This window comes from Epinephelus fuscoguttatus, linkage group LG6, assembly GCF_011397635.1.
Source record: "Epinephelus fuscoguttatus linkage group LG6, E.fuscoguttatus.final_Chr_v1".
NCBI classification, from domain to species: domain Eukaryota; kingdom Metazoa; phylum Chordata; class Actinopteri; order Perciformes; family Serranidae; genus Epinephelus; species Epinephelus fuscoguttatus.
The window spans coordinates 22234251-22339834 of NC_064757.1; the positions used below are offsets into that span (position 1 = coordinate 22234251).

The following is a 105584-nucleotide window of genomic DNA, read 5'->3' on the forward strand; positions in this document are numbered from 1 at the left end:
TTTTGTCAAAGTGACCCATAGGAATTCAGATATTGGTCCAGTAGGCTATTGAGCAAGAACACTGCAGCACACTAGGTTGCAATCAAGTCTAATCCTCCGGGGCACAGTCAGTGTATGTCCACAAAAGTCCTTGTTTTTTTTGCCACTGACAGGTTTAGTTGTCATTATTTGTGTGTTCAAAAATAAAATGTTTTTCTTTACCTTTTACTTGATTCAGTCTGTTTGTTATTGTGTCCATCCATCCATCTATCCATCCATCCATCCATCCATCCATCCATTTTCATTCGCTTATCCAGGAGCCAGTTTGTGGGGGCAGCAGGCCAAGCACAGCACCCCAGATGTCCCTCTCCCCAGCAACACTTTCCAGCTCCTCCTGGGGGACCCATTTCCAGGCCACGTGAGATGTGTAATTCCTCCAGTGTGTCCTGGGTCTACCACAGGGCCTCCTACCAGTGGGACGTGTGGAACAGGAGGCTTCCTGATCAGATGTCCGAACCACCTCAACTGACCTCGTTCATTGCAACACTGAGCTCCCTCCTTACCCTTACTCTCTAAGGCTGAGCCTCGACACCCTTTTGGTCACTACCCAGGGCTCATGACCATAGGTAAGGGTTGGGATGCAGATGGACCAGTAAATTGAAAGCTTCACCTTCCGGCTCAGGGTTAGGGTTAGGGGCTATGCTCAGGGTTAGGGTTAGCCCCATTCTCGGATCCCATCGGCTGTATTCGGTGTCTGACTTCAGGCAGACAGTGATACAGCCTCTGGGGGCAGACCCCTGATTTTTTGGCATTCCAGTTTGATTTGGGCAGAGTAGGTGAATTTCTGTTTCCGACTTCCGTTTTTATATAAGTAAATATGCTGAACCATTGCAATGGATTCAGAGTTTGCAGTGACGCCAATTATGATCTGCCTCGTTAGTTCACCGCACGGGGTGTTTAACCTGGCAACAACTGCAGCCGGCCCAAACGTGCTTGGTCAATATCACACGGACTACAAACAGCCCACAACCGGAAACCAGGGCTCTTCCGCTCTTCTTCCGGAGGCAAAATCTCCAGGGTTTGCCTACAGACTCTTCATTCATTGAATGTAGAGTCTGTATAGAGACTAGGGTTAGCCCTAACCCTCCAAAACAGCACCTGCATCACTGCAGATGCTGCACCAAACCACCGATCCATCTCACACTCCATTCTAACTTCACTTGTAAATAAGACCCCGACATATTTGAGCTCCCTCACTTGAGGCAGTTACTCTCTCCCAAGTTTTGTTGTTAAAAGTCTTGTGAGTTGAGTTGTTGTAGGAAGACAATGACAAACAGACCAGATTGAGCAAAAGGTGCAGAAAATGTTTTATGTTTCTGTAAGATCCTTTCCATAATGTTGTCAGACACTAATTATAACAATCTGAGCCTGTCAGTGGCAAAAAAAGCACTTTTAGTGGACATACAGAATGCTGATGTTGCCTTACTGCCCTGAAAGATTACATGGTTGCAGCGCCAATGTATAAATTAATGGAGATTTTTTTATACTGATAATACACCTTGGAGTCAGATCAATGTCTTGAATTGTGTGGCAATGTCCCCTCCCCCATTCATCCCATTTTACATGAACGCAGCAGAAGTCTATTTTTGCAGTACATGACATTGTTGTTGTATATAGACGATCTTCGGAGGCTTTCCTTCTTCCTGGGCGGAGCTTAAGCCCCCCCCCGCGCCCTGCACATGTTTACTATTCAGAGTAGAGGGGGTAGCGGAAGATAGTAGGGGGGCTGGACTGGTGGTTGGTAGTGGTGACATTTCCTTCTGCTGCTGAATGTTTTAACCGTAACACCAGTAACAGCGGTGGTGCCCACAGTAAGAGTTCTCGGAGGACACAACCAGCCGGTGAAGAATACAGTTTAATTAAAGAAAGTTGCTTAAAGTTATGAAGAATAACCAGTGGTGTGGGAGCTAACTGGTTAGCCTGGTGCAGCAATAACAACAACGACTGAGCAGTGTTGTCCCTCATCTGCAGTGGTGAGTGTAAACTGTGTTTTTACAGCAAAATACCGCTTTTAAAAGTTTATTTTAGTCATTTACACCTGATGCTCATCGCTGTGACACAAGTGAACTTCATGTTGGATCTCATGAGGCAGGTACATTTTCCTGATGGGTCGATTAGGGTCAGCATGTATGCAGCTGATCACACTATAACTACCTTTGCCCTGTTTTTATTATTTAATGGAACAGTTAAGTGTTAAATAAAATTATCAGTAGTGGGAGTAACTGTACGCATGTTTCCTGAGGAAAAATGAAAGTGTTTAAAAAAAACAAAACATAAAAAGATACATGCAATAAAAAAGTGATTATTTATTTTTTATTTTATATTTTTATTGATATTATTTATTCATTATTATCTATTCGTTTTATTATTATTATTATTGTTAATAATAGTAATAATATTAATATTAATAAATTAATTGATTACCCTTTTTTGCTGAAGATATACTCTTGAATACTGTGCCTAATTTTGTAAGTGACAGCTCAGCCATCCCTTCATTTCTGTCAAAGTCAAAGTGGCTCCAGAGAACAAATGCCTCCTTGTGTCTATCATCAAATGCCTCTTTTGCATTTTACAGACTCAAGTTGACACGATAAAGCCATACTGTCTCACACAGATTTCATATTAATTTACCCTTTTTCATTTTATGTATTTGGATGCCTTTAAACGCTCATTAATGCTGTTTGTATGGATGGTTGTGCCCTCCTCCTCCTCCTCCTCCTCCTCCTCCTCCTCCTCACTATTCATTCCCTTGGTGCTGACCTTTACCCCATATGAAGCACTTGGCTCTCATGGCAGCTGTCACAGACACGCTGTTTATGGGACACTGGCTGGGAAACGGAGCCTGCGAGGCCTTGCTGGCACAGTTAAACTGCACAGCTATCTTAATTCATTGATTTATCAGGCTTAAAGGGTGGAGCTGGTATGAAAAGGACCCTTTCTACTTGTTTTGTGTACGTCTTTCAAAGTTGAGTCTCACCTATAGATCCTATCTCAAATTACCCAGCATGCCCCTGACCTGAGAGGGCTGTTGACCTCCTATCACTGCAGGAGAAATGTCCTAAGACTAGAATAGTACACAGACAGCAATACTACAGAGCTTTTCTTTATGTCCTTTTGACAGAGGACTGAATGTCTCTTACTTATTGTGCAACTGATACTGCTTATTTGAGGCTGATAGATTATACATTGGCACAAACAACAACAAACATTTATGAGAAGGATCCCTTAAATAGGGTGGTTATGGAAATTTGATACAGATGTGTACTGAGTGACACATTTTACTGTTGAAAAATCAACTTTAGATTTATTAATCAGTAAATCTTAGGTACGTGTGTGATTAATCGACTAGTCGAGTGAACGCTGCTGCTTTCGCTGACCAGCACCAGGAATACTAGTCAGTTAAACTTATAATTAAACTATTATTACATTATATGATTGCGTTCACCCAGTGAAAATGTTGTTATAATCATCAGGCATGTTTCCTGAAGATTTATTTTCCGAGAGAATATTGTTTTCATTAAATGTTTAATTTTTATTAAGCGAGTTGTCGTCATGCTTTGTAGGATAATATGAAATGTTCGTAACACATAGTGCAAAATGACACAGATTTCAGCAGTTTTTTTAAGTAGGATTTGGTTATTGAAAAATGTGATGAATGATTTCAAATGGCTCTTTTAATATAAACATTTTTTTCTGGACAGTGTCTACCCTCATACATTAAATTGATGAAGTCCTGACTGTTTTTATACTTCTAGAATTGTTGACTAGTCTCAGTTTCAACTTCTGTTTAAACATCAGGGAAATTAGCTGTTAGGTTCATCCCTAATCAATACTGCATTTTAATGCTACAACAGCTATTATGATGTGGGGTGACAGATTTCTCATGATGAGCTATTTAAGCTGGCTCACTTATGATGTGTAGATGTTACTGTTATCTGTTGTATGACTCATAATGTCCTCTCTGCTCTTGTTGCAGGCTCAGGAGAATGTCTGTGAATGGTCCCATTTGCAGTTTTGGGAATTATCCTATGGATATCGTTGCTACTGTGGAGGATTAATAAGAAGACGGCAGCGATGCCCGTGAAAGGAGAGGAATCCTCTTCTGGCTGTGGTTTGCCTGCAGTAAAGAAGGATGTGCCTGCTACAAAATCCTCTCATCCAGGCAAACATTCTCAGTCAACAGCTCCTGCTACCTCAACACACAATGAGGATAACACTACTAAGGCCGCCAGTGCCTCCGCGTCTGGTCCTGAATTTAATGCAGTGGACGCTGAGGCTCTGCGGGTGTCCTCTGAGGTAACGTCAGGAAAGCCATCACTGCAAAAGACCCCCCAGAGACCTTCAAAAGCACCAATGCTCAGCTCAGGGCCTGAGGGGAGGGAACGCCTCAAGTTCATTCTCGGAGCATCGGAGGATAACTCATCAGACGAGGAACCTCTGGTCACCAAACCTCCAAGTGGTGCATCTCAAACACAGACCTCCACCCAGAAATCCACTCCTCCGCGGGCGTCCTCTGCAGCGTCACACTCCAGCTCCTCAAGCATTAAGTAAGACTTCATTTCTGTTTAAGTGAATTTAATGTCAGCAGCTCAGGGTCTGGTATGTTTTTATCACTCCATCATGTGACCACACACAGGTGAAAAGCCTGGGGTGGAACTCTGACATACAGTTCAAATATTAGTCTGAAGAACTCATAAATCCTGGGTTAGTTCTGAGATAAAGCATTTTCTCAAAATGTGTGGGTCAAACACGTGGCCACACTGATGTGCCGTTATGCTCCTACAGCTCCACAATCTGTATCTTATCACCTGACCGCGGGGAGCTGACCTGTGTTATTGTCGCATGCCAAACACCCCCGGCTCTATTATTGGAACAAGAGCCCTGACCAAATGACTTTGAAAGCTGTGGTATGACTCTAGGTCACAACACAGCAAACAAAAACACATTCAAATCCTCCATTAAAATGTTTATTTTTAACTTTAATTTTAATAGTCTGCATAGTGGAGAGTTATTTTTACACCCAGCGATGATATATGATATGAATCATATCATATGATCGTGGGTCGGAGGGGTTGTTTGGTGTACCCACCTATATGAACTTAACATGCTTAGTTGGACTGACCTATCCAAATGGATAAAGCTATGTGTGCCATCAGGACTTATGGGAAACATCATGGAGGGGTGAAAGGTAAGAGACTTTTCTCTACAGCACATTGAATCATCTTCCTGCAGTGTGAAGGAAAAGTTTTACAGCAGGAGGAGATGCACTTTTTAAAAATATTTGATGGAAACTAACTTTATTTGTAAAGTTAGTTTCAGCCATTCCATGCACAAAAGCCTGGATACTAGTTGCTTTCTTTCATAAATGAGGCATAACAAACACTTCAGTCCTGGTGGCAGCCTTGTCTCTTTGCATATTTAAAAGATACAGCCTGTGATCTGTCACAGGGGATTTGCTGATAATTTTGCTGCAGATGTGGGAGGGGAGAAGGGAGGAGGCACATGAGAGGAGGGATTTTGGGGAGGTTTCTTTGTTTTGGTCTCTCAAATCTAGTTTCACTGCCAAAGAGCAGCAAATTAGGCCGCATAATGGGGGAAAATGACTGTCAGGGTCTCAACTTGTTCCCATATCTCCAAAGGTAAGCGCTATTAAAAGCTGGATACCAGTCTTTGTAATTTGATACTTTAGCTGCAGTGTTTACAGTGTAGACGTCAACACATGCCTTATGGTACAGCTGCAGAAATAATGAGAACATGCACATTACTTTGCACAGAAGTAGAATAAACACTGTAGGAACTTCTACAGACATGTTTGTGAAAAGGGAGAATCACACGTGTGGCCACGGTGTTGTTACATAACTGTGCAGAGCTCGTCTTGGCAAATGTAAGAATGAGGAAATTAAAAAAAAACTCCAACCCTTTGGAGGAGGGAAGTGTCGGACAGACCAGGAAAACTCTGCCCTTATAAAGCACTACAGTAATGAGCTAACCCGTTCTACTTGTACTTATTCCCTAAGTCGTGACTGTAAATAGAAACCCATTGTTTGTTCAGTAAAGTGAATGAACCCCTGCCTGGTGTCCTGGAAAAAGATCCCAAAGTGGATCAGAAGTGTGTGACACCGGGTTGGAAGAGGTTATCAATAAAACAGCTCAGCAACAGAGTGCAACCGGTATATCCTGCGTGAACAGTACAGTGAGTGAAGTTTAAAGTTCACAGCAGCTCAGACAAACTTCACAACATAGTTCACTGATGCAACACAGGCGTTTCTCAATGATATCTTAACATGGGGAAGACTTCTATAAAGCCACTTGTGGTGCAGTTGCAATGTGACTTTGGAATGAACAAGGTACGAGACAGCTGATAATCATGGTACGTGAAATTATCCACAGTTACTGCAGTATTTATTCATATTGTGTATTGAAATACATGAAGAAGTTTCTTTGCTTCTGTTGTCTTAATGTGAACAGTGTTTAAAATGTGTCTTATCCTGTGTTAAAGTACTGTGTAATAATAAACTAATTTACTGTGTGTAAATTGTTAAATCTATATTAAGTATTTCGAACTGTGAAATCAGTTTTACTGCTTTTGCCTTTTTAGTCTTGCAAGAATCTGCAGTCAAACAATAAACCACATGAGACGATCCACTTTTATAACATCAAATTGTAGCTTGTGATGCTAAAACCAAACTTGCCAACTGCTTCAGCTGCTTTAATATGTGATTAGATGATTACATTGACTTTGACAGCCAGAGAGCAGCACACATTATTGATTGTTAGAGGAAGGAAAGACCTGCAGACTATTAATGAATATTTATTATTACTACTTCATGAATATAATTAGTAGTAGTGAGTCCCACATATATGAAAATAATCTCAAATTAAATCTGAGTTTTGGTTTCACAGTGTTGATCACAAATAATCAGACAGCTATAGACTGATAATGATTATGGAGCAAGATTGAATCTCTTGTTTCTGTCAGCATACTAACTAAATTGCAACCAGGTGTCACTAAACCTCACATGGCTAGTACATTTTAAATGTTTTTGAATATGTGTTTCATCCATTGTTAATGTTGCTGTAACGGTTGGAAACAGCCTTGCACACCTGACAGGGCTAAAGGTACAGTTTGTATGAATGCATCGGGCTGACAACACATTTACCCTTTTATTGTCCCTCATAATCACTGTACATCCGATAAAAAAAAGGACACCCGGAGCGATAGCGTGGGCTTGTTTTCTGCAGCAAATAGTTTTTTTAGATTGCACTCTTTCCATGGGTTGTTTTCTATGAAGAGCAGTTGTTAAGTTATGTCATTTTGAAGATAAGGTCAGATATAAATGGGCTGATCCGCACAGCACTTCTTTGTCTGTTGAGGGGAGAGACTGAACTTTGATTTGATTTTCAGTGCTGTTGCTCTCTTACTGTTCTTATTATGTGGTTTGTTCACAGCCCCCGACTCACACTGTTAGGGAGCTGTTTATCACCACAGCTGCAGAGGAGGACTGTAGTCTGTTGTTTTTGTTTACCTGCTGACATGAAGGATGATATGCAGCCTGCAGCTCCCTGGATTATTTAATATATGTTTCAGCTGTAATACAGGACAGAATACATCTCTATAATTGAGATTTGCTGTGTTATTGGAAAAGACATCTAACCACAAGCTCTCTGCTGTAGGCCTAGCATGTCTGGTCTTCACTTGGTGAAAAAAGGACGTGAACACAGAAAGATGGATCTGCAGAGGGACTTCACCGTGGCCTCTCCTGCTGAGTTTGTCACCAGATTTGGTGGCAACCGTGTAATTGAAAAAGTAAGTATGAAAGTCCATCCTGTATTTTTGATACTCTACTTTTTCTGTACATTTTCTTTCTTTATTTGGTTTCACAACATTCACACATTCATCTTTAGTTAGGTACTTTTACAGAGCAAACCATTCTTTTTGCAGATTTTTGCAATTTAGTATTAAAACACAAACATAGAACATGGGGTGTTTTTCATTTAAGATAAATTAATAGAAATAAAAAAAATTAGGAAGTTGAATAAACAAATTCAAACAAATGAAGGGCGTTTTGGGGAAACTGACATTTTATTCCTCAAACTTGAGTTCCTGAAGCCTCATTGAGAAGGAAATTACTTCCACAACAACGATTTGATAAACATTATCATCCCAGTTGTCTGTAGATGGGGTGTCTGGCTTCAGCGATTTCTTTGTAATTGCTTCTTTAGCAGCTACACTCAGTGCTCTAAATCAGTATTTTGTTTCAATATTTGTATATGTGAAAAGTGAAAGACCAAACAGGAGTACATCCCATGACTTTCATTCCAAATATAATCACCAATTCTGTATAAATCTTTTGCCAAAAAGCATTTACTTTTGGTCAGGCCCAAAACAAGTGGTAGTGTGCCACAATTCCTCCACAGCAGCTGGACGAGCCTCAGTGGTGAGACTTCTGAGCAGGTGTAATAAAATACCTACTAAGACTCTTCCAGCTGAATGCTCTTAGTACAGTCAAGCTTGATATCCTCCATTAAAAATCACAATATTTTGTTAAGATCTGGGATACAACTATTAGTTTCCTTCCCCCATTTTTTTATGCAGGTGGTTCTTACTATTTTAACCTGCTCAAGTGCCCTGTATAGACTTGAAATTACTTGAATCTCTACTTTTCCTTGCTTTAGGAGAGACACTACAGGTAAATTGGGCAAAACCAGTGGTGTAGTGGAGGGTATACACAGGTATACGGGTATACCCACATCTTTTTACGGCCATTTACAGTATACCCACCTATCAGCCAAAAAGCCATTAGACTATATAGGAGAGTATGCCCACTTCTTCCTCTGTAACCTACCCATTTACCAAGTAGTACATCCCCCTCATCAGCTACCACTACACCACTGGGCAAAACCTTTAACTAATAGATTTCACCATGAAACTTCCCCAGTTGATCACTTACATTAAGACAATTTTTCTTATATTGCAAACCTCCTAAAGCTGTGTGTTTTTAAATATGCAAATAAGGCGGTATCTAAATAAATATGCTCTAAATTGCATACATTTACAGAACAGAAATCTGAACATTGGATAAAGTCAGGTTCATTTACACATCAGAGTCAAAGGACTTTACAGGGGGAATTTTGGATATCGCTTTATATCTATCATATATATATAAATCAGAAAACTCTCTCAAAAGCCATAAAAAATAAATTTTTGTCATGTTTTCCATAATGAAATGTCATATAAATAAGGCAGTGCATGATATATTAATAAACCCTTCAGTAAAAACCTTCAGAATATAGATAGGATATAAAATTGAAAAATTTGGTGTGTGTAAGTGCTGCTTAAGTGGAGATATTTGGCTCAGACAATGAGAAAAACATCAATTTTGAGAACATCAGTAAAACATGACAGCTGAATAGGGTAAACATTTTAACTAATAGATATCATACTGAAACTTCCCAAGTTGATATCTTACATTAACTCATTTTTTGTGTGTTACATGTATGCAAATGAGGCATTATCTAATTAAAAATGCACTTTTTGCATACATTTCCAGAACAGAAATCTAGTCTGAAAGAAGACGTGAAGCAAAATGACTATGACTGTTTTCATTGCAGCGTTTCTGTCTTTGTTAAGGCTACACATGCTGTCTCTGTTTCTGTTACAGGTGCTGATCGCTAACAACGGCATAGCTGCAGTCAAATGTATGCGTTCTATCCGTCGCTGGTCCTACGAAATGTTTCGCAATGAAAGGACCATCCGTTTTGTCGTCATGGTAACCCCTGAAGACTTGAAAGCTAATGCAGGTCAGTGTGAACTTCATACTTTTTATTACCCAGCAGTTATCTTGTTGAGTCAGCTGTGTTGTAGAGAGGGACTCCTTGAATGCCTGCACTGAATAATTAATTGTCAGAATTAATTATCACTTGTTATATGTTGCTGTTTTCCCTCACAGAATACATTAAAATGGCAGACCATTATGTGCCTGTACCCGGTGGGCCCAACAATAACAACTACGCCAATGTAGAGCTGATAGTGGACATTGCTAAAAGAATCCCAGTGCAGGTACTCTCCTTCATCGTTTATCTGAGCAACACTGCTCTGTCTGGCCTCTGAATTAAACCTTCTCTTGTCTGACCTTTTCTCTCTGTCGTGATAAATCATTACCTGTCTGTGTGTATCACCATCAACAGGCTGTGTGGGCTGGTTGGGGTCATGCCTCAGAGAATCCCAAACTGCCTGAGCTGCTGGACAAAGCAGGAATATCATTCTTAGGTGAGAATGTTCATTGTTTATTTTATCTCGTTTATTCACACCTGTGTCAGATCTCATTGTGAAATGATGTATTTTCTCTCAGGGCCGTCCAGTAAGGCCATGTGGGCCCTCGGGGACAAGGTGGCTTCTTCCATTGTGGCTCAGAGTGCTGACATTCCCACTCTACCATGGAGTGGATCAGGTGAGGGTTTAGCATCCACGTTGTAGACTTTGTAGCTTCTTTGCAGCAATATCCATATCTGAAGTCTATTGTCATGGCCACATATGAGTCTGGACACACAGAGATGTGAACTGTAACTGCAACTTGACTGGTTGGTGGAGGAGTTTGTTTTGTGTGTGTGTGTGTGTACAGTATGTAGTGTACAGGATAAAATACAGAGGACAATGTTTCAATGTGTGTCAGTGTCTGAGTACTGAGAAATGAAACTCATATGCTGTTTGTGCTTCTGTTTAAACAGCACTGTGTCAGGGGTTGACTCAGATTCTGAGTCTATTATCTGAGCTTGTATGGAGGCCTATAATTTATCCATGATGAGAAACGTTTTCACAAGCTGCTATTATGTCACAAAAAGTGCTTAGATAGGACATTGTTCAACCAAAGCCCTCGGGACTACATTATGATAATGCTTTTATCAGCAAATAACAATACAAACAACAATGCTGTAGAATAATTGAATCCCTAAAAATTAATGCCTTTTATTAAAGCAAAAGACGTGTTGCAGCGCTCAGCTGAGAACAAAAAGGTTTGGCAGAGTCCTTGAGTCATGTTTGAGCACCATTAATTACTATGGAAGCTCAGGGGCCCAAAAAGTTGAATTTGTGAGCCTTAATGTATAGTAACACAAGCTGTACTCTGTGATGTGGTTAATGTTTAAGTTCATATTTATATTCATTTAAATGCCCATTGCAGTGTTTGTTTTAATGTTCTATCCCTGTGTTTCATGGTGCTCCAGGTCTGAGAGTGGGCTGGGATGAGGAGGACCAAATGCTGGGCAATGTAATCAGCGTTCCTTCAGAGATGTACACAGAAGGCTGTGTTCTCGATGTAGATGACGGGCTGACAGTAAGCATATTTAGGAAATTCATCATAATAATATCTTCACATTTGCTTCTTTTTCCCCCCAGAATGAGTCCCCTCAGGGAAGTGTAATGTGTAAGTGTAAGTTATGTTCTGTTTGGTGTTTTCTTTGCAGGGCGCTGAGAGGATTGGTTATCCGGTTGTTATCAAGGCCTCTGAGGGTGGAGGTGGGAAGGGTATCCGGAAAGTAGAAAGTTCTGAGGATTTCCCAAGTCTGTTTAGACAGGTTTGTGTTATTACACCCCCAAAGGGTTGTTTGTATATCAGTTACTGACCCTGTGTTACGTTGAATTAGTGAAGAAACTTTGTTTTTCTCGCATGTGTCCACACTAAATGAAGAATCCAAAAATGGATAAAATTCTTGATGAATTGAAGTCATAGGGGGCTTTGTGGGGCATTGTGCAGTATAATTCAAATCTCATTTATCCAGTCCTATGCACAGTAATTCCCAAACAGAAGGCCCTTTCTGACAGGAAGCTGAACTGAAAGTGAAACGTATCTGTACTCTGTTTAAAGTCAGACCTTATCGACAGAAACAGTCATTTTAACTCATTGAACATGTAAGTTGCTGGTCTACCACTGCCTCCATCTGTTAGTTTATTTGTGTTATTGTGACTTTAGTGTTTTAAAGGATTAGTCTGGATTCAGCAAAGTCACACAACACAAATACACTAACTGATCGAGGCAGTGGTGGACCAGCAGCAGCTTCCGTGTTCAGCGAGGTAAAATTACTGCATTTGTTAATGGAGTCTGGCTTTGAAGAGAGCATAGACAAATTTCACTTTTAGTTCAGTTCCCTGTTGGAAAGGGCTGTGTGTTTGGGAACTACTGAGTATAGACCAGATAAATGAGACTGGGATTATGACTTCAATTCATCAAGAGTTTTCTCAATTTTTGGATTGTTCGTTCACCATAGAAGCAGGTGAAAAAGTATTGTGAGTGAAGTATTCCTATAATGCTTGATTTCTTTGTTATTTACACCCCACTTTATACAGTTACATTTTAAGTGTAACTCATGCAGCTAAAATGTTTGTTTTTTTGATTGCAGGTTCAGACGGAGGTACCCGGCTCGCCTATCTTCATCATGCAGCTGGCTCAGCATGCGAGACACCTTGAGGTCCAGATACTGGCTGATGAGTATGGAAACGCCATCTCTCTTTTTGGACGAGACTGCTCCATCCAGAGAAGGCACCAGAAGATCATAGAGGAGGCTCCTGCCACTATAGCTCCTCCCTCGACATTTGAGCAAATGGAGCGGGTCAGTTTACGTCACTGCATGTATTCATTTTCCCTCCCTTGTTAAATAAGCTTCTCTGGTTGAGACTTGACATCTTGTCTCTGCCTTCTGGTCCAGTATGCTGTGCGATTGGCCAAGATGGTGGGTTATGTGAGTGCAGGTACTGTGGAATATCTCTTCTCTGAAGATGGAAGTTTCCATTTCCTGGAGCTGAATCCTCGCTTGCAGGTGGAACATCCCTGTACAGAGATGATTGGAGATGTAAACCTGCCAGCTGCTCAGCTTCAGGTGAAAGAAGAAGAAAAATTAATACAAAATACAAATAACACTATTGCCAGAGATCCAACCCTTTCAGTGTTTCTTCTCTGATAGATTGCGATGGGCATCCCTCTTCATAGAATAAAGGACATCCGCTTACTTTACGGAGAAGCTCCGTGGGGTGACACCGTCATTAACTTTGAGTCTCCAGAGTGTATGCCAAGTCCAAGAGGGCACGTCATAGCTGCTCGCATCACAAGTGAGAACCCTGATGAGGTAGAGCTCAATTTCATCACATTCAAAATCACACTGTTTTGTTCCACTGTTTTGAATTTGCACCACTGACATGACGTCCTTGTGCTCTCTCTCAGGGGTTCAAGCCGAGTTCTGGCACTGTGCAGGAGCTGAACTTCCGCAGCAGTAAAAACGTCTGGGGTTATTTCAGCGTGGGGGCAACTGGGGGCCTGCATGAATTTGCAGACTCCCAGTTTGGACACTGTTTCTCCTGGGGCGAGAACCGTGAAGAAGCCATTTCGTAAGACTCTTCTTTTGTTGTTTTTATGATGCAGTGATATCTGATCTTTAGTAATTAAAGACTATCAGGTGTCTGCTCCAAGTCAACAGCCAGTTATGTAATGTCTGGCCTAATGCTGTAACTGTCCATGATGTAATAAAACAATGTGGAAAATGCAATGACCTGCCAATCAAAATTAAAGTCCTAGAAGGCAGTCGTGTACTTCTGCAACTAATGCTTTAAAGCAAATCCTGGTGGACTTCTTTCACAATGCAAAATGTATAATATAATCAGTAGGTGATTTGAGCGGGAATCACCATCCCCCTTGTTAGCAAAATAACCAAAATGTGTCTCACTTGTTAACCTGCCATCCCTATCAATTCTGGCATTTAACCAATAAATTATTGACGATTATAAAATTTTGATAGAGAGTATCTATTTTAAACAGCACAGCATTTCCAGCACTAATTTGGCAGACCAGGAAACAGACCAGTAGCTTGCATTAAAAAGTCATATGTGATGCTACTAAGCTAACAAATGTGTGCATTCCAGTAAGCATTGCAACTTGAGTGAGTGAGATATACACACACACAGGAAAGGTGAGACGAGAGACAGCAGTCGAAGAAATGAGAGTCAGAGAAAAGTAATTTGGTGTGTTGAAAACAGAGCTTCAATCAAGAATGGGCAGACTCTTACATGTTCATTCATTCTTTCCACTCCCCCTGATAAATGTTAACAAACCGCTCAATGAATGTACTAATACTTGATGTTAAAACATAAGAAATTAAAAATCACATAGGATACATGTGTTTATTGGGTGTCATATTTCATGTGCCTTAGGAACATGGTGGTGGCTATGAAGGAGCTGAGCATCAGAGGCGACTTCAGGACCACAGTTGAATACCTCATTAAGTTACTGGAGACAGAAAGCTTCAGAAATAATGATATCGACACTGGCTGGCTGGATCATCTCATTGCAGAGAAAGTGCAGGTTGGTGACTGAAGACGTGCTGTAAATCAGTACTCGACTGGGTACTCGGTCACTGAATTTGTGTGTAGTTTCTTTGTGTCATGAAGCCACATGCTCTTTTTACTAAGGATGAAATGGTGACTGGTTTCACAATAAACCACGGTAAAATTCCCTGTCGTATAGTATTACGGCTTCAAATTTTACTTATCACTAAAATTGTGTTTGATTGCTGTGCTTTGAAATACTCATGGCACATACTGTTAAGCATCAACTAAAGTTAGCAACACTCACCCGTCAACAGTGCACATAAGAATGAAAAACATGGTGAAGTTGTTTCAGTTTGTGTGTTTCAGTACTTTTGAACATTTTCAACACATTTATTGATACCATGATATCACTGATAACCATTCATTTTGCTCACTCTAATCGTGATACAAAATTTTCATACTGTTTCATATCCACCACCTGCAGGCGGAGAGACCAGATACCATGCTGGGTATTGTTTGCGGGGCTTTGCATGTTGCTGATGCTAGTTTCCGAAAGAGCATGTCTGACTTCCTACATTCACTGGAGAGGTCAGTAGATGCATTAAACTTTTATTATTAACTTCTCACTGCAATTCTTAGTTTATGTTTATATAATTCACTAAAAAACGACTGCGTCTACAGAGGCCAGGTACTTCCTGCAGTCAGTCTCCTCAACTCTGTCAGCGTGGACTTAATATATGAAGGAGTCAAGTATTGCCTTAAGGTACCTGCTTATTCCCTTCACTTGTTCCCTGTTTGACTTTTAACTTTTTTAATCAATAAGTGATCTCTTCTGCTGCCTGAAGGTTGCTCGCCAGTCCCCAACAACTTATGTCATCATGATGAACGGCTCCAATGTTGAGATAGATGTCCACAGGCTGAGTGACGGTGGCCTTCTGCTGTCCTATAACGGCAGCAGCCACACCACCTACATGAAGGAGGAAGTGGACAGGTAAGAGCTCTTGAATCTGTAAATCTGGATTAATTTGTTTGTTAGTTTTACTTATTTTTTTCTGAATTACTTTATCCACACAGCTACCGCATCACTGTTGGCAACAAGACCTGTGTATTTGAGAAGGAGAAGGATCCCACAGTGCTGAGGTCGCCCTCTGCTGGTAAACTGCTGCAGTACCTGATTGATGATGCGGGCCATATTTGTGCAGGAGAGACCTTTGCAGAGATTGAGGTGAGTGTGACAGATTTTGGTAGAAATTTATTCCAGAGACATGTTGTCGTTGACTGCTGGTCCTGTAGCAACTGAAAGCAGGTGTCTTTCTTGTGTGCATACCTTTGTAATTTTTAGAGGACACTCTAAAAATGAAAATTTGAATTCCTACCCACTGGATGGAGATTTAGACTGCCAAAGGCCTGATCCAACAGGCTCAATAATTCCCATGTAACTACTACAGACTGAAGATACTCTACTGTAGGTTTCCTGTTGTCACTTGATGTATTCATGTTTTTTTATGTTTTTGCTCCTGAGTATGTGTGCCTATGTCTCTGTGTGTTCTCTAATTTTTGTCTGGCTGCAAGACAAATTTCCCCTCAGGGACAACAAAGCTGAAGTTGACTGGCTGTTTGCACTATGGTTTCAGGTGATGAAGATGGTGATGACATTGAGTGTGCAGCAGTCAGGTTGCATCCACTTTATAAAGAGACCTGGAGCTGTTCTGGAGCCTGGCTGCGTGATGGCACGTATGGCCCTGGATGACCCCAGCAGTATACTTCGGGTAAATTAATGAAAATGGAATACTTATAGACAGCACATGAATTGTTCTCTTAATTGTGTCTTATCATTTATACCAACAGTATTCTGATGTTCAAGCCATTTTGGGTTGAGTATGTCAAGATTTACTCATTAAAATGGTATATTGAAAGTGTTAAGTGGTGGTTGTTTAAAGGGACAGTTCACCCCATAATCAAAATACATATTTTTCCTCTTACCTTATGGTTTGGTGTGAGTTGCTGAGTGTTGGAGGTATCAGCTGTAGAGATGTCTGCCTTCTCTTGAATATAATTTAACTAGATGGCACTCAGCTTGTGGTGCTCAAAGTGCCAAATAAAAACATTTGAAAAATTCAACAGCAGTGTCTCTTTCCAGAAATCATGTCCTGGTTACTCAAGATAATCTTCACACTTTGTTTTGTACAGTTTCATGTAGAAACTATTTTCTTTCTACTGAACTAGATCCTTCAACTATATCATTGCACAGCAGGAAGCATGCAACTACTCATGGACATGAGGTTCGTACTCATGACAGCACAAGATGTATACATTAACGGCGTCCTCCTCAGCTGAGCCGTAACATTAGCTAGCTCAGCCAGTGTTGTACTCAAGACCAAGATCAGACCAGTGCTAGTCCCACACACCTACGATAAAATATGAAAAATGCAAACCATAGGCACTCCTCAAATTGATCTGAAAGATCCATATTCCCATAAAAACACCCTGATAACAGATCTCTTTTTTCTTTTTCAGAGATTAATTTTATGTATCAGAATTTTCCTTGTTTTCTATGAGCAAACACAAACAAACACTAAACAGCTGACATCTACTTAACCACTTTTATTTAACACTCCTTTTTCACACAAGCAATTTAGTGATATCCCCACAGCTGTGGTCTTAACTGGTCTTCAAATAAAATTCTGAGTTCTCTTTGTCAGAGATCGAGAAAAGAAGTAAAAATGTGGTTGAGTTTGAGGCAAGACTGAGACCTTCAGAAAAGAAAGTGAAGAGGTGCAAGGTGAGCGGGCAGTAGATGCATGTTTTTTTCTGTGCGTTGATATGGTTGGCAGGTGTAGTTCGGTAGAAAGAAAACAGTTTCTACATGAAACTGCTCACAACAAGGTCTGTGGATTATCTTGCATAACCAGGTCATGATTTACAGGAATAGACATTGCTTTTGAGAATTTCAAATGTATTTTTTGGCACTTTGAGCACCACATGCCGATACCCTTGGCAACTCACACCAAAACAATCTAGACTGATAAATAACACTACAGGTAAGGGGAAAAATATGTATTTTTGATTTTGGGGTGATTGATTTCTGTGTACCATGTTTTAATGTTTTAATTTGTTCTTCTCTGCTTTCACCTCCTGTCATAGGTGGAGCTTAACACAGCCATACTGCCACCCCAGCAACCACTGCCCATTGTTGGGGAAAAGCTTCACCAGGTGTTTCACTGTGTGCTGGAAAACTTGGTTAAAGTCATGGACGGCTACTGCCTCGAAGAGCCCTTTTTCAGCAGCAAGGTACACAGCAGGCTTCCTGCCACAACAGAGAATTATATCAACAGTTCAATTAATTATATGTGTGCGTGTTCACGTCTGCAGCTGAAACAGTGGGTGGCTACACTGATGAAGACCTTAAGGGACCCCTCGCTGCCACTGTTGGAACTCCAGGAGATCATGACGAGCGTGGCAGGTCGCATTCCTCCCAGCGTGGAGAAAGATATCCGTAAAGTCATGGCCCAGTACGCGAGCAACATCACATCTGTCCTCTGCCAGTTCCCGAGCCAAAGGGTGAGAGATGCATACTGCTGGTTTCAGGTGTGCATGTTCTTTCAATATAAATGATCACTCTTGTAAATATAATCAAATGTTTCTCTTTGTTAATTCCAGATTGCAAATATCCTAGACAGCCATGCAGCAACCCTGCAGAGGAAGGCTGATCGAGAGGTGTTCTTCATGAACACTCAGAGTATTGTTCAGTTGGTACAGAGGTCAGTCTTTTCCCTTTTTTGTCAGATGCAGATTGACTAGCAGTAATACTAGGAATGGAATGGAATGTTACATTGATTGACACGTTGTCTGGTCCAGGTACCGCAGTGGAATCCGTGGTTACATGAAGTCTGTGGTTCTCGATCTGCTGAAGCGATACCTGCAAGTAGAGATGCAGTTTCAGCAAGGTGACATTGATGCACTAAACTCTAGATGAGGCATTTCCCTCAAGAGCTGTGGTTTGTTTGTCACAGCTAACATCATTTTACTCTCGTTCTTACCAACAGCTCACTATGACAAGTGTGTTATCCACCTGAGAGAGCAGCACAAACCTGACATGAGTCCTGTACTGGACTACATCTTCTCTCATGCACAGGTCTCCAAGAAGAACATCCTAGTCACAATGCTCATAGTAAGGCATTCATCAACCTCAACACTGGCATGCATAATTTAAACAATCTTCCAACACTAAGTTTTAGTGAATGACACTTTGTACTCTGTGTAGGACCAACTGTGTGGAAGGGATCCCATGCTAGCAGATGAGCTGATGGCCATTCTGAATGAGCTCACGCAGCTGAGCAAGATGGAGAACTCGAAGGTGGCCCTGAGAGCCAGACAGGTAACATCTAAGACTGCCTGTTACGTGTCAGTTAAACACTATTGTATCGGAATATTTTAATCAAAGTAATCTGGCAGACAGAATACCTCAAGTTTAGGTCAAGATGTATATTTTTTGTGACCATCAGTCTTGCTCAGAAGCCCTGAGAGGCAGTGAGAGAGAAGAGAAAGATATAAATTGGTTTCCTTCCTGTGTTTGTCACATAAAAACAGGTGGAAAAAGGATTTGCCAGGTAAAAAAATATTTCACTATCTACAAAAACATAGTTGTTGGATATAATCAGTGTTGACCAGTAAGGCGTTGTAGTAATAATATTATTTTTACCAGTGACAAGTTTTGTAATGAATTACTAATAAGATTTCAGTAATAAGATTACAGTTCCCCCAAAATAAATAACTCGTTACATGCTTACTTTTGTTGTCACCCCCACTGATTTGAAATTCAATGACGAATCACATCCCTGAATTCATTGTTGTGATTGTCGTGCATGTACTGTAAGTCACAAAGCAGCAAGCTAGCTCGGAAGATGAAAACGTTTACTTTCAGTGGCTGTAAATATTCCCATGACTTTGATTTTGTTGGACAGAAAGAAGTCAAGAACATTGTTGTTCTAGATAGTGGTACTAAGACTTTTACCACCATGAAAAACAGGACCTTAAACCTCCTAAAACATTTACTACAACAGACAGGACAAAAACATGAACCAAAACTGATCCAAAAATTTTAATGGAACCTTTTCACCTGCTTTAAAGTCATAAACACAGGAGAGAAAACAGTTTAGATCAGACTTATGGAGATGGATGACCAGAATTTTCCTATTCACTTCCCCTCAGGGCTTCCGTAGTCTTGTCTAAAATGCCTGAAATGTCAGGAAATAAGGCACCCTTTTTTACACTCAGGTTATTTTATATATATAGACATGATATTATGTTTACAAATGTGTCACAGGTCTTGATTGCCTCCCATTTACCATCATATGAACTGAGGCACAACCAGGTGGAGTCCATCTTCCTGTCAGCCATCGACATGTACGGCCACCAGTTTTGTCCAGAAAACTTGAAGGTTAGCCTTTTGTGGAGAAATTTCATTATAATCATCGTTTTTTAATTGCTGTAATATTGAATGAATATTTTTTTTTCTTTGGCACAGAAACTCATTCTCTCTGAAACTTCCATTTTTGATGTTTTGCCCAATTTCTTCTATCACACCAATCAAGTTGTCTGCATGGCTGCTTTGGAGGTATGGTCAGTAGATTTGCACCTTCTTTCTCATGCATTTCTATTCCATAATTAGCGATAATCACTTGTTCTGGTTTTCACTTTTAGGTGTATGTGCGCAGAGCTTACATCGCCTATGAGCTGAATAGCATCCAGCATCATCAGCTGCAGGATGGAACGTGTGCCGTAGACTTCCAGTTTATGCTGCCAACATCACATCCGAACAGGTAACAGGTTTCCTTCACTAAGCTCCGCTGAGAAGAAATAACACATTGTTACTTGAATTACTGTTCAATCACCACCACTTCCAGAATTGTACAGGTATTGCCTCAAGACAGTAATGTTGGCTGTCATGTTGTCTTCCACTGATCAAGCAGGATTTCCTCAAACCAAATAAAAATGTTTTCATAGAAAAATACCTCATTTTGTGGCTGTTTCTGAACAAATCCAGGCTTTACGAAACATCCTTTAAGTTTCTCCCAGCCTTCACTAGTCTTCTTTATGACATTGATCTTATAGATCAATAAGCATAACTCTATAAAATAGATATCCTGTACCCAGTGGTGCAGGCGGAGAGCCTATAAGCTGCTGCTGTAACTGCTTATGGCTAACACTGAATGCAGAATGCTTTTACCCACTGAACATTAATGTGATTGCGCACCACGTCTTGTTAAGTGCTTTAATCTAATTATAACACCTTGAGGTAGAGTTTAATCATCCACTGCTGATATTCACATGTCAATCATCTGATTTCAGAGGGAGCAACCCTACTCTGAACAGGTAGTGTACAGCTCCTCCCAACCAGCCAAACCACCTGATCATGTGCATGTCTTACAGCAACGCATGCAGAATGCACTGTGTTGCTTCTTTCCTTCTGTCCTATGAAACCAGAAATATCTGCCGCAGGACTCCTCTAACAAGTCCTTCTCAATTCACTTTTTAGCTGAGCTTCTCTTTACATTCACGATACACTCACCAGCCACTTTATTAGGCACACCTTGCTATTATTGTGTTGGGCCCCCCTTTTGCTTTCAGAACTGCCTTAATTCTTCGTGGCATAGACTCAACAAGGTGCTGGAAACATTCCTCAGAGGTTTTGGTCCATATTGACATGACAGCATCACAAAGTTGCTGCAGACTGGATTGAGATCTGGTGACTGTGGAGGCCATTGGAGTACAGTGAACTCATTGTCATGTTCAAGAAACCAGTTTGAGATGATTTGAGCTTTGTGACATGGTGCATTATCCTGCTGGAAGTAGCCATCAGAAGATGGGTACACTGTGGTCATAAAGGGATGGACACGGTCAGCAATAATACTCAGGTAGGCTGTGGTGTTTAAACCATGCTCAGTTGGTACTAAGGGGCCCAAAGTGTGCCAAGAAAATATCCCCCACACCATTACACCACCACCACCAGCCTGAACCGTTGATACAAGGCAGGATGGACCCATGCTTTCATGTTGTTTACACCAAATTCTGATCCTACCATCTGCAGAAATCAAGACTTATCACACCAAGTTTTTCCAATCTTCTATTGTCTAATTTTGGTAAGCTTGTGCAAAGTGTGTGGCATTCTGCTGCTGTAGCCCATCTGCTTCATGGTTTGACATACCTTGGTTGTAACGAGTGGTTATGTGAGTTACTGCTGTCTGTCTATCACCTTGAACCAGTCCAGCCGTTCTCCTCTGACCTCAATAAGGCATTTTCACCCAGAGAACTGCGGCTCACTTTCTCGGACCATCCTTTGTAAACCCCAGAGATGGTTGTGCGTAAAAATCCCAGTAGATCAGCACTTTGTGAAATACTCAGACCAGCTCACCTGGCACCAACAACCATGCCACATTCAAAGTCACTTAAATCACCTTTCTTCCCCATTCTGATGCTCGGTTTGAACTTCAGTAGGTCATATTGACCATGCCTACATGCCTAAATGCATTGAGTTGCTGCAATGTGATTGATTGACTGATTAGCAATTTGTGTTGACAGGCAGTTGAACAGGTGTACCTAATAAAGTGGCCGGTGAGTGTAAGTTTGCTTCTCTGAATCTGTAAAGCAATACTGAGCTTTTTAAGTGGTACATTATTAATTCCATGTTCCTCCTAAAAACCTCAAGCCTGGGATTTTGTTGACTGCTACCAAACAAGGAGCCTGTATTCTCCAGCATCAAACTTGGACTCCTGATTTGCTCTCAATTAGATATGGTAATTGCTCTTGATAACAACAATTTATAATCACTTTCGAATTCAGTACGTTAAATGTACCTGCCAATTCTATGTAATTATAATTGGATATGAGGGTGATCATACCTGCTTTTGTCACATAAATGAGAACATCCAGACTTGCTTTAATTGCTCTTTGTACGAATATTTGTACTCCTGGCTGTTTAGTGTTTTTCGCTAAAGAAAACCTCTCTATGTAATCATTCAGTGGTTCTGTCTCTCTGTCACTGTCCGTGTATGTCTCTTTTTCAGGGTTCCTGTGCCAGTGAGTGGATCGAGCCCTTTTAAAATGAGGCGGCCGAGCAGTGACCTCTGCCTGGAGGGAGCGTTGTCTCCACCCTGCCAGCGAATGGGAGCCATGGTGGCTTTCCAGTGTTTTGACGACTTTAAAAGGTTACTTTTAACTGAGTGATAATATTCATTTTCCCTTCTATTTATTTATGATAAAGGTATGTAGCTCAATGTAAAAGCAAGTTATCACATTCTGATGTGTTTCTGTTTGTTTTTCAGGGATTTTGATGAAGTTCTCTCCAGTTTTGCAGAACTACTCTTGGAGTGTGCTCCGTACTCAGACTCTTGCTCCAGTCTCTATGAGGAGGACAATTTCAAGGTGAGCGCTGTGGGTGTTTAAGAGTCCCTGGTTCATCAATAAAAAGGCTGTTTTCATCTGTATCTCAATGGCCACCAATTTCTCCTCCATCCCCTACAGAACACGAGGGAGAACCCAATCCACATCATCAACGTGTCCATTAAAACAGCAGACACAGAAGATGACGATGCCTTGGTTACAGCCTTCACTGCCTTCACCCAGTTAAAGGTCAGATAGCCTCTTAACACATGACTGATGTGAGATATTGTTTCAGTTTTTTTGTGATATTGAAAATGGTGATGTGTTGTTGTTTTTTACAGAGAGCTGTCCTCTTTGAGTATGGAATCAGGAGAATCACATTTTTGATTGCACAGAAGGTAATTCAACAACAGTTGCAAGTTCACTATGTTTATTGGGCCAGCTTTATAATTTGTATATATTCATATATACTATTATTTTAGTGCTGCATATGGCATAAATGGTTCTTGACTCTTCGCAGTTGTTGACTTCAAAGTTCGACTTTCTGTCCAAGATGATAGATAAATGCACACAACTTATCCACTACTGTGCTAAAATTGGCAGCTGATTCATTGATGAATGGTGTGAAGACACAAATAAGTGAATAATGTTCATATTTAATATTTAAAATGATCATTTTTTCCGTTCTATATGATGTTACGTCCATTACATTTATAATTCTGCTTGGCTTCTCTTTTAATAAAAACTTAACGCAGTATCTAACATGATGTAGATTAACCAACAATCCTGCACAGTATACCTTTAAGCTACAGGTAACACAGTGTAGTGTGGCAATTCATACTATTTTAGACTAAAATATGATGAAGTTCCTGGCTCACTGTAGCCACACTAATGTTGTTAGTATAGCAGCTTTGGACAAGTATACATTTACTCTGAAAATCCCCCTGCATTGTATCTGATCATTATTATTTTGACATATCCTTTCAACAGAGAGAATTCCCCAAGTTCTTCACTTTCAGAGCCAGAGATGGGGTACGTTTTTCCTGATAGAACTTAATAAGAACCTGTAATTGTAGAACTGCTAATTAGATTGCAGTTATTTAATGAGTTGATATGCTACCCCTCCAATCTGTGCTTGTCCCCAGTTCCATGAGGATCGTATTTACCGTAATCTGGAGCCGGCTTTAGCATTCCAGCTGGAGCTCAACCGCATGAGGAACTTTGACCTGACAGCCGTTCCCTGTGCCAACCACAAGATGCACCTGTACCTGGGTGCTGCTCGTGTTCAGGAGGGCGCCGAAGTCACAGACTACCGCTTCTTCATCCGAGCTATTATCCGCCACTCAGACCTCATTACAAAGGTAAGTTCAGCTCATTGATTCTTAAAAATAACATCATTGTTATGTATTTTTCATAGAAATGTTTTTTCCCAAGATGAAAGGCTTATGGTTAAAGAAATCTTTGTAACACTCTTTTTGTATACGACAGGAAGCCTCATTTGAATACCTTCAAAATGAGGGAGAGCGTCTTCTGTTGGAAGCCATGGATGAGCTGGAGGTTGCCTTCAGTAACACCTCTGTTCGCACAGACTGCAACCACATCTTCCTCAACTTTGTCCCCACTGTCATTATGGATCCCTCTAAAGTTAGTGTACATTATGTATATGCCATCATAGTTCTGTATTACAAGTGTTAATATCTTTTACTTTGGTCTTTTAACATCCTTTTCCTCTTCTTGGGACGGTCAGATAGAGGAGTCTGTTCGCTCCATGGTGATGCGCTACGGCAGCCGGCTTTGGAAGCTGCGGGTCCTGCAGGCTGAGTTGAAGATCAACATCCGTCTGACTCCAACTGGGAATGCCATTCCCATCCGCCTGTTTCTCACTAATGAGTCTGGCTATTACTTGGACATCAGCCTGTACAAGGAGGTCACTAACCCAAATTCTGGACAGGTAAGGACAGTGCACTGAGGTGCTTCGTGCACTTTGTGAAATGCAATGTGAGCCAAAATATGTGGCCCCTGGCAAAAGGTTTTGTTTTGTGAGGGTGTTGCATTTTCATGGTCAAATGAATCACTCATTTCTAGGGTTGTCATGGTTTCAGTTCTAATGTAGCCTATCTTTTTAAAGATGAATTTAAAAATGTAAATGACAGTTGTGCAGTTGGGCATGAAACCTATGATCTGTTGATTCTAACAAACCAAGACTCGATAGTCTAACAATGGCGTAGCCATCAGTGCTAAGAAACAAGCTGAAATCGAAAACTGAATTTAATCCTGACCTTAAAATCAATTTTCAAATTGAATCATAGATTTGGAGAATCTTGACAACTCTACTAATTTCCCTTTTCAGATCTTGTTCCAGTCATATGGCGATAAGCAGGGTCCTTTGCAGGGCATGCTGATCAACACTCCATATGTGACCAAAGACCTGCTGCAGGCCAAGCGCTTTCAGGCTCAAACTCTGGGGACCACATACGTCTTTGATTTCCCTGAGATGTTCAGACAGGTACTTCTAACTCACTGGATATATAGTTTATTCTGTTTTTTGTGGTTCTATAGATGTCTGGCTCATACTGAACACTTTCCTGTAGGCACTGTTTAAGCTCTGGGGTCCAGGGGACAAATGCCCTAAAGACGTGCTGATGTGCACCGAGCTGGTTCTGGACCCTCAAGGTCGACTTGTGCAGATGAACCGCCTGCCTGGAGACAATGATGTAGGACTCTTTATAAAGCATTTATATCAGTTTGTGCTCCCTATTATTATGATGATACTGATAATCACTATGACCCACTCTTGACCAGGTGGGAATGGTTGCCTTCAGGATGAAGATGAAGACTCCAGAGTACCCAGAGGGCAGAGACATCATCGTCATCTGTAATGACATCACTCACATGATCGGTTCATTTGGTCCTCAAGAAGATGAGCTGTTCCTCAAGGCGTCTGAATTGGCTCGTGCTGAGGGCATCCCCCGAATTTACATAGCAGCCAACAGTGGGGCACGCATTGGCCTCGCTGAAGAGATCAAACACATGTTCCAGGTGGCCTGGATTGACCCTGCTGACCCCTATAAGGTGACCGCTGAAATGTGTTTTTCCTATTATTTGCACTATATAGTTGTCAAGGATATGAGCATAGTGAATACTGTATGTGCAGTTTGACAGTTACTTCTATTCCTCTGTAGGGTTTCAAGTACCTTTACCTGACACCGCAGGACTACACACGTATCAGCTCCACCAACTCTGTTCACTGTCACCATGTAGAGGAAGGTGGAGAGTCAAGGTACATCAAGTCATAAGTTGTCCTCATAAAGTGGCAAATGCAGCTGATTTAAATATTTGAAACCTTAACGTATGTCTGTGGGATAATAGAGATTTGATCCTTCTTGGTCTTAATCATCGGTTACAGGTACATCATCACTGACATCATCGGGCAGGATGAAGGTCTCGGGGTTGAGAACCTGCGAGGTTCTGGCACCATTGCTGGAGAATCCTCTCAGGCCTATGAGGAGATTATTACAATTAGCATGGTGAGACCTGATTTCTGTGAGTAAGAGAAGCCCATGTGATTCTCTGGGATGTTTTCCTGAGTCATTTTTTATGCTCTTGCAGGTGACATGTCGTGCTATTGGAATCGGAGCCTATCTGGTGCGTTTGGGACAGAGAGTGATTCAGGTGGAAAACTCTCACATTATCCTGACTGGAGCAGGAGCTCTTAACAAGGTTTGTTGGTTTAACAAATGCCAGTAATGGATGAATAGAAAATATTCAAAGTAGGCTTGGGTGCTATATATTTTCTCATACCTTCATACCGTCCTGACATTTCACTGGGGTAAATGGTATATGATGGTATTTGTGAAAAAAAAAAAGAAGTCATATCTGCCGTATCCAAAATATTGCCAGATGGCTGACATGTTTGTTTTTTTTCCTCTGGCATTCACACTTCCGTCTGCACTCATCTCGTCAGGCTTTTTTCCTTCAACCATGCAGAGTAGTACAGCAGCACTTGTCTTATAAACTCCACTTGCATGCAGGCAGATTCAGACCAATCAGAGGATAACTAACAGCAAGTTCTCTGTCTGATTGGCCGGAGAGTTAATAGCATGGTGCGTATCAGACAAAATAGAGCCTACAGATAGAGGGTAATTAATAAGTTGGTACTATATTCAAAGTGCAATATTGCAGTTTTTCTAGATGTGTTTGTCATGCAGGTTGAACAACAACAAAAAAGTGTGCAGCCCTAAAATAATGGCGAACAAAACAGAGAAAAACATACGGCAAAAAGTAGATTAATTTGAGGAATGATTAGACTAAATTTGCTGTCAACAAAGCCAAAAAGAGCAATTACTTTGTTCGTCCCCTTAAACACCTTTAACATCTGCTGTGGGCTTAATGGATACAGGTGACTTCAGGTTAGGGGTTGTTTTAAGATAGTAACTTGAGGAACCTAGGATGGAGAACACCTGAGAGGGAGAGTGAGGAGGACCGGACAAACTATACTGTATCTGTATTTGTCCCTTTAACACTTAACACAGTGTTAAATGAAATGTTTCGGGCTGATATAAACTTTACCATTTTGTAGTCATTTGTCATGAAGTTTCTGTTTCTGTGCAGGTTTTGGGCAGAGAGGTCTATACCTCCAACAACCAGCTGGGAGGGATCCAGATCATGCACAATAATGGAGTCACGCACACCACTGTGACAGACGACTTTGAGGGCGTCTTCACCATCCTCCAGTGGCTCTCCTATATGCCAAAGGTCACTGAATGTGGGAAAGTTCATGTAGTGTGGCTTCAGGCTCTATGAAATAACTGAACCCTTCAAATTACTAACTAAAGTTCTTTCTCTTTTCACAGAACAAACACTCCCCCGTGCCAGTCATGCCAACTAAAGACCCAGTAGACAGAGAGATAGAATTCACCCCTACAAAAGCACCATATGACCCTCGCTGGCTGCTGGCTGGAAGACCTCATCCCAGTGAGTGTCAAGATGCAATATAAACTCTGAATGCATTTTGTATCAGTGATCAACCTTTTTAATTTCCTTTATGTCTGCATTTGTGTCATTAGCGGTGAAAGGTGCCTGGCAGAGTGGATTCTTCGACCACGGCTCTTTCATGGAGATCATGGAGTCTTGGGCTCAGACAGTGGTAGTGGGCAGGGCACGGTAAATCTGTTAACACTCAATGTACACACACATGAAATGTATATGCCTGAAATGCCTGAAACCTTACACTCAACAACTCTGTCAAATGACAACAGGTTAGGAGGAATTCCCCTTGGTGTCATTGCCGTTGAAACACGCACAGTTGAGCTCACAGTCCCGGCAGATCCAGCAAACCTGGATTCAGAATCTAAAGTGAGTAATGTGTCACATTGTGTTTATGTTTAAACATATTGTATGGCAGTATGTCACCTCTGCCCATGTTTATGTGTGTTTATGTCAGGTGCTGCAGCAGGCTGGCCAGGTGTGGTTCCCAGATTCAGCCTTTAAAACAGCTCAGGCCATTTCTGACTTCAACCGTGAACGCCTGCCTCTCATGGTGTTTGCAAACTGGAGGGGTTTCTCTGGTGGAATGAAAGGTAGAGAATAAATACTAAATTTTGCAGAGACACTGAATTAGAGGTTTTGTTAAGAGACAAAAAATCTGTTATTGCCTGTTTTTTTTTTCAGATATGTATGACCAGATACTTAAGTTTGGGGCCTACATTGTGGATGCCCTGCGTGGTTTCAATCAGCCAGTGCTCGTGTACATCCCACCACACGCTGAGCTCAGAGGAGGGTCATGGGTGGTGATAGACCCCACCATCAACCCACTGTGTATGGAGCTCTATGCAGACAGGGAGAGCAGGTACATGGAGGCATGATGTTTGTTAATGGGTACTCGATGGTGTTCCAAACTTAAGCAACAGGTGTGTGTAACAATAATAAGCTCATTTTTTTTGTGTTGTGTCCCTGCTTTCTGTGTCCAGAGGTGGTGTGCTGGAGGCTGAGGGTACAGTGGAGATCAAATTTAGGAGGAAGGACCTGCTGAAGGCCATGAAAAGACTAGATTCAGTCTATGCCAGTCTGGTTGAGCAGCTTGGTAAAGGCCATTTCTTTCTCAACTCATCAAACCACTTCCTTTTATTTTCTGTTTAATCACCATATGACTGGGATATTCACAACCTTACTGGCAAGTCTTCGAGTCACTCACAGGACTTCTGTTTTCATCAGCTTCCCCAGAGCTGTCTGACAAACAGTGCAAAGAGCTGGAGTCAAAGCTCAAAGCCAGGGAGGAATTCCTAGCGCCCATTTACCACCAGGTGGCAGTGCAGTTTGTAGATCTCCACGACACCCCGGGGAGGATGCAGGAGAAGGGTGTCATCACTGTGAGTGTGCACATTAACAACACTCTGATATTGTGTCTGGCATCAGAAGCAAAAAGTAAATTTGTATTTAGAAACAATTAATGTTTTTAAACTTTATTTTGCTTTGATACTCTTGACAGGATATCTTGGATTGGAAGAATGTGCGGACCTTTTTCTACTGGCGTCTGCGTCGGCTCCTGTTGGAGCAGGTGGTGAAGTGTGAGATTCTGCAGGCCAACAAGGACCTCAGTGACGGACACATGCAGTCCATGCTGCGACGCTGGTTTGTTGAAACTGAGGGAACAGTCAAGGTATGTCTTGACTGTCAGAGATTACTGGCACTTGAAGTAGGGCTCAAATTATGCCAAAAAACATTTTAGTTTTTTAAAGGAATGCTTCACCCCCCAGATGACCATTTGAGTATCAATTACTCACCCTGTGTTGAGTTGAATTCCTTAAGAAAGTGTTTTCTCACGTGCCTTCACAGTGACACATTGCTTTTTGTATGTGAGATGATGTCGGACTTCAGTCTTTTAAAAGCATATTCAAAGTTTTCTAGTGAATGATAAGCATTAATCACTTATGATGCAGCAGAGATTCTTTTAGATTCATGAAAATACATCACTCTTAGCACCAACAATGAAACATTATGATGAAGCATGCATTATTATAGACGCATCAATATGTACGCCACAATGATACCTTATGATACTGCGTTACTACAGTTGACTGTTGAGGTGTGTTTAGGTGACTACAGGTATTCATAATGCATTATAAGCCCTATCACTCAACCTCTAGTTTATGATAACTAGTCAAGGACATCCATAAGACATTTAACACATATCTCATTATAAGTCACTCTTTTTTTTTTTTCTTTTTTTTTTTAAACAAATCCAAAATAACACAGGGTGGGTAATTGATATACGAAAGGTAATTTGGGGGTTTAAGTATTCCTTTAATTTTATAGGCATTGGAGAATAGTTGTGAGACATATAGAGGGATGATTTACCCCTGTTAATTACTGTGAACACTATCAACATGAGCATACTAAGTCTTAAAAGCTGATACCTGGTTGTTGCATGTCTGCTTGCATGTGCTCCTGTCTGCTTGTCCAGGCCTACCTCTGGGATAATAACCAAGCAGTAGTTGAGTGGCTTGAGAAGCATTTGACTAACGAGGATGGAACTCGATCAGGCATTCGAGAAAACATCAAGTACCTGAAAAGAGAGAACACTTTGAAACACATCCGCAGGTATGCAGACACACTTACACAAATTCTGTGACCTATTAATGTGGTTGGTTATTTTCATCGCCATCAGCTTATCAATGTCAAAAAGCCACGTGTTGCATATTAGTAAATCTTAAAATAATTTTAGCTGTGAAATGTCCGCTTGTACTAATTTTCCTCTTGTGTTCCAGCCTTGTGCAGGCCAACCCGGACATAGCCATGGACTGCATCATCCAAATGAGCCAAAACATCACTCCATCCCAAAGGGCCAACCTCTCCCATCTATTCGCAACTATGGACAGCACCAGCACCAGCACCAGTTGAGCTAAATCTTTATCAGGTTATGCTATTTAAAAGAACAAAAAGCTCTGTATAAGTTAATGGTACTGTACAGGTAAAGAGGATTAAAGTTGGGGCAATTCTTTGCAGTAACGCTCACATGCACAAAGTGACTTACTCAACGGTGATCACCAAACCACTAGAGCGCTCTGTCTGTTATAAACATTGCTGTTAAATGGCATCTTTGCAGGGACGTGGTAATCCGTTCCACTTTTGACTGACAGGCAGAAAGTTTCACATTTGTGAGGCAGGCCGTCAGTCATTTTCAGCCACTCCGTCCAGGACCCTTTTCATAAACTACAACTGTAATGCACATTTCACTGAGCTGTATTTGCACATAATAGTGTGTCAGTGTTAAATTTGCCTCAGTAGGCTCTGCACAGTCTATTGAGGCCACCGTCATACAAGATTCATGAAGTCAAAGACTTCATATTCAGGTTCTGGTTGTTAAGGATATTAAGTAGAGAGTTTGTGTTAATTTTGATATGTAGCTCGTACAACTGATCAATTCTTTGATCAATTTAAGAAAAAAAAATCTAATTTCTGAACCAGAAAATGATGAAATTGTTTAATTCTGTTTCATTTCTACACAGAGTAAAAATATGACATTTTTACCAGAATTGTAATGCAGAAATGCAAATTAAGATGCAGAATATGTTTTTTTTTTGTAACAAGTAGTACTACGACGTCTTTTCATTTCATTTTTTTGTGGCTGATGTGTATCTCGGCTGTAGTCTTTTGTGCGCCAAGACAATGGTATGAATGATAGGAGATGTTGCAACACTGTATGTGATACTTCTAAGCTTTTCTGTCATTTATGTGGGAATATCTTTAATATAATGCAGTAATTCTTAAAACTCAGGTTTGACAGTAATCACTAAAGTGGTCCCACAGGTGAGACTTAAATTGCCTCACAATTGTTTGAAATATCAGCCATGACATTTCATTTAAATGTATTAATATAAACTCCGTCCTGTGTCTTGTGCTCTGCCACAGACTGTTTGTTAATAAATGTCATTGATATTTTTTTGGCAAAACAAACTTCTTTTATTCACCCATTTGATTTTTATTATGATCAAGTTATTGAACATAATATACATCTGACTTTGAGACATGTTAATCACATTGTGTAAAAGAATAATGTGTAAAGGCTGGATTACTCAAAGTGTTGGCACACGTCGGCATTTTGGAATGAAGTGGGTAAATACAGTCGAAAGAAAGCTTTTCTGTTGCGAACATTCAAATATATACAGCAAAAGATTGATAGAGTCATCACCTTCTCCAGCTGCCTTTTTTATAAATATAAATAAAACATCACAGCAATTATGTCTAGCACAATACAACAGACAAGAGACAGGGAGCTACAGTATGGTGGGGCTTTAAAATGCAGAGTGAACAGTAGGAAAACTGGCAGATGCTAACTTACATCTCCACACAGAGTCTTTGTACCCATACAGGCTTTGAGTCTTTGCTTGGCAAAGCTAGATATTTTAAGTCTTACATACTTTTTCTTACAGCCACTTCTTTTTTTATCAGCAGTTTTAGTTCTTAATGAGCAGTTTTCATGTGGACTGTAAGTTAAATGATTTCCACATCCTTCTCCGAGAAGTTCCCAGCTGACTGCAGGAAAGCAGCGTGATTTGTATCAGACTTTGACCTCAGTCTTCTACAGTTGGCATCCACAGACGTCCACAGACAGCTGAATGAATCAGGTCGACTCTGCTGGGGACAGATCAGCTGCTTTATAACAGGGCAATGGGCTTGCTGTTGGCTGGGGCACCCATGTACTGGGAAGACAGGGGATCCTGGGAAGTGTAGGAGGTGTAGAGGCCCGTTACTTGCACGTCTGACAACGGCAGGTTCGCTCCAGTGGAGACAGGTGTCAGGTTGGCTGTTCCCAAATCACAGTCTGATAGTCGCAGGGGAGAGTTACTGAAGGTACCCAAAGCATCCAGGTTAAAGCTGTCGTCCTTCATTTCCTCCCATAGATTACCTGAGCAGATAAAAAGAGAAGTTAGGAGTGGCAGAAGAAGTACTCAGATCTTTTACTTAAAGCTCCAGTGTGTAGGATTTAGTGGCATCTAGAGGTAGTGTTGCTGAACTGAAACTTCTCCTGTATGCTAGGAACAACATGGTGGAAGAGGACCTGCTCCATAAGCAGATATAAAAGGCTCATTCTAAGGTAACGAAAACACAATTCTTACTTTCAGGTGATTATACATTGAAGTAAATGTCCTTATGAATTTTAGATAACATTTCTGCGAATTTGGTGGCCCTAAATTCTACCCACTGGACCTTTAAGTAAATAAATACTAAAAAAACATAAGTACTCGTTTTGCAGAATAATCCATTTCTGAATGATATGCATTATATTATTGCATTATAATTATTGATTTATTAAAGCGTTCATCACTTTAACATTGCAGCTGGTAAAGGTGGAGCTCATTTCAACTACTATATATACTTAATTTTTGTTACTTAGCACTGGACGTTAGTGAACCGATGCATTATCTCTTCAGTTATCGTGCATGGCGGACACTTTAAAAACATCTTTACCTTGAAGGGCAAAGTCCATGATGCTGGGGTCCAGTGCATCCACCTCTGTGTGCGTATCACCGTGCACGCTGTAGAAATCGTCAGGTGGCTTGCTTGGATGCTGGGTGAGTGGACTGTGGGAAAGGTCAGGGACCGTGTGCAGGGGAGGTGTCTGGGCCGGAGCAGGGGACATGGGGGCCAGGCGAGCCTGAGCGTGGAGCTGGGCCTGAAGCTGGTGGTGTTGGTGCATGGGTAAACAGGGCAGGGACAGTGTGACTATTGGCTGAGGCTGCATCTGGGCTGGGACGGGCAGTGGGAGGCCAGTTGGGCAGCCGGGCAGACGGGTCATGCCAGGCTCTAAAGCCTTACGTCTGCAGTTCTCCGGGCGGTCTGTGATCAGTTTGTCCAACTCATCTGCAGGGAGAAACAATGATTATCAGACTATGTGACAGCATGACATAAGATTTTGATGACTTATTGCCTTTTTGAGCAGTAGACCTTTTACATTTAACAAAATAAACTTCTAACCAGGGTTAGCCATGCTGCGGCGAATGGCTGGGAGGTCCTTGCGTTTCCACTTCTGCATCTCTTCCTCCATCTTGTCAATTTTGGCAGGGTTCAGCGCCCACAGACAGCCCTTACGGGATGAGCTGCTTGTCTTGTTCTCCACTTTCTCAAAGCATTTGTTTAAGGACAGGTTGTGTCTGACTGAGTTCTTCCATCCATCAGGTGCAGTCTGCAGGGAGAGAAGTGTTGTATAATGAGTCACTTTCCTTATCTATATGCGCCTTCTCTTTTAGTCCTCTTCTGTAATATTTATGGGCTGTCATACCTTGAAATAAGGAAAGTGTTCTTTCATAAAGCTATAGATCTCACTGACTGGGAGGCTGCCAGTTTTGCTGTTCTTCAGAGCCATGGCAATCAAACAGCTGAAAAAACAATCACCAGGAAAAAAATCTTTATTTGAATGAAGCTCATAGCAGAGAGGTGAAATGCACAAAAAAAAATCAGGAGATGTGGTGGATATTATTATAATTTAGGTAAATAAAATAGGTCTGACCTGTAGGAGTAGATTGGCTTGGGGAAAGACTTGGGCTGCAGCTCCTGTTCTTGTGGAGCCAGGCGAGGTTGTGTAAATAAACTTTGGTTGTTGAAAGAGACATTGCTATAAAGCCCACCAGTTGAACACTGTGAGGAATAGGAAGACATTAATGAGGAACTTCATCATTTACATTTATTCACTGTGACCAATTTTGTTTTTATGAAGAGGTCCTTGAAGGCAATTCACACAAGAAGCACAAGAAAACCATAACTAGTACTGAACTTATTAGCTTATAGTACCTGTTGTCCAGTTTGGGTTAGAGAGTACACCTGCTGGGGGGCAGGCTGGTAGACTGAGGTAGGGCACTGGTATCCTGGAGAGGGCAGCCCATTCATGGAGAATGGAGACATCTGTGGAGTAGATAACGAGGCTATTTGACATTCAATCCTTTAAAACATAATACTTTTTTTTTTTTTGCAATGGTAATTAAAACTCACACTTCCACTGTGGGTGTTGATGATGCTGATTCCCAGAGGGCTGTGCTGCATGTTGCTCTGGAGGTGGAGCATGGAACCTTGACCTGCTGTCATGGCAGTCATATTGCTCAGCTGAGCTGTGAGAGGGAGCAGCCAAACTCATATTAGATTAAAGAAAAGTTCACAGAAAACTACTTTCTTGATCCATATAGGTCTGATCTACTTTCTAGGGTTTGGCAATGTTAACAATTACAGTAGGGTCAGACATAATGGTAGTTTGTTTGTAATGCTCATTGCACCAACAAATACATAAGAAGCTTCTACTTATAGACATTTACAGACTTAAAAGTTTTTAATTTAACTGTTCAATATAGTTTTTTTCAAGTGTAATTGTTTACACTTTGACCTGTTGATAACAACTTTAAGGCAAGAAAAGGCCAAAACTTTCCAAATGGATTAATCTCTGAGGTTCCTTATATTTTTAGTGTAAGCTTGGGCGGTATCATGGTACTACAGTATACCAGGGTATTTAGAAAACTTGACAGTATGGTTTTAACTTATTTATCTTGTTACAGGGTTGTGGGGGGGCTTAACCCTATCCCAGCTGACTTTGGGCGAGAGGCAGGAAACACTCTGGACAGGTCGCCCAACCATCACAGGGTTGACACACAGAGACAGACAACCATTCCTTCTTACGTTCACATACAGTTTAGAGTTGGTATGAATTTCAATACCATCAAAAATACAGATGCTCCTCTTTCTATCAAACTCATACAGAGGTGCTGTATTGAAGATGTACAGTATGGAGTGCACATCACGCGCCACCAGAGGTCAGTCTCTACTGTTAGAACAGGCAGTTGAGCTGAGAAAGATGGTGACTGAGGGTGGTTGGGATAACGTTGCATTATTTTTACGTTTAACTCTGTGGTTTAAAGGTTTATTTCAACCAAACCAGAGTTGGCGGTTGTTGGAACAGTGGACTAACTAACTAAATGACCAGTGAGACTTTATATTTTCTGCCGAGTTTAAGTTTTACACTGTTAACAGTTAATAATGCAATTAAGGTGGTCTTAGTTTGGTGAAAGAGAGAAACTTAAATTCAGAAGGTGTATGGTTGTATTTTTCTGTTCAATAAGGAAGATGAGTGTACCTTTCTTGACATTTTGTGAGTTTATATTGTTTTTTATTAGATAGAGAAAACAAAGAGAACTCGCGGAACGTTGCAAATGCGCAGGTTGTGGGTGGGTAGTTAATGCGGTACACAAATGCCGTCATAAACCAAATACCCTATTTATGTAGGACAATTTCCAATGGCAAAAACAAAAATCTTGTATTTTCATTTGTCTTTCAGGATAGATTTATAAAACTGTGTTTATACCTGCAGAGGCCAAAAAGTTCAGTAGAATCCAGCAGTCTTTATTTATCCAATCACAGAGATGATCTAGTTTTTGAATGTTGTACTGTCCCCTCCCTGTCACCTCACCTGTCTGTTGCTCCAACAAGCTGCCATGGGAGGGCCCGTTACTGTGGCCTCGACTATCAGCCATCTGCTGTAGTCGGGGCACATCGACAGAGGTGAGCCATGACAGAGACTGCAGGTCCCCAGGGAGGTCCTCCTCCCTCAGCTGGGAGGGGTCCGTGGTCAGAAGCCTTCAAGAGAGAAGGAGGAGGGGTTTGAGGGGGGGTTAACACGGCTGTCGGCTCAGATGCACACAAGTGGAATTTAAATCTAAACACTTGATAGAACATTTTGTCCTTCAAAGTCAGGACCACTGTAATGAGTCTGGATGTGGGCAAACAGAGATGAAAGCTGCTCAGCGAGGCCGTGTGTTCGCCATGCCATCCAGGATTTACCATAAGTAGATTAACTACAAGTGTTATTTAGCGGTGACAGTTTTAATCAACAATGAGGGAGTTAAACAAGCTTTCCATTCAGAGTAAATGATCTGTTTATTTTTTTCTGGGAGTGGCACGCTGATCTTTGTTTTTCTCATAGTTAATACTTGTCTGCTTTTTTGATGTTGATCAAAACAGGTTTTTTTTTAATAAAATAGATGCAAAATTTCATGTAGTATTTTATGTCTAACCTAAGAATATTTTCTCAACCCCTAATTTTATAAATTCTGTCCTATAATATGGATTAAATTAGGATTTCTGTTTAACCAGTGCCTTGCCAGTACCAATCAGCTTTCAGTCATTACATCTTTTATGTGGCAAGTCTCAAAGAGAAAGAAAAGAAAAGAGAGGAATCCTCTTGAATCCTCTCCAGTCTTCTCTGCACACACGCACTTACTGTGCAAGGGTTTAGTAATTGGGGTCGCTATGACAACACGCACTATTCAGTTAGGGTCTGCGAACAGTGTAGGGGAAACCCCCCCCGCCCCATGCACATACACACACGCACACACACACACCAAATCTCCTAATAAAAAAATCAACCCTGTGTCAGGTGACCACGGTCTCGCCTTACACCATTGGCTGAATCATAAGTAAACAACGCATGAGATCGTTTGAAACATGGGACAGCAGCACATGTTGCCTGCAACAGTTGGCCTTGTCTATTGAAAAATGATCACCTATTGTGTCCCAAACGACAAATCTGCCCAGTGGCACGTGGCTCTATTGTCTTCCCCAGACCCTTCCTTGATTGTCTCTGTCGTTTCTTTTCTTTACACAGCCCCTTGCATTAATCTGTTGGAATGACAGCCCTCACATAAGAGGACAAATAGGATGCCATCTGCTTCCCTGTCCCTTTCCAGCCTCTATCCTCACTGCCACCCCCCAACCCCCTCCCTCAATGGGGAAATCAACGGAGCCTCGGGGCCAGAGAGGGTGCAAATGTAGTTTGAGGTCAGGGCTCTGTGTCTGCCGTCTGAATAAGTGACATCATTGCAGCCAGGAATCAGCAGCACACGTCCTGAAACACCTTGCATGCGCCACTAAATGATTTAGAGTGATGGTCCTTTTGCAGCAGGTGGCATTGTGAAGTTTAACGCTCTGTGAAGCATCACAATAACTCAGGTAGAGCTTTGATGTTAAGTGTACCTTTTGTGTACTGGCTGAATGTTTTTTCTCTTTTCTTTTTCTTTGCTTTGCTGCTGACAAAATGAAGAAAGTCTGACTGAATGTTGAAGAGGATTTTTTTTCTTTTTGTTCTGTATTTAAAAAGAGCACTCAAAGTGAATCAAAAGTATGTACAATATTTTCTATAGCTGGTCTTCTACACTTTTGTCTTACAAATTTACTCAGGGTTGCAATTTTTCATTATGAGTGCCCAGTACAAACTGATAAAACCACAGAATAGATGACACATGGGGGGTATTCCCACCTCCCCTCCTCTCTCCACCAGCAGCATAGAAATTGTTCACTGATGCAAAACATGTTGAGCTGGTGTCTCCATGTATCATCCGAGCCTTCCCAGAGGTTCAACAACACTAAATATTGCACCTCCTCCTCCTCCTCCCCTGCCTCCCTCCCTTCCTCCCTCCTTTTCTAATTGGGAGCCACTTGTGCATACTGGTGACCCAGTGCGCCCGTTTCCCCCTGAGCCGGCAGGCCAAGAGGCTCAGGCTCTCCGTGTGCCGACAGCGGGAGTGTAAACAGAGCTGATGGTTTCTGACAGATCCATTCAGACTGAAAATCATTTATTCTTCAGGATTTTTTTCCCTCTTTCTCCTTTTTCATGAACCCCCCCACCCATGCACAAAAAGAGCTGTCCATCTACCTTTAGATTAAACATAGTGGGGTTAGACAGTTTGTTCCATGACCAGTTGGGAAACACCTTAAAGGCTTTGATTCATAAAAATATGCCTTTTATCTATTGAGGTGTCACGGATTTGATTCTGAGTGTTTTTGACAATATGTATCAAAAATAATACGTTGTTAAGTGGTAGAAGAATCTGTAACTAGGGTCCTCATATGACAGAACATATTTTAATTCTTACCTGTAGTCCTGTGGAGACGGATGATGCCCAGCATTTTCAATGATTCCCGACATCCTGGATGTAATTCCACCTTCTATCATTTCCTGGGATATGTGGTACCACTGCAATGCAATAAATAAAATGAGCACACTTTAGGTTGAGTCTTCAAACTGAGATAAACAAGCTATGTAGAAGACATTATCACGATATAATGATATTGCTTCAAATTGTGTCTCCTTCAGTAAATAAACATGGTGGAAACACATGTTATATTTCTGAAAATATAACATTGCTCCACAAAAAGCAAAGATTTTAAACTCAACATTAAGGTTCAATGAACATTTAACACAAGAATAAACATATTTAAAAATAAATTAATAGTTGAATATAAAAATTCTATGTGGTATCAGTGTGGCTTTGTTGAAGCCACAGCTCATTTTACAGTCTGAATGCTTTTTGTTCCCCTTACTCTCCCTGATTAAATTGCATAAAAATACATCGAATAATATATCTTGTATTTAATATGTAGGCCTCTTCAGTTCAAATGTTTACATAACAGTTGGGTCACATTAGCTCACGTTTCTCATCTTGCCTTCAGAGAAATAAAGGTTAAAGTCTAAAAGTCATTAAATTGTCAGTAATCTCATCAAAACCAACAATCCGACAAAGACTATGATGCTAAGAGAGAGAAATAGTAAACAATTACCTGTTTTGGATGATATTGAAGAATGTGTGAGCCGGTCGCGAGCCCCTGTACTGTATTTCTCTGTGTTGCACTTGATTCTCCAAAAACCGTTTTTAAATTTCCCTCTCTGGAGCTGTCCAGCGCTCTGACATGCGCAGTGGAGACTTCAGCAGAGCTCCCAGTCGCCCGGGGGGCAGGAGGGTCCCATGAGTTTGACAGCTGCTGTTCATGCAGTGCCTGTTAACAGTCCCAGCAGCATCCACACTTCCAACAGCAATGAAGAAGTGGCGATGATGTGATTTTATTTTTCTCTCAGTTTTGGGTGGACTTTGTGTCACAGTGCGGTCGTGGTGCACTCCTCCACCTCAGCAGTTTGTTGCGTTAAAAGTCAGGTCATACTCCGTCCAGACATTGTAGTCCTCTTATTAGATGAGCATTTAGGAGATAAGATGATATATTTAAAGGAAGTTGCCTGTTTGTCTTACAACGTCCTGTGCGCTTGTTCCTCCAGTGGCGCACAGGTGCGTCTTAGCAAAACGCAAAATACACAAGTTCAGGCCTAAATCCTGTTGACGTTATTAACACTATTAAAAATGTTTAGTATGTTAAAACAGCTGAATCAGATTAAGCGCAATAGAGGCAACAGGAAAAACACCCGAGTTAAAAAAAAAATAGAAGAATAAACATTAAATATCCATTTTGTGCCACTATATCCTCCTGTCAGGTTATTCCCAGTGAGCTCCCTCCATCAGGTCTAAGACGATGTGAGTCTCTACTTGTGGTGGCATCTGTGTATGTGAGTGTGAAGTTTTTTTTAAGGAAGTGCTTGTAGATAATTTGCTTCCCGCCGCTGTGGCCGCGTCCTGCTCCTCTCAGCAGTGGGAAAAAGAGCCGGGGAGGCGCGTAGGGAGGGTCGGGGGCCGGGTGGGCTGCTGCAGGAGGCGGCAAAGGCACACACTCGTCTAGAGAGCAGGTCTCCGTCAGAATAAAAAACGGTGGCATGAAACTGTTGGGTTGGCAACGCATTGCAGAACACTTAGCAATCCTGGTAATAAGAAATTGCTCTGTTGCCACCTCCACGCTTAAGATGAAGTGTAAGAAAACAAGCAACTGCAGTTCCAGCAGCCGATTTTCATTATAAATAAGCATGCCACTGACTTGTATGCGCACTGGAAAGTCATTTATATTAGGCTACACATGAAAAAAAAACCAAAACAGTATCTTTACTTTTATTGAAGAAATTTGTGAAAGTTTCTGATTTTTCTGGAAAGTCTAATAAACTTCTGGTGGTTGAAGGTCTGATAGGATTCATTCCTAACTCTGTCTAAAAAGGGCAAAGCAGCGAAAAAGAGTTCTTGCAGCTCTAGCAGTTTAGTTATTTTTCCCACAATTTCTAAGAAAAATACTCTTTAAAAACAGCCCCACATTAGTAGGCTATCTGATCGCCGGCATTCATGAACCCCAGGGGTCCTTATGGGGACTCCAGGGGGTCTCCAACAAAGGAAAAGTTACATTTTCCATTGTTTGATTCGCGACACATTTAATAGGTTGTCTTCCAAATTAAATATCAAGCTTTTAATTGTTTCATGATCCAACAGGACATCAAGATGTACAGACATCTATCCATGATATGGGTGGAAAAAGTCTGAGTCGCTGATTGAGATAACACCAGCAGGTATATGGTCTTTTAATAGCAGACTTAAATGTGAAACCTGTTGGAGATTAAAATTTGCGGCCGGAAATTAAAGGGGAATTCCTTAAAGTCTGTAGGGAGACTGCAGTGACAGCAGCAGTATCAGCCCCATGGGACCCTACAGATGGTAAATCGTCCTGTCACAATAGGCACAATCAATGATTACATGCATGAACGTAACGGACAAAAACAAGACCATCCTCAAAGAGCAGATCCTGAAGGTCCTAAAGCCCGCGGGGTTATGATCTGGAAACAGTGTGGGGCAGAGTGTGCTCATACTGTGTGAGGTACTGTAGGTTGAGACCTGATGATGATGATGATGATGATGATGATGATATAATCTGGGTAGAAGGATGTACACTGCATGTAAATGCCACAGGCTCACATCAGCCAAAGTGACTTTCAATAGTTGATTACTAAATTACTGCCAGCTGCAGGGGTTGGACAAGAAAACCAGAAGCATCTTATTAGAGCTGATGCACGTAGTCAACAGAAAAAAATAATCAGCAGCAGCTCTGATTAGTAATGTCACTAGTAAAAAATGCAAAACATTCCCATAGTTGGATCATCTTTTTGACTGTTTTTATTTGTCTTATGCACTGGTGAAGTGAAGAGCTTTGGGTTGAGTGTTGGTCTGAAAAAAACAAGCAGTTTGATGACATCACCTCAGACTTTAGGAAGTAATGTCCTTTAAAAACAATTAATTGATTGATGGAGAAAATATTTGGTGGATTGATCATTGGAGCCCTCTGGGAAATACAATGTAGCAGCACTGCAATCAGAACCAATTTAGTATTTACTGTCTGTTTTTGTAGAGATATTTAGGGGATTTTCATTCCACTTGATTGCCATTTTTGTTGTTAAGTGTTGTTAAGTAAATATAATGTACATAACAGGGCTGGGATATATGGAAAAAGAAAACAAATATCACAATATTTTTGAACAAATACCTTTATATAGATATGGTAACAATAGTTAAGTGTTGACTACACAAAATATTTACACAATGAGATTTAAGTTCAGAAAACTGCATCATTTCACTGTAATTCAGCCTTTAAAACCAGGAAAAGACAAGACTTACAATATTACGATATCCAAAATCTACAATGATATCTAGTCTCATATCACAGTATTGATATAATATCAATATATTGCCCGGCCCTATTGCATATTTTTGATCAGGTGTGTTTCTATTGTATCGTTATTATTATTTACCTGCTCTTTACTGAATTAGATATCAGGCTTAACTCCACACCAGTTCTGCAATGTTTTGCAAGTGATGCATCACTTAGTTCAGGCAGCAATTTTGTCTGAACTGTGTCCGACCATGTCATGTTACATTGCCTTAAATACTCACCCATAAAAATGATAATTGTCAGACCTACTGTACGTTTGAACCCACACTTAGTGCTAATTAATTTCTAACTTCATAGGACGCTGTTGTGTGGCTGTGTGTGTATTTGTATTTCACACTTTACATCTTGAATTGTTGGTGCCTCAGTCTTTAAGTTCAGTCAAAAATATGTAATGTAGCAAAGGAAAAGACAAAAATCACAACAGTATATGGAGAAAAACAAGAAAACAAAAAAATAACTGTGGTCACAAATACACTGACATCAGCAAGACTTTTAACTGGATATCTACTCAATAACATCTCAAAGTGCAGCTGTAGTGGTGGTGGCATTTCTAAAATACAGGTATCTGCCCATGAATACATTTCTTGATAATTCTGTAACCATGCTGTAACAATGCTGACATTTACTGCAGGTGTGCACAGCTGGTGGGACACAATCACACAAACACCTGATAAAAAAGGAAAAAAAGAGACCTTAAATGAGGAAAAAGTCCCAGAGATGCTTCGTCAGGTCAGTGGTCATTCCAGCAGCTGCAGCTGGTGTCGGTAAGCAAATATTTATTGTCTGCAAGGGTCTTGCAGTTAATGTTAATGGAGATTTACTGTACCCGTGTCTGTTGTTTCTCTTTGTCAGTGAATTTATCTTGAGTCTTCTTTTTAATGCATTACATTTCTTATGCAATGGAAAAGCAACATTATGAGCTTTTAAAAATGACTGTAATTGCTCAATTGTAATGTATTTTTGTTATTCAATTCTGTCCCTGTGTAGCTTTGCATGCTTTACGTAAATGTCAGCATAATGGTTATATTAAATTGTAAAAAGCACTTTAACACAACTAAAGTAAGCTACTGGTGCTGGCCTGACTATCAGGAGTAACTCGGGGCTCAGTGTCTTGCCCAAGGACACTTCAACATGTGGACAGGAGGAGCCAGGTTTTAAGACACCACCCCTGTGATTAGTGGACAGTCTGCTCCTCTCCTGGGACACAGTTGTCCCATTTATATGATAAAATATTTATATATGGTTAGTTAGTGACATGTTCATGGCAATGACTGTAAGAGCCTATCAAGCGGTGTGTGATGCACTCAGGAAAGAGCATGAGGACTCCCTGCAGCTCAGGAGCACACAGTGACGGCCCTCCTCACTCATGCCTGTTTAGGAGTAATGGGGAAACAATGGGATCACCGCCTGAGGGTTGGCCTGTGTTTGTAGCCTGTGTTTTTGTACTTTTGCACCAAGTGTTTACTCAAAACACATCAGCCCCTCTGAGAACGAGGTCAGCTCGCTCCCTCTAATCTCCTCTGCAGGCAGAGACACAGTGTCCCCCCAGAACAACATGTCACCCAGGGTGACCCTCTGGCCACACAGAGGAAGCTGCTGTCAGCCATGCTTAGCTGAAGTGCAGCATCAGTGTCCTGCTAAAGACTTTGTGTTCTCAGTGAAGCTTCAACCTGGACAGAGCAGGGTGTCCAGACTGTCAGGCCTCAGGTTGCCGTGTCAAAGGTCAGGCAGTCAGAGACTACTTACAACACCTTTCGGAGTACTTACACCTTCACACAGGGAAGACATGACAAAACAGTGATTAAATTTCACAACAACAGCGACATTAATCACTTAATATTGCATCACATGTTGATTTATATGTACCCTTTACATCTTTATAGCCAATAGAGAATTGCAGTTTTTCTATATTATAATAATAGAAGTTTAAAAGTGATCAATCAAATCATTTCAGTGCAGCTCAACACTGTTGTAGTTATGATATAAGCTTGTATTAAAGGGAAAGTTCACCCAAATAGCACACAAATGAGATAATATATAATCCCTAGCTAGCAGCATTTAGCCATATGGGCATTTTTAGTTTTATTTGGTGACGTTTTCAGATGATTCAGTGCAGTTTACACTTATGTCATGGCATTGCTACTTAATACATGTACAACAGAGGTGAACGTGTAGTGCTCAACACATTACAAAATTACATTTGACAAAGTTATTTATCCTTTATATTTGTATTACATTTACAGGGGACATTTTTTTGCATTATGAATACTTCTGTTATTGATGCTCTAGGTATGTTTTGCTATGAACTGTTTTGTACTTTTGCTTGGATAATATTTTCAATGCAGGGTTTTTGGTTTTAATTGAGTATTTTCACTGTGTCTCATTGCAATATTACATTAGATTCATTCTTTGACATTTGCACAGGAAAGTATATAGTTACGCTTCGATTCTTGTGCTTATCTCTTAAAAAAGCTTTGTTAAAAAAAGGCAAAGAAAGGCAATTTAAAGAGCAGCATAAATCAGAAGACAAACACTTTTTTAAAACACACACACATACACACACACACACACACACACACACACACACACACACACACACACACACACACACTATGAATGATAGAAAAAAACACGCTAAGAATTACTGCACAAATATAACAAACCTAAACATTACTTTATCCACTGCCAGACTTCAAAGCCATGCATTTTCAGAGGATTGGTCAAGGAAAAATGTCCCAGCAGGTCCCATCACGCCGATCTCTTTCCTCCATGGCATGCGACTTCTCTGGACAGACTGCTGGACTTCACAATTCTTTTGTCCTGCAGGATCACAGAAAAACATTTCTTGAAGGTTTAGAGAGGTCAGTGGTGTTGACCTTTGAGTGACCTGTGTCAACACCAAAGCCTCCGTTCTGAGGCGAGGTCAGTCCTTTTCAGTGCCCTAAAGGGTAAAGATGGAGCAAAAGTCTTCTTCTTTTTCCACATCCGACTGAGTGCAAAAGAGCCTCATTTCGAAAAGAGGTCTCGCTAACTTTTTTATGTGTCACAGCAGGGATATGATGTCCCCTAAGGATGGCACTTTGACACCCCTAAGTCAAGTTGTCCAAATCACTCTGCATTTAGTTTTTGCAGTGACCTTTAAGAGGTTATCCAAACTGACAAATATTTAATTCCTGGTGTGTGAGTGGGTACTGGGTGAAGAAAATGGCCAACTGAGCATAATGTGATGCAATATTAAAAGGTACAGTACATGAAAAAGGACAGAATATGAAATCACAATCAGAAGAGCGACATAATGATGTTATATATCATTCTTGTCTCTTCAACAAGACAGAAATAATATCTAGGTTCAAAAATATCCAATGTGAGGTATGAAGTAACCCCAATGACCCAGCATTTTGGGACTGAAACGATGACGGGGCCCGGGCTTCGTTACGCTGCTCTGAAAAATTAGAATAATGGACTATGAAAGAAGGAGAGATCCAAAGAAAGGGACAGGGGAAGAAAGAGGGTCTTTGGGAAAAGAGGAATTAGATAGGAAGAGAGGATGGAATAAAAGGAGGGTAACAGTGAAATGGAGACAAAATGAGATGGAGAGAAGAGAGAGAGGGGGCAGTAGTGGTGCAATGTGAGTGTTATCATCAGCTCTCATTCTCAGCATGGAATCTATAATGGGAAAATCAACCTCTCTGACTCCTGTGTAATTGGATTTGCCGGGTCTCGTGCTGAATCAGAGCCCAGTGGGTAGCACAAAGCTTGTTAAGATTGGACAAGCATTGCTGGGCCGCTGGGCCAGGGGGAGAGGTGGGGCGACGGCAGAGGTAACCTTGACAACTTTTCTGGAAGGGAGAGTAAATAATTCAAATGTGCTGAACACTCAACTGGTCTCCCATCAATTGACTGAGAGCTTTCCAAATGTTAATCAATCCATAAACTGGGTGAAACCTGATCTTTTTTCACATTTAGGTCATCAGAGCAGAGAAAACAGACACCTGTGTTACCTTGGAGGATGTGTGTTTAATGGTGGTTGCCAGGTAACAGCAGTAAACACAGTTTTACTCCCACCCAGTCTTTCTAAACAACATGCAGCTACTTTATGGCCTCGTCATTTTTGTACACAAAAGAAAGCTTCACAAGAGATCTGTCAAATCTTTCAGTTTAACAGTATATCCATTTATGTCTTATTGTTTATAGATATGAGTAGCTTGAAAACAAAGTCTAGACTCTGCATTTAAGTGAGTGAGTCAGCAATAATTAAGCATCTAGATGAAAGCCATGACTAAAATGTTCAAACTAGCTGACATAAGCTAATGTAAAGGACAGACCCACACCGTTTTATTCCTTTTGTACCTTTGCACCAGCTTAACTCTTAGCCATGTGAGCGGTGTGGCTCTAGAGCTGACAATGTTGCCTGTGGGCCAGACTGAAATATCTTAACAACTACTGTACAGATTTACATGGTCCCCAGAGGATAAATCCTAATGACTTTGGTGATCCCCCGACTTTTCCTGTAGAGCAGGGGTGTTAAACATATGTCCTGCTGGCCAGAACCGGGTCCAATCTGGACAAGTGGATGAATTCACACACCTAATATTGATGCAGCTGTGAAGGCTATGACATGGCAGGTTTCAGAGTAAGGAGTCTTGTAATAAGCAGCTGCAGAGGCTTTACACCCTGACCAGAATACAGTTCTCTGACATAACAGTAATGACTTATTGTGGTCTCATCTAAATATATCAAACATTGTGTAAAATATTATCAGTTAGCAGCTTCAGTCCAAAATAATCTGTATTAGACTTATGTGAAAGAGGTATACAGTATACAGTATTGATGGAACCCTATTGCCAAGCTACTGCCAAAACTTTGATTTGTGAATGGCTTGTTAGGCAGGGGATAACTCAACCTACTTACTCATTAGCTTCCACTTTAGTTTGGTGTGGTGATACCAGCATTAACACACAGGAGTGGAAATGTACATGTATTGACAGCAAGTAACAGACATATTTTTGACATTGCACTTATTTTTTTTACTTGAGATCAACTGGGCTGTATGTGGCTCACAAACTAAAATGATGTTGACACCCCTGCTCTAACCACAAGGTTGACATTTGTGGTTTTATGACTCAACAACTATTGGATGCTTTGCCATTTAATTCATCAGAAAATTCATGCTAAACTAATGACATTTTTGTCTGGTGCTCACTATTAAATGTGGGCTATACTTAGATGGAGAACATTTTTCCCAAAGAAGTAAAAGGTGCTTTTTGGCAGATTTCAATCCAAAACTGAACTGGTTCGGACCAGGTTCGGTCCACAGCATTAGTTGCCATGGTGATCTAGCCAGGTTAAAAGAGTGCCACCTTTGGGACACTGAGAACTCTGACTTCAGACTCAACATACATTGATAACCCATTAATCTCACTGACATCCCTCTGGTCTAACGCTCTGATGTCAGCTGGGTCAGAAGACGGGCCTGGGTCACAGTGAGAGGAAACAGGGTGGATACATCATGTGATGACCTTACAATTCTGATCTGTGTCTTTATATACGGAAAAAAAATATTGCGATATATTTAGAGACACACATGTGGCCCAAAACGATTCTGGAAGTATTACATTCCACTTGCCTTCTTCCAGTTTATACATGCATTGTTAAAGCTGGTGTGGGTAGTTTTTTTGTCGCTGTCTTTGGGCTAATGTTCCATAATAGAACTTTGAACATATTGTACTTTTGATGGAACATCCTGTTGCCTCTGTTTTCAGGCTGTAGAAAATGTAGCCCATGAAAAGAGACTTTGGCAAATTACAGGTCATTTCAGAGAGAGGGCGTACAGAGGGCTGATCTACAAATGCAGATGCGGTGAAAGCCTGATTCAACGGCAGAGAAACCTGCAGAGGAAGTTGCCAGCACTGCTGCTGGCTACCAGCCCACCGTGACAGTAGCCATAATGTCGAGGAGCGAGGCCAAGAGACCACGGGATGGCTAGCTGTGTGCAACTCCAATGTGAAAAAAGGTGTCTGTGTATGGGAATTTTCCTACGAAAGTAATGCATCAAAAAACTAACATATCCCGCGTAATCATGAGCCAGTAATTTGTGCATAATTTTGGAAGGCTGTGCTCATGTGACCAGTGTCCTGATGGAAGTGAAGAAGAGAGCAATCTCAAGTGGTCCATTAAACATTAGGCTTGGGTCGTAGATGGGTCACAAATTACAGGCCTTTCCCCTGGAACTTTCTCCAGGAGACTGTTGTACAGAACAGTGTCAACTTAGAGTCATTTTGAGGTACGTCATCACCATGTTTCTTTTCCTAAACCTAACCACAGTAGATTTACTTGCCTAAATCTAACTTCCATAACTTTATGTTAATTACGTTTACGTTACATCATTCATGAGATGCTAATTCATAGGATATCATATGAACAGTTGTATGAGGATACATTGATGGGAGACACTGGGTTACTATATGATGCTGTCATTGTCTGATGGGAGGGGCTTGGGGCAAAGAGAGAAGAGAGGGGAGCTGCAGGAGGAAGGTGTACTTTCAGCCTGCCCCTGCTATAATGGTTTTAATAGGATGTACAGTGTTTTACATGAGCTTGTCTGGTGGGTTGCAGCTTGTGTTTTACATAATTTCCTTGATATATTTTTTGGATTTTATGTTTTATGTTTAAGTCTACATGTGTTGTGTTTCACCTGGCTGCAAGCCAAATTCCATCATAATTACAATTAAGTCAAAGTTGAAGCAGAGGGGCTGATTATAGACTTGGTGGCCTTTGGGTATAAGGTGCTGACCTCAAATTCCAGTCTCTGGTTCAAGCCAGTTCAGGGACCTTTATTACCTGTAAATCCCCATCTCTCTTTCTCCTTATACCTGTCAACTCCACACTGTCAACTCTCTATAAGCATCAGATGCCCACAAAATATTCAATCGTCTGACTTTTGAATGCTATTGAAGGAGCTTGAATTAAAGGTGCTGTTATCTGATAATTGTTTTCACCCAAGCAAAGAATGAGGTAATTGCATTTGGCCATCAACCTGGTGGCACTGTAAAGAAGCATTAAGCACTGGCAGCTCAGACTACCCTTCAAAACAATGGTGCTCTCCTGACCAGCATTGTTATACTGAGTAATAAATCAGTTAGTGATTAGGCTGTAATGTATCCATCTAATCAAAGATCAGTAACCAGATCTAGACTGTACCGTCAGGGAGAAGGAGACTGGGGGCTTTTAAGCTGTTGGTCGTGATGTAATGGAGCTCAGACACAGAGAAGACGGAGAGAGAGGGACAGGGGGATGGTTGCATTGGTGTGGTTTGGATCCTGTTTCTGTATCGTTATGTTACACTCAGCAAAGCAGTGGATACCCAGGTAAGCACTGAGTAAGATCTCCCTGTCCCTCCACCTCCCACGGCATTAATCATTAAGCACCCAGCCCACAGTGCCATGAGCCTGGGTCAGGATGATGTGGAGGAGCATATGTGTACATAGGCCTCCATGCAGCATCACCAGCACTACCGCTACTGCACTCTAGATGAATGAGCTACTACACAAACCAGGGGAGAGGATAGTAAATGTGTTTTTTTATTAGTATTGTGGAAACTGGACTTTTGCCAACTAACTGTCAACAATCCAGTGTTTACAGGTTCACTGATTGTCTCCATGCAAGCAGATACAGGAGGACACGCTATTCTTGTCTGCCTTCACTGACGAGATTTTTTTACAGTTTGGATCCTCATTGAGATTCTGCATCTGACAGCAGAACAATACAACTTCGGAAATGCAGGTTTGAACTTTCTTTTGTGTTGTAATTTGTTGCATTTCAAAGAACTTGCTGTAGTTTACATATCGGGTCATCGTATCAGGTGCTGTCAAAGAATTTCAAAGTTGGTACAGTTCAGTGTGAATTTAGTTCTGTGAGTGATGTGAGGCATCTAAAGGCTAAGATGATCGTGGTCCCATTGTAAGTGTATGGGTTTAAGTGGAACACCACCTGAAGTTCAATCAATATTTGTCAACATGAGCTACTCTCTCTCAAAGTCAGAAACCAGAGAAGTAGGCCCCTAAGACTCCTTAGAGGCCCCTTGTGATGCCATAAACATGAAGTCTGGAGCTGCTCCATAGACAGTGAATGGGAGACTGATTTTGTGGACCCACAGGATGTTTGTTTTCCTTTAAATACCCAAATGAGCTTTATTCTATTGTAGTGTTCTCAGTTCTGAAAAAGAAAATGTACCCACATACCCAGAACATTCCCCTGGGAGCTCTCAGTGTCATCTGTAACATCTTCCCCCATTCATTGCATTGTCACTGGAGCTCAACTCGGTATACTCAATGACATCAGTTTTAGAGCTCTATGGTTTTGATCTGGGAAGGAGTTTTTCCATGTATATTAATATTTTGTACTGTCGTAGACCACACAAATAACATGCATGTGTTTTGAAAATGTGTGCACTTCTCCTTTAAAATTACTGATCATCATCTCAAACAAAGAGTTCAACATTTCGGAAAATTCACTCTCTTGCAGAGAGTTAGAAAATCAATACCACTGTCATACTCAGTTAAATCTAAAGCTACAGTCAGTAGCCACTTCACTTAGCTTAGCACAAAGACTGGAAAAATGGGGAAACAGCATGTCTGGATCAGTTTGAAAGTGACAAAATCTGCCTACATAGGAACCTCTAACACTTACTGATTAGCACTTTTTTTTAATCTCATTTGTGTAATCTGTACATAAACTAAAGTGTAAAAACAGCAATTTCTTGGTTTCCAGTCTTTGTGCTAAGGTACACTAACCAGCTGCTGACAGAGGCTTCACAATAGAGTGCTGCAGGGAGGACGTTTATTTTTAGGCCAAGGTGGAAGTTAATGTCACCCTTGTTCCCTCGAAAAAAGGCTGTGCACAGTGTGAAGACACTCTTTTCTCACATTTAGCCACTTATTAGCAACTGCAAATTTTAAGACACGTAAAAGCTTCAAAATTCACACGTGGGATATTTACTGACCTATATTATGTTGTAGAACAAAACCTGAAAGTCTAAGTGTGAACCACAGGCCTTATTTCAGGCATCTCACCAAAAACCCATTCAAAAAACCCATTGACTTCAAGACAAGGAAACAAGAACTAAAATGCCAACTTATTCCCGGGTTATAGGACTCACTGCTGCACCACTCTATTGATGGCCATTTATTGATGGCCAGTGGTCACCAGAAAGTGAATTAATGTACTTCCTAAAATGTGGAACTGTTGTTGTAAGATGCTTTTTGGATACAAGGCTCTGATCAGTCTAACCTGAGCTGAAGAATACTAACTACAGTCTTTTAGTCTCTTTCTCTTTAATGAAAAAAAAATACAAACGCATGAGACACTTAGACAGAATCCTCTTTAAGAGGAAGATAAACTTTCCTGTTACTTAGTTGGTATTTGCTGCGTCTAAGCAGCAACTCCCTCCACCCTCCCTCCCTCTCTCGTCTAAAGCTACTTCTCACTTAGATGAGGTCACTCTGTCTCAGGCAACACTGACACTCTAGACCAAGATGAGGGACCATCTCTTAATTAAAATACAATTGGTTGTGCTCTGAGGTAGCAAGGCAATTCACCTGATCTGACAATGGCTTAGTGGATTCATTACATAATCATTCTTTCCGCCGTGCACGTGATTGGGCCGTCAGTTGTTTAATTATAGCTACAACCCAGTGCACTTTGTATTATATAAAGCTACAAATAACACATGCAAGAGGAGAACTTTTTTCTTTGGTCAGGTGCTTTCTTCAACCCTTTCTTTCTTGTCCTCCTGCACTGAGAACGCCCATTAAATGTTCAGCCTTTCTAGCACAGTGCCATTAGAAACACTTGTGCATGCTGCAGACAGCTTTCTTAAAAAGAAATACCTGCAGGACACCAAAGGAAACCTGAATGGAAAACAACAAGCCTTTAGATTTTGTCAGTGCTCTGAATGAAAGCCTAAAACATTAGCATTATCATCACCGCCTGAATTCATTAATCCTCCTCTTGACAGGAGCTTATCTGTTCATGTTATTACTTGTAATACTGTATGGCAGATCCCTAAGTCACGCTGTCCCAGCATATTGTCTGCTTGTGCTGCCCTGAGAGAAGTTTGTTCCCATGAAGAAAGGGGGTGTCACAGATACCCCACACCAGCACCACTACCATCACATCGCCAGATTGATTCTGACGTCCAAAAAAGGGCTCCTTCAATGATATTGTTCACCTGTCTCATTGGCTTAAAGTGGGTGGCTGGTGGGGGGAGGCTATGGGAAGGGGGTCGGGTGAGGGTTATTGGTGGGGACACGGGGTGAGGGGTATTGTTGAGGAGAGGGGTGAGAGCATTTGGGGGTGTGGGGCTGACAGGTGGAAAAAAACACTCTCATTTGACTAGCCTCCTCTATCCTTCTATGGGGCCCCGTGTGAGCAAAGTAATGAAGTCCAAATTACAGCATAGGATTGCTAAGAACAAGCCTCTATTGTTCGCCCTCAGGGCACACTAAATGAGTGTCACAGCAAGCAGCGGGGCACAGACCGTTACTGCACTATTTAGTCTGTCCCGTTGTCTCAAGACGGCCCCGTTTCAGAGGTTCTCAGATCAGACAAATACTGCTCCCCTCCTCCCCCCTCCTTCGCCTTCACCCTTCCTCTGTACAGCCAACCCCTCCCCAACTCCTCACCCCAAAATAGGCCAAATCTCCTCCATTGTGTTTCGACTGCCTAGTGTGAAATTCACTGTGACGTTAAATGTTTTCTAATGAATAATTACTGAATGGATATGCAGGGGGAATATGTGTAATGGATTGTAGACTGCATTTTAAAGACGTCTTTTTTGTCTCTGCTCCGTGGTATTTACAGGACAAAAACACTTGGCCTTTCTCAGAAGAAATGAGGGCCATAGGCGGAGGATAGAAGCAGGGGGGAGGAGGGGGGACGGAGGGCTTTGTGTCAATTAGATCCAATGGATTATCTTTTTTAATGTTTTTACAGAGAGAGTTGAGAATCAAAGGACTTCTGCTTCCAAAGGAGAGAGAGAAAAAATACAAAACCAACAAAAGCTGTGAAAACCTTTGGTCTAAGTGTTGGTGCTGAGAATGCAAAACAGATTGGTGGAATTTTTCCCACTATGCCTCTTAAATGTGCCGCTGTTTTGGGCTCCCCGACTCCATTTGCACAGTGTGTTGTGTTTGGTTGGTGTGTGTCAGCTCTAGTGAACTACGGGCTGCCAGCCAAGGTCCCTGTGTGCTGTGTAGCGATCATTAGCTTCTGTCTGTTCGTCTGCACAATCACAGAGCTTTGCTTCAAAGACACATAAGACCTCTAGACCTCTTATTTCAATAGAACTAACAGGGACCATGTTTGTGCTTTTTTTCTGGTGCTTTTTTTCAGCTCCATCCTCCCCTGTGGAGCCATTTATACAAACATGCATTCATCCAGCCGCATTTGTCAAAATACATGGCTGAGAATTTTGAATATCATTGTTAGGCATGTAAAATGTGTTACACTTGTTATTGTTATTTTGGCAGAGTTTGTGTCCGCTAAAGTTTAGAATTAATTTAACTAATAAAGAGAATAATTCATAAAGTTGTTCATTAAGTACTGTGAAGCACTGAATGTGTAATATGTTTTAGAAATAAAGAAATCCTCAGCGTATGATGCTTAACACCAGAAATTTGGTGTAAGACTTTTCAAAGTCATTCCCACTGTGCATTTGGCTGCTTTATGGTTGATCCAACTTGTTGCACAGGGTCAGCTGGACATGGAGGGCGCCCTGACTGCCAGGGATCGGGTTGGAATCCAGGATTTTGTCCTCCTGGATGAAACCACAGAGGCGGCCTTCCTCAGCAACCTCAAGAAACGCTTCAGCAAAGATCTCATCTATGTGAGTCTTGAAAAGGACTTTTTAAAAGCCTGCTGTCAAGCATGTGTGCATGTTAACAATTAATATGATCATTTTCAAACTCAATCTTGTAGACCTACATTGGCACACTGCTAGTGTCTGTGAATCCCTACAAAGACCTGGACCTGTACAATAGTAAACAGATGGATCTCTACATGGGTGTCAACTTTTTTGAGCTCCCACCGCACATGTGAGTGTATAATCTGCACGGGAACTGTAAATATTTGCATATATATGTGTGTCTGTGCAATGTCCTGATCGCTCTGCATCCCTACAGCTACGCCTTGGCAGACAATGCCTATCATACCATGCTGACAGAGTATAACAATCACTTCATACTCATCTCTGGAGAGAGCGGAGCAGGGAAGACGGAGGCCTCCAAGAAGATTCTGCAGTATTATGCTGTCAGCTGTCCGAGCACCACTCTGCTAAACACTGTCAGGGACAAAATGCTCATGTCCAACCCTGTCCTGGAGGTCTGATGGCTACATGTGATATTTCATGGTAATTGTATACCAAACAGCAAGCCATGCTAAAGTTAATTATTCCTTGTGGTGTGGTGTTTCCCTACAGGCTTTCGGCAATGCCAAAACACTGAAAAATGACAACTCAAGTCGCTTCGGGAAGTATATGGACATTCAGTTTAACAGTGAGGTAAGAATCAAGGGACAGATTCACATAAGGGCTTCCAAGAAATATATTAATAAATTATAATAAAGAAAGAAAAAAATCAGGAAGTATATGAGAAGTCCTGTAAGCTTAGTTCCCTTATTTTATTATCAGCATTACTCCCATGCAACCTATTGCACTATCATCCAACAATTAGGGGGAAAAAATGCTCAAGGTGCATATACAAGGTGTATAAAATATATGAAATAAATATGACGATCTAATTTTAACCATAAAGTGTTTTGTTTAAATGCTTTATTAAATTGTAAAATAGATTAGAAGCCCCAAAAGGGTGTTCATCCAAAAACATTAAAGTACATTAAAAAGTCAACATCCCTTTCATAAGACTGAAAAAAACAAACAAAAAAACTCTCTCAAGAAGATACTTTATCCTACAAGGATTTTTAAAAATCTGTCCACTGGACCATAGGCTCTGTTTTTTTCTGAAAGTTGTAGAGCTGCTGTCTTTAGGATCATGATTGCCATAGGGGGATGCTGTCGGAGGCCATATCCTGAACTACCTGCTGGAGAAGTCGAGGGTCGTGCATCAGAATCATGGGGAGAGAAACTTCCACATCTTCTACCAGCTAGTGGAGGGAGGAGAGGACAACCTACTGCACCAGCTGGGCCTGGAGAGAGACTGCCAGCATTACAACTACCTGACCCAAGTATGTATAAGTCGGTGACCCTGGTTTAATTAAACAGATTCATAAGACAATGCTAGATTGTGACTGTGGCAATCTGTTGCTGTTTCTGACAGGGAGAGTGTGCCATTGTGTCTTCCATTAATGACAGAAATGACTGGAAAACGGTCAAAAATGCACTACAGATCATCAACATTGATGACATTAACACTAGTGTAAGTTGGACACTGATTTAAACCTCTCACACTTCCCTGCTGGTTTTGCATTGACTTACAAATTTTCATTCTGTGCAGCACTTGTTTGGGATCGTTGCGAGCGTCCTCCACTTGGGGAATGTTCAGTTTGACTCTGACAGTAAAGGCCATGCCCTCCTGAACAACAACAATGCAGAGCTGCGCTGGATCTCAAATGTAAGAAAGAAATGTCTTGAGATATATAGGATTGTCACAAAAAGTGAATAAAAAAGAATAACCTAACTTGTTATTTTTATCTGCAGCTACTAGGAGTTGATGCCCACCGTCTCCAGGAGGCACTCACATACAGGAAGATTGAAGCCAGTAAAGATCAGGTGCACACATGTTAAAATGTCCTTTAGTTTTATTTATGATAAAGTTGGGTTCCTATTTAAACTAATCCCACCAGTGTTTGAAATCTCGCCATGATTTTGTCTCACTGAAAAGGTCCTTAGCCCATTTACAACTGATCATGCCATCTATGCCAGAGACGCCCTGGCCAAAGCCATCTATGGACAGACCTTCACCTGGCTGGTCAACAGGATCAATGAGTCCATGGAGAACAAGGTGAGGAGAAGGGTGTGTGAATGGCAGATCCTAGACTTATTTACTAACTTTATGTTTTCTTTGTTTTTGCCAGGACCCTTCCAGGAAGACTGTAATAGGGCTTTTGGACATTTACGGATTTGAAGTTTTTTATGTAAACAGGTAGGCAAAAATCTTTGCTTTTCTAATATTGTGGCACTGCTTTGATTATGTGCCAACCCGATGAATGCTGTTTTACAGCCTTTTTATACTAGAAACAGCTCAAATGTGCATGGTAAACTTCATGAAGTGCAATTGGAAAACTGCACTTTCACAAGTGATTCTGTGATGATGATTTCTTGAGTGTGACCTGTTAATCATGATCTATGTCCTCAGTTTTGAGCAGTTCTGTATAAACTACTGCAACGAGAAGCTGCAGCAGCTTTTTATCCAGCTGACACTCAAGGCTGAGCAGGAGGAATATGAAGCAGAGGATATTGAGGTAAACCTGAAACCAATGTGCACTAATGAACCAGTGACTGGAGTATATTTACAGTGACTGGTGTTGAATAGATTTCACAGTCTGTTTTTAACATTTCCTCCAGTGGGAGCCAGTTCAATTCTTCAACAACAAGATTATCTGTGATCTGGTTGAGGAGAAACACAGAGGGATCATATCAATATTGGTGTGTATTTACTAGAAAAGAATAATTTACTGAGCCATTAACACTGAAGGTGACATATTGTGTTGATGATAATCCTGCAGGATGAGGAGTGTCTCAGGCCAGGAGATGCCACAGATCTCACTTTCCTGGAGAGACTGGAGGACAAGATGGGAAATCATCCCCACTTTGTCACGTGAGTTAAAGCAATACTTCACCCTCCTATATGAACATTTGTAAATCAATTAGTCATACCGTGTTACACTGAATTTCTTTAAAACATAACCTTAACATAGCACACACACCTACATGATGTTTTACAAGTAGGGAGGTTTACATGATCAGTGTTTTGGAGTTGCACGTTTGATTAAATAACCATTTGTTTCAATTAAATATGAACTCCATCTAAACGGTATTGTGTGATTCAAAGCTTCTCCTCAACACTCAAGTCTAACCCCATTCATCAAAGGTTCTGCTGACCGGTGTCCTGTGAGCGAGCCGACAGTGAGCCGATAGAGATGGAGGATTAGGATCGGTCCGTAAAGCCTCTCACTCTTCATTCCTCTGTCTCTCTCCACCTCTTTGACTGCAGGCACAAACTGGCTGACAAAATGACACGTAAGACTCTGGAGAGGGGAGATTTCCGTCTCTTGCATTATGCCGGGGAGGTCACCTACTGCGTTGTGGGTAAAAGAAACCAGAATGTCAGGCCCTGTTACTCAAACATCTGAACCTTTTTATCAGCTGACTAACAGCTTCTTTTTTTTCATCACATTTTAGGTTTCCTGGACAAAAACAATGACCTTTTATATAGGAACATAAAAGATGTAAGTCTGCAAATTAACTTTTTATATTGTGTGCGACAAGAAGTGGTGCTACAGAAGTCTTTTTATTAATACCTCAGATATTAACAATAATGTAGCTCTATGGTAAATCAGTGGTTCCCAAACTTGCTTTCCGAAGATCAGTTCACTCTTGTTTCTCTCTTGTTCTCAAATAAATCATATTCATAGACCTTTTTTAACAGCAGATATTTTGACCTGTCAAAGTAGAAACTGCACAGGTGTACCTAATCACATTAGAGCTAGGGTAGGCAGTTTTATTTTGGTGTCACACTAGTCTTGGCTCTATTTGTCAGCTTTAAAAAATCTACCTCATGATGGGAAACTTTTGGCCAGCCACAGGTCATTTCAGAGAGTGGGCGTGCCTATTGGCTGTTCTGCAACTGCAGATGCACGTGCACGTCCTTTAGATGGGGAAATCCTGATTCAAAAAAGTTGCAATTATAGCATCGGAAACAACTGTGTACACTACAAAGCAACCCATAAAAGGGAGTCTGACAGTAAATAAAATAAAAAAATGTAAGTATCTGTGAAGCATTTAAGAAACTGAGGAAAAAAGGATGCTAATAGCCCTCTGCTAACCTGAGCCAAAGCCTCACAGCAGTGGCTAATTCAAGTTTATATTTATGTAGCTAGCTAAAGCCTCAAATAACAGCGTGTCCACTCCCCTATGCTACAGACCACCTCGTTGTGACAAGAGCAGGCAGCAGCCCTGGAGACTGATCCCAGCTAGCAGCTGCAGCAACTCAAACTCAGCCAGGTCTAGAGTGTAGACTCAGTGCTGCCGCTGGCCACCACTCTGCTTTTACTGCTGAACTTGAGTTGCTACAGCCAAGTGAAGTTGTGTCCCTGGAGCTGCTGCCTGCCATGAGCTCTACGATGAAATAAGACTAAACTATGTGAAGCAGGTGTGTATGTCTGGGTCTTAGGACAGCGAAGGGGGAACTGAAAAAAGAGGGTGTATTTTCAAATTCTGTTTTTTTCCCCTTTCCAGAAAACTGCATACTCCAGCTTTAATGATGACAACATTCCCTCAGTTATTACAATGCAGCAGTTAACAGTGTTAGTTACACCTGCATTTGACAAGTAAAAATGTCTGTTGAGAAAATCATATCAGCAAGCAATGCAGGCTATTTGGCAGACAATGTTTAAGTAGCGAACATTATGGTAAATTGGTGCGTTATATTATAATCTGTGTGTGTTATCCCTCCTTCTCATAGCTGATTTGTCAGTCTAAAAATGCCATAGTCAGAGAGTGCTTCTCCACAATGGATTCAGACAGCAGGCGAAGACCAGAAACAGTGAGTGCTAACCATGATGGACCCTCCACATTATTTAACTGTATCACTAATGAAGCTCATGTTATATAATATCAGTGGTACTATGCTCAGTATTACAAGTCATATATACCACAAGAAACACATATATATATTTTTTTTACTTTGCACATAAAAAAACTGTAATTACAAAAGGATTGTAGTCCATACAGGGCATATAATATACACAACTGTAATTTTTTTGCAAACATAAACAATGAGAGGAAACAAATTAGTAAGCAGTCTCATTAGAGTGGCTGCCGAGACAAAGACAGGTCATCATTTCTCTGTCAGTGGCAGTCTGACTGTGTCATCATTAAGCCATATGTATGTGACAGGTGAACTGTTAAGGATTATGACCCTCCTGTCGTGTCTGTAGGTGGCGACCCAGTTTAAGAGCAGCCTGCTGAAGCTGACAGAGATCCTGATGGCTAAAGAGGCCTGGTACATACGCTGCCTAAAATCCAATGAGTCCAAGCAGCCAGGTAATTTAATTAATAGAAGGCACGTGAATCTATTTTGTTAACAACATGGAGATGTTTGGATGTGATTCTTGACTCTCCACACAAACGCAGGTCAGTTTGACGAAGCGCTGATCAGGCACCAGGTGAAGTACCTGGGCCTGATGGAGCACCTCAGAGTCAGACGAGCTGGATTTGCATACAGACGCAGATATGAGGTCTTCTTAAAGAGGTATGAAGGACCAAAGAGCATGGAGCTCATGCTTGATTTTATTAATTAAAACCCTTTGTTCCTTTCCAGTGCATTTAAAACATGCTGAGAGGGTTGTTGGCTGCGTCTTGCAGATATAAACCCCTGTGCCCAGCCACCTGGCCTCACTGGAGAGGAATGCCAGCTGATGGAGTGGAAGTGCTGGTTCAACATCTGGGCTACCTGCCAAATGAGTACAAAATGGGCCGGTGAGGACAGCACTCCCTAAATACAACAGAGGGAACACAATTTAAGGGGTAACAAAAAACATTTATATGCTTTCCTTTTGTTATAGTACCAAAATATTCATCCGTCATCCGAGGACACTTTATGCCACAGAGGATGCTTATGAGAAATGTAAACATGAACTGGGTGAGTGCAGATCTACTATGATTCATTTTCAGTCATTACTAGTTGCACAGTGATTTAATGTTATGCTCTGAATTTGCAGCAACGAGGCTCCAGGCCAAATACAAAGGCTACAGAGCAAAGGGAGAATTCAAAAAACAGAAAGAAGCTGGTAAATGCCACAGTGTATGATGTTCTGGTATGTGAGTAAAGGAAAATGACATGCCATCAATTACTTTTTTGTATCCTCAGCCACGAAGATTGAAACCTGCTGGAGAGGAGTGCAAGCCAGGAAGGAGAGAGAGAAGAGGGCCTGGGCTGTAAAAGTCATCAAGAAGTGAGAGAGAAGATGAAGTGTCATTACACAGCTCCTCTCAAGCTTACTATCACATTTTCACTGATACATTATTTGACATTTTTAGATTCATCAAAGGTTACATGACCAGAGGGCAGGCAAAAAGCACAGATAACTCAGAATACCTGGCCTTTGTGAGACAGAATTACTTGAACAGACTCAAAGCCAATCTGCCAAAGACGGTTTTGGATAAAACCACCTGGCAAACTCCACCAGTTGTGCTGGAAGAGGTGCAGTGATTAACCAACTTCATTGTAAAACAGATTAAATACAGACTTAGCTTTTGTTGTGATTCTGTGCATGTTTTTGCTCCTGTCAGACATCAGAGTTGCTGCGTAAGCTTCACTACCGTCTGATGGTGTGGAAGTACGTGAGAGGAATCACACCCCAGAAAAAAGCTCAGGTAACACACTTGTCAGTACATTTAGGTCAGGGTCAGTGTGGCTTGATTGATGTTATGTCATGACATTGGGTTCCATCCACTGTAGCCAAGGAGTCCAGTACAGGGCGGAGCCTGTGTGAGATAGATTGAAGGTTACAATATTGTAACCCTAGTTCTATTAGCATAGGTGGAGCTCTCTCACCAGGGGCCCCGTTGCTCCTACACCGCTCGATGAAAAGAGTATAGGATGTCGGACATGGGAATCTGCCTTCTAATATACTGTGGGGTCTGTACGTATCCGGGTAGGCATGTTCTGATTGGCCGGCTACGTTTATGCTTTTCTCAGTGTGTGAATGTGTGCTCATGGTGAGAGGAGTATTACCCAGGATTCATAATTCATATGAACTTGATTGTGGATGAAGTGGGCATACAATATCACTCTGGACATGGAATCACAACATGGAAAAAGCTCATTCCTACAACTCTCAATCTGGGTGAAAATGTGTGTGTAAACTACATTTTTGGGACAACGGCCATATTGGTAATATGCAAATTAGAGAGCATTAATAAAATATGAAATGATTTAAAAATAAATCTTAAATGTGAGTTTTCCAGTGTGATTATAATTCTTAAAAATATGAAACAGACACCACGTTTTCCAAAAGAGTTAAAAAAACAAAACAAAACTTATTTTAGGTGGCAACCATCTTGTAAATTTGCAAATTAGGGGTCCAGATGCATCCAGTCATAAAAATAAGCACTCCAATGTGTTTCTTATGGTCAAAAAACACAAAATAGACACCAAGCTTGCATTTGCAGCTCATCTGGTTCAAAAGCTATAGCGGCCTCATTGGATTTTGCCACCATGGTCATCAGAATACCAATCTGTGGTGCCCCAATATTCAGATGTCCTCTAGATATGTTAAGCTATGTATGTATTGAATTTGGTGCTTTCATGACAAAATGAATGATTGTCTTGATTTCGTGAGCAATGCTGACACACTCATTATGAAAGGCTAAATCATCATATGTTCTTTTTGCAGTGATCAACTTCATATTTTTGTCCCTCTTTAGCTTCAACTAAAGCTAATTACCAGCTCCATCTTCAAGGGCAAAAAGGACAGTTATCCACAGAGTGTTGCTCAGCCTTTTGTGGACACCAGAATCAGTAAGTATCAGAGGTGTGGAATCGAGTCACATGACTTGGACTTGAGCCAGTCTTGAGTGAAAAATTCAATTACATTAGACTGAACTTGACAGAATTAAAGAAGACTTGCAACTTGACTTGGACTTTAACACCAGTGACTGGTGACTTCAACTGAACTTGAGCCTTTTGACTTTAAAATACTTGATGCCTTCCCCAATGCCCAAAGATTGAAAAGTTATTTAAAAAGTGAGCCATGAATCAGTTAATTTCCCTTCATTTCTTCATCCATCGCGATTCACTTCCAGTAAATTGACACTTGATTTCCCAGATCCACCTAGTTTGAACCTGAAACTGCGAACAATGTTACATTACTGAGCATCAGTTGGAAAAAAAATGATAGCAAACATTATGACATTCACGCACAAAAACTATGCTGTGATCAACAAAAAAACAAATTGCAGAATGCAAAATATGCAGACGGAGACAAATCTCAACAAACTTCTTTTAACAAATAGCTAGAAATCTGAAAATCATTTCTGATTTTTTTTTTGTAAATTGAATGTATTATTACTCTGTTCTTAAAATCGCATTACATTTGGTGGAGAGTGCATTACAACTTTTTCGCACGTTTAGGATTTGGTACTAGACTCTAGACTTAACTGTCTTGACCTGGGACTTATTGGGACTTGGAAAACAATGACTTGATCCTACCTTTGGTAAGTAGCCAATAATTTCACACAGTGCATTCTTTTGATCATATTAACATAATTTCGTATCTTTAGGTGAACAGGACATAAACATGAGGGTTCTCCAGATGATTCACAATGAGCGCATTAAGGTAATAAACTGCCATTATAGACCCAGAGGACATACAGCCTCACATTAAACACAGCTCACTGTGTTGCGTTCTGTGTTTCTGTAGTACAGCGTCCCTGTGATCAAATATGATAGGAATGGTTTCAAACCGAGACCACGACAGCTCATCCTCACCCAGACAGCTGCCTATGTGATAGAGGACGCCAAGATCAAACAGAGAGTGCTCTACACCTCTCTGAAAGGTCAGAACAATCTGATAATACATATTTTACCACTGGGGATGTTTTTATGTTGGGCCAAAAGGGTCTTTCATTTACTCATTGCAGGTATTTCGGTCAGTAACTTGACTGATAGCATCATTGTGCTCCACATAACGTGTGAGGACCCCAAACAGAAGGTACGTGGCTCAAGGCTTAAAGTTCTGTTTTATCTGATTTGAGTTACAGTGAAGTATTTAGGCCACAGAAAGTGTAATTTTCAAGATAGAGGGCTCAACTTGAAGCTTATGAACTTGGGTTTTCTATATACAAGTGAGGAAGTGACATTTAGCATTAAGTGCTGATGAGAGTGTATCTAGCAAACAGTATTTTTTGGCCTTTTTTGGGATGTCGCAGGCAGTATTTTAGTAGAATGGCAGCAAGCCCCAGAAAATGACCAAACGGCATCGAGATGGGGGTGCTTGTTATCAGCTTATGATGGCCCAAGGTATTGGCTAACAGGAAATAATGATTAAAAAGATGTAGCAGGTAGGAGATATTTGAGCTTGTCTACACTGCCTCCTTTTCACTTGGGCCATAAATATGGATAAACACTGGATAAATGAGACTTGGATTTTACTGCACGAGTTGTGTTAGACTTTGTAACTGGATGTTTTGATAGAGTTTTGCTGTTGTTAAATGTAGTAATTGCAGAAAGAAAGTTTGCCTTTTTTGTATTCTTAGTTCATCATGGAGGCATTCAAGAAAAAACAGAGGGGTGGGGGTGTTCTTTTAAAGCAGCTTTACTCTCCCTAATATTATTGAAAGGAAGCCACTCCTTATAAAAGAAAATGCTGAGGAAATTGTTGAATCATGCAGCTCATTTACACAGAAGATTGTCAGGTAGAAGTTTCTTGAATACCACATTAAAAAATAACTATGTAATGTAGGTTCCACTTGTCTGATTGTGTAATGTTTTGTGATTGCTTCAGGGGGACCTTGTAATGCAGTGTGACCACTTGTTTGAGTTTCTGACCAAACTCAGTGTCATTGCTAAAAAAGAGAATGCAATCAAAGTGGTTCAGGGCAGGTGAGTCTGTGTTTATCATACAATCAAGAAAGGTTGGATTTAATTTGTGTTTCAATCTAAAACACTTATGTATCGATTGTCAGCATCAAGATTGAAATCCAGGCAGGTAAAGAGAGTGCAGTGGACTTCAGCACTGGACAGGAACCCATGGTGTACAAGGCCAAGAACGGACACCTCATGGTGGTGAGATGCGTGCTGTTATGATGAAGTGTTATATGATTCTCTGCTCTGAAGTGAATCTGCAGACTAAAGGACACAACACGAATCAAGCTGTTTGTCACCGCAGGTTGCCACTCGGGCTAGGACACGGTAGCGTGTGTGGGGTTGAGATGACACACAAGAAGCCCCTGCATATTTCATCAGGAGACCCCTGAGGGGAGATCAACATGTCTGGAGAAACACACCTGAGCACTTTAGAATCACTTGATGAGCTGGCTTTGTTATACAGTGACACGGGTCTCATCTATACATATTAGTCGATGATTAACTTCCAAAGAATATTAAACTCACGAGAGGTTAAAATTTTAACATCATTCTGTGCTTTAAGTTTTTGTTTCTGCTGTTTTGAGCATTTAAATTCAGCAATAAAGCAAAATCCTGACACTGGACTGTAACTCCCACTTTTAAATCTACAAAACTATTTAATGTAGAAAACACTCATAAACTGCTTCAAAGAACATGTAATTCTGATTCTCAAAATGAAGCCATATGTATAATAATTTTGTATGTTCACTGATGATGGGAATATGCGAATTAAAGAGAACGAAAGAGTGTTTGTAGAAATTTATTTGTGATAAAGTATGTATAAATATAAAACATACATATATGTTCACTTCTGTACAACAAACCTACAAGTACTGTGATTGTTAGACATATTTCAACTAAAACCTATCGTGTGCAAACAGTACATTCTCCGATGAATGCGGCGATGAAGGATAGGTCTAATTTCTCTCCCTGTTAAAAGCTTGTAGACAGGATTCCCTTCCTGCCAAGGAGATCTCTGGTTACAGTCATTCACTTCAACCTCAGCATCCATCATTCAATCACCCCAGTACATTTAACACCTCAGGTCACAGCTCAAGTTCCCTCCACTGAAAATAATGATTGTTAAGTGGAGTGAAGGGAAAATGCGTAAATGTTAAAACTAAATATGGCAGAAGCACTACAGTGAAATGTTGCATCCGCCTGTCATATCTTGAATGTATCAAAAATTAATAAAATTTAAAAAGGTTTAATTGCTATTAACCGCAGGCTACAAAATAGCCTTGGTAACATCTTCTAAGAGGAAAACAGTGCCACCGTGTGGCCCCATTGTGTACAACACCTGGTTAATCCACTGATGGCCTTACAGTGGACCCGTCAGAACCATTAAGGAGAAGCAAAAATTATGTACATTAATCTTTAGCTGCTTGCATGATATAATTTTTGTTCTCCTGCATGTAATGCAGATAGGACCTCAAATAACAGATGTATACCAACAATACTTTTTTTTTTTGTTTTCACGCACACAGGTGAAACTGTGGTCACCTGCAGTGCTCAATGCAAACACCCATGTCAATGGGCTAGAGAACAGTGATAGAAGTTATCATCACAAACACACAAAGAACAAAACACAACAGCCTGTCAAAACACAGAACAAAGATGACGCACAAAAAACACGAAATCACTTCACCACTACACACTGTTGTATAACACTCATCTCGTAGTAGTCTCCTGGAGAAAAAAGCTGGTAAACTAAGAGTGGAAGTGAGAGAGAGGCGCTGGGTGATGTAAGGCACAAGCGTGGTGCTAAGACTGTCCAGGGTCAGAGACACAGGCCGACGGGTCGAAGGAGAAAAGGTCACTGGTGGTGGTGTGTGCGGTCATCGGGTCGTTTGATATGAATCCTACGAACTCGCTCAATTCGTTCTCGCTCCTCGTCCTCATCCAGATGATGAGATCGTCCTGCAGCGCCCCCAGTAGCCTCCAGCAGGGCGTTGTCTGGACCCCTTCCATCATGGGACTCATACAGGAGGATGTTGAGGGTCTCCTCATAGATTCGTGCCTCAGGGAATTCAACCTGGCAGAGAAGTGAGTGTTACACAACAGATAAGAGAGACATTAAAACAACATATTGTAGCTCTATGCTTACAAAAGAGCAAAGAACTCATCAGAGTGGGCATATTACAAATGCATATTTACCTTTGTCTGCTTCTTTTCTGTGGCATAAACAATGGAGGTGCAGCACACTTCAGCAATCTTACGCCCCTGGCCATAAAATGACCAACAACAGATCTCATCCCCAATCACATCTTTGATGAAGAGTACCCGACCATTGAACCGCAATGACAGCTTGTCAAACAGCTCAATATTTTTCAGCATGTTGTCATCAGAATTGCTGGAGCGGAAAAAGAGTTACAGGGCGGTCATATATTAAGACAGCTTTTATGATTTCACCACATTATGTTCCTTCTTTACTTTGACATTCAATCAATTGAAGAGGACTCACCTGGTATATGAATATTTGTTGTTGCTTCGGTTATACAGCAGTTTGACAGTAGGCTGTGAAGACACATAAGTTTGTACTTTAAAAGAAAAATCTAAACAACAATTTGATATTGAACATTAGAAATTCAGCTAAATATGTAAAAAAAAAAAAAAAAATCCAATATAACCTACCTTATTTGAGGTTGCAATAAGCTTCTGCTCTTCCTTGGATGATGTCATCAGAGGCACTTTACAAAGGGGTTCATACGTTTCTTTGTTCTGGATGAAAAAAAAAGAAGTTTTCCATTAAAAAAAGTTCCACCTACAAAACTGAAACATTCAAATTATAAAGGGAAGGATGCCACCTGGTGGAACACAGTAGCAAAGAGGGTAAAGGATATGCAACCCCACCCCAAAAAACACTCATTAATCTTTAGACTTTTTATGTGGATTAGTTCCAAATTATTTTCAATCAGATTTTATGCCCCTCATTAGTAGTTGAAAAATAAAAATAAAAAGTTTGAGCAAGATGTTTACCTGAATCTTTATACATTTGTTTTTCTTACCCATGAATCATTTTTTTATTCAAAATGAACAGATAAATTGGACTACATTGGTCTGATATATGGTGTAGTCCACTGAAAATAAAACTTTGAAACTTCATCATTTAATCACAACTTAATTTAAAACTCTAATTTCAGGTGGAATGCTGATGAATTTAAGAACTGATTCCAAGGAATATGACTTTTGTGGAGTTCATTTAACAAAAATGCAGATGATTTGATAATAGCTGAAGTATTAATATATTGCCCTACAAACTGACAGCCCTCTGCTGTGATGGTACCTGCAAGGCAGCTGTGCATTCATCAGCGAGGCCTTGGACAAGGTAATACTTGGCCTCAGCGAGCAGTTCCTCAGTCTCCCGTCGGCTGTCTGGGAGTGGCACTGCCCCATCTCTAAGGTAGTTAAGGATTGTTCCAAAATGTTTTCCACAACGATCAATCAAGATCCAACCTATGGATATGAAAATGGTGAGACATTAGTAAGTGAAAGATCATGGCCAGTGCAGGGCTGATAAACTCTGCACATAATTTAAACATTTTCACCGACAGCTCACCTTCACTGTCTGTGAGGACCTCCATCCTGCCACTGAACATGGCTTTGAGCATTGTGTCCTGTTTAGTTAGTGTCTGCATTGTAGTGTAGTACAGTGCCCCACCCACATTTAACTTCACATATTTAGAGCTGGGGCTGGAACCCTTGAAGGATGTAGTCCGGGTTGTAGCTGCCGGCACTGCCGAGCTCACCACACTCTCTCCTGACATCTCTTCCTGGAGGGGAAAAGGTAAAACATAGCATGACACCTGGATCCAGGCTGGTATGTTAGTGGATTACTTTTGTTTAGGGCACTGGGTGGAAAAAAAATACATTATTACCACAAAGGTCTATGTTTATGCAGATAGCTCTTTTTTTTTTTTAAACAATGACAATATCCGGCAATCCACCCACCCAACTGTGGCACTACGTCCCAAGCCCCTTTGTTGTAACTAAAGCTGACGAAAGAATGACTTTTAATCAGGCCACAAATATAGTTTCATTTGAAATGGTGCAATCTATAATGGCAGCAGGACAGTGTATGTAGGATCAACTCAGAATAAATGTGTCCATGTTCATTGTGACAAAGCAAGATGTTGGGTATATGTAATGACAATACGCTATAGCAGGCTTTTGCTACACAGTTAGTAAAATAAATTCATTGTTAGTATTGTTATAAGATTTGTTGACAAAAAGGAAAAGTATAGAATATAACCATCCTAATCTTTTAAATGTGCAAAATGACTACAATAAATGTAGTGACCCTTGCGATTTATTTCTGATGTTGGACTCTGATACTGTAGGGCTTTACAAAGACATTCCCGATAGGAAATAACGAGTTTTCTACATAAGAGCTATAGTAAAACTTATATTCTCCGCTCACAGAATTGTATTCGCAATATGAGAAACAAAATGAACTGTCTATGGCCTGGAGTCTTACAATGTATTAAAAACATTTTAGAAGAAATGGCTCTTTCCATTAGTCATGTTGAGACTGTCATGACAGAGCTACGACAAAGCTCTAACACGGCAGAGACAATTCAAAGACAGTACTACGGGCTTTTAACGTTACTGTGGGACTGCTTTACGTTTTCCTAACACTAAAAATAAGCGTTTTTATGTTATTACGATTGATCACAGTATTTGTTTTAACTCTGTGTAGGGTGAAACACCGCACCGCATCCCTCAATCCAGTAACGTTTCATAGTAATTTGATTTTAGCCAGCACCGCTAATGAGCTAGCTAGTTAGCATTACTTAAAGTTACCTTTACTGTCACAAATTTGGCAAAAGATACACATATTATGACGTTGACTATTAAAACAACTTTCTCTACATGACGTTATTAGCGTCTTTGTAATTGGTTTTTGATAAAACATAAATATATTTACCATAGAACCCGCAGCAGACTTTTTAGTTGTAGCTTGCTAACGTCAGTCAGCTAACACCCACTTCCTTCCGGTGCAACGCTGCGCAGATAGAAAAATGACGTCAACATTGCCCTGCTCTGTTTAAAGAGACAGATAACATGAGTTTGTTAAACGTTGCCGAGTGTCCAAGATGGGGTGAAATGAGACATGAGTGATAATTCAGCTCTTCACTTCAACCAACTTTTTGTCCTACTACTTTTATTTCACATATTGAAGAACATAGCTTTAATTTCATTAGCCGCCTGCACATTTCCGCTGCTGAAGGAGTAACAGTGATAACAGTCCCCCCCTCGCCACCCACCCTACACACAGGACGACAGCTTTATCCGCCAGCAGAAATAAAAAATCGCTGTTGTTACAACAGATTGAAGACAGTTTGGCATATATGGGGCCTGCTGTCGATAAAAAACTCTCATAAAACAAATTATATATTTGGACAAACACTACCCGGAATCATTTAGTGCGACACAGGGGATTAATGGCTGCAGTCAATGTACGGATCTCCTCTCATTGTTTACATTTCGAAACGGTATGTTGGTGGTGTTTTTGAGGCTGTCACTGACACAGGATCAAACCTAACCCCGCAATGAAGACAAATATAGCTAAATGAGTGTGAAAAGATTATCCGTGAGACAGTACAAGTCGACCAGCGGCGAACTAGCCCTGTGTGCTAACTATCCCAGCTCCATCTTTCCTGTGTCGCCCGCTGCTCCAGAGATGGCAAGTTAGTCTTCACCTTTTGTTTGGCTTTCCTCCCGCTTGGATCTCAAGGACACCCAAATGACTGAGGAGGTATAGCGCCAGGTGAGCCTGAAGGCCAGACAAAATCTTCGTTTGAGCAATATCACAGGTGAGTTCACTCACAACAGTGTGATAATATGCAGTTGTCGGAATGCTGTGTTATCACAGTCACAGTGTTCATAAAGCGCAGATATGTGATCTGCACCCACTGTCAAAATGTACTCGATACAAGCATGCGGATGATCAATGTATAAATGAGTCTTCTTTTCCAGGGTGCACGATGTTTAGTGTACCTCAAAGCTCCAAGTCCGAGTTCCTGGACAAAGCCAGGCAGGCCAGGGAGGAAAGGAAAGGACAGAAGGACAAGGAGAAAGCAGCAATCCACATCCAAGCCCTGGTCAGAAGATTTCTCTGTCGCTGCCGACTCCAGAAGCAAATACGGTAGTCTCTACTTTTATTTATTGCAGATTTACTAGTCACCTGTAATTTGAAGAGCATTGAGCTTAATATGTGTGCCACCAACATTATTAATAATCATGTTAGGAACTACCTTAACGAAAGGTGCCCACATTTCAAGACCCATCCGTTTCTTGAAAATCTCTTGCTCCTTCCAGATTCCATGAAGCAACTATCAAAGTTTGTGAACTGTTGTACTACTTCAGTTTCTTTAGGTCTTCAGTGTCTTGGCTTCATTGTTGTTCAATTAACTCACGAACTTTGTACTGTTATGGTATTGCAAGGCAATCCTTCTTTACTTCCTGTCAGCTGATGTTATTTACATACACTGCAAAACATCCCAACAAGAATTTAAGGTTCCCATATTTATAGGTTCCTTGTGTTTCAATCAGGAAATACCCATTTATGATGTTTATGTTGTCAATTTTGATTAATCCTTTACCATTACCCCAAGACAAAGCTGAACCACATCTTCCCATCAGTGTCTCTCGAATGTGACAAGTGCGGCTCTGCTGAAGGATCACTAGCACAGCTTTTGGACTGCAGTTTCAGTGGCTTTTAAAAGCTTATTCCAGAGACATTCAGCCCAACCACGACATTGCCATCTTTGGTTGCTCTGTGGAGGCTTTTGAGCTGCTGTACGACATGCAGTTTGCTCTACACTTAAGAATGGTGGTTGCTAAAAGACTTATTCTCCTCATGTGTAAGTCTACCACTCTATTCTGCTATGCACATTGGCTCAAGGACATGTTATGTATTATACAAGTGGAAAGACTGCATAGATCTGAATGGATTCGGGGGCCTTTCTTTGCACAGTGGCATCCACAAGGACCCTGCTTGGCTACATGAGTGTTACATTACCTTTATCCTGAGATGATACTATTTTGACAACATCTTTGGAAGATGATTTACATATTTTTGTATACTGTCTGGCACCCTTTTCATTTTGTTCTCTTTGTGTTCCACTTTACTTTGTATTGTTTTGTTTGTCCTTTCAATATATTTTGGCATTGTAAAACCGAAAACTAAGTAAACAAAGTATTTTTTTTTTAAAAAAAAGAACATTGTTAGTAAAATAGCAAATATTTGGTTTCATGTTCATGTATCCTTATGTCAATTTTTGTCTGTGTCTCATCAGGAAAGAGGTTGATGACTATTTTCAAGCCTCTGAAACTGGGACAACAAAAAGAAATGCACTTTCAATTTTCAAAATAGCTCGGAAATTACTATTTGTATATCGCCCAGAGGATAAGATGGTGAGTTGCCAGCTATCCTGTTTAGGCAAATATGTAATAGCAATCTTTAGTGAGCATCTTTAAGTAGCATAAGTTAGTTCACTGTCATCATAATAATGTTGTTTCGGTTACCTGTTAATCCTTTTTTTAATTAAGACAAATAACATACACAACATATGACAACACCCTGCAGATACATATCTGGGGGTCAAGTAGTCATGGGTAAAACTTCCCCTGGCCACCAAACCAGACTCATCATTGGCGTGCTAAGTCCCCCAAACAAGTACCATAACATAACACACATACAATACATACACACACCCATACACATCCACACAAATTATGCAATACATAAAACAAGCAAACACATACTGACACACATGTATACATATACACGTAGACACAAATGTGCATTAATGAGGAGTATGTACAGAAATAAGTGAGTGGGCAAAACAAGTAACAGCATAACGTTATGGTGGATCAATGATAAGAACCTGTTAATGCTTACTTTGTGACTCAAATGAGTGTAATTTTGTACATTACACAGAGGTTCGAGAAGCTCTGTCGTGCAATCCTTGCCAGCATGGAGGTTGAAAATGACTCTAAAGTGAGTGTGCATATGCTTAGACCATGTACGTATCAAACAATTTTTAAATGGGATTTTTGTCTGAGTGACTGTTCTCACATTTGGCCCTCAGGTCTGGTATGTTTCCTTGGCTCTCTCCAAAGACCTCACCATCCCCTGGCTCAAACAGATAAAAGACGTGCTATGGACTTGCTGTCAACTACTTAAAAATTTAAAGGTTAGTCTTGATTTGACGCTGGGAAATGTGTTTTGATATTCATTGTATGACTTTAATTGTATGTATCACTGTTTTGTCATATGCAGCCTGACATACTTCAGGACAATAAATTGGTAACGCTGTACCTCACCATGCTGGTGACCTTCACGGACACTTCAACCTGGCGGATAGTCAGAGGGAAGGGTGAGTCTCTGGCCAAGGTGGCATTGTTATTATTATAAACATCCAATTTGTTTTTGCAGGACATGCTTTCTGCCAAAAAACACAACACCTTCCTCTCATTATTTTAACAGAAGCTCTCAGACCTGCTTTGACAAGGATTTGTGAAAATATAATGGGCCATCTGAATCAAAAGGGATTCTATTCAATACTTCAGGTTCAGTATTACAGCTCGTACTTTTCAGTCTTATCATGAGATTCAGTGAAGTAGTGTGACACATATTTTCTTCCTCAGTGCCAGTAATATAAATACACATTATACATCACTTCTCTTGTATAGATCTTGCTGACCAATGGCTTGGCTCGTTCTAAACCGTCTCTCTCCAAAGGCACTCTAACAGCTATCTTCTCTTTGTCATTACGGTGAGCTGTGTGCTGCTTATTTGATGGATGTAACTGCTGTTCAAAAATAAGATAATACTCCAGTTTTAATACATGGAGTGGTGGAGACATGTTATATCCAGTTAGCTTTGTGTTTTGTGGTTTTATTTGCAGGCTGTCCTTTTGACTAAATCAAATATTTTTCAGGCCAGTCGTTGCTGCTCACTTTTCGGATAACCTGCTAAGATCCTTCCTCCTTCACATCATGTCAGTCCCAGCTGTCGTATCTCACCTCAGTGTGCTTACCCCAGAGGTAAAGGCCCTGTCACATATCATGTGTTGTTGCAAAGCAGTACTGTATGTAATAATCTGAACAATAAGAGAGTAGGTTATAAAATCTCCTAATGTCTTAACAGTGTATGGCATCCATCCAGACGCATGACCTGCTTCGGAAGTTCATTCTGTTTCTCAGCCGAGAAGAACAGTGTTTGGACATCTGTGTGTGTCTCGAGGGGAGCCACACTCTCTGCTTACTTGGTATAGTATTTCAGATAAATATGTGCTTCATGGATGCGATCTTGTTGTGGATGGATGAGAGAATGATTTTGTGTTCTGTGGACTATTGATTGTACTGTTGTGACTGCATTTTTCTCATGTTTGATAGGCAACCTGATTCATTTGGGCTACCTGAATGAGAAAGTCCTTGAAGAGGAGGCCAACCATTTTGTGAAGGACCTGACAGACATGCTGTCCTATTGCCAGAGATATGTGTCCCAAAAGAAATCCAACCTTACCCACTGGCACCCTGTCCTGGGCTGGTTCTCCCAGACTGTAGACTACGGGTCAGTGAAATACTTTATATTCGCTTGAATGGATCCAAATATTCACAAGAAAACTGCACAGAAAATGGGTTTCCAGGAGACCCAGAATATATAAAGAGAGGAAAGGTGTGAGGCTCTTTAAATACAAAAGTTAACATTTTAATGTGTTATATAGCACAAAAAAGACAGTTGTGCTGTAAAGACAAAGAACACACAGAGATCCCTTGATAGGCATACTCAGACTGCCTGCTTTCTCCTGGGAAAGTGCTTTTTTGGTGGTCTGTCGAGACATTATGTGTTGTACGTGTTTAAAGCATAACTGTGTTTGTACTTTCTGCAAATTACAGATTGACTTTTATTTAAAGGAATACTCAAACCACAAAACGACCATTTGAATATTAATTACTTTCCATGTGTTACGTTAAATCTATGAGGAAAACTCAGGTGCATTGGTAAGTGCACAAGTTTGAACTCTGCTTGTGCAATCCATTGAGTTGCTGAGGTGCACTACTGGTCCTTGTGTGAGTTTATGTAGAAGGGTTTTGAATAGAAAGGTTTTAGCAACAATGCAGGTGTTTGGGAAATACTGGGCATATGATTGGATAAATGAGACTTAATTTATACTGCTTGAGTTGTGTTAGAGTTTGTAAACTCTCACACAACTTGTTTGATATAGTTTTGTTGTTGTTAGTTCATCAAGAAATTCTCCTTTTTTGGATTTCTTATTCACTGGAAGCATGCGAGAAGACCCAAATTTTCTCTCCAAATTCAACGTAACATGCGGTGAGACATTGATATACACTGATATGTTGGGAAATATTCCTTTAAGTAGTGTCTCACTTTTACTTTGTTAAAAAGCGAATGCCAGATATGTGACTTGACTTCATCTCGCCTCTGCCTCCTCCTCTTTCCTGTTTCCTGCAGTCTAAATGAGTCGATGCCGCTGGTCACTAAACAGCTTCAGTACCTGTGGGGTGTTTCTGTCATTCGGACTCTCTTCAGTGACGTCCTGTCTAAAAAGCTGGAGAGTCAGGAGCCCACTCCCCCGCCCCCGCAGCCTAGCACATCACAAAACAATCTACCAGTGAAGAGTGAGTTATAAACAAAGCTATTCCAACCTTTCAAGATAAGCACACTCTGTCCTTGAAGGTTCTTCTCTGCATCCCTGGTGTTGTGTCTGTGTTTTTGACAGACCTCTTCAAGCGGGCATTTCAGAAGTCGGCTTCAGTACGGAACATCCTGAAACCTGTCGGAGGGAAGCGAGTCGACTCAGCTGAAGTTCAGAAGGTGTGCAGCATCTGTGTGCTCTACCAGACTGCTCTGTCTACGCTAACACAGATACGACTCCAGATACTCACCGGTCAGTACCAGAATCTTACTTTTTTATGTCATACAAACACACAGTATTTTGGAGACATACTGAAAAGTTTACCACTGAGTATTTCACTGTGCATTATCTGCAGGTCTGACACATCTTGATGACCTTTTGCCTAAACTCTGGGCCTTTATCTGTGAGCTCGGTCCACAGGGAGGCCTCAAACTCTTCATGGAGTGTCTAAACAATGACACTGAAGAGTCCAAGCAGCTCCTGGCTATGCTCATGCTCTTTTGTGACTGCTCACGGCACCTCATCACGTAATTTTACTGAAATTTTTTCGTTACCTTCATGTGCATAGGATGCCCAATGTAGCAGCAACATATTATGACACACTGTTTGTGTGTTACAGAATTCTAGATGACATTGAAGTCTATGAAGAACAAACATCTTTCAAGATAGAGGAACTCATCACTATCTCCTCATTTCTGAACACATTTGTGTACAAGATGATATGGGATGGCATATTAGGTGCGTGCGTGACTGAAACTTGACACAAATGATGATGAACTGATTGAACAGATACACTTTTACTGATAAAGCTGTTTTGTATTTCATAGAAAACGCTAAAGGAGAGAAACTGGAGTTGTTCCACAGTGTTCATGGCTGGTTGATGGTGCTTTATGAACGCGACTGCAGGCGAAGATTCACCCCTGATGACCACTGGCTTCGCAAGTAAATACAAACACTTAATTGCTGTTAATATCCTAAACACATCGGCCCTCTGTTTTTGCTTTGTGATTTCATTTTAAAGTTCATCTTTACATCTTTGTGTGTTGCGTTCAGGGACCTGAAGCCCAGCCTGTTGTTTCAAGAGCTGGAGAAAGGCAAGAAAAGAGCTCAGCTTTTACTGCAGTACATCCCACATGTCATCCCACATAAAAATGTGAGTAAGAAGGATCCATATGAAGGATAAAGGATACACATTTCACTTTCCTCTTACCTGTAGTGCTATTTATGAATCAAGATGGTTTTGGTGTGAATTTCCAAGTATTGAAGATATCAATTGCTAGCTCACCTAGCACTGCTGAGTATTACAACATTACAGCTCAGCCAAGGAGGACGCCATTAATTAATTAATGAGGCTCTTGTCCATGAGTAGATGTGCACTGCCCTCTGCACATTGATAAGTTTGGCAGGTGTAGTTCTGTAGACAGAAAATAGTTCTGACATGAAACTGCTCACAACAAGTGCTGTGGATTATCTTGAGTAACCGGGTCATGATTTGGCGCTTTGAATGCCACAAGCTGAGTGCCATCTAGCTCCATTACATTCAAGAGAAGGCAGACATCTCTACAGCTGATATCTATAACACTCTGCAACTCACACCAAAACAATCTAGATTGATAAATAGCACTATAGGTAAGAGGGAAAATATGTATTTTTGATTTTGGGGTGAACTGTCCCTTTAAGACAGTGTCATTTCCTTTTCAGTTGTGTAATTTCTTTCCCTCTCATTTCAGAGGGTGCTGCTGTTCAGAAACATTGTTACAAAAGAAAAAGAAAGTTTAGGACTGGTGGAAACAAGCTCAGCTTCACCTCATGTCACCCACATAACCATTCGTCGCTCACGGATGCTGGAGGTAAGGAGTCAACAGATCTGATAGATCTTTTTTTAAAGAGAGCATAAATGTATACGTCAGTTGTTCATAACCCGTTTCCCTGTCCTAAGGATGGATACGACCAGCTCCGCAGATTGCCGGCAAATTCCATAAAAGGCGTAATTCGTGTGAAGTTTGTCAATGATCTGGGAGTAGACGAGGCTGGAATTGATCAGGATGGTGTGTTCAAAGAGTTTCTAGAGGAGATCATTAAGAAAGTGTTCAATCCTGCTCTCAACCTGTTCAAAGTAAGTAAGGCAGATAGAAAGCCATTTTTTTCTTCACAACACTGCCGCTGATATTGATTTTACGATTTTGTGTGATATAATTTTTATTTTCTGTAGACTACAAGTGGAAACGAAAGGCTGTATCCTTCACCCACCTCTTACATCCATGAGAACCATCTGCAGCTGTTTGAGTTTGTGGGGAAGATGCTCGGGAAAGCCATATATGAGGTATGTCTTCTGAAAACATGCCCTTATTGTTAATCTCCCTCTGAACACTGTTTTAGGTGATTTCAGTGAATGTGTAATTATGATTTCTGTATGCTCAGGGCATTGTTGTGGACGTCCCTTTTGCCTCGTTCTTCCTCAGTCAAGTCTTGGGTCACCACCACAGCACTTTCTACAGCTCCATTGATGAGCTGCCCTCGCTGGACTCTGAGTTTTATAAGAACCTCACTTCCATCAAGGTCGGGTGGGATTACACTTGGACAGTTTGTTTTTCAGTAATTTATCCCATTTTATTCTCTCACATCTTTCATTTTGTTTTATATTTTTTCAGCGCTATGATGGAGATGTAGGAGATCTAGGACTGACGTTATCCTATGATGAGGATGTTATGGGGCAGGTAAGAACGGAAAGTGTGAAAGATATAATAGTTAAATACATGAAATTCACAAATTCAAAGCTACTTTTCCCCTTTCTGTATAGCTTGTCTGTCATGAGTTGATACCCGGGGGCAAAACCATGCCAGTCACCAATGAAAACAAGTATGTAAATTCATATTCAATGGCACTGACCCTCTTTAAATGTCCTTTTTCTGATGGTTGTCTACTTAACAGAAATCATTTTCTAACTGTGACCTAACACAATGCCCCGCAGGATCAGCTACATCCACCTCATGGCTCACTTCCGGATGCACACGCAGATTAAGGAGCAAACGGCGGCTTTCATTCGGGGCTTCCGCAGCATCATTAACCCAGAGTGGCTGCACATGTTCTCCACGCCTGAGGTTCAGCGTCTTGTCTCGGGAGATAATGCTGAGATTGATCTCGATGACCTCAAGTATGTGACATTTCAGACATATTTAATTAGCAGACAATTCTTCTTCTATTCTTGCTGTGCCACTGCAACAGTTTTACTCACTGTAATGCTTCTTCAGTAAATGTGTCCCAAATCTAGCAGGAATTTTCCCCTCAACCAAAACACTTAATTAGAGATGCAACGGCCCTTTTCCTTCATCTATGCTCCCTGTGCACAGAGATGCTCATCCTTGTCTTCTTCTCTTTCTCAGGAAACACACGGTCTACTATGGAGGTTTTCACAGCAGCCATCGTGTTATCATCTGGCTGTGGGACATCCTGTCCAGTGACTTCACTGCTGAAGAGAGGGCTATGTTCCTTAAAGTAAATTGTTATTTTGGTTCTGTCTACTGTAACTGTCACAGCCAAAAGCAGCTAATTTTTACACCAAATGGCTTTCTGTCATCTCGTGTATTCTTTGTGTTTGTTTCCACAGTTTGTTACCAGCTGCTCCAGACCGCCTCTTCTAGGTTTTGCCTACCTCAAACCACCTTTCTCCATCCGTTGTGTGGAAGTTTCAGATGATCAGGTAAGAATAAAAAATGAGGATATTGATGCATCTAAAGGGCCAGACACGCCAAACTGACATCAAAGAAATAGTGGCGACAAAGGCCGATAGTTGTGTCACCCCATGTCGCCTGTGTCTTGGCCAAAAAGTTGAACACACCACAAAGACAACAGCCAATGACCAACTCACACGTATGTTCTGCACCTGTATGTGAGGATATAACTCTCCATAACAGCAGAGGGTGGTGGTCTGTACTCTTCATTGAAAAAGGGAATCCGAAAGACCAACAGGACGTATTCAAGACGCTAGTTAACACATTAGCACAACCTGGTGTTAAAGAACAAAGGATATCTACTGAACACTGGCGAAAATAACACAAATAATTCTGAGTCGTTTCTGAGAAAGAGCTTAATTGCTTAAAAAAAATTTTTTTACCTTCTACAACAAGTTTATTTCGGTCTCATCTCTTGACTTTGGCTGTTTGTTTGCTTTCCTCACTTCTGTTTCTTTTCTTGTGCACTTAAACTTTCTCGTGCAGCTAAACTGTTTATCAAAGGGATTCAACGTGGTAAATTGACTGACAAAAAGCAGACAGGGGCTGACGAGTGCTAGTGTGGGTCTGTTTGTACTAACAGAGTATTTCCTTTGTCCAGGACACCGGAGACACCCTCGGCAGTGTTCTTAGGGGCTTTTTCACTATCCGCAAGAAGGAGCCTGGTGGTCGACTTCCCACTTCGTCAACGTGCTTCAACCTGCTCAAGTTGCCCAATTACAGCAAGAAGAGCATCTTGCGCGACAAGCTGCGCTATGCTATCAGTATGAACACAGGCTTTGAGCTCTCCTAACTGTGTTGCACCAAGACAATCTTCACAAGAGGGTTGTGTTAAGCAGCTTGAGCCGAGCAAGAGGTTCGGCTTACACGGACTGGAGCCTGTCAAGTCAACAGGCCATCACATAAACAAAAGGGGGTGTCATGAAGGACCTACAAACTCTCCTTTTGTCTCTTTTTCAAACTGGATGAGCTCTGCTCTACTTCAGTCCACTCCCTCACATCAAAGGGGATGCTGTCTCTGCAGCACAATCCAATTTTTAGCATCTCCCTTTGCCACTCTCAAAATTCAATATGTCATGTATTTAACTTGATGAAAGACGGATACACAGTGGCTAGATCTCTGTTTCTCAGGCTTAACAGAATCACGCTCGGCTCTAACGCTCCCATTTTAAACGAACTGGAAAGCAATACAGATGCAATGCAAGCCATTAGACACGTGGTCGACTCACTCAAGTGGAACCAAGCATTGTTAATACACGTACAAGCTTGGACTCCATTACCCAAGCAACTTTTAGCTGATATTGGATGAGTCTTAAAATGTTTTGCTGAACATAATGCATCTTTCATAAATGGAAGACAAATCAATGTCTGTGTTCAGCCTTCGTGGAGAAGGAGCGGCTCACAGCAGCGATCTTGTGTTGATTACATTACGTCCCATTTCAAGGAAAATCATTTTGACCGCACTACATGTGTCCCCACTACAAGACACTGCAGTCACCTGAGAGAGATGTTGGCCCTCTGATTTTTAGCATTGAAAATGGAACTCCTGCTTCAGTTTTGGTGAAGCAGCAGAATCCTGCAGTTTGATTTAGAAAAGATGTCCGTGGTGTAACATTTACCTTTTGAGTAAAAAAGAAGCTGAAATTGTTTGGGCACTATTTATATCCGTCTAGTAAAGGAGACTCCGCTGTTCACACATCTGTGCTTGACCTACACTCTGAAAAAACGAGTAAAGCTAATGATGGTGTAAGTCTTTGTACTTAATACTAGTGAAACTTAAGATTTCTCACTACACCTTTGAATAACGCTCAGTGCCTCATATAACACCACCCCCCCTGCTCTCACATGTCTGACAGTACTCCAATAGTAACCAATAACCACGTGTATCGGAAACAAGCCATAGATATGGGGGCTACGTACCTGGACTTATTCTCTGCTCCGACTAACAAAAAAAAGTCTGAAACCCAAACACTCTACTACAACAACAGCAACGACCGAGGAGGGTTTCACTGCAATGCCCTCTGAGCTCTGTGGACGTTTTAAGCCATGTCGAAAAAGAATTAGAGGTTTGAAAACCTCTCAACATGATGTCATGGACTGGTTCGTCAACCAAATGTGACTGTGCTTGATTTGATGTTCCCTTGGATGGAAATGTTGCACACCTTTCTGCTGTTTGTGGCTGTTGGTGGAGGGAGAAGGGACACGAGGGTGAATGTCACCTTATCAGCCTAACTTTACACAGGGTTTCATTACATCATAAAGTTAAGGAAGTTTACCAGAAAGAGGACTGCAGCTTTCAAAGAAACTATCAAATCTTTACTAAGTTCTTTATTATGCAAAAAATGTTTTCTTGTCATGAATGAGTATGGATACTTGTTAATAAGTAACACAAGCTATAGAAAATACTGGTCATTATTGCCATGTTTCTAACTGGTATCGTCATGGCCGTTAAATTGTGTGAAAACAACAAAAAAAGTGATTATAATTATATATAACACCGGTTGTACTAAATTTACCCGCAGTAAACTAATGAGATTAAAATATTTTCAGATCTGACAAATCAGTCATGAGGATCTTGCTCCATTCTCCACCTTTTAATCTGTTCCAGCAACAAGTGGAAACACTGCGAATGGATGCGCACGACTTGCTTTACACCCGAGTCTGTGTTGGTGTGCGCGAGAGATGAAAGATACCTCACAAGCTTGTCTGTCTCGTGATGAGGTCGCTCATCTGTTTAAAAATGATGTCAAGAGTAGGCTAGACTTTAAGTGTACCAGTGGACTGCTGATGCTGACCTTTGACTATCCGCTCTTTTAGTACAAAAAAATAATAAAAACAATTCTGGAAATGTTTCCACCATTCCTGTGAAAGTTTTCATCTCTTTTTACAGTGTCTTTGAGACTGGCTGCACTACAGTATGGAGCGTGTTGTTGTTAAAACAGATGTAAGATTTGTCCATGTGTAAGATACTTTTCCCCCTGTAATGTTAACTCATGTACACCAGTATAATATAAATCATTTCTTTAAAGCATCTCTTCAAATCAGTGTTTTTCCTTCTTAAAGCACTGACTGACAGTGTTTCAGCTCTTTACATTGAATTAATTGGTTTATTGCAAACACCTGCTGAGTCTGGAGCAACACCACAGTGGATCTGAGCATGGGACTGAAGCAGTGACAGGCTGATGATTGACAGCAAGCTTTGTTTTAAACCTTAACAGGCTGTGGGATTTCATTACACCACAGTTTCTTGTTTTCCTGAATAGTGTGCATGGCGGATTATGGTGTAAATGCGCAAGTCTCATTGTGCTCCGTCCCTGCACTGCGCGTCTCTTCATGAAAGGTGAACAGGAGGAACCTGCACAATAACCATGAGCAGTCCACCAAGCCCTTCTCCAGCCCGATGGTTCAAAGCGCTGCGAAGGTAATGTTATATTTTAATTTACACTATGTACATGTTTGGTGATAAGACAACATGTGATCTTAATGTTTTAATGTGTGTAAGTTCTGTCCATTGATGACATACCTCTCAGGAGCTGAGCCTGTAAGTATTCAGGGCTCAGCCCAAACCTAAGGGGGTCGGGGTCATGCTCCCCCTTGCAGATTTTTCCCCCCATTTATGGCACACTTTTTTCAAGCTGTTTGAGATGATAGCATGCCTAAAAATCTGCACATCAATTGGAAAAAAACATTACAGCTGCCAAGGGAAATAAATCCTCCTGTAGAGCCTATATCTTGTTTTATAGTTAATTGTTCTCCGACTGTCTTCATCATTCTGAAACTATATCACTACATATATTTATGTTGAGGATTCACACCTGCCTCCTAAAAAGAGGCAAAAATTGTCTTCTGTAAGGCTACCATTTTTAAATTACATGACATGACATGACTGGAAATGTATGTATTTAATCATATATTCTTTCTTCCTTGTTTTTCATCAATTCATTTAATATATCTAACTATTTTCTTGTGTTATTATATGAACAAGTTACTCTGATTGCCATGGTTTTGACATATTGTTCTTAAGAACACAATAAAAAGCATGATTCAAAATGTTACATAACATAGTTGGGTAGGGGATTGGGCATTTCAACAGCATCACTAATCTTGAAACCTATTTTTGTGATACTGCTCTCGAGTGTAAAGTTCACAGAATGAATGTTTAGCTGACAGATCTGCTACATTTGAATCTATGCCATAATCATTTGGGGTGCTCTAATTGTAAATCCAGGATCTCCAACACTGACAGAAGAAAAAAACACTTACCTAAATATATTAAATTTCTTTAGGCGAAAAACCTAAACTATCAGGGGCATTTGAGAGAAACCCCCCACCCCGCCACCAGTGCCTTGGAATGGCTGCAGTGACTCTAGCCTTAGTTTGTGTAGCCTACATCACCTGATTGGCTGGACTTGTTAGGATTTTCACTATTCTCCCTGCCAGTGGGGCTTTTACATAGCTGGTGCATTGGCTTAACTGCACACTAACGCCACTCAGAAAAGGTCCAGCAGTGGAGAATAAACATGAGTGGAAAAATAAGGGCATGCTATGCTTGTCAAAGGAATGGCCGCTTAACATGCAGAAGGTACAGACGGTTTAAGCTATGGATCAAGGATGTCTTTTTATTGTCTTATGGTGTTAAAAACTGGTGACATGGTTGCTGTTTCAGGACCAGGCTGGGGGAGCCCTGTTTGAGGACATACCCTCTGGAGTGTGAAGATCTGCTGAAGAGGGCAAGAGTTGCTTTTCAAGCTGGACGCACCCTCAAGGAGGGCTTCAGACTGGCTCAGCTGGAGGCTGTGGTGCGGATGCTGGAGGAACATGAGTGTGACTTTGTGGATACTCTTGGAAGGGACCTTCATAAGGTGAGGAGTGAAGTGGTCACCTACAATGGCTGTGCTTGTAATGAGAACTGACATAATGGTCTGATTGGTGATTTCTCTCTGTTTTAACCAGCCAAGGTTTGAGACAGTTGTGTCAGAACTGATTCTTGTCAAGAATGAGGCACTTCATGCTATCAACAACCTTAAGAAGTGGATGCAGCCTCAGCATGTGGAAAGAAACCTGGTGAGACTATTGCCCCCTGTTATTCAATAACATCTTCATAATAATATTGGGATTATTCAGGGTTTACACAACCTTTCTGGAGAGCTTATTCTGTCTCACTGCAACAAAGAAAAGTATTGTGCTGGACCCACCAAAGCAGATTAAAACTTGCCTTGCCCTTTTTGTAAGAATGAATTTGGCTGAGGTCCATTTCTTTCTGTTAGTCAACCTGCACACTAATAAACTCTGCCCTTTTTCACTCATAATGGTTCTGTGTCACTTGTAACCTATTTTTGAGCTCATCTGATTGGTTTAGTCCACCACGTTGGATGAGTGTCTGATGGTCAGTGAGCCACTGGGGGTGGTGTTCATCATGGCGACCTGGTGCAGTCCTGTCCAAACATGTCTGGTGCCGCTGGTAGGGGTCATCGCAGCAGGTGCAGAGACTCAAGACACTCATTTAATCAATTTAATTCTGGTCTTATTTATCCTCACACAAGCTTACTGATTATATGTCATTACTTTGGATAGGAAACTGTGCAATCATCAGCCCCCATGAGTACACCACTCACACAGCAGAGCTTCTTCATCGTCTCATCCCCTTTTACTTGGACAATGTGAGTAATTACACAGCAGTGAGGATGGATGATTATCATTTTGTTTCAACAAACCTTTTTAGTATAGAAGTATCACAAAAGCTGACTTTTTTTTCACTCAAATATTGAGAGGCTGACTAATTGCTATATCTACTCATTTCGGGCCTTAATGACTCATTTGTATGAAACTGCTCTCGACAAAGTGTGGCATCTAGTGGAGAGGTTGCAGATTGCAACCAACTGAATACCCCTTCCCCTCGATCCTCCATTTCTGGACGTGTAGAGAGAATACTGTGGCCTTTAGATGATGTAAAAAAAAAAAAAAAAAAAAACCTTGAAAATTCCTCCCTAGAACAAGTGTTTGGTTTGTCCAATCAGGACTACTTTAGAAACATGGTGGTGCAACATGGTGGGCTTTGGCACATGATATGGCATATGGGAGAGGTTTGCCTGGAGGCCTTTCAGCCACATAATTATTCATTCTAATCCAAACAAAGATACATATTTATCTAACCTTAACAAAGAAAGCCCTTCTGCAAACTTCTCCCAGGAGATGGGCTCTGTGAAAGAGGACAGCAGTTCAAATTTTCAAGACACACTGCTAAACTAGAAATGCAAAGACCAATAACACACCACTTCACCATCATCACAAATTACCAATTAATTCCGCAACCCAACCTAACCTGATGACAGAAGATCTTCAGCCTGACCAGAAAGTGCAAACCCCCAGAAAATATATGTGAAACTAAGATATTTTAAAATGAAGGTAAGATGCTTTCATATTCTGGTTGGCGCAAAAGACAGAGCCGACACACATCAGCAGCAGGTTTAAAGTGTTAAAATATAAATTTATTCTTCTTCTCATTTTATTTTAATACATCATCCGACACCAGTGATCTGACCTGTGTTATTATTTGTACCAGAACTGAGCCGGCAAAATAAAATTGAGACAAAATACCAAGCGCAAATCACCTTTTTTGCAAGGCACCCACCAAGTACCCCGCAAAAAAGGCACCTAAGTTGCCCAACTGGATGCAGGACTCTGGTCCCTATGCAGACATTAAGTGCTCATTCTAAGCTAATGAAACCATAATGATTCTTACTTTCAGGATTGTGTATTGATTGACAGTAAGGACCTACAGTGCTACATTAAAATATAATGATCTAAAATTCTTGTTTTCCTCAAGGAATGCTTCCATGTGATTCTTGCAGGCACACATGACTTGCCTGAAGTTGTGGAACTTAAATTTGACCATGTCTTCTTTACAGGTAAAGATAACCTCGGCTATAAAACCATTTTGGGATTATTTATTGAATTATTCTTAAAGATGTCTCTCAATCCGTAGGCAACAGGGAGGAGGGAAGCAGAATTGCTCAGGCTGCAGCTCGCACACTCACACCCATTACACTGATTTTGGGAGGCAAGAACCCGTGTTATGTGGACCAACACTGTGACATTGCCACCACCGCACAGCGCATCACCTGGGCACGTTTTCACAATGTTGGACAGAGCTTGGTGGCTCCTGACTACATCCTTTGCCACACTGATGTCCAAGTACGGCTGGTGCAGGCCCTGAAGTGCTGCCTGATGCAGTTCTACGGTTCTGATCCCAGAGAATCCCGCAGTTACGGCCGCATGGTCAATCTAGAAGTCTTCAACCGTACGAGAGAAATGCTGTGGAGATCAGGCAAGGTGGCTGTGGGTGGGCAAGTGATTGAAGCAGAAAAATATATTGGTAAGCGTCTTCTGTGTGGGATTCAATGAAAGACAGCTAACTGTGTCATATGCATTAAGTTTTATATTGTTATTAACTTCTTTATTATGTCTGAAGCTCCAACAATCTTGACAGAGGTAGTAGAATCAGATCCCATTATGCAACAGGACATTTCTGGCCCAGTCCTTCCTGTTCTGACTGTGAACAATGTGGATGAAGCAATTGCCTTCATTAACAAGCAAGAGAAACCCCTCTGTGTGTATGCATATTCCAGCAACAGCAAAGTATGTGACAGACTCAAGTTAAGACACTCTGTATTCATTATACAAGCCTGGTGCAGCTGATGTGCATTCTGATCACGTGTTGGCCTTTCTGACAATGCAGGTCATCTCAAGGCTAATGAGTGAGACCTCTAGTGGAAGCTTTTGCTCCAATGACAGCGTCCTGCAAAGTCTGATGGTGGCTCTGCCTTTTGGAGGAGTTGGTAAATCAGTGGCAGCAGAGTGCAAATTAAACTGAACATAGTGGTGGGATAATTTTACCTATGATATATAAATTCTCTTGGCACTTTTTTTTTACAGGTGCCAGTGGAATGGGCTCCTACCATGGACGCTACAGCTTTGATACCTTCTCTCACAGGAAATCATGCCTGCTAAGAGGCACACGTTTTGAGTGTGTAACTTATCTCCGTTATCCGCCCTATGAGGACCGCAATCTGTCTCTAATGACATGGGCCAGTACCCTGTCCCAGAGGAGCCAGGGATGGTGCCAGATCCTGTGACGGTGGGAGGGTGAACGGAGCCATGTTGGAAGAAAGCCGGGTGCCCCCTAAGTCCTGAATAGTTGTGACGTGCAGATGTATTGTTCGTGTAGTAAAAATAGATGAAAACAAAAACAAATGGGGTACAGCCACATCTAATAAAGGGGGTGGGGGGTGGTATATCAACCCTGGGTGATGACAACTGTAAAACCAACAAGAACAAGAGATACTCTTCAGTATTTTAAGTTTCTCTGCTGCAGCACAATAAATGTATACCACCTCAACTACATATGTGTTCAATGAAACATTAATTGTGCAAAATGAAACCAGCATGTACATAAACCAGCATGTACATTTATCGGCTGAATGGTTTAAGATTTAGCCACAGTGAAGTTTATTACCACCGATATTCTCACATTATGCTAAGAAGAAAGTTGCATCAAAATAAGACAATAATTCTGGTCCTCATTCATATTTATTGATATATGTAAAATAAAAGTGAAATCTCTGCAACATCAACCACTCTTTGTCTTATTCCTCATATGAGAATCTGGTCATTCAGGTCTTGTGTAGATTTTCTCCTCGTTCCCTTCTTTCATGGCTGCATATCTGGCTGCAGTGAACAGGTAGTCGCTCAATCTGAATGAAAATGTTGGGACTTTTATCAGATGTGTAACAAGGAACCATGTTCTCATATTAATTTCAAAACACTGGACTGACCTGTTCAAATACTTGGCAACATCTGGATCTGCCTCGCCTGACCGCACAATTGGAGCAACACTGTAACAAGAACAAAGATCTGTCAGGACCTACTGAGCCGGAAAAGCAACACAAAGGGGGTGAATTCTACGTCATAGATGGCGAGGAACATGCTGCAACTGACCTGCGTTCAGCTCTCCGGCACACTGTCCGAGCCAAGTGCAAAGCGGCGCTGCCCTTCCCTCCAGACTGTGGAGCACCAAGCATATGTATCAGTGCAAAAGCAAAACCTGAAATGTCAAAAGAAATTTTGTCTTACAGATCCGCAAATGCGCTTACTGGTAAAATGAAGTTGGTCAGTGGAGGGAGTTCTTCTGTAAATGTATCAATCCAAGTTTCCAGGTCTGCAATTGGCTGTGCAGTAAATTTTGTTCTCTCTTAAAAAAACACGACACAAAAAAAATGAATCCAACAGATCAACAAGCACACAAGACTCGATATTTGACTGCATTAGACCAAGCCAGCAAGTGCATACTTATGTGACTTTCTCTTGCAGATGACCGAGGGGTGGCAATATTGGAGCCCACGTCTTGTAAAATGCACTGTATCTGGAATGTAAAAAACAAAATACTGTCAGAAACATACATGAATATATAGATCTGCATTGAAGAACGATAATAAATACAATATGAAAAACAAACCTTGTCCAGCTGATATGTGAATGTGTGACCTTTGTCAAGGCAAAATTCTCTGGCCAACCTGTAAAGTACAATTCAACACGGTCACTTAAGGTGAGGCAGATTATAGATAAAGTTTTAAAGAGAGCTGTGATGGTTGAGTCGTGAAAATTTTACCCTATAGCTGATGACAGCTCATCTGTATTTCCCAAGGCTTCAAAAATATGATCTTCCTTTGGCCTCCTTTCTCCTGTAAATGTGCTTGAAAACCCTTTTAGGAGACACAGAAAGAACTGAGTCAGCCTTTGTAAGCACCACCTATGGTAACAGTGCTGTAACATGTACGGTCACTGGTTCCCAACCTGGGGGTCCTGACCCATTAGGGGTTGCAAGGCCTTCTTGATATTAAGGAGCATAAGATCTTTTTAGTTTTTTTTAAATATACAGTAGGCCTATATTTCAGCATTTCATTAATTTATGTGAAGAAAAAGAAATGAATTTAATATTTAAGTGTACATTATAATTCAAGATATAAACTTAAAAAAAAATCTCACAGCAAGCTATATGCCTATTCACAGAGCCCTCACTATCTGTTTAACAGATAGTGAGATTTCTGCATTACAAAGGCGCGAAGTTAAAAACCAAAGAGCTTGTAGAACAATGGCTACGCATCAGGAAGACAAACAAATGCACAATGAATTCATAAAAAACAGAAAAGTGTGATAGGTATGTATGATAGTGACAGAGAATCTAATAAAAGTCCCTAACAATATCAGGAAAACTCATCTCTAGTGCAAAACTCACAGGATAAAATCTGCTCAAAATGTATCCAAATCTCCCTTTACACGGTTTGCATTCACTATTTGGATTAATTGTAGTTAATGAGTTGTTCTATACTGTTGTTATGAGTTGAATATATTATGAAATATCCATAAAATATGCCACTTAGTCAAGGGCCATCAGTTTACTCAATAACATAAAACATCGGGTCCCTTTAAGAAATAAGGTTGGAAACCACAAGCCTAGGTAATTTGAAACACAACCTTTGTCTCCAGTTTTGGTGTATATTTTGGGTACTCTGCTGTCTCCTTCAGTGGCATAACTGTTTGGAAAATAAGAAAGATGGCAGAGAAAAACAATTATTTTTGACTTATTTGATAAATACTAATAGATAACACAACAAATAACGCGTGAACACATTATGAAAATGCATTTTTGTTTCACTTGGTCTTAAAATATTCAAACAATGTTCCAGTTTGACAGATAAACTTTAGCTAATGCGCTAAAATTGCCTTCATTTCAGAGAGTACACTGTGTAGTAGCTACCTAGCTAGCACTTTGCTATGTTACATAGAGTTAACATTACATCAGTGACATAAACAGGAGCTCCACACTTTGCCTTCACCTTCTGTATGAACACAATGCGCTCCTATTCCGATGCTCGCTTACGAGCCTCGCTGTCCTTACAACACACCGGAGGTGAGCAGGTGTCATAATAAACGATGCCATGTTAGAGCTAGAAGCTGACTGCTAAAGGTTAACAATGTTGGGAAACGTATTTTGACCCTCTGTGATGTCCGTAGTTTATGGGCGTTTCGTTTTCATCGCACGATTGGTCAACTCACCGTGTGGTGGTAGAGAACGGGACGCTGATTGGATATAGTAATATGTGTCCGACTATCTGCGGCACTGATTGGATAATAGAAGCCAAACCTATCTTTGTCCCTCCTCTTGTGTGTCAGCAGTGTTTTTAACATGGTTTTATCACGCTACCTTGAAGAGAGTCTGTGCTCAGAGCAACTTGCAGTACTTTGACCAAAAATAAAAACGTTTTGTTAAACTTCCTATATTCGTCGAGTCTTCATGAAGACCACAGAGCTGTGGGACAGAGTTGTCAGTTGCTTGTCGGGGCTTCAGAGGATTAACATTAGCTAAAGGTGGCTAAGCTAGCTTATAATATCAGTGTCGGTGACAAGTTGAACTTGAAGCTTCCCAGTTCTGGTGAGATATTTGCTCTCTGGAAACTGTGACAGAAATGCAAGTCAGGGAGTTGTTCGTGTCTGCTCCAGGGAAGGCGATCCTCCACGGAGAGCATGCGGTGGTGCACGGAAAGGTAACCTGAAAGTACAGCTAACAGAGAGTTTTTGTAAGTTGCGTGTCTAGCCAGTCTTGAACGAAAACTTCAGTACATGCATTTTTAAATGCTTGCAAAGATGATACAAGTACATCGTTGCAAGCTGATTTTCCTACTGTTCCCTAAAGAAAGGGAAACCAGTAATTACCTGGAAGGTGGAAAAAAACAGATCCAGCAGACAGCAAACTGTGGTTTAGTTTTGGATATCACTTGAAATGATGTGCATTAAATGGGCTAAAAGACTGACAAGTTAATCACCCTGCGTTCTCTGCTCTGTTCCAGGTGGCTCTTGCTGTGAGTTTAAATCTGAGAACATACTTACGGCTGAAAGCCACCACATCTGGCAAAGTTTGCATCAACCTCCCAAATATTGACACATTCCTCTGCTGGGACCTGTCTGAGCTGAAGCGGCTTATTTCTTATTCCCGTGGTAAGGAGTGGTGCAGCACTGGGGACCATTAACACCTGCATACACTGTAATTATTACTGTTGGACCTGTGTCATGCACCCCATTCTCCAGTACATGCCGGGACATTTTAGCACTGAGACTTTTTCCAGTGTCCAAAACAGTTTCTATTGATAAGCATTAACACCAATGACATCTAATTATCAGATTAGTTTGTTATGGTGTCCATCTTTGGACATACTGTTAACTTGGATAACTTACCTTTGGCCAGATGAATATTGTGTGCTTTACTGCAGTTAGTATTTCTCATTATAGATGCTATCTTTTATGTATGTTGTTCATACACCCACAGATTAAAGTGTGTGTTGTTGTGATATTACTCAAGTGATGCTGATGATTGCTGTGCTCTGTAACTCATGTTAACAGGTACGAGGGAGGAGGTGAAACTTCTGGATGCTGAACTTGTGAGGAGACTGCGTGAATTCGTTGGTGTTACCAATGGAAGCTTGGATACTTGCAACATGGCCACCCTAGCCTTCCTCTACATCTACCTCTCACTGTTTGGATCAGGGTGAGACAGAAATTCTCTGCATTTTCTTTCTTTTTGTCATTCTAGCTAGTTGGCTCATGTGGCCACAAAAATCACATTACATCTTACAGATATTTTTGATATGATGGAAAACCTGAGACTGGGCTCAGCAAATATCCAATTGCAGAGCTATAGTGCCAGTTGTTTCAGGCCAATCGAGGGCACCTTTGGCAAGAAAAGTAACAGCAGCAACCGCTAAAAACCGCAGATGTAGATCGAAATCAATGTTGAAAACAATCGTGTCAGCCCAAATCTGGACTTGCAGATTTGGCATTTTTCACCTGCAGGCGATGAGTGTTGCAGCTGCATCTCTTTTTTAATAGCTACTGATTGTGTGTATGTGAGGCGGAGAGAGTAGAAGGAGAGATGGAGAGAGAGATAGACTTTGAGGAGTAGCATTTTCTGCTGAATACTTGGAAGTGTGCACTCAGCTCATGTCATCATGAATCCTCTGCTCTCCAGGATTGTGTGCTTTGGGAATGGGGGGGATGGGGTCCTCACCAGATTTGAGACTCACTTGTCCAATGATTAAGTCCCAGGAAAAAAAACTTTGTTTAGGAAGGGAAGTAATGAAGAAATAGATTTACAACTTCACCAGCTTACATTTGGTGTTTTACAAACAGAAACTGAACAATGTTTTTGTTAGTATTAAATGTTTTCTAAGGAATAACTCTACATAATGATGTATTAATATTCATTATTTTATTTTAGCTAATAGGTGGCGCAAGTGTTAAATGTTAAACCTCAGAAATACACACTAAAAAATAAAGTTGTAATAAAAGGCAAAAAACTGCAGCTGTAACACTTATTGCCCTGAGGTGACGCAACTGTTAAAATTGCAGTGGCAAAGTCGAAAACTAATCCTGTAACTAATCCTATAACGGCACCTGCATTGTGGAATATTTACAGCCAGCTGCACCTGAGTTTGTGAGTGTGTGAATGAAATACATAGCCGTTCAAATTCAATTAAATTGGCCTGCATTATGTTATGTATCATGTCCTGTAGTGTATCATTGTAGGGATGCACAACATTGGATTTTTTACTGTTATTATATATGCTGGTATATATCAACTTGTTTGGCCGATATATCCGATATATCTGATATATCCACTTTTTTCCCCACCTAATTTTAAGTTGTCATCAAGTCTCTTTTGTAGTGGAATTAACATTGTATTATGAATGCATACTCATATCGTGATGGCCCACCAGCAGATGGAGACATGAAATAAAGTGCTTTTCAATGCATATGATATTCATTTATTTTGCATGTTGGCCGATTCTGATCATCTTAAAGCTGATATCAGCCGATACCAATGGTGTGCCGATATTATCATGCATCCCTAAATCATTGTTTGTCTAACTTGCTTATTACATGTTGCGTTGTGACTATGGCACATGCATACGTTTAGATGCTTTTGTTGAAATGAAGTGATGTTCAGCTCTCTCTCAGCTAAATGCTGTAAACAAAACTGGCACAATATGACAGGTTGTTCAGGGAGTTAAGAGTAATTTTCCCTGCAGCTGAAAAAATTACCTCCACCTTCAAATGAAGATAGTAAAGAGAGACAGACAGAAAAGCCGGATGTTGGTTTTAGCGACTCCAGCACCTGCGAGCACGGAAGATGCTCAGGAACATTAGAGCTGCAGGTTGTTGAGAGGTTTAATCGGTGCTGACACGGTGCTGCCGTGTCTGAGAGAGGTGATGGGTTCTGACAGGATGGCCACTAATGAGAGTCTGGCACTGGGCCACACTGCAGCCTTTAACAAGTCTGGATGTGTTTTTCCCTTGAGAAGAGCTGGACAATTAGTTTAGAGTATTCTCCTGTCTGCCCAAAAGCAGCTTCTCTGACAGACACTGACAGCAATGTCAAACAAGTCTCTGTTGCATATCGTAGTGTATGGATTACTTAACATTACACACTCCTTATAGTTATGTCTATACTATAACTGTACCAGTAATAGGGTTAAGTAAAGTTTAGATGGGGATATGGTACATTATTTACCTACTACTTGATTTTTTGGTAACAAAAAGTAAATCAAAGATACAATATTTAAAGGTTTTCTTTACAATCAGAATCTCAGATTTACTGTTTTTTTCCGCAGTGAGCTGCCCAGCTTGACTGTGTCTGTGTGGTCGGAGCTGCCAACTGGAGCAGGGCTGGGGTCAAGTGCCGCCTACTCTGTGTGTTTAGCTGCAGCTCTGCTCTGTGCAAGCGGAGCCATCCCCGCTCCTCTCAGGGAGTGGGATCACACTGCCAGGTAACGACATCATGTTAAAGAAATGTCTCTTTTATGAGCTGTGTGTGTACAGCTTGTGTAGACCGCTGGTGTGCATAGACAGAATTCTAGGCCTGATGAATGTGCACTAAAATGGAACACAGAGGTGGTTTTATGTCTTACATGTCTCACACTGTCCAGTCTCACCAAAAGTTATGTGGTTGGAAATTTAGAAAAAAGACCTTAAATCACAAAGTTATACTTCTTAAATAGAAAAACATGCTTTGGGGTCAGCACTATAGCATGAATGCCTGTGGAGAACAATGCAATCTAAAACATGCAATAAATACATTTTTTGAGAAGCTCATGATGTTATATTTTTGCTGAATGTGTTAACTCTTTTTCTTAAATTTGCCTTTATTTGAACTAGATTGGTTTTTCAACTGTTGTGGCCAAATGACTGCAACATTATGCCACACAAAACAACCTACAGAAAAATTAGACGCAAAACAATTCTTAGAAATATTAAATTTATATTAAAATACTGCACCTTCAAATTTCAATCCTTAAACTGTCCATAATATAGTGGTCACCTGAAATACATTTTTTGGAGCTGATTTCAAGTACATGGAGCCGTCCACGTGAATGCTCTTTAATGAAGGGGAAAAAAGTATAAAAATCGATGCAGCACGATCAGAAATTTAGTCTTTTATACCCCAAAAATTCTTCTTCCTTTTCAAAATCTGACACCTACATTATCCACAATGCAACTCAAGTATGGACAGTGCTTTTTGATGAATGCTAACATTGAGAGTGGAACAGTGGTACTAATAGAGGACCTGACAATGCATGCAGTTTGGTCAATACAATTAGAGGAGTCCTGTGATCAGCTGCAAGTATATTTTAGAATGGTGTTAGATTAAAAGTCAGGAGGTTATCTGAGCCTCGTGGATTCATCTTCTTGGGACTCCAAAGGTCTGTGCATGTGTGGATGTAGTCTCAGAGGCCATGGCATACAATTTAACTTACTAGTTGTCATTTCAAAAGACAGTTGCAGAAACTGACCATAGAGGGGAGTCCTGACAGCATTAGTATCTAAACTGTTTGTAATTTTTGAGTTCATAGTTTGTGGTGCTTTTATGTGAGAGTGCCTAAGGTGTAGATAGTGTTTTGAACCTACCCAAATGTTCAATGTTAAGGCCCAAACACGACAAACCAGCGCTGAGTTGAACTGCCAATCAGAGCGATTACACCCACTGACAGACTCCACTAGGTCTGACACCGATTCAACATACTGAATCAACAAAAAAAAAAGCTGACAAGGGCCGATGGTGCGGGACACACCCACAGCTTGGTGTGTCAGGGCCCGTCGGTACATTCATTATAAATAGCATCTTTATAATGATTCGTTGAACATCCACACCTACTGTACATATCAGTGTTTGCTTTAGAGATGAAGAAGTAGTTTAGGTCTGTAAGGGTCTGCTGGGATACAAAGTTCTCCTTTAATTTACAAATAATTGCAGGTGGTGTCAGGAGGACCTGGAGCGGATCAACAGCTGGGCTTTCCAAGGGGAGATGATCATCCATGGTAATCCTTCAGGAGTAGACAACGCTGTAGGAACATGGGGTGAGGCCTGATATTATCTGGCATACGGTGCAGTGCATATGGTGTTAATATCTCCCTTGTCTCCGTGGACACTTTAATGGAACCACTACTGTTCATTATCGTTTGATGATTATCTATTTAATGATTTTAATTTCCCTCTTTCTAGGTGGCATGCTGAGATTCCTGGCCGGAAAGATAATACCACTGAGCAGGTAATGACACTGATTAGCAATTTTTAATTTGATTTCATTTAAAAATAGTACACAGTGAATTAATAGAAATCATAGTGGCTTTTTTTTCCTTACAGAAAACAAATATCAATATAGTGACATGAAAGCACCAGAATAATACGTCTGCATGAACTCTCTGATCTGTCTGCTTTACTTCTAGGGTGCCGTTATTAAGAATCCTCCTCACTAACACCAAAGTACCACGTAGCACCAAGGTACTTGTTGCCAGGGTGAAGGACAAGATTAACAAGGTACTAAATGGTTTCTTCCTCCCCCGTGTGTTACTTGCCGACACTGTAATTAATATAATAGGCGGTGCTTTTGCATGGCAGATACTCCAGAGCCTGCCGTTGAGTGCCTTCATAAAATATTGAAATTAAACTCTTAGCGAGCGCCCCTGTGTGCTGTTGCCCTGGTGACACCAGCAGGTGTGCAGTTCTCTACCTCAGACACGGATCGGTCTGAATGGTGTTGTGGCAGTGTTGTGATCAGGCTGGGGCACAACCAAAAATCAAACCTGCCATTTTACAATCTGCTTTTGTATCAAACTGTTTTTTAAAACATAGGCACAAAGAGACTTGTTGTTTTTCTCATTTAAACCGTAGTGAGGCTTTTGTGTTGAAATGCTGTGCACAAGTGATGTTGGAGATGTTGATTTCCTTTGTTTTTGTTTCCCTCTGCTGTAGTTTCCCTCTATCATGACCCCAGTGCTTGACTCAGTTGATGCCATTTCCTGCACTTGTGAGAGAGTCCTCTCAGAGATGACCTGTGAGCCCATCACTGGAGAGCACTACAATATTCTAGAGGTACAAAATATTGTAGGTTGTTGCATCAAAACATTGAGACGTTACATCAAATTTTTGCAACACTTAGCCATTTTGTCATATGAACAATGTCTGGAGAATAAGGTCCAGACATTGTCCAAAGTTCCCTTTCACACATGTAACACACAAAAGGATTTTGTCTGTGTCAGATCATTCTCCTCCACTGGAAATGCTTTGTTTGGTTTTGGCGAAGAGTGGCGTCCAGGTAGAGTGTGCAGGAGGCAGGACATGACGCGAATTACACCCGGTCATGTAGCTGGTTCATAATTTGTCTGATTTGAGACAACTCTGACAATTGCAGCATCGGCCCTTACCAACAGAAGTTTCTGAATCTTGTCCTCTCTCCAGTTAGACATTACCGTTTCCCTATCTGCGTAAATGACCCCTCTTCTTCACCCTTGGATGTTTGTTTTCTTCCGGTTTTGCACAAGCAGCAAGACAGAAACATTATTAACACACCTAGTTCTATTCACACATGGCCACACAGACTTTGTCGGGAGCTAGCAGCGTAAAGTCTGTATAAAGTGCGGGCTAACTGATTTGGACATTTGCGTTCTCACAAAAAGCTCCTCCGGATAATGTCTCAATAGTTTCTGGTTTGCCGTGCATGTGATGAAGGGGCTTTAAAATACAATAGCATGTTCCTTTTTTAAGGTAAAATGTCTTAAACCAGAGAGCCCATGTTCACATCCACATGACTAATGGAACTACCAGTAGCATCAGGTTTTAACAGCAGCTGCATCATATCATTTATAGGAGCTCATTGACATCAACCAGCACCACCTGAATGTGATGGGTGTGGGACACCCTGCCCTGGACACACTGTGCCAGGTCACGATGACCAAAGGGCTCCACAGCAAGTTAACCGGTGCAGGGGGAGGAGGCTGCGGCATCACCCTGCTGAGACCAGGTACTGTAGGCCAAATGTTCCTATCCATCATACTGCTATCACTCACGTACCACTGTAACAATAATACACTTGGTAAATATAATAATTACTCCTGTACTGCAATGATAGTAACAACCACGGCCAGTACTACTCATCATAGCTACTATTCACATATCCAATAGTAATGACACATAGGGCAAACATCACATTACATTGCTGCCCCTAATATCTAAATAAGTGTAACCATCCCTGATACCGATAACACCTTATTGAGCAAACATCATCATCATCATCATACAGCTATCAATTATATGTCATAATGTTAGTAACTTATCCCTCAAGTATCGCCGTTTTCTATCACATTTCTGTCGCTCACATATAGTAGCATTTTACATTTTTATATAAAGGGTCGGGTCAAATGTTTGTCTTTTATTTTCAAAGGAACATATTTTATCTGCTGAAAAGTAGGAAAAAATGGCACACCATCACAGAAAACAATGCCAGAAGAGCTTTACATTTTCTGAAAATATCATCGCCTCAGCGCATGAATAGAGTTAACAGCAAATCACGACTATTTTTAAGCGAGATGATAACACGAGACACACTTCTGTTGTATATCAACTGACCTTAATACCCATCTTCATGCAACCAGTAATCATCCAAAACACACAAAGAACAATTTTCCCACAGGCCGGTTTTTGAGATTACATCAAAATTCTCATCTTCTCCTGACTTAATATTATTATTAATGTCTAAACAGATGATTTGTGTGAACAGATAACAAATAGTGGGTACACCTGGAAGGTGATTGATCCCTTTCAGTGTGCCAAGATAACGTAAGAGGAGATTTGCTCCATGCAAAACACAAAGACACAAAATGAACCACAGGAATGTTTTGTCACTGACATTAATCACCGCTCTGCAGAAATTAGAGACATTATCAGGAAGCTTTGGCACATCCTGTGCGCTGAGTCTGTGCGTCAGGAGATTTCTATACAGCCTCCTCTGTTCTGTTATAGATGGTCTGAAACATAACTCTAGATGTGGACATGGTGCACAATGCAATATTAGTTGCAATTGTAAGAGCTTAAAACATCCATTAACCAGGCCCCAGGAAGTGCACCAGGCTTTGAAGCCATATTTTGTAGTGGCCAAACAGTGGCCAGTTACAACCGTCATGTGATGCCATGTGGCACTAAAATACTTTTTCACATAGACCATCCTCTCTGTGGTTCATTGGCCTTAAAATGACAAGCCTCATCATAGGTAGTCATAGTCGAAAACACTGTGGTTTGAGGCCTCAGTGTTAGTCTTACTTTGGATTCTTTGATGCATGATACCACAGTTGTATTCTTATATTCCTGTTCACTATACTACTGAGTGTCAACACCCCCTTTGGGTGTGGTGTGGTGTGCTGTACACCTGTATTGAATTATGTGACTGCCCTGATTGTCTTTTGTATGAGGTATTTGCTGTTAACACTATTCATGCCTTGGGCCGAAACACTTTGGCTGTGATGTTTTAATTAAATGTAAAGCCCTACTTTTCCTGATTTTGTAATAACCTGTGTAGTTTAAACGATGCACTCGATAGAAATTAATCGTTTTTTTTGTCGAGGCTAAACTGCATCCTCGGATGGATTTGTCTTATAATGAATTGTATTTGATGAGGGAAGTTTGATGAGCCAAACTGTCAGACTCCTGCTGACAACAAATGGTGTGTTTTCCCCTCACTCTTCCTCTCTGAAACAGAGATTTGAGTGGCAGGAAATGATGAGACGGCTGCATAAGAAGGGTCTTTTGGTGTGTGGGTAATACTGTGAAATTTGTTATAAGGAAACTTTGTATCATCCTCTCTTTGACAAAACAAACAATCACAAAACCTGCGAGTTCAGTCTCTGTTTACGCCTGCAGCCTGCAGCATACTGAAATTTCATAGGGTTAAAATCCTCCAAAACTTCCAAATGATCTTTATTTGTTTTCCTTGCAAGCATTTCCATCTGTGTGCATCACAGCTATTTTTCAAATAGATCATCTGCTGTGTGTCTTCTCTTGTCTGTCCTTGTATTAAAGCTCTTTGAGTGAATGAAGGAAGCAAGCGAGCATTAAGTTATTATATGATTGCATTAAAAGCTGCTCTTGTTTTTGAAGCTTTAAAATAAAGCTGCACATGTGGTTAGCATTAGTATTACTGTGCAGCTGCAGCTGAAGTGGGCTTTGGACCATGTCCTTTGCAACTAACCGCAGGGAAGTGTCAGCCATTTGGTGGGATCCCACCAATTACAGAGTCCTTATTTTTCTGCATCTGTTAGACCACTGATTGAAGTGACGAGGTTTTTGTGTGGCTCCAGTGTTGTCCGCTTGCTGTCAGCAACAGACCCTTTGCAGGTTCATCTGTGGAAGCACCACTGTAGCTAAATTATAGTCTTAACATTCAACAGCAGCTGTCTGGTTAGCTTGTAATCTATTTTCCTTTTATTTGAACCCACCCTGACATAATTTTTTTTGACATGACTTTAATATGACTTTTTTTTTTTTTTTTTTTTTTTTGTAGAAACGGACTCCTTCGTTGTCCAGATGACAGTGCAAGACTTGAAAGACTGTGGCTTTGACTGCTGGGAAACAAGTATTGGTGGGCCGGGTGTCCAGCAGCACTCTCATCTCTCTGTTAAGGAGGAAGTTCTGGAGATTTTAAACCGTTACTGAAACTCTGGCTGAACAAGAGGAAAAACAACCTGATTGTCTTCTTGTTTGTACCTCAAGACCTGAGGTATGGTCAGCTAATGAAGTGAGACGAATGGACCAAGGAAAATTTCCCACTGTGCGGAGCTGGACCGACTAAAAACAATCTTACTGTTTTGAAACTAACAACAAGGCAACTGTGTATCTAACAAATTACTGATATTCATGTTGGACTGTGGGAAAAATAACTGATCCTCAAGGGTGCAATTACATGATCTGAAGGCTTTGTCCACTAGATGGTAGCAGAGTTACACAAATGCTTTTTATGAAGCAGGATTTATGGTGAGAGGCTTTGATAAATTGATTAATGTGTAAGTGAAGCACTAGCAGAATTAATTTATAGTTCCATCTAAATGCAGAAGGGTCAACACATCTTACGGGATTAGACGTTTGTAGTCATTAATTGCTCACTCTTGGCACTGTAACATGCAATGATGTTGGATAACTGCTAGAAGGAAGGTGGTCATTTTACAGAAGATGATGAAGAGAAAGTTTGAGAAATGAAGTTGTTTTTGGTTCTTTAACAAAACCCAGAGACTGTTTTCTTTCGTCTACAAAGAGTTTTATCAAAGTGATCATGCTTGGATATTTCTCTCTATCACTACAATATTGAGACCAGGAAAAAATAAATGTCATAAATATGTCCTGAGGACTGTCTGCATATAATATAAAACTAAAACTTAAATTATTACAAAGACTGATGTATGCTGAATAGAGCTGCAACGATTAATCGAGTGGTTGTCAATTATTAAATTAATTGCCAGTGAGTTTAATAATCAGTGAATCAGTTTGAATAGTTTTTATAAGCAACAAATGTCAGAATTTTGTGATTCCAGCTTCTGAAATGTGAATATTTTCTTGTTTCTTTACTCCTCTATGACACTAAACTGAATATCCTTGGATTGTGGACAAAGCAAGACATTTGAGAACGTCATCTTGGACATTAAAAAAAAAAAAAAAAAAATGATTGTCATTTTTCACCATTTTGTGATATTCTATAGACCAAGTAACTAATCGATTAATCAAGGAAATAATTGACAGATTAACCAACAATGAAAGTAATCGCTAGTTGTAGCCCTAATATTAAGCAGAACATAATAAAAAAATGTTGGTTGGAGGGTGATCCAACCAACGTTTTTTTATTATGTTCTGCTTTCAACATAAGAGTGTTTAAATGCAAAATAATGCTGAAACCAAAGAATGTTCTGTGGTTTATTTAATCAAAATCTCTCAAAGAAGATAATATGTAATATGAAATATCTGTTACAGTTTGGTATTTCAAAAAATGCATGCCACGTGCTGTTCGTTTCTGCAGTCACAGACCGACTGGCTGTTTTGTTTTGCTAATAGAGGATGGGGAGAGGGGGACAGCAGGAGTGTGTGGCCTCTCTGGAGCCTCTGGATTAGCGCCACTATAATGTGAATCAACAACAACCAGCGTCCTTCTGTGAGTCACACATTTGTGCTGACACATATGCGCACACACACACACACACACACACACACACACACACACACACACACACACACACACACACACCAGCTTTCCCAAATTCTCCTCCACCTAATTGCTCATCCTCCTAAGCATTACGAAATATTCTGCAAATGCTGCAGATACAGAGGAAGGATCTGTTTAGAATATCCCTGATTTGGAGAAAAGGTCATAGTGGGATTCAGTTGAGTTTGAATATCCATTTCATATTCCATTTTTTAAATGTCATGAAGATTGAGCAGTATGAATCTGGCAGCGTACGTGAATACACAACATTTGTCACCCTCCCTCCTTTTCCGCCTGGCGCCCCCTCTGTCCTCTTGAATTGTGTCATCTTTATGTCAGGGCAGCCCCCCGTCATTGCGCCGCACAGTTGCCCCTAACCCCTGCTGGAATTTAATTACCACTGCGCTTTTCAATTGAAATGGCATTGACGAGGGGGGACAAGAGGGAGACAACAGAGCCTGTTTCATTTGAAGCCCCTCTCTTTCTTTTCTGTCTCATTCTCTCTCACTCCTTTTACCCCTGCAAGGCACAGATGGTATTTTTTTTTTATCAATGTCAGCGCCTGCTTCTTTCTGCTCTGATGAATAGAATCTAAAGAGGCCCTGAGATTATTTCAGATAACAGAGGGAGTGAGGAAAGGGGGTCAAGGATAGAGGGAGAATGTCAGAATGAGAGAGATGCTGTCCCAGCAGCGAGGAAGGAGACGAACAAATCATTTAACATTTAACGTTTAGGGAGTTTTGTCTGGATGGATCAATGTGGGAGAATCAAGGATGTATAATTCATTTTGTCCAAGCAGGAGGAATGAAATGTTAAATGTGAATTTGCTGAGTGGTCATGCTCACTGTGGCACATTCCCTCTGGTCCCTCAGTCGACTGGTGAAATGCTTGTCAGGAGCCATTAAGTTTGAACACAGAATTAGACCTGACTGACAAGATATCATGTTGCTGCTGGCCACTGGTTTTACTAACAGGGAGTCAGTGCATGACTTCCTATAGTGAGCATTTGCATTAACATATAGAGGCCTCTGGATCACAGTATGGTGTCGGTTGTTACTTGTGCGTATATTATAATTTATGTCATGATATTTGTGTCGAAAGGGGATGTGCATTTGGCCACAGCGGGGAAGATTTGTGTGACCGCCCTCTCCCAGCATTCATATCGGCACGCTGATAGAGGCAACATCAACATCATGAGCTCCTCTCAGTCATGATGGGCTGTATGATCCTCCTGGGGGTGTTTGCCCTTTCGGTAAGTGGGGGGAGGCGGACGGTGTGAGTAGCAGGGGTCCAATTAAGACAGCAGGGTACAAGGGCACGGCCAAAGAACTGGTTTGGTTTTAGGGAGGAACATTGAATTGTTCCTTTAGTCTCAGCTCCTTATAATTCATTTTTTTATCCAATGTAAAGGATAAGCTCTCCTTAAAATACGCAGGTTTTAGCATCTGGACCCCAAAACGAAGCATTGTCTAATTGGAACCCTTCCATTATTAGATTTGTATAGTTACCAGTTGTGAAGAAAATGGTGAAATTATGCAGAAATTCATGTATTCACAAATCAAACTAGTGTATTTGTCAGGCTGTCCTTTCAGCTAAATGCCAATGCTCACAATTAGAACGCTAATGTAGAAGATATAATGTCTTCCATGTTAGTTTAGCATGTTAGCATGCTAACATTTGCTAATTAGCACAAAACACAAAGTACAGCTGAGGCTGATGGGAATGTTTTAAAGTTTTAAACATACACTGTATAAAATAATGATTGTAGCCACTGTGATGTCTTCCATTGGTTTGTGGACTGTTTTGAAGCCTCAAATTTGGCATTTTGGCTGTCGCCATCTTGGATTTTTTGGAGCCAGAGGTGACCATATTTGGACGAGAGGGTGGAGTTGTGGTGGAACGAGGGATGGATTTGACGGAGAGCCTGATCTGATGCTGCGTAGACAGGTCTTCCGCAAAGCAAACCCACCCGTGCAAATTTAAGCCTTGATAAAATGTAAACGGGGGAGTTTATGAAAAATTCACTCATGTACAGTTCTCAGGATTGAGAAAATAAACTATAGAGATCAAAAACATTTATGGTACCAGGTCGTAAACATGTTTATTTCAGCTGTAAAGTCTGGCATTTTAACATGGGGGTCTATGGGGATTGGCTCGCTACTGGAGCCAGCCTCAAGTGGCCATTCAGAGAACTGCGGTTTTCGGCACGTGTGAATTGACTTCATTTTTCAGCCCTGGAGGGTGCCGCTTGGTCTTTTAGGTATTAAATTAAAGTGTTTTAACCTGAGGATTGTCGTAGAGGAAAAGTAAAAAAAAAAAAAAAAAAAAAAACTATCACAGTTCACCCTGAGGAGCACATCTATGTCTGTGCAAAATTTTATAGCAATAGTTGTTGAGACATTTCACTCAAACCAGAAATGCTGAACCCTAGGGGGTGCTAAGAAGAAAAGTCAGGGGAGGTACTTTAGTTCCATCCTCTGGGAACATTTCACAGTTAACCAACAAATGGTTGTTGAGATATTTCAGTCTGGACCAATTAAACAAATATTAGAGAGGGTTCAAAAAATAAGCCTGATTTTGTGACATGTTCATTTCTTCTACTTGCCTGTCCTGTTAGGTATCTTATGACCCTTCAATTTGTTTTTTTGTGACCCTTTGTGGGGCTCCTGACCTCCAGATTTGGAACCTCACCTTAACTCTTTCCCTTAGACAAAATAGTTCAACTGAAGTTTCCACCCGGAGGATCTGTTTGGGCTAGAACTGGGCTTTACTCATGTTTATGTAGTGGGCCCACAGTGTATAGACTTGCTCGAGCTGTATTATTGTAAACATCTGAAACACATGATGCAAAGCGACTCCCAGTCCACGTCCCATTTTCCATCATGGAATTGTATCATGTCATTGTATTGATCCTGTAATTGATTCTGTGAAGTCGAGGGCACCTGCAACATACTCTGTCATCCCTCAGTGCCAGGAGCGCTCTTGTTTAATTGCAGGCTAAGGCGCTGTTTTTTCTTGTTGCCTTTGAAAAGCCTCATTGATTTTTATACCACCCTTCATCCTTGCTGTGCTCCGTTTTAAGAGCAAATCCCTTGCGTCGAAGTTGCCCAGAATGTAAAAGTATGAAATCTGTCAGCGCTTTTCACAAGGCTTCCAGGTGCAATCCATACAAGTTAACACCCAAGTTAAAAAAGTCAGGCCCCTGTGTTTTTTTTTTTTTAATGTTTAAACAGGAGAAGGAAGAAAAGAGGCTATCTTACACACACCAGTGTGTGTCTCATATGGGACCAGTTGAATGTGAGGTTGTGTTGGAAACACAATCAGACTGGGAGGGTCAAATTTTATTGCTCTGTCCGTTTTGAGTGTTTCTGTTAAAATGAAGGAGAAAATAGTGTCCAGTATTTTGGGATACATCAGAGGTTTTGCAGTATTTTCTATTTTAAAAACTGTGAAATCAGTTTAATTCTTTCTTTTTGTTTATGATGTATGCATCTATGTCTCTTCAAATGCATTCTACTTTGATAATACATTGCACTTATTAATCTGACGCCATTAATCCAAACAGGAATTGTATTTTTGTTGTCAGGCTTTAAACTGCAGTTCAGAAACTGGCACATAAATATATTCAGTGCATTAGAGGTCTATATAGAACAAAAATATCCTAAATGAAATTTGATTTGCATTAATTTGAGAAGCAGCTTATCTAACATTCATACTTTGAACTTGCTTTGAATTAGAAATAGGTTCTCATTATTTCCCTGGGATTGCAGCCAATTTATTGGATTCAGCTTTATATTTTTTTTCTCTGAGGCTCGGGGAGGAGGATGATCTCAAAATGTTATCACATGACACGGGTTATTGATGGACCATTAAAATGTCAGCCAGATGTACTTAAAACCACAGCTTTTAGGTTGATAAATTACAGCACAAATGGATACATAAAGCTGTTAGAAACAAATATTCCCATCTAGAGCTATCTGCAGTCAGATAGTAATGGATGTTCTATCTGTGTGTCTGTCTGTCTCTCTGCATGTTTCTTTCTGCACATTTTACCCTCTCCCAGTGTATCTTTCGACCACTGCAGTCATGTAATTACAATGGGACAGGTAGGAGTGTTCATATTTCATCTGCTGCATTCACGATAACATCTAATAATCTGAAAGCGTTGCAAAATTGGTATCTCGTTGCTCATGCATTATGAATGAGTCACTGATTGCTTTTTTGCATAGATTAGCAATCATTTCACAGAAATCTTTCATATAAAAATGTGCCAGGAGGGTTCTATCTCTTTTTCTGAAGAGTTGAGGTGACACATCCCGCCGCTTTTTAAGATAAGACGGATCAGGTGATACCACTTCTCCCCCTTGCCCCTCTGCTCCTTCTCTTGCTCTCTGATTTATTTCTCTATGCATATCATCACGGGGTGGGGGATAAGTGTAATTTTCAGCCCACTTTGCAACTGATTGCTCACTTAGTGAATATATTCAGCATCTGCAGTGTTATTGTGTTTGGAGCCAAGTGGCTAAGTACCACTGAGATTCTTTGGCATCAAA

General features: G+C 40.9%; 8 protein-coding genes across 12 annotated transcripts; 5 read left to right on the forward strand and 3 right to left on the reverse strand.

Annotated features, from left to right (window-relative positions):
- Window positions 1-1754: 1754 nt before the first annotated feature.
- On the forward strand, window positions 1755-31643 carry acacb (acetyl-CoA carboxylase beta). Of its 3 annotated transcripts, XM_049578028.1 has the most exons (54): window positions 1755-2012; window positions 4016-4586; window positions 7714-7846; window positions 9702-9840; window positions 9990-10099; window positions 10228-10309; window positions 10392-10490; window positions 11263-11372; window positions 11503-11613; window positions 12436-12645; window positions 12742-12912; window positions 12997-13158; window positions 13254-13417; window positions 14237-14387; window positions 14838-14941; window positions 15035-15116; window positions 15199-15344; window positions 15428-15578; window positions 15988-16122; window positions 17498-17644; window positions 17726-17914; window positions 18014-18114; window positions 18212-18300; window positions 18400-18524; window positions 18618-18731; window positions 19680-19793; window positions 19881-19970; window positions 20057-20175; window positions 20705-20728; window positions 22420-22560; window positions 22678-22777; window positions 22877-22984; window positions 23077-23133; window positions 23726-23767; window positions 23881-24096; window positions 24224-24379; window positions 24483-24686; window positions 25086-25241; window positions 25327-25449; window positions 25538-25807; window positions 25918-26015; window positions 26142-26262; window positions 26345-26455; window positions 27347-27490; window positions 27589-27709; window positions 27802-27898; window positions 27994-28090; window positions 28179-28314; window positions 28406-28583; window positions 28705-28817; window positions 28949-29103; window positions 29223-29393; window positions 30198-30334; window positions 30502-31643. In XM_049578028.1, exons 2-54 carry the CDS (start codon window positions 4036-4038, stop codon window positions 30632-30634), a joined length of 7308 nt encoding a protein of 2435 aa, XP_049433985.1. In that variant the 5' UTR covers window positions 1755-2012; window positions 4016-4035; the 3' UTR covers window positions 30635-31643. The 3 variants fall into 3 exon arrangements, with proteins under 3 accessions (XP_049433985.1, XP_049433986.1, XP_049433987.1); XM_049578029.1 differs by lacking the exon at window positions 20705-20728 and having other exon boundaries at window positions 30502-31642; XM_049578030.1 differs by lacking the exons at window positions 1755-2012; window positions 4016-4586 and adding an exon at window positions 5560-5678 and having other exon boundaries at window positions 30502-31642.
- foxn4 (forkhead box N4) lies at window positions 31324-40101 on the reverse strand. Its single transcript, XM_049578031.1, has 10 exons — window positions 39332-40101; window positions 38647-38747; window positions 36186-36352; window positions 34724-34839; window positions 34526-34636; window positions 34245-34372; window positions 34017-34113; window positions 33713-33920; window positions 33206-33598; window positions 31324-32642 (listed from the first exon to the last, which is right to left on the reverse strand). The coding sequence occupies exons 2-10, from the start codon at window positions 38724-38726 to the stop codon at window positions 32392-32394; spliced, it is 1551 nt and encodes a 516-aa protein (XP_049433988.1). The 5' UTR covers window positions 38727-38747; window positions 39332-40101; the 3' UTR covers window positions 31324-32391.
- Window positions 40102-53636: 13535 nt separating this feature from the next.
- Window positions 53637-64593, forward strand: myo1ha (myosin IHa). The gene is made up of 31 exons (XM_049578374.1): window positions 53637-54023; window positions 54116-54231; window positions 54319-54517; window positions 54615-54695; window positions 55199-55378; window positions 55471-55569; window positions 55648-55764; window positions 55851-55922; window positions 56035-56154; window positions 56228-56295; window positions 56509-56614; window positions 56718-56798; window positions 56879-56970; window positions 57367-57461; window positions 57555-57601; window positions 58837-58917; window positions 59312-59417; window positions 59508-59625; window positions 59739-59852; window positions 59939-60015; window positions 60095-60163; window positions 60244-60328; window positions 60414-60576; window positions 60666-60749; window positions 61803-61896; window positions 62658-62713; window positions 62798-62933; window positions 63018-63088; window positions 63881-63978; window positions 64062-64161; window positions 64265-64593. The coding sequence occupies exons 1-31, from the start codon at window positions 53901-53903 to the stop codon at window positions 64289-64291; spliced, it is 3075 nt and encodes a 1024-aa protein (XP_049434331.1). The 5' UTR covers window positions 53637-53900; the 3' UTR covers window positions 64292-64593.
- Window positions 64594-64749: 156 nt separating this feature from the next.
- Window positions 64750-69012, reverse strand: kctd10 (potassium channel tetramerization domain containing 10). Its single transcript, XM_049579459.1, has 7 exons — window positions 68930-69012; window positions 67562-67775; window positions 67289-67458; window positions 66637-66723; window positions 66467-66519; window positions 66160-66355; window positions 64750-66037 (listed from the first exon to the last, which is right to left on the reverse strand). Exons 1-7 carry the CDS (start codon window positions 68930-68932, stop codon window positions 65819-65821), a joined length of 942 nt encoding a protein of 313 aa, XP_049435416.1. The 5' UTR covers window positions 68933-69012; the 3' UTR covers window positions 64750-65818.
- Window positions 69013-69261: 249 nt separating this feature from the next.
- ube3b (ubiquitin protein ligase E3B) lies at window positions 69262-81255 on the forward strand. The gene is made up of 27 exons (XM_049578096.1): window positions 69262-69818; window positions 69982-70150; window positions 71304-71421; window positions 71948-72007; window positions 72099-72203; window positions 72290-72386; window positions 72497-72579; window positions 72703-72785; window positions 72951-73056; window positions 73160-73280; window positions 73408-73585; window positions 74489-74655; window positions 74757-74924; window positions 75028-75199; window positions 75292-75410; window positions 75500-75614; window positions 75726-75825; window positions 76403-76522; window positions 76612-76788; window positions 76885-76995; window positions 77094-77231; window positions 77324-77389; window positions 77473-77531; window positions 77644-77826; window positions 78056-78167; window positions 78280-78372; window positions 79005-81255. The coding sequence occupies exons 2-27, from the start codon at window positions 69990-69992 to the stop codon at window positions 79194-79196; spliced, it is 3204 nt and encodes a 1067-aa protein (XP_049434053.1). The 5' UTR covers window positions 69262-69818; window positions 69982-69989; the 3' UTR covers window positions 79197-81255.
- Window positions 81256-81589: 334 nt separating this feature from the next.
- Window positions 81590-86912, forward strand: aldh3b2 (aldehyde dehydrogenase 3 family, member B2). 2 transcript variants are annotated; one of them, XM_049578098.1, is made up of 10 exons: window positions 81590-81824; window positions 83070-83265; window positions 83357-83467; window positions 83763-83883; window positions 83978-84063; window positions 85230-85311; window positions 85389-85778; window positions 85875-86041; window positions 86142-86241; window positions 86339-86912. In XM_049578098.1, exons 1-10 carry the CDS (start codon window positions 81772-81774, stop codon window positions 86536-86538), a joined length of 1506 nt encoding a protein of 501 aa, XP_049434055.1. In that variant the 5' UTR covers window positions 81590-81771; the 3' UTR covers window positions 86539-86912. The 2 variants fall into 2 exon arrangements, with proteins under 2 accessions (XP_049434055.1, XP_049434054.1); XM_049578097.1 differs by lacking the exon at window positions 81590-81824 and adding an exon at window positions 82903-82985.
- A 61-nt stretch (window positions 86913-86973) lies between these two features.
- On the reverse strand, window positions 86974-89472 carry mmab (metabolism of cobalamin associated B). Of its 2 annotated transcripts, XM_049578101.1 has the most exons (9): window positions 89299-89471; window positions 88937-88995; window positions 88071-88164; window positions 87918-87975; window positions 87752-87824; window positions 87556-87653; window positions 87401-87465; window positions 87238-87297; window positions 86974-87156 (listed from the first exon to the last, which is right to left on the reverse strand). In XM_049578101.1, the coding sequence occupies exons 1-9, from the start codon at window positions 89400-89402 to the stop codon at window positions 87072-87074; spliced, it is 696 nt and encodes a 231-aa protein (XP_049434058.1). In that variant the 5' UTR covers window positions 89403-89471; the 3' UTR covers window positions 86974-87071. The 2 variants fall into 2 exon arrangements, with proteins under 2 accessions (XP_049434058.1, XP_049434059.1); XM_049578102.1 differs by lacking the exon at window positions 87556-87653 and having other exon boundaries at window positions 87401-87506; window positions 89299-89472.
- A 128-nt stretch (window positions 89473-89600) lies between these two features.
- On the forward strand, window positions 89601-100486 carry mvk (mevalonate kinase). The gene is made up of 10 exons (XM_049578099.1): window positions 89601-90006; window positions 90310-90457; window positions 90860-91004; window positions 93127-93282; window positions 94767-94870; window positions 95016-95061; window positions 95240-95330; window positions 95766-95885; window positions 96660-96813; window positions 99346-100486. The coding sequence occupies exons 1-10, from the start codon at window positions 89929-89931 to the stop codon at window positions 99495-99497; spliced, it is 1194 nt and encodes a 397-aa protein (XP_049434056.1). The 5' UTR covers window positions 89601-89928; the 3' UTR covers window positions 99498-100486.
- Window positions 100487-105584: the final 5098 nt, after the last annotated feature.

Bases quoted from the DNA above. Each gene is read 5' to 3' on its own strand.
- acacb (XM_049578028.1), top strand. From the start codon at position 4,036: ATGGTCCCATTTGCAGTTTTGGGAATTATCCTATGGATATCGTTGCTA. The intron at 14,388-14,837 runs GTTGGTGACTGA...CACCACCTGCAG, and splicing joins TCATTGCAGAGAAAGTGCAG to GCGGAGAGACCAGATACCAT. The intron at 15,579-15,987 runs GTGAGTGTGACA...CTATGGTTTCAG, and splicing joins AGACCTTTGCAGAGATTGAG to GTGATGAAGATGGTGATGAC.
- foxn4 (XM_049578031.1), bottom strand. From the start codon at position 38,726: ATGATAGAAGGTGGAATTACATCCAGGATGTCGGGAATCATTGAAAAT. The intron at 34,373-34,525 runs GTACTATAAGCT...TATTCCTCACAG, and splicing joins TAACCCAAACTGGACAACAG to TGTTCAACTGGTGGGCTTTA. The intron at 32,643-33,205 runs GTAAAGATGTTT...TTATCTGCTCAG, and splicing joins CATGGACTTTGCCCTTCAAG to GTAATCTATGGGAGGAAATG.
- myo1ha (XM_049578374.1), top strand. From the start codon at position 53,901: ATGGAGGGCGCCCTGACTGCCAGGGATCGGGTTGGAATCCAGGATTTT. The intron at 57,602-58,836 runs GTAAGTCTGCAA...TCCTTCTCATAG, and splicing joins TATATAGGAACATAAAAGAT to CTGATTTGTCAGTCTAAAAA. The intron at 60,577-60,665 runs GTGCAGTGATTA...TGCTCCTGTCAG, and splicing joins CACCAGTTGTGCTGGAAGAG to ACATCAGAGTTGCTGCGTAA.
- kctd10 (XM_049579459.1), bottom strand. The intron at 66,724-67,288 runs GTACCATCACAG...TTTTTCATCCAG, and splicing joins AATGCACAGCTGCCTTGCAG to AACAAAGAAACGTATGAACC. The intron at 66,520-66,636 runs GTAGGTTATATT...GTGTCTTCACAG, and splicing joins TTATTGCAACCTCAAATAAG to CCTACTGTCAAACTGCTGTA.
- ube3b (XM_049578096.1), top strand. From the start codon at position 69,990: ATGTTTAGTGTACCTCAAAGCTCCAAGTCCGAGTTCCTGGACAAAGCC. The intron at 73,281-73,407 runs GTATAGTATTTC...CATGTTTGATAG, and splicing joins CCACACTCTCTGCTTACTTG to GCAACCTGATTCATTTGGGC. The intron at 77,827-78,055 runs GTATGTGACATT...TCTCTTTCTCAG, and splicing joins ATTGATCTCGATGACCTCAA to GAAACACACGGTCTACTATG.
- aldh3b2 (XM_049578097.1), top strand. From the start codon at position 82,924: ATGAGTGGAAAAATAAGGGCATGCTATGCTTGTCAAAGGAATGGCCGC. The intron at 83,266-83,356 runs GTGAGGAGTGAA...TGTTTTAACCAG, and splicing joins TTGGAAGGGACCTTCATAAG to CCAAGGTTTGAGACAGTTGT. The intron at 83,884-83,977 runs GTGCAGAGACTC...TACTTTGGATAG, and splicing joins GGTAGGGGTCATCGCAGCAG to GAAACTGTGCAATCATCAGC.
- mmab (XM_049578101.1), bottom strand. From the start codon at position 89,402: ATGGCATCGTTTATTATGACACCTGCTCACCTCCGGTGTGTTGTAAGG. The intron at 87,976-88,070 runs GTAAAATTTTCA...TGTACTTTACAG, and splicing joins GAGCTGTCATCAGCTATAGG to GTTGGCCAGAGAATTTTGCC. The intron at 87,654-87,751 runs GTATGCACTTGC...TGTTTTTTTAAG, and splicing joins TGCAAGAGAAAGTCACATAA to AGAGAACAAAATTTACTGCA.
- mvk (XM_049578099.1), top strand. From the start codon at position 89,929: ATGCAAGTCAGGGAGTTGTTCGTGTCTGCTCCAGGGAAGGCGATCCTC. The intron at 93,283-94,766 runs GTAACGACATCA...AAATAATTGCAG, and splicing joins GAGTGGGATCACACTGCCAG to GTGGTGTCAGGAGGACCTGG. The intron at 94,871-95,015 runs GTGAGGCCTGAT...CCCTCTTTCTAG, and splicing joins CAACGCTGTAGGAACATGGG to GTGGCATGCTGAGATTCCTG.